Source organism: Pinus tabuliformis, chromosome 1_1, assembly GCF_031772625.1.
Source record: "Pinus tabuliformis cultivar Carrire ecotype Pingquan chromosome 1_1, CPIR1, whole genome shotgun sequence".
Lineage (NCBI taxonomy): Eukaryota > Viridiplantae > Streptophyta > Pinopsida > Pinales > Pinaceae > Pinus > Pinus tabuliformis.
The window spans coordinates 639,693,701-639,837,879 of NC_142297.1; the positions used below are offsets into that span (position 1 = coordinate 639,693,701).

Sequence of the window (144,179 nt, forward strand, 5' to 3'; positions counted from 1 at the left end):
TCAACCCTTTAGACTCGTAGGTTGGTCATTCCTAGCTTGCATAACAAAAGGCTAATGAGCAAAGTTTCGAATGGGGCAAGCTCCCTAAAAAATGAACCTATCGACGAGACATCCTTATTATATGACTGACACGAGCAGTTTTACGCAAAGTTCAATCTCGTTAAAAAATAAACCTCGCCATGAGAAATTTTACGCAAGGTTCAAGATCGTTAAAAATAAACCTAGCAATGAGTAAATGTTTCCATAGAGTTCAAGCTCATTAAAAAATGAACCCCACCTCTGGTAAATAACCATTTTGATCACATGACTATCAGTTTTTGAACCTTGGTTGTGTTCTTACCATCACCTCCACTCTTTTTTAGCCGATCATACACCTCCATTTGATTGTTTACCCTTTTGAGGAACAGCGGCAATGAGTGATTCTATTAGCCACCCTCTTTCCATTGTCGTGATTGGAATTTTCCAAGCTTTACCTGAAACCAGTTGCTATCCAAAAAATCACTCATTCCTCAAAAAACGAGTCTCCTTTAAGCTCTTTTCATCTGACTCGTAAAATATGAAAAGATTTCCGAGCAATTGGCCTCTCCAGCTCGTTAAAGCGACCGGAAGTGCCATCCCTCCTCTAGATTTTAATCTTTTTGGACCTCAGGGATTATTACACAAAAAGATCGAGCGCTTGTCTTGTTCAGCTCATTAAAACTATCAAAAAGTCATCCCTTTCGTATTATTTTACACTTTTTTGGACTTAAGGGATTACATTACGAAAAATAACCACTAGAGTTGCCTTTACGTCCCTTTTTAGACTCTCTAAAATTGAAAAGGACCGAGTTATCTTTGTCGTTAAACTCGTTAAAACAATACCGAAAAACTTGTCCATTCAGACAAGAGCGAGTTTCACTGTCGCTAAGCTCGTTAAAACATAGCGACAGGTTTGCTCGAAGGGCAAATTATAGAGCAGGCATATGCTATCCTCCTCAAGCTTGACAACAATAAAGAGGTACTGGTTAGCAATGACTGGGGAAAAAGGGAAGAAAACTTGAATAGCTTCATTGGTAGCAGGTCGCTTTTGAACATGACACTTTCACTCCGTCACCATGATTGAGTCAGGTTGGATTATTCCGTTCACCGGTCACATCACCATTGGTCCACCGTACCATCCACCTTGGGGTTAACGCTACCAATCCATCTCAATGTCACTGATATGTTCAAGAGAAGTCCCTCAGAGAATTCACCAACCTAGCTAACGTCTTATCCGCTGCAATGCCTTCACTCTCCATTTTTCATGACTGCCACCCTGAACCTTGTATCATCAGATCGTTTTCACCTCCACAAAATCATTTGCTCCATTCTGTGTCGTAGATGTGGGATTAATTAAGGCCCTCCTACGACGGGTCACTTCTTGTCGACATCAACTCATTATCCAAGAAGTTGACTTAGGGACAACCCTTTCAGTACTTTGAAGCTTGCATGCCTCAATGGCAAGTTTCTCACTTCCGGCGACAGGTTTACATCAATGGCCTTCGACCGAAAGATTTTACGTGGTGTTCGACATCAGCTCATGTATTCACACCACATGAATTGTACTACAGTACCTTGAGGGTCATCATCATTATCGGTGATTCCTCTCGTGCCTGTTAACAGCTTACATCATTGGCTGGTAATCAGGCGATGTCTTTCCATGTTCGACATCAGAACATCTTTTCACATGGATCGACTTGTACTTCGAGCGAAGATTGAATGAGTTTGAAGACCCCGGATCTAGTCTCATCCATTCGGGATGTGATATATTCAGGAAAATAAAGACATCAAATGTATCATTGCTGCATAGATAATCATCCAAACTAAAGGATGATGGCTCTACTAGAATCATCAGTCTGCCACACAGACGATTGTCTGTCTTATGTACATGAATATGAATTTATAAAGCTGAGCATGGGAATGCCCACCTTAGCTAGATCATGAGAATATTGTGAAGATAATGTATTGTGTTGTATCTTATTACAGGTCACCTTCCAGTTTGAAAAACCTCGGATCCTCATTATAAAGCATTTCACCCGACATCAAAAGATTTACGACCTCATGCTTTAGGGGGCAACTGTGATAGACATATTTGGGCACTGCAACCCCAATCACATATGTCCACAAACCAAGGGATTCTAAACCCCTAAAAGTGTTTTTTCATACACTAAAGGAACAAGGTTAGTTGATTACATCATCTCCCATAAGTTCTCCATGAAAAACTACTCAGAACTGGTCAAAACAGGACCATACAGACTGCTCCATGCATAGGGTGCAATGCATCTTACCTATTACACACAGGGGGTGCGATGCATACTGGAAATCCCTTCTGTAGGGTGTGATGAGCGAGAGCAAACAAATGGCAGCAGCAGTTTTGTAGGTGGAAACCCAGAGAATCTTCTAGAAACTGCTCATATGACACTTGCCTCTCTGAATTCACCCAGGCATGAGTAAGAGATCTGAAATCTTCAAGTGGAACCAAGAACTATCAGTGAAATGACACTAATCAAAATCCCAGAAGCTGACTTACTCTCCTATAAACATCTATATATGGATCCCTCATCCAAGAGATCCAGAGGCTAGAATTTTGTATTTTGTAAGCAAGTGTTGTTGGTTTCTCTGTGCAACATTGTATTGTTGGGTGATCTAAGCTTTTCATGAGGTGAAGAGGGCTTTCATGCCGGGATGGCGCTGGGTCAGACCAATGGGTTGTAATCCTCTCTTCTACTACTTCTATCAATAAAGCTATTTGAGTTTTCCTCCATATTCTTGTGTATCTCTGAATCTTGTATTGATATATGCATTTGTATGGTTAATATACATCTGATCCTATATTGTTTATGGTTATAGATCTCTATGCTTTGATGGTATTATGCTGCTTTGACTCTACAGGTGCTCTTTGAAGTGGGACAAGTAAGGAAAAAGTGGTGAAGTTCTGTCAAAGGGGAAAGGAAACAAGCAAGGAGCCAAGCGAAAGACTGAGGTTGGTACTCTCTGCTTCTTTCTCATCTATCTCTCATAAAGGAAAGCACGAGTGACTTTAGTTTGTTTGTTTCTAAGATAGCAACCCTTCTTAGTGGGACTAGCAGCTCTGAATGGACACTAGTTTTCCTAATAATAGCAGCTACAACCACCCTCCAAAATTTTGCCTTAGCTTAGTTTTGGAGCCTCCTACAAACATTTCACAACACCTTGTCTTTCTTTCTCAAGTACACAAGCTTCAGTGTTTTCCTTGCACAAATACAGCCTGTCCATCACAGCTCGATGCATTCCCCTCACAGGTTGGTCACCTGGACTTGGTCCAGCTTCGGGCTAAGCAGCTTCCCCAATCAATTGCACATTTCTGGAGGGAAACCAACCTTCCCTCCAGAAATTGCACAATCCTGTCTGGAAGCCTGCTGACCTCCAGAATTGTGCAATTCTACCGGTCAGCACTCCTAGTGACAATTGCGCAATTTTCCCCAACATGGCTACTCAACCTAGACTTTACGCAAATCTAGGTAGCAGTCAGCTTCTCTGCCCAGAAAATGTGCAAATATCTTGGGCAACTAGCCCATCTCCCAACCAAAAATGCGCATTTTTCTCAAGAAGTTGAGCAGCTTCATGCATGAGCAGTCCGGTTGACCACTTCCAACTAGGACCAAGGAAAATTGACTTGCATGCATGGCTTGATTTTTCTCGGAATAGAAAAGGCAACATGCAAAAGGAATCCCATGATTCAGGGAGATATTTTTAGCAGCTGGAGGTTACATGAAAAGTTGTTTTAGAAACTTTCCTCCAAGTGTTGCTTTTTCCTAGATTTGTGGCATGCGCATCATGAGCTCAAAACTTATTTATTCGACGCATTAGAGCTCATTCTTTCACATCAATCTTGGAGCTCTAACATCCCACAGCACATCCAGGACTCTTCGACACATCCATCTCAGCTATTCACGAGTAAGTGGCCTCAACTTGTCTTTTTCAGCATTTCTGTCGCTTTTTATGTATTCACTTGTGTGAGTGTTGTTTTCTTGATTTCTTTGAACGCTTTCTATCGTTTACATGTATACTAGCTTGTCCTAGCTCTATTTCAGTTTTTGCTTCTATCCCACTACTCACATGCATGAAATTGTTTCGCACTAACAGTCATTGATTCGGCAAATCGCTTCACCCACATGAATGTTGATCTATTTGTTGAATCTTTCGTTCATGTTTGCATGAATTGTCAATCACTTCTGTTATCACTTAGTGTCGCCATGCATTCACTGTCATATTTTCTTTCAGTTTCCCATCGGTGAGTCGGGCCAACCTTGGCCCAGACTCTGCCTTCACTGAGACAGCATTGCGCAATCTGGGGAAGGAAGGCTATGTCTTCCTCTCCATAAATGCTCATTTCTTCCCAGAACTATCCTCCCAAACTTTTTTACACATTTTTGAGGGACAGTGACTGTTAGCCCAGAAAATTGCGTAATGCAGTCCCTAAGCTTGCAGTCACTCCCAGTTGGAATTACGCATTGCGCAATCCCAACAGCCAGCAACCAATCTAGATTGCGCATTGCACAATCCCAGTGGCTAGCAGCCAGTCTGGATTGCGCATTGTGCAAGTCTAGCAACCAGTCTTGCCTCCCAGACATCCCAAACTACCTTTTTCGCATTTCTGGCAGCCAGTCACCCAGCCTCCCAAAAGAAATTGTGCAATCTTTCCCATCAGTTTCCCATGTATGTGCAATGTCATTACCCGAATTTTCTTTGGTTTTCTCTAACAGATTTCTTTCCATGCATGTTGCTTGTCTCCAGATCTTTCAAGTGTTCATTCGTCTCTTAGTAGTTTTGGATCAATGGCTTCCCACAAAGTGGGATCACAAGACACTGATGGAAATGCAGTTGGAGCAACAGTTGAGCGAGTGCCCTCTAGTCTACCTATCTATGAAGATACAAATTTGTATCTAGACAGGGACATCAAGCTGAAGTGGCAAGAGGTTAATGAAACATTTGCAGGAACTTTCGAGGAAGGCCTCGAAGACTGTCAGGTGTACGTGAACATTCACAAGTCCGGTTTGTACCGGATTTCATGCAGATACCCCGCTTTCCCATGCGTGGACATGATACACTAGATCATCTCTCACACTGATCCCGAGATGATGAACATTGAACAATGTCAGTGGGACAAATCTTGCGACTTTATGGGCACGATATTATGATGAGATGTATCAGATGTCAGAGCCCATGACTGTCATGAAGACTCCATTCAGCTTACCTAATAGTAGTGCTAACTCCAAAGACATTCTGAAGAACTGGGTAAAGGAGCTAGCTCGATTCAGGTTGACACCCAACCAGATCTACAAGACAAAGATACTGAGGAAGGTGTACCAATACTTGGTCATATTTTCTTGTCGACTGTATGGCCAAGAAAGCATGGAAACCTTCCCATAGAGTTGGGTGATCGCACTGGACCAAGTGTCTAGAGAAGGAAAACCATGTAATTGGTCCAGCATATTGGCTCATCAGCTAAAGGAACAAGTAATGAAGGCTCGACAGTCACTCAGAGGTATGCATGTAGAGATTTACATGTCCGCCTACATCTTAGATGCAATCTATGCCCGACAGGATTTCCTGGGTTTGGAGTGGGCATGGTCACCGGCGGAGACTATTGTGAACACATATTTCAAGTTGTTGTCCGAATGCAGCTTCAGAGAAGTAATCACACGGTTGTCCGATCATTTTGTCACCCTAGTGTACAAGATGATATTTGAACAGGATCCACCCTGAATGTCAAAGGAAGCAATGGAGGCATTGTTGGGAATTGTTGATTGGTCTGCCTCACTGTATGGCACTTTCATCTGAATTTTCAGTGTGGAGAAGCCTCCGCGTGTTTTACCGAAGTTTTCCTTGGACGTACTTGTCATGTAGGAAGTATCATATCACATCTCGGCAGGATTAACAGCTAGACTGCATCTGAAGAAGAAGGCACCATGGCCCACTCTTCCGTTGCGGATTGGGTTATATGAGATCTGGAGTATCAATCCAATGGATGTCGAAGCATAACAGATGAGGAAGTACCCACTCAACCTCCGAAGCTACAATCCGTATGCCCCACATTGCATTGTGAAAGATCACTGCATGATAATTCAGTTCAACTGGATCCACGGGGCGTTTCATTGGACCGAGGAGGACCCATGGAGATATTGCTACAATTTCTCCAAACCCAGTGAATAGGAAAACTTTTCTATGGAGTGGTTAGCAAAGAAACATGAAGTAGCATCACGGAGAGCACCAACAGTAGCAGTGGCAGCAGAGGCAAGCATAACGGTGTGCGACAAAGGTAAGAGGAAGATTGTCGATTGCATGGAGGAGGATCAAAGCTACAAGTTTTGAGCAGATCCACTTGTAGAGAAAGAAGCTATGGCTATAGAGGCAAAGAGGCACCAGCACAACAAGCGAATTACGTGAAGGAAGAGGGATAAGAAGAGAATGGAAGAAGCATAGAAGGAGTTGCATGAGTTGAGGGAGTAACTTCGAAAGGAACAAAAGCTGCGCAAACAGGAGAAGGAAGCGCAGTAGCAGCAGATACAACAAGGGGCGCAACATGTGCAAATAGATGAACCAGCGCCTGTACAAGTAGTTGATTCATCAGAACAGCTGGCATTAGGCGAACAGGGTGAACCATCGTAAGGGCAAGACTTCTCTCATGAGATAGAACAAGCACTTCAACAGTTGGATGCAGACATGGAGCAGCAGGAGTTGGAACAGGACACCAACCTCATGCCTCACCACAAAGAGGTTGACTCACCTACTTCAATGCATCCAGATGATGAGCAAGTCTTGAATGACCAAGGAGGCACTGAGATCCTTAGTGATCAGCCAGAAGAAGAGATGCACAACATCTCATTCGACAAATCCCAACATAGAGTTGTGCAGTCTCGTAGAGTGTCAACTCCAAAGGATCATACGTCTCCTGCGCAAGTTGAGGAACAAGTGATCGTGACTAATGTGCGTAAACATCTAGCTTCCTTGGCCAATTCAAACAGAGTGTATGCCGAAGCCACTAGATCAAGTGTTCGGTTCCTAATAGCTAAGAATGAGCGAATGGAAAAGGAACTACAAATGGCCAAGCAAGGAGGAGACTTGGTGACAATCTCTGTCCGAGCTGAACTGAAAATGGAAATACTATATGAAGTATTGTCCCTTGACACAGTTATGCGAGCATTGTACTCCAAGTTTGGTACCGTGCACAAGGCAGTCGTCCATCTCAACAGATGGCAGCAGCGATGTGCTAGAAGATCACGTATCTTGATGAACTTGCATGTTGTTGTTGATGACATACAAACATGGAAGATGAAGTACAAGGGAGCCCCGCTTCACTTGCCTAAGATGATGAGGGCCAATGCAGTCGAGCTGAAGGCACATATCCGGAGTCAGATCCAGAATTATGAAGAGCTCCCACTGTTCATCACTAGCATATATGCTTCCCATGCACGATTATTCAAGAGTATGGATGTTGTGGTGTGCACGCATGCTATCCCATCACTTGGGACTCTCACCCAGGTGAAGACAAAGAAACAGGTCTGACTAGAGCTTGACTCGTACTTTGATGAGTTGATGTGCATTGCCACCAACCCAAAATTGCCCATTAGTGCAGACATCATGCACAAGTATGTTTCTGGTCCAGCCACATTGAAGACAATGATGCACATTCTTTCAGACGAGTTGGATAGAGGAGCCTAAGCAGTGTACCTGGATGCTATGGAGGCAAGAGTCAGGTTTCATACGGATGTCACCGTGGAAGACACGAACACCATCAAGGACTACAGATCTTGGCATCAATATGTTACAGTTGATCAGCATGAGGAAGTTGAGGAGTTGGACTTCCATGGTTGTCTAAGTCAGAGTGATGTCTAGCTTGGCTTTCTCAAGCCATTTTGTTCACATGGGTACATGCGCATTGTAATGTTAAGTCATGTCAAGTGTAAGTCAAGTGTCAATAGTTGGATGTAACAATCATAGAGTAGGTGAAGGGTTATGAGGGTAGTTGAATGGTCACAAAGATAAATTTCAAGGGCCACCCCACCCTTTTCTATAAATAGTCCCTCATAACTCATTGTAGAGGCTTTTTGGTCAACCAAGCTTCCAATAAGACTATATTAGAGAGAGCTTGGACAGTATTGTAATGCGCCTTGGCTTCTCCACTGCACGGAGCTAGTACATGTCTTTGGAGGAACAGGAAGATTTGGTTGTAAAGTTCCACTATTGGGGCTAGATAGTGTACATGGATGTATTGTATGACTGGAACTTACACTTATTTATATAATAAGAGCTAGCGTGTTTCATGTATATGTTGTAAATTATTCCAGCTATCTTTTTTACTCTAAATGGCATATGTATTTGCTTTCTTACGAATGCATGTATGGACTGTTCTGTATAAGCATGTATGTATATTTTTGAAATGTGTTTATTGGTTTAACCATCACTTTGGATTTCCAGATGACTTGCTTTCCAGCTTGTGATGCATTTTCGCTTGTGTGTTCCCTTTCCATCCTAGTATTGTTACAGGTTGCTAAGGGGCGCACTCATCTCAACCCACATGTGTTAGAACCTCTCATGCACCTTCCTTGACTCACCATAAAAGTCACACCCTTGTTACTAAGAGAGTTATCTTACTTGCCTATGTGCGAAATTGCGGTCAAGGCATTGTTATATGTCTCACTGTTGGGATTCCTACACCAAACAGTCTGAGGTCTAATTGGGACTTTTTATCGGGGAGATTCCTTAACATGTCGGTGGGTCCAGCACCGTCAACACACTAGCATACCAATTAGTCAAGTGGCCAATGAGGGTACATTGGAAGAGCCTCGATTGAACTAAGGCATTAGTGATGTTTCTAGACGAATGCATAGATGAAAGGTCATCACATGGTTTGCAATATCTTCCCCAAGTTTTCTTTCAAACTTTGGTATTTCTAAGTGAAATTTGGTAGGCATGGTCTACCATGTAGTTTCATGAGCCATAGGATCATTTCTTAACTTTGAAATACCATAGAGATTCAGTGAATAAAAAAATGTAAGGTTACATGTAGGTGTGGTCATGCTTGTGTAACTTGTGTGAGATGAAGGGCTACATCGAGGTAATGAGATTCCTAGAAAAGTGCCATCAAGAATGGAAGATCCTAGAAAAGCTAGATCAAGAGGTTATGGAAATATGGTTGTCATTGATGTAAACCCAAGTAGGATCCACTGGAGCCTCACCTTTAAATAAAAAAATGAAAAGGAAATTTAAGGTCTTTTTGGACATTTTCACCTTCATTTAATTCTCATTGTCATGCTAATTTTGATAGCACGTGGCACGCCATGAAAGCCCTCACGGTTTGAGACATACACTTGTTTAAATATGAAAGCCCCATCTCGAGGTCAATAACCCCAATCTAGTTTATGATGTGGCCACTTCCCTTTGACTAAGATAATAAGGCTTATCACTAAGAATTAAATTATTTTTCTTATGTTCATGGAGGGTGTCAAATTTATTTTTAAATTAAAATCATGTGAGGGGATTTTGGCTCAAAAAGAATTTGATTTTCGAAATTCAAATAGCCCTCCAAGTTGGCCTCATCACGAAAGGGTTTTTGGCTCCATTTAATTGGAAATTTAAAATTTCATTTCCCTCTAAATTCTTAAGTCGGTTTACCTCATACATGACCCTCCAAAAATTATATAAAGGCCTATGTTAGCTCTACATTGTATGCATTTTTGAATGAACATCAAAAGTGAAAGTGAGATCTAAAACTCTTTACATTGTGGAGTATTTATATCTAATGAAAGTTAGTTTTGAAAGGGTTTCTGGTTAATGGTTTCTTGGGATAAGGGTTTCGTTGTTATACGAATCTCTGCAAGACCAGTGAAGGATCAACAATACTTAATTTATTCAAGGATCAAAGATTCGTTTTTGGTTGTAGGTAGACTTAAACCTTCAGCCTATATTATGAACCTAATCTAAGGGTTGGATCTATTACAAGTGAATTTTCATTGGATTAGGGGTTAAAAACTCACATTATGAAGAATCCAAGGGTAGAGACTAAACTCTTGACCTGATCTTGTTGGCTAGTAAGGACTTTTAGACACACATACTTAAGTTTTTTGTAGTTTGTTTCGACCCATGACAAGGGTAAACCTTTGTGCGTCAAAATAAATAGTCTAATCTATTTGAACAGAGACAACGTGAATCCTTTTGTGACTCCTCTGACCTTATCACCTCATAATGGTTCGACTTGTGGGTTTTGAAATATTTCTGTAGTGATCTAGGTTGTTGACTTATCAATAGACTTGTAGGAAGTTTGGATAGCTACTACACCTACAATTACAAGCAAAGAACTATATTATATGAATCTATGTTAACTATCATTGTAGCCACTATTAATTAGATTGGGGTGCAGATAAAAGGGAAGTCGTTGTTAGTTATATTGTTATGAGCATTGAATCTCCTACAACCAAGAAAAAGAACAAGTGGTTAGTACAAGGTCGTATCAAGGGTTTCACTTTTGAGGTATGATGTATTTTGAAGGCTCATTTGCATATATGTTGTGGCAACCTAACCTTCTAGAGATCTAATATATGAATAATCATTAGCCCTCTATCTTTGTGATCTATTATTGTTGAAATACCTTTGTGGATAAATTCTAAAGGGCATGACCTGAGGTAGGGTTTTATGAGAAATTTCATGAAAATCATTAACTAAGATTGACTGGAGTATTCTAGACTATAGTAGTGAAGAGGCATCAGCATATTTTTGGTAGCACTAACTAAGGTAGAAGGCATCTAATCATCCAGGCTTATCTACAACGCAGCATTTGTTCAGGTATTAACCATCATCATTTTCTCTTTGTAATCATTAAAGGAGTCTGACTTACTCAGGAGCGAGTGTTTTCATTGATAATATCATAGTCCTGTAGAAGGGTTTTATCTTGTATCATATTGAAGCAGCAAGAAATTTTGTTGTAGCAGTCAACAGCATTAGGGTTTCATCAGTATATCTCCTTGTTGCAGTGTGGTTTGTTGCTAGGGTTTCAATTTGCAGATCCTTTTTCTCTTAATATTTGTATCGTCTTGGAAGTTACATTATTATCTAGTAGTAAGGCAGTCTCATCATTGTCACAATAAGGGTTTCATCATCGTGACCTTTTGCAATAGTATTTTCTTGCAGTAAGATGATGATTGGCTCTAAAATTGGACAGTGCATTATAGTGCATTGAAGGTGTCTAGCTATAAGGATTTGTTATTTGTACTACAGTAAGGGTGGTTGTCACAGTTTGAAAAGGTGTCTTATCATCATGCAGTAGGATGTAAGGGTTTTTAAGCCTTGTTTTTCATCTAAATTTTATCAGCAATAATGGTTTTGTTGTTAACTTAAAGTAAGGGTTTCATTGTGAATAATTTTTGGGTTTCATTGTTACATCATTCTACAATATTATATTCATTGTAAGTGGGTAATTGTCTCTGGTATAGGATCCCATGATAGTTGGCCCATCTATCATCATTTTCAGGGTGGTTGGGTGGTGTTAGGCAGGTGATTGAATTCACCTTCATATTGTAGCCTCAAAACACTTCATGGTGGTAGTGTGGTGTTAGGGAAAGTTGTAGCTTGCAGGGGTGTTGGAGCATCTTATCAGTAGCAGCCAATAAAACTAGGGCATTGGAGCATCCATCCAATTGGATATAGAAAATTGGATGATTTTATAGAGTACTAGAGAGTTGGAGCTTCCCTTTTTAGTTGGAGTTGAAGCATTGATGTACTCATAAAATTATTAGAGGGGCATTTAGTGGTTTTTCTCCCAGAATGGTTTCCACCTAAAAATTTGGTGTCCACTGTCTTTTGATTTTTTGAACTATTTATTTATGGTTTTAATATGTTGTTGAAGTTAATTAATTCTTTCTAAAATAAAAATTAACTACTTGTAAGTGAAATATTGATTTTAGTATTTCCAACAATTGTTATAAGAGTTAGTCCCTGTACAATCAGTTTAACCACTAAAGGGAGATCATGGAGTACACCAAGAATGGAGTTCCTTTGTTCAATGGGAAAAATTATGCACTATGGAGTGGAAGGATGAAGGTACATATACTTGCATAGGTATATGATATTCAAAGCGTTGTTGAAAATGGTTAAACTATGCCAACCTCTCCTCCAATAGATGAAACAGGTAAGAAACTTGCTAAGAATGATGTTATAGCCTAGAATACCATTATGAGTGGACTCTCTGAATCAATATATGTTAAGGTGTTGGGTTGTAAAATAGCTAAGGAAATTTGGGGCAAGCTTCAAAACATATATGAAGGAGGCTCAAATGTCAAAGAAGCAAAACTTAAAATTTTCAAAGCACAATTTGAGCAACTTAAGATGAGAGAAGACAAGAATATTGTATCTTATTTTCATTGAGTGAATGGAGTAACAAATTCCATAGAAGGACTGGGAGAACCTACAAATAAAAAGGTTATTGTATGAAAGGTTCTAATATCTCTTCCATCAAGATTTAACCCTAAGGTTTCTATTCTAGAAGATAGATAAGACTTAGACAAACTCAGCATGGACGAGCTACATGGCATTCTTACAGCTTATGAAATGAGGACTAGATAGGAAGATCCATCTACAAGTGAAGAAGAATTCAAGGCCTCAAAGAAGACAATTAAAGACGAGAAGGAGTCAAAACCAAATCACAGTCAAAGCAACAATGAGGACTCAAATGAAGAAGTAGCCAATATTATGAGGAAGCTCAAGAGAGGAACCAACAAGTACAAAGGTAAACTCCTTTAAAATGTTTTAATTGTGGAAGAATAGGTCACTTTGCTTCAAAATGTCACTATGCAAAAATATCTAACAATGATGAAGAAGATGAAGTTCCCAAGAAAAAGAAAAATCAAAAAGGGAGCAGGAAACAAGGAAAAAAGAAAATTCCTAAGAGAAGTTTCCACTCTAAGGACGATAGTTTTGTATGTGATAGTAATAGTGATAGCGACAGTGATTCAAAACAAGTATTGTTTATGGCATTTGAAATTAAAGACGTCTCCAAGGATTAAGACAATGTGGAAGGAGAAGTTGACTTGAAAGGAAAATTGATAAGTGCCCTTGATGATTTGAAGGCAGAAAGGAAAAATGTCAATAAAATGCAAAGGAAACTGAGTAAATTAAAAGAAAAATATGAGGACTTTGAAAAGATCATCATTGATCTAAAAACACAACTATAAGAAGCGAAGAAGATTGAAGAAACACTCAACAAATAATTTGAAGAAATATCTAATATAAGATAAAGATCGGAAGTGGAAATAGTCTCCCTTCAAAAGGAAACTCATAGGAAAAATGTTCAACGAAACTTTATGAAAAACTCAAAAATACTGGAGGAGATCATAAGTAATCAAAGATCATCTGATAGCAAAATAGGGTTAGGATATAAGACAAAATTTCTTAAGGGATCAAGCTCCCTGACAAGGAGGATGAATATAATAGTTATGTCGAAGTTTTCAAAGAATCAATCAGGAAGAAACATTCATTTTCAACTCAGAATTAGCCAACTAGAAGAATGCCTTGGCAGCGAACAGCTAACAACCAACAGGAAGATCCATGGAGAATTGCACCTAGAATACTCTCTTATTCCAAGTATAAAACTATCTTCCTTGGTGTTTGTTGCTCTTGCAACAATTTTGGGCACGAAGATGTGAATTACAATGCTAGAAATAGGAGAATCTATGAAAACTATCCTCGAAAAAACTATGTCATAATACCTCGTGAATATGGCAATCAAAACTACAACAGTTTTTCATTGTTGAACAATGAAGTAGAATTCCCCAAGTGTAATAATTTTGGACATATAGCACATCATTCTCGGATGAGCACTCCTTTGAAAGATACAAAGCCAAAATTCAATGCTCCTTCAAAAGTGTGGAAAAGGAAAGATGAGATATGCAGCCTTGCATTTACTATCGAATGCAAGAAACGTGAATGGTTAGTTGACAGCGGTTGTTCAAAGCATATGACAGGAGACAAGGACAGGTTTATAGATTGTGAAAGGAAAAATATGGAACAATATCATTTGGAAATGATGGATCATCCAAAGTTTTGGGAAAAGGCACAGTTAATCTTGGAGGTAAAGGTGCCAAGGCAGAAAATGCCTTGCTCATTGAGAACTTGAATCACAGTTTGTTTAGTGTGAGTCAAATGTGCGACCAAGGGCACAAAGTTATTTTTTACTCCAAAAAGTATAAAATAAGAAAGAAAAATACAAGTAAATTGGTGGATTATATTATCTAGATGAAATTGGAAAGGAAACATGTTGTGTAGGAAAGGAAGATGAAAGTTGGCTTTGGCACAAAAGAATGGGTCACATTCACTTTGAAAACCTTGTCAAGGTCAACAAGAAGGAAGGATTCAAAGAAATGTTTGAATCACAAAGCCAACAAAAGCCATATGCAAACATTATCGGCATGGAAAATAGACCAGGGTCAAATTTAAGGCTATGGAACATTCTACCTCAAAGTCATTGGAGCAAATGTGCACCGACTTATGTGGACCCATGAGAACTAAATTGTTGAAAGGTGAGATTTACTTCATATTGTTCACTGATGATTACACTTGATTAATGACAACTACTATTTTCCTCAAGAAGAATTTGGAATCTTTTAACCATTAAAATATATACAAGTAAATGATTGAGAATGAAACTAATTTGAAGATAAAGTTCTTAAGATAGGACAATAGAGGTGAGTTTACATCCAAATAATTTCAACACTATTGTGAAGAACATGGCATAAAAAGACAATTCTCAACAGTTAAGACACCTCAAAAAAATAGATTCACAGAAAGGAAGAACAAGATTGTAGTTGAAATGGCTAGAACCATGTTAAGTGACTCAAAGTTGAGTAATATATTTTGGGTTCAAGTAGTTGAATTTTCCGTTCATATTATGAACAGAAGAATGCTTAGGAGTAACAGTGACAAACGCCCTTATGAATTATGGAAAGGAAGACCATCCAATTTCAAGAACTTCAAGGTCTTTGGAAATAAATGCTACATAAGAGGGATGACTCGAAGATTGGCAAGTTAGATTCTTTGGTGGAAAAAGGCATATTTGTTGGGTACTCCACCAAAAGCAAGGCATACAAGTGTTATAATATGAGACTCAAAAAAATAGTGGAAAGTGTCAATGTGACATTTGGTGAAGGCCATAGGACATAGAACAACCAAGATTCAACAGAACAATAAATTGAAGAACCAATGAAAGAGGTGAAGGTGAAGGAAGAAGAACAAGAGGAATCAGCAGAAGAGCAAGGAGAAACTAGTCAACAAACCTCTCAAGCACCTTCAAAATCACCTAAGAAATGGTACCAAAAAAATCACCCATCAAAACAGATAATTGGATACATAGATGCAGGAATTGGAATGAGAAGAAGGCAGCAAGCACATGTGGCAGAAGAAAGACATTTTGCCTTGCTATCCACCTTTGATCCTAGCAATGATGAACACTAGGTCAAGGAAATGAATGAAGAACTTGATCAAATCAAAAATAATGACACATGGGAACTGGTGCTAAGACTGAAGGACAAAAATTCCATAGGCACAAAATCAGTCTTCAAAAATAAGATGAATGAAGATGGACAAGTTACTAGAAACAAATCCATATTAGTTTGAAAAGGATATGCACAGGTATAAGGTATAAATTTTGAAGAAACACTTTCTCCAATAACCAGAATGGAAGCTATTTAAATGTTCTTAGCATATGCTTTCTCAAGAAAGGTCAAATTATATCAGATGGACGTTAAATCAGCCTTCTTGAATGGAGAATTGGAAGAATAAGTTTACATAGAGTAGCTCGAAGGATTTATGCACACTGATAATAAATAATATGCTTGTAGGTTAAAGAAATCACTTTATGGTCTTAAGCAAGCCCCAAGAGCATGGTATGCCCACTTGGACAAATATTTGCAGAACCAAGGTTACAGAAGAGGAAGTGTCAATGACAAACTTATACATTAAAATCGAACGAGACAACTTGACACTCCTAGAAGTATATGTGGAAGATATCATTTTCGGTAGTGATGATGATAGGTTGAGTAAGAAATTTGTCGATGATATGCAGAAGGAGATTGAGATGTCCTTACTTGGAGAATTGAATTTTTTTTGGGACTTTAAATTTCTCAAGAAGAAGACAGAATATTCATTTCTCAATCTAAGTACATCAGAGACATGTTGAGGAAATTTTGAATGGAGGATTGAAAACCAGCCATCACTCCCATGGTGATAGGATGCAAGCTAAGCAAGGACAATGAATCTAAGGAAGTTGACCAGAGATTATATAGATCAATGATTGGTAGCCTATTGTATGTGGCAGCCTCTAATCATATCTCATGCAGGCAGTTGGATAGGTGACATGATTTCAAGCAACACCAAAAGAATTATGTTGGCTTCTTTTACTTCTTTATTATTTTATATTTCATCAAGAAATTACCAAATTATATGTATATGAAGACCACAAGAAAAAGAGACACAAGATGTAGGTGCTTAGCAAGGGAAAAAACCCTTTAAGGGGAAAACCCTGTCCAACTCTTTCACTAGTAGATTCAAATAAATATGAGACAATCCAAGACCTCTTAGACCTAGACAAAGACCTCCTCCAACCACCAAGTCATTCCTTCCCTTCAATAGACAATCCATATCAAAGTCTCCAAGTAGCAGCTTCAATTTTGGCCCTTAGCAACAAATTTTCGGCCCCCAACTACAGAATTTCGAACCTGTAGTAGACTTAGAATTTCAATCCCCAACCCAGAAACTTCGCATGTGTGAGATATAAATAGCCCAAAATCTTGAATTATGTCTTCCCAACTTCTTTTGTCCTCCTCCATCTACTTCTCTCTATTTTTTGCTTCTCTTCCTTGAAGATCAAACTTGTTGAGTGTCTCCTCCAAATAGGTCGAACTACCTCTCTATATATAGTCTTTCTACTAGGTTACATTGATGATCACAAGAGAACCAATGGAGAAAATTTCTACTTAGGTAGATATCTTGTAGCTTGGTTAAGTAAAAATTAGTCTTCAGTGTCTTTATCTACAGTGGAAGTAGAATATATAGTAGCCACAGCGTGTTGTACTTAGGTCCTCTAAATGAAACAAACCTTGTGGAATCTCCAAGTGAAGTTTGATGAGCCCATTCGAATGTTTTGCGAAAACACTAGCGCTATCAACATTTCCAAGGATCCTCTCATGCACTCAAAAACAAAACATATTCCTATGAAATATCATTATGTTCAAGAACAAGTAGTAGAAAAGAACATAAAGGTAGCATACATTAGCACAATGGAGAAAATAGCTTACATATTCACCAAATCTTTACCATGTGAGACCTTTGAGTATTTTGGCAGAAGCTTGGGATTCTTCTAGGTTCACATTGAGGTCCATTCCATACAGCCTAGCAAATAGGGAGAGAAGAGGTAGGCTACAGGTAAAGACCAGTATGCAACTTGTCAGAGGGAGTCACCCTTTTCCATTAATCTAAAATTGGGAGATAAAATGGGCCAGGAAGATCAGAGGCATGGAGTCAAAGGGAGCAGTTATCGCAGAGGGAGTCCACATGTTGCCATCAATGACAAAAGGGAGATTGTTGAAATATGGTTGTCATTGATGTCAACCCAAGTAACAACCAATGGAGCCTCGCCTTTAAGGACAAAAATGACAAGGAACACTAGAGAAATTTTGAGGCCTAAAATGGACTTCCTAAGGAATATTATAAAATAATAGTAAAAATAATAAAATAAGATTATATTACCTCATCAAGTTTTGGATGGAAAAAAGAAAAACCTACTTTTTCAACTAGTATTTTCAACTTATCTCTGTACGATTTTACTCAAATTTTGAGCAAGAACACTCGTTGGATGTGGAATTTAATTTTGCATCCAAATACCCATGTTGCATACTTTTGATGGACCCTACTATATAAAAAAATATGAAATACATGAAAAAACATGATCGTGTAGTAGGGTCCATCGAAAGTATGCAACATGGGTGCTTCTTAAATGCAAAATTAAATTCCACATCCAACGAGTGCTCCCCGCTTGAAATTTGAGTAAAATCATAGGGAAATAAATTGAAAATACAAGTTGAAAAATATTTTTTTGTTTTTTTATTTTTTTGTCTTTTTACCTTTTTACTCCAAAGATGGTGAATCATCCCCCATGGTTGACATCATCATATTGAATCCTATCAGTTCTTATAAAGTTTATTTTTTTTGTACATTTTTGTTTTGAAACCCATTTTTAACCTCAAAATTTATCTAATGATTTAAGGTCTTTTTGGTCAATGTCAACTTCATTGGATTCTACTCATCACATTGATTTTCACCGTATGTGGCACACCATGACATCCCTAGCAGTTTGAGATACACTTGTTCAAAGATGAAAGCCCCATCTCATGGTCAATAGCCCCAATCTAGTTGATGAAGTGGTAGCTTCCCTTTGGCCAAGATAGTAAAGCTTATCACTAAGAATCAAAATATTTTTCTTATGTTCATGGAGGGTGTCAAATTTATTTATTTTTTAAAGTATGTGAGGGGTTTTGGGCTCAAAAAGAATTTGATTTTCAAAATTCGAAATTTGAAATTTGAAATTTTGTTTCCCTCTAAATTCTTAAGTTGTTTTCCTTCATACATGACCCTCCAAAAACTATATAAAGGCCTTTGTTAGCTCTCCATGGTATGCATTTTTTAACGAAGATCAAAAGGAAAAGTGAGCTTTGAAATTCACGGCTCTATGGATTATTGCTATATCTAACAAGAGGCAGTTTTGAAAGGGTTTTTGGTTTATGGTTTCTTGGGATAAGGGTTTCGTTGTTATATGAATCTCTGCAAGCCCAGCGAAGGAGAAAGAAGACCAAATTGTTTCAAGGATCAAGGATTCATTTTTTGTTGCAGGTAAACTTAAACCTTTGGACTCTATTATGAACCTAATATGAGGCTCGGATCTATTACAAGTGAATTCGCATTAGATCAGGTGCTAAAAACTCGCATTATGAAGCATCCTAGGGCAGTGGCTAAACTCTTGACCTAATCTCACAGGGTATTATAGAATTTTGAGCACATGTACTTAAGTTTCCTGTGGTTTGTCTCAACCCATGACTAGGGAAAACTTTTGTGCATCAAAATAAATAGTATGATCTATTTGAACAAAACCAACGTGAATCCTTTTGTAACTCATTTGGCCTTATCACCTCATAATGGTTCGACTTGTGAGTTTTGACATATTGCTGCAATGATTTGGGTTGTTGACTTATCAAGAAACTTGCAAGATTTTTGGATAGATTCTACACCTATAGTTACAAGAAAAGAAATATATTATACGAATTCTAAGAACAGAAAATAAACAATGTGAGAGCATAACACATAAAACACATATACACAAAGATTTTCCCCTGGATCCCAAAACTGGGACTACCAGCTTGATTTTTCATTATATTCCTTTCAATGTTATAATACATATTTATACATGCTGAAGCTTCCAATACCATGGACCAAAAACCATCGCACCCAAAACCATGTGCGAAAACCATGCACAAAACCATAGGTAGGGTGGATAGTCGTGGAAAGAATATAACACAACCCAACAGATTTGAGGTAGGTTTTTATGATAAATTTCATGAAATTTATCAACTAAGATTGACTAGAGTATTCTAGACTACAGCAGTGAAGATGCATCAGCATATTTTTGGCAGTAGTAACTAAGGTAGAGGACATCTAATCATCCAAGCTTGTCTACAAAGTAGTGTTTATTCAGGTACCGTCATCATTACATATTTACAATCATTAAAGGAGCCTGACTTACTCAAAAGCAAGTGTTTTCATTGACAGTGTCCTAGTCCTGCAATAAGGGCTTTATCTTGCATCATATTATAGTAGTAAGAAATTTTGTTGTAGTGTCAATAACAATAGGGTTTCATCAGTATATATCCTTGCTACAGTGTGGTTTGTTGATAGGGTTTCAATTTGCAATTACTTTTTCTCTTAATATTTGTAACAGCTCAGTAGTTGCATCACTATGCAATAGTAAGGCAGTCACATCATTGTCACAGTAAGGGTTTCATCATCATGACCTTTTGAAGCAGTATGTCCTTGTAGTAATATGATGATTGGCTCTGAAATTGGACAGTACAGTACAATGCATTGAAGGTGTCCAGCAATAAGGGTTTATTATTTGTACTGTGGTAATAGTTTTTGTCACATTTTGAAAAGGTTTCTTATCGTCTTGTGGTAGGCTATAAGGGTTTCTGAGACTTATTTTTCATCTGAAGTTTATCATAAATACGTGTTTTGTTGTTATCTTAAAGGAAGGATTGTGAAGAAGTTTTGGGTTTCATTATTACATCATTCTACAGTAGTTTATTCATTGTAAGTGGGTCGTTGTCCATGGTATGGGATCCCACCATAGTTGTCCATTTATCATCATTTTCACTGTGGTTGGGTAGTGCTAAGCAGGTGATTGAATTCACCTTCAAGGTGTAGCTTGAAAACACTTTAGGGTGGCAGGGTGTTGCTAGGACAAGGAGTCGTCTGCAAAGGTGTTGGAGAATCCTATCAGTAAAAGCTAATAAAACCAAGGCATTGGAGCATACATCCAGTTGGATCTAGAACATTAAACATTTGTCTGGTGTTAGAAATTAATTAACAGAGCAATGAAATACACAAAATATTGTGGAAACACAAATACAGAAATGCATAGAACAAGAGAGACACAGATATACGTGGTTCACGCAATTTGGGCTATGTCCATGGAGAAACAGTCAGTCCTTCCTTTTATATTATCCAACAAAATGAAGAGATACAACCTATAGCAGATCCGTTGTGATTTCATCTTCGCGCTCACATAACTTCCTCTCTCTCTCTCTCTCGCTCAAAATAATAATACCCACCTGTGATACAATTCCCTCATATAAACTGAGGAGTTTCCTTCCAGGGAAAAAAATCCTAAAAATAACATAACTTCTACCGTCATATCATCTGCCTAATGAACGGCCCATATTGACTACGAAATTACAATATTTTACAAGGCAACTTTTAATATATTTTTAGTTTCAGGGGGGGCTCCAAACATGCAGCCACCCCCCTCAACCCCCGAGACAGCAATAGTGAGGGGTCAACCCCCCCCCCCATCAGGGATTTGGATCCAAACGTGATTGAAACACAACCTCTAAACACCCAACAATCTCCCACTTGGAGATTGACTATATAAACTCCATCGTTGTTTCACTTACTAGACAATGACTCCACTTAGACTTGGTTGTTTCTCATCTTCACCATCATACTTGAAGACCAATTGAAACTATGCAGAATCTCAATTTCTCCCTGGTTACAACTTTTGTTAACATATCTACATGATTATGGCTAGTGTGTATCTTTTCTAGCTTCAATTATCCATCTTCCAACACTGAACATATGAAATGGTACTTGAGATGTAAATGTTTAGTCTTGGAATGAAATGTTGAGTTCTTTGCAAGATAAATGGCACTTTGGATGTGACTATATAACCTGCCCATCTCATGCTTCTTTCCCAATTCATCCATAAACCTTTGTAACCAAACAATTTATTTACTAACCTCTATAGCAGCAACATACTCTGCTTCCGTTGTTGAAAGTGCAATAATGTTTTGCAATTTTGAAACCCAACTGACAGTTCTTCCACCTATAGTAAACACATACCCTGTGGTTCACCTCTTGTTATCTCTATCACTTGCCATATCTACATCAACATATCCCTGTAGAGCAATGTTTGGACCACCAAAGCATAATGCTTGATTTGTGGTGCCTCTCAAGTACCTGAGAATCCACTTTACTACCATCCAATGCTCTTTTCCTGGATTTTTCATATACATGCTTACAACTCCCATTGTATGTGCAATATCAGGCCTTGTGCAGACCATTACATTCATTAAGCTTCCAATTGTTGATGCATATGGAAATTTACACATATAATCCATCTCTTCCTGAGTCTTGGGACACATCTCCTTAGCTTGAAATGGAAAGTCAAAGGTGTACTAACTGGTTTTGCATTCTACATATTAAATCTTTCCAACACATTTTCTATGTATCACTATGAAACAATGTTAATTTGTGATTTTTCATATTTCTAGTTATTCTCATACCAAGGATTTGTTTTGTAGCACCCAAATCCTTCATTATAAATGAATTTGTCAATTCTTCTTTGAGCACATTTATTTCCTGCATGTTAGACCCTACAACAAGCATGTCATCTACATACAATAAAAATATAATATAGTTGTCATCATTTTACTTTTTAAGATATACACAACGGTCAAAGTGACATCTAGTATAACCTTGTTTAGACATAACCCTGTCAAATTTCAGATACCACTGCATTGGAGCCTATTTTAAGCCATACAAGCTCTTCTTAAATTTGCACACTAACTCCTCCTTCCCTTTGACCTCATACCCTTGTGGATGTTGCATATATATTTCTTCCTCCAAATCCCCGTGGAGAAAAGTTGTCTTTACATCTAACTACTCAAGATGCAAATCTTATGTTGCCACTAGACTTAAAATAGTTATGATTGAAGTCATTTTAACAACAGGAGAAAAAATTTCATCCAAGTATATACCTTTCTTTTATGCAAACCCCTTCACCACAAGTCTAGCCTTATACCTTTGTTTACCTCCATCTTCTTCCTTCAATCTGTAAACCCATTTATTTTGCAATGTTGTTTTACCTGCAGTGAACTTGACTAAGTCCCAAGTCTGGTTATGCATCAAGGAGTGCATATCTTTTTCCATGGCTTGCTCCCACTTCTTCTTGGTTCCTACGTGCATTGCTTCTTCACATCTTTCTAGTTCACCAGAGTCAGTCAACAATACATAATATAATAAAGGAGAGTATCGTTTAGGAAGTCTACTTATCTTAGTAGATCTTCTAACACCACTTTCAGGTGTTTGAGGTGTCTGTTGTTGTTATGGTTGTTTTTCTTCTTGTAGTTGTTGATCATTATGATTTTCAGACACCTTTACTTTTTATGTGATCTCATAAAGCACTATGTATTCTTTGTTTTTTTTCTTGTTTCTTTCCCTGCATTTGATCCTTATACAAGACCTTTTCATTGAATATGACATCTCCACTCCTAATTATTTTGTGATTTTCATAATCATATAAGCGATAATCAAAATCATTTACACCATATCCAATAAAGGTACATTTCTTTGATTTTGCCTTAAGTTTTGTTCTATTTTCTTTATTGATGTGGACAATGGCTTCACAACTGAAAGTATTTAAAAATGAGAGTTTACTTTTTTACATGTGCATGCCTCCTCTGGGATACCGCCATCCAAGTAACTTGAAGGCCCTTTGTTTATTAGATAAACAGTAGTATCTATAGCATCTGCCCAAAATTGTAAGGGAAATCCTGCATGCAATCCCATGCACCTTGCACGCTCCATAATTGTCCCACTCATCCTTTGTGACACGCCATTTTCCTGTGATGTTCCTAGAACTCTCCTCTCTGCGAATTTTATGCTCTGAATAATAGTTATCAAACTCTTTGTTGCAGTATTCACCTCCATTATCTAATATGAGACACTTCAACTCCTTTCTTGTCTTATTCTCAACCAAAGCTTTCCATTTCTTGAAAGTATCAAATGCATCAAATTTATTTCGAATACAAAAAATCCAGATTTTCCTAGTTGCATCATCAATAAAAGTAACATAATAGTGAGAACCACCGAGAGATGATACCTGTGCAGGTCCCCATACATATATATGTACAAGCTCTAATTTTTCGCTCTTCTTTTCCTTCCCAACTCTGATAAATATGATTCTTTTTTGTTTTCCATTAACACAATTTTCACAGAAATCCAAATCAACATGCTTTGGACCTAACAAGAAATTTCTTAAGTGAAGAATTTGCATTCCCTTCTCACTCATGTCCTCGAGTTTATGATGTCAGAGTGTTGTATTTTCTCTTGTAGAGATTAAAGCATTAACATAATTAGAAATACTATTGCATAAATACAATGTACCAACATTTTCTCCTTTTGTTACCAAGGTTCTTTTAGTGACCTTCCAGGTTTTGTCTGTAAAAGTAGTTACACAGCCTTCACCTCCCAACTGCCCTATTGAAATCAGATTTTTCTTCAAATTTGAAACATGTCTTACCTCCTTCAATAACCAATTGTTTACATTTTGTTGATTTATAAAAACCTTACCCATTCCAACAATTTATAGGGTTTATCATCACCTGGATGAACTTGTCCAAAATCTCCGTAAACATAGCCATGAAAATGTTTCCGATCAGGTGTGGCATGGAATGAAGCCCTTGAATCTACCACCCAGACATCAATAATATTTTCTAATGAAAAAATCAAAGCATCTTGCAACACATCACCTATCACATTTGCTTCATGGTTGTTCTCTTGTTGTCCATCTCCTTCTTTTCCCTTCTGAGATTTATAGTCTTTCTTCAGGTGTGTTTTATTCCCACATTTCCAGGACATTATCCCTGATATGGATTTGGATCTGTCTCTTCTTGACTTACTGTGATTTCATGGGCTCCTTCCTTTCCATTTTTCTTCCCCTAGTCTTTGTAATCAAAGAATTACCTAATGTCTCACCAGAGATTTTTCATTGCATTTCCTTGCTAGGGATGGCACCAACAACATCATCAAACTTTAAAGTACTAGATCCAGAGACAAAGTTACTAATCGCCATAACTAAACCATTCCAACTTTCTGGTAATGAGCACTGAAACAATAGAGCCCTAACTTCATCATCAAAATTTACCCTTAAAGAATTTAACTGACTTGTAACTAACTATATTAAACTCATTTAAATGATCAACAACATATCCACCTTTTGACATCTTCATATTAAATAGACGCTTCATAAAAAATACCTTATTTGAGGCTAAGGGTTTTTCATATAGTTTGGTCGATGTCGTCAGTAAACCTTATGTTGTTGTTTCCTTTGAAATGTTGAATGTTATCGATGTTGCCAAACACAACCGTATCGTTTTTAGTTCCTTTCTGTCAAGAATCTCTCATTCTACGTCTGTCATACTTGTCGCATTTTCTGTTCAATGGTAGGTACAGATCTTTCTGATACAAATAATCTTCCATTTGCATCTTCCACCACTAATAGTTTTGGCTGTTAAATCTCTCGATCCTAAACCCTAACATCTTCCACCATTACTCCTACTCAAACCATGAACCCTTCTCTCTTGCGAGTTTATCGACCAAATAAACCTTTGGCTCTGATACCAGTTGTTAAAAATTAATTAACGGAGCAATGAAATACACAAAATATTGCAGAAACACAAATACATAAATGCATAGAACAAGAGAGACCCATATACATGTGGTTCACCTAATTTGGACTACGTCCACAAAGAAACAGTCAGTCCTTCCTTTTATATTATACAACAAAATGAAGAGATACAACCTACCGCAGATCCATTGTAATTTCCTCTTTGCTCTCACACAACCCCCTCTTTCTCGCTCAAAATAATAATACCCATCCACAATACAATTCCCTCATATATACAGAGTGGTTTCCTTCTAGGGAAAAAAACCCTAAATTAAACATAACTTCTACCATCATATCATCTGCCTGATGAACGGCCCAGATTGACTATGAAATTACAATATTTTACAAGGCAATTTTTCATCTATTTTTAGCTTCAGGGGCATTGCCCCCAAACCCCCGCCAGGGGGGCTCCAAACATGCAACCTCCCCGCCCACGCCCTAGACCCCTTAGGCAGCGATAGTAGGGGGCATGCCCCCCACACCCCCCTGTCATGGATTGGAATCCAAACACCGCTGAAACAAGACCTATGAATCAAAAAGATAATCAGGCTCCACACCCAACATCTAGAGTACTGCGGAGTTGATTCTCCCCTTTTCAGTTGGAGCTGATGCATTGATGTATTCATAAAATTATTAGAGAAGCATTCAGTGGTTTTTCTTCTGGAAGGGTTTCCACCTAAAAATTTGGTGTCTATTTTCTTTTGATTCTGTGCACAATTGATTTATGGTTTTAATCCAATGTTGAAGTTAATTAATGCTTTGTAAAAGAAAATTAATTAATTGTAAGAGAAATATTGATTCACCCCTCTCAGTATTTCTAACAATGGTGATCTCTAAGGGGAAGGATGAGTAGATGAAGCTAGAAGTCCTAGCACTCATCCTACAAAATTTGGGAGGCCTTGAAAGTGTTTAGAGAAATGGGGTGCTAAATGGTCCTCTTTGGTTCTCAAAGGGGATATGAATGATTAGGGGGATATCAAGTATGAAACTAATGTATCAATACATCAAACAAAGTAAAAACAAAGGTTTAATTATATTAAATGATGTTTTAATGTTTGAAACAATCTAAGTTTTAGTGTGAGGGTTTTTTTGCATGAAATCCTAGAAATGTGCAATGTCCTTCCACTTAAAGTCACTGTGCCTTCTGAAAATTTTACGACAAAGGGTTCTAAAACCACTAGAAAATTACTAGTGAATATATGAAAGGAGGGTTATAATGAGGGGTATTGGGGATCCCAAATAAACGTGCAATGTTTCAAGTAGTTGTTGAAAATTTCCTTCAGGTACAAGTACTTCCGCACCTACTACCTTTGGTAAGATGCTCTAAGTTTTGGCCACTAAGCTACCCTAGTCTAGTGTGGGTGAAAGAATCTCAACTTTCGAGTTTCAATTGCATATCTGAAGCCCCTACCAAGAGTCAGGAGACTCAAAAAGTCCTACAATAATATTTAGTCTAAGCCTTGCCCCTTAACGAGTTCCTTCTCTTTACTGGATTTATGACACGTGAGCATGGAGAATTTTTAAGTTCCCTAAAAGACAATATTTTATGTTTCAAATGAGAATGAACAACAGGGGTTATTTATATACCTAACCCAAGGTCCTAACTGACTATACTTTTTTTGTGACCCTACAATGGGGGTAATTAATGTGTAAGTTAGGTTGCTTTTAAGAGGCTATAAGTTTGGGAGGATGGCCCAAAACTCTTGTGACTTAGGCTGTGAAAAATAAGTGAAGTTCAAGTTGTCAATACTTGCGTTTTGATTCCCCCATATCACTTTGGGTGCAAGGGGAAGAGCACACTAAGTAAAAATTATGTGATATTCTTGTGTGTGGGGTGTAATAGGGGCAAAGTACCAAGTGAATATCACAAATGTTTATCAGATTGTAAATGTGGATATCGTAAGATTTTTTACTTTCCAATACTCGCAAGAAAGTAAATATTTGCATATGATGTGACGCTTACTTTCCTTTTGTTACACTATGTAGTTTAACCTCTAATCTTAGAGGGATATGAAAATGTGCTTTCAAGATGTTTCTAATTCCCGCCAAATTGTTGTGTGCAAAGGGAAGAGCATACACCAATGTTACTAACTCCACTCCTAGTCCCAATGCTACAATTGTTTAGCATAAAAAAGGCCATCCATGTGTCAAAAGAACTTAATGGAAAATTAAAATGAAAAATAGCCTAGCTAAGTTGCTAAAACATAGAGTAAGAGCAAGTCATTAAGGGCTACCTTCCAACTCTGAAAAGTGGAGAAAATTACAATAAATTGAAGTTATGTAGATCCATGTAACTAGAGTGGAGAAAATTACAATAAATTGAAGTTATGTAGATCCACGTAACTATTTTGCTGACAATCGTATGGAAAACACCATGACTATTTCTTCAATTCAAAGCGGTCCACCTCAACAATTAAACAAAGCCAATTTCCAGTGTAGATATGCCAAAAGGAGGCCTGAAATGGCTGCACAACAAATTCACAAAGATGATAAATGAAATAGAGGTTAGAGGAGATTCTTCAAAATACAAAAAGAGGAAAGAAAAAATAAATTTGATTTGCCAACTTGATGTGTATTTCGAAACATGGATGTACCGAAATCCACTTTATTACAAGGTTGTTGTTCCCTGAATAGAATCAACAAGAAAATGGTTACCAAGAAGAATATTTAAACAAATGAACAAAGCAACTAAATCTAAAGAAATTCATTAGTTACAATGTAAAAACAAAGAGAACAAAAGAAGATGAACAATAGAGGTTGGGAAGCAATAATTTACTTTATTGCTTAGTGAAAAGAGTTACAAAATTATCCCAAAGACATTAAAGAGATTTGATAGGAAAATGGACGCAATGACTCTCCTAAAGAAAGGTCCCTCTCCTTGCAAGAATGATCTCTCCTCAAAGAAGTCTTCGCATTGGAGCTCTCAAATCGTGAGCTCTATGAATACAAAGAAATGCTAGATTGTTATATAATTTGGTAGTATGTCTTTATTGATAGCATAGAGGAAGTAATGAAAACGCAGTGAAACAAGATCATGGTAACCATATTCAAGCATAATAACACATGACCTTAGCTCTACCATTAATTTTATAATCTTGACCCTTACCAAAAGATGGATTGCCCATTTGATCTAGCCCCTGGAACAGTGCCACAATCAGCTGAAATATTTTTCTCACTATATCCCCCTTATAAGGGATTTCAGAAGTTGTAACCTTTAAAACTTTACAAAAACAATGTGCAACAACAAGCCTTACCTCTCTATCTTTATGCTTCAATAGCCTATACTTACCCAAGTGATTTACTGTTGAAACCATAACTGCTAGAGTCAATTGAGAAGGTGGTTGTCCCCTCTGTGATTGTCTTGACCAATGTTTTAAAACTCCAACTCCGACTCCGACTCCGACTCGACCGAGGGTCGACTACGACTCCGACTCCGACTCAGTTGGCTCGATTTCAATGACTCAGTCATTGTAAAAAATACATTTAAGTATTTATTTTTTATAAAAACACATAATTTTAAAGATTTTCATTCATGTTTCCAAACACACAGCGTTAGAATATAGATAGAAGACAACATATGATCAAAGTAGGCTCATGAATATATCAAAATGGCACCTAGTGCACTGTCCAATACATACACGATGATGATATAGAGATCAAAACAAAAACACATAACCAAGAAGGCTAGAAATGGCCTCTACTAGCTACTGCTAGAGTTGCCAACATCATCTGGCTCAGTGTTACTTGGGAGTGGGAGCGACATTTTCAAAAGTTCCCGGTTTGGGAGCGAATCCCGGAGGAGTTCGACAACCAATGTCACTAACATCAAGGTACATAGAGGGATTGGTGCTCTTGATTAAATACGAGTTCCATACCCTAATACATGACAAAATTCAATGAAAACATTGCAATCCCCCAATCCTGAAATCCTAAAATCCTGAAAAACTGATAAGTCTGCTGGATTTTGAATGAAATCTAAAATTCTACTTTCTCCATATGAAATCCAATGAGACCAGAACCACTCTCAAACAACCTGAGTCATTTCATGGTAATGTTAAAAATTTAAGTAAAAGGATGAAAATGAAGATTAAAGAGAATGTCAATTTTACTTTAAGAATTTAACATTACCATGAATAGCATATCAATACTAGGTCTTAGAGTCAGACAGGGAAACCCATGAGTCAGAGAAAGAAGCCCAAAGAGTCCCCAAAAATGAAATTTCAAAAAAAATGCCAGTGAAGTGACTTGACCCACTGTTGTTACCGAGCCGGCTGAGTTGGCTCGAACTCGGCCGAGCCGGCCAGATCATTAGCCAACTCGGCCGACTCAGTAACAACCCGGCCGGCCGGTCCGGTTCAAACGCTAAGTCGACCCGGTTGGGCTATGACTCGGACCAACTCAGCCGAATCGGAGTCAAAATGACCAGTTTTTAAAACGGTGGTCTTGACGCCTCCTCCAACGCGCTAAGGACATCTTTGGATGGAGACCACTGTCAAAGTCCCACTCTAAAAAGCTCTTGTTCCATCACTCTTCCCACCATCACACTGCTGCTCTAATTTGAAGAGCATTGATCACTTCCCCAAACAATCTGAATTTCATTGTTAACCCCTCAAGCGGGTAGGATGCACAGTGTTGATTCCACTATAATGTCCCTTTCTTGGGATTGTCCAATCAGCCAATAGAATAATTTCTAAATGTGACAAATCAAACTTGTGCAATAATCAAAATGCTCATTAAAGCATTCCGTCAAACACTCAACATACATCAAACCACTACAATGTCCATTTACTTATTGAAAAAAATTGTCTAGCAGTTTATGAACCGTCATTTTGACATACAGATTATTCAAACAGATTACTTGTAGATAAAATGGCAGCATTACTTTAACAAATATTTTCCATGCAAATTAAAGAGAAACCATCAGCATCATTTACACATTAAATAAAGTAACTGCAACTCGACACTTATTTTATTAAAAATCAGAGGAAAGATTCTCATGTCAAATCTAGTTAGAAAAAATCATGGAAACCTAAGAATGTTTGCGTATAGAAAATAGGGATTGTTGGGTTTGATTGTCGTCTCTGCGAAGAAAATTTGGCCGTCAAAGCTTAGGTATTCTGCTTCCAATTCCCTGAAGTTTTCTTTATTAACCTCCTGCCAATGATAAACCATTCGACTGCCCAGCAAACAAAGCAACTCAACCTGGTGGATTATGTGAATTATGGGTTGCTTAAACATATATTTGTTTTGTAATGTATTGGCTATGGCACAAGGTGGTTGTAGTTTTAAGATAGAGAATGCTGCTATTTATTAAGTCTACTCCAAGAGAGAAATCTGCTATCCAAGAGTGATATTCTTTCCATTACAAAAGTTACCCTTTTAATCAATCGATCTCCAAGATAACCAGCACTGCCTCCTTCAAAATATGGCACCTTAGCCTCTCTATCATATGACAGATTTAACACCCAGAAATTAATAGGCTTCACCTTCCTTGCGCTAATGATGTTGTACTCACAATTTATAAATCCCTCCTTATTATAATCGATCTCTAAGATAAAATTGTTTGTTATGATGAACTCAACTCCTAGATCAATGAAAACCACAGCCCTCACTATAATATTCTTGATTTCAAATCAGTTCAGCCATACATACAAAATGGAGATCTCCTCACAAATCAAATATGCCCTGCAAAACAAATGAAATTTCCAATGAGATTTTCCCTCACTATAATATTCTTGATTTCAAATCAGTTCAGCCATACATACAAAATGGAGATCTCCTCACAAATAAAACATGTCCTGCAAAACAAATGAAATTTCCAATGAGAAATCTGCAGTGATTCCTCGGATTGGCTAGGGAAATCATCCATCCACCCCCCATAAAGAATGATCTTGAGCTCCCTTTGGCCATCCCAATTCCATGGGTAAATATTCCATGGATACAAATACCATGGGCAAGTAAATACATAATAATGTGACTTTATAAAGTTCACCTTGTTTTCATAGCCATATTTTAATCTAATTAAATCAATTGTTTCCCTTCTAGTGATCACCTGGAAAGGGACATGACAGAAATTTTGGTGGCACCAACTGACATGACTTCAATTCAACTATTGTAGTGGTCAATGAACACAAGTACTAGTTATAGCACTGCACTCAAAGGTGCAGGTGGGCATATTTGGCTTCCTGCATGCAATGGAAATTTTGGCGCCAACAATGGATATGGCTTCACCAACTGACATGACTTCAATTCAACTACTGCAGTGGTCAATGTTCCTTGAATGAACACAAGTACTAGTTATGGCACTGCACTCAAAAGGGCAGGTCGGCATATTTGGCTTCCTGCATGCAAAAGAAATTTCCGTGCCAGCAATGGATATGGCTTCAATTCAACTCCTTTAGTGGTATATGTTCCTTGAATGAACACTAGTACTAGGATATGGCTTCAATTCAACTCCTTTAGTAGTATATGTTCCTTGAATGAACACTAGTACTAGGATATGGCTTCAATTCAACTCCTTTAGTGGTATATGTTCCTTGAATGAACACTAGTACTAGTTATGGCACTGCGTTTGATGGGATAGGTGATTAGTCTTCATATGGACCCAATGGCTACAATTCTCCCAGCTATGGATTGGGACCTGCCATCACTGGAGGTGGCTATCACAAGACTACTTTTGTAAACAATAGCCCTAGTTGTGGCACGAGCACTAGCACCAGGAGCAGTTATGAAGGAGCTCCATTAGCTATGGAGGTCATGTTGGCTGACTTAGGCTATGGAGGAGGCAATAAAGGGAATGGAAGATTTTGTAATAATGTTAATCCAACTCCGGGTTCAAAATACATGTGGGGGTGCTCCGGCCATCGGCTTATGGAAACACAGGTGACGACTATGTTGGACACCCAGAGAGTGGGCATAACTCACTATGGAGCAGTTCAATTTGATAATGGCTAGATAAATGGAAGCATTGCTGGTTGTGCAAGTGACTCCAGAAGCACTGAAATTGATTATGCTTCAAGCAGATGTGTATATAAGCATAAAACAAGGGATATGGAAAGGGGGTCATGCCATAGCTCAGCAAGTGGGGAATATGAAGACGCATACAGTGGCCTATATGGCATATCTGGCAATGGAGACTCATCCCAGTAAACAAAACAGAGACTTGAAGCTTAATCAGGAGGTTGCGTGACCCATTGCAGATGGGTCACGCAATTGATAAGGCAACAGGTCATTCTTCCATCGAACATTGGGGCTGGCCCTGGCCTAGCCTCAACCCAGTTGTGAAAAAACAAAGACAAAAAAAGATCCAAACAGCTCAAATCACCTTCTGCAATAAGTCAAAATTACAGCATCGTAAACTATGAATTTAATTGATTGGCAAGATAAACATCCTCATTTCTTAATTATCATAATGACATAACTATCACATAAATTTCCAGTAAAACATGAAATTAACATCAAACAAAATTGTGTAAACTGTCATGTATCTGGTTTAGAATAATATAGGGAGTTCGAAACTATATCAAATAGAATATAATTCAAACTCAGATCACCCTATGCAATAAGTCAAAATTGCAGCATCATGAACCAAAGTTCACTTTATTTCATTAACATTTCAGGATGTCGACAAAAAGAATGTGTTGGCTTACAAATAATTACTGCCTCGTTTCCCCCACCCTTGCAGATGGGCCATTATCTGTTCATTCACTAAACCGTTAACATTAGACTTCAGAACCTAATAAAATTCAGCCTAGAAATAAATGTATTAATGAGGAAATTTGTATAACGTTCAAGACAAGCATTTAACCTGTGTAATGCAATCATTTAAGAAGGTAGCAGCTAAGAGTAAAAGTAAGAACTAATGAATTCAATAAATGATCAGTCAAGATGCCATCTGCATCTGAATCAAATCTCTGTATCTCAGTGAATTAAAGTACACCGCAATAGGTATACGCAAAGTATCAAATTAAAATGGTATAGCTCTAGGCATCACCAAAATCATGATGATGCGTTGCTTTGCGCTGGAACAACTGAATTATAATGTTCCCCCAGTCCATATGCATGTTTGTGATAAGAAAGCATTATGCTTGGACTATAAGATAAACCCCCTTCCTTTTCAGACTTGTACTCCTTCCCCATTTCAATATCTGGATAATTTCCAGAAATTATAATCATGTGTTTTTTTAGCGAATGACTAAGTGCTCCTAGTTCAAGATGACCTCCCCAGGCTGCAGTCGATTCAATTTCCCTGCAATATTGTTCAAATCTTTCCTGCAAACTCTCACCTGATTTTGTATCATTCTCAGACTCAGATAAAAAGAATGGTAAGAAATCTTCCGCATGACTTCGCATATATGCAGCAGCCATTTCTCGAAGTTGCTGATATGAAAACTTGTATGAAAGCCCTGGATGTAGTGATAGTTGATTCTCTATAGCCCGATAGAGGCAGTGACCATCTGCCTTGATTTCATTTAATGATAACCCAAGTGGCTGCAGTTTCTGCTGCAACTGCTGATCTTCAAGCACACGGTTACTGATTGTGTTGTCCTGTTCTTCTTGAATCTTGTTGTGCTCTCTTTGCACGCCGCTGTACACCCTTACTTGGCTTGCTGGACTGACTAGTACTTGTCACAGATATACCTGCTATGGCCTTAACCAAGCTGTCACGACCATTAGAGTCCCGGCCATCCTCACTTTTATAGCCTAATGATGCAAGCTCTTTTGCCTGTCTAGCTCTCATTTTTGCATCCAAATTGGCAATCTCTTCCTCAGCTTGCTTTTTCTTAGCCTTTTGCTCCGCCTTGCTACCTTTGGCAGCAGCTTTCTTTAAACTTAACTCCTTATTTTGAAGCTCTTTGATTTCACGCCTGCAGTCATAACCTAGCATTATTAGATCTCATCCCTTGCACATTACATATCACAGTAAAGGCAGTAGGCCCATGCTCTGATATGAAATTAAATAGAAAATTAAAAGAAGAAACATAATATTTAAATGGAAAGAAAGAGGCCCATCAGACTGTGGTCTATAAGCGATTTGAGGCGGTTGTTGCCAGAATGACCCAAGTTTAAAATTTAAATTATGGCAGCCATGCTCCTACCCTGCCTGACGTATTGCCATCTATGGCTTATTAATAGTGTGTAGATTGCCGGTAATGAGTCAACAAGGCACCCACACCCTCTTTCTTGTATTAAGTTTTCAGAAAGAGAATGATTTATTTCTGGGTTCACACCCACACCCTCTTTCTTGTATTAAGTTTTCAGAAAGAGAATGATTTATTGCTGGGTTCAATACATTAGACTGCTTCCCACTTCTAAAAAGAAAATAAGGTAAATCAAGCCTTCTACTCTCTTTCCATGAAGGCAATTAGAACGTGTAACTAGCAAGAAGATGTCAAACCACCAATTAAGGATTCAACAAATAAAGAAATACCATTACCATTTGCTATTTCATATATATATATATATAATGGCAGAGAGAGAGAGAGAGATGAACACTTGGACTGACACATAAGGCTGCTCATCAACATTATCTCTGACCTAAAAGCCAAGAAGTGTTGTAATTAAGTGCATACATGACTTAATAGCAGTTAGACCAATGAAAAAGAAAATTTAATTACAGCTTTCAAGTACCACACAAGAGGCAGATGCATCTCACAGTATTGGAAGCATATACTGCAAAGAATCATTCAAACAGTAAACATTTTTAGTTCTGTAAAATATTCACAAGCTAATCAATAGATTAATTCCAGCCAACCCCTTCAACCAGGAAATATATAGCAATTTCAGTAATATTTAGAAAAAAATACTCTTTGAAAAATAAATGGAAACAGAAAATAATTTTATTGATCAACCGTTATAGGCTGAACCATACACAGTTTCTGCTGCTTATATAGACTAACCTTCTAGTTCTAGGGCAATTAATGCAATTTAAGAAATTTCACCACAATATTAAAGGTTCTCAGATTCAGTCCCTCTGAATTTCTGCCTCGGTGCTGATTTGAAATATAGTAAAACAGCAGCAAACAGCGAACAATATTTCACTTCTAATCAACACCAATTCACTAGGCAATTCAGGATAAAAGATACCAAAACTTATGCCACAAATTTCAGCCTTCTAGCACAATATTCTCATGCATAAACCAGATCCAATAATCACGTTGATAACAATAATTACAGCAGTAAATTCTGTCCTATTGTCTTCAATACCAATGTTAAACCCTTGAAAATTTCAGCTAAAATTTATGCCAAATCAGTAAGACATGTGTTGGAAATTACCAAACAATGAAGACAGTGATAGCTGAAAATCAAATATGCAATAAGGTGATTTTGGATTGCTGAGCAATTATATATATATATATATGAGATGAAGTATGAGGTACTGTTGACGAGGCTAAATGGACCACTCACAGTCTTAAGGGGACCTTTCTGGTATGATGCCCCAATTAGACTTCACACTGTTTGGGATGAGAATCTCATCCGGAATGTTATTCCAGCTGTCATCTTATGATTACTGAGATTAAATTTTGAACAGATGAGACAAGAAGAAGGGAAATCCAAATAAGGCCCTTGATGGGATACAAGTGAAAACAGCTTTATGGAAACACCTTAACTGGATACTACAGAGAATATTACAGCAGATTTGTAAATGAACATCAACCTTAAAGAAAGAATGAATGCAGTCTTTTATTAAGATACATGAAGACAGAAGTATACTAGCTATTAATTGTAAAATAGTTTGCAACCAATAACCAGCATGAAAGCATATAGAAATCAGCAAGTAATTCCTTAATTATGTAAACCATGAGATTCAATGTTCAAATCCCCCATGGGTCAAATCAACAAAAAAAATAGTTCATTAAACTTCAACAAGTGACAGCAATCATATACTACCAGATAACAATAAGGAACAGTCTTACAGCATTCGATAACATATGAGAGAAAATGCTTTCCATGGCCCAAAAGGCTTCTGAGTATTAATGCTGAAATATTCCATGCAAAGTCACACAATATCTCCAAGAAAACCAATAGTGGGAATGCAAAAGCTAGAACTTGATCTTCAAGGTAATTACAAGCTTCTCCCCTTCAAGAGTGCTTCAAGAGTCCAAAAGCTAAAAGTCCTTTATCTCTAGCCATAGAGAGTATATTCATACAAAATGAGGTGATTTTTCACCTTCCATGACTCTTAACCTACCCTCATGTCTAATTTCTAATTTACTTTATTTCTAATTATATTTTCTTTTACATAATTACATTGAAAATTAAAATGAATAAAAATAAACATCTTTTATGAAATTAATTCCAAAATAGACAAGGCTTGGACTTGAACTTGTAATCCTTGGGTCACATGGGTGTACCAAGCCCTGTAATCAGCTGCAATAGACAAAATCTTCTTTAATATTAGCCTCTCGTTGATAGCTTCATACTTGTAGGTGTTAGGTACCACTATCTTTAGATCAGCCTGGAATCTATGAAAAGATAATAGAAGAATGGTGTGCAATTTGGTGGGCTCCACCAGGTGCTATACCAATGCTTCCTTAGTTTCGTGTCCATTTCTGTGATATTCAATCTTTGTGCTTGCATCATCTCTTGTATCTCGCATTCCATTTCCAGTTCTAGCCTCACCCCTCCATGTGCTCCGATGGAGACTAATCTATGGGGTTTGATCTAGTCTCCATGGGGTTTGATCAACCACTCCATCATACTATGGTGTTGTTGATAGTCTGATACGTGCATGGAGTTCTCACCACGTCCTTTTCGAGCTTCTCCTGAGCTCCATCTAACTTCTACTTTATCTCTTTCTCTACTCTGTTCATCTTTCCTCGGCAATGTCTTCAGTGAAGCCAAGTATGTTGTACTCCAATCATGCATGAAATCCACGATTGTTATTCCTTTGATTGCACGTCTTTTGCCTTAATTGCCTCTTAGACTGAAATAAGTACGACAACCATCTTTTGGAGCGCTTTAAGCTCCTGGTACAGTTGCTTTGCAATGTCTTCTAATGATCTATTTGCTTTCAGCATTGTATCCTAGTAATCCCTATCACAAGAGTTTGAGGCTAATAAGACTTGATTTTCTTTGTGAAGCCTTTCATTTCCTTGATGTGCAATCTTTAGGCTCTTTTCCAATTCCTTAACTTTTTCCATTAGATGTTCAATATTCCTTTTTGTGGGTGAAGAGAAAGTTATTCCTATCAAGGCTATGACCAGCAGATTGTCCAAGGTGTTGAAACCATGTTCCTCTCTATAGTTACAGAGATGGGCTTTGTCGGTTCTTAAGCCAGATATCTTTGTCTCCTCTTGGACAATCCAATTTGTATTTCAATCAAATCGGAAGCTCGCTAGGTCATGACTTGATTTTCCTCATCAATCGTAATGCCCATTTCTCTGGTTGGCAGATGACATCTTGTAAGTTGTGTTGAGATTGAGGTTGACGGATCGACATCCATATTGGACAAGATGTCATGCCCTACATCTTGAGCCTCTTTTTCATGTTGCTCCTTTTTTCGTGCGTCTTCTTAAGCTTGTTTTTTCTGTCTTTTGTTAGCCGCTCTTCTTCCTATCTCTTTTTCTCTTCTTCTTCCCTCTGTGCCCATTCTCTTTCTTCTTCGCTTTCTGCTCTGCTTTTTCCTTTTCTTTCTTCTCTCTTTCCTCTTCCAACCGTAGGAAGACCGTAGTTCTTCCTTTAATTTCTTTTTGTTTGCCCTTTTGGCCACATCCTTCTCTCTCTCTCTCTCTCTCTCTTCTGGGCAACCTTTTTATCTTTAGCTTCTTTCCCTTTTGAAGATTCTGCAATGGTGGGTTTAGCGCCATTCATAGGTTGAGATTCATTGGTGTTTTTCAGAGGATCTACAACGTTATAGCAATTCTTGATCTTCTCCTTGTCCTCCTTAGTTTGTAACGAGTAGCACCACTTGTATTTGCACTGAGAGTAATGAGTTGCAACTACGCCTCTTGGGTCATATTTGTGACTCATGTTCTTTGAATTTAAAGCATTTTAAATCAACAACTTATGTCAACACTTCTTTGTAATTCTTTATGCAATACATGCTAACACAAAAAGGATATGTGAGCCATGGTGCTTTCTTTACCTGTGTTGGCATACCTCCAATTCCCATTTGTTAGAAAATCAAAAAGGCAGAAAGATTTTCTTATACTTGATAATTACTTGTGATATCATTGACTTCTTATTAGGTTTTCTTTTAGTTCATCAAGCAATTACCAAAGCAAAAGCACATAAAACAATGGACACCAGATATATGCATTATGCTAGGGCAAAACCCCCCTAAACGGGAAAACCCAGTCAAAATTCTCTTCCTTTCAATAGTATTCTTTGAGACTCTTCACCCTAGACAAAGACCAAACCTTCCCTCCACACCAAGTCAGCCTCCCAGATCTTCGACCTCTCTTCCAGCAACTTCGACTATGTAGCAGCTTCCGGCATCAGGTAACTTCCAGCATCAACGAAACTTGGAAGACTTTGATCTCCCAAACTAGGGCACGAAACAAAGAGAGAGAGGCACCAAAATTTCGTTTTTCTTCTTCTCCTTAGACTCCACCCAACTCGCACTTCCTTTGGCTTCCTTAGACCCACTTCGCACTTCTTTGGCTTCCTTAGAGATATCGAACTTGCTTGAGATGAGATGCTCCAAATGAATTCGACTTGCTTCTATTTATAGGCTTCAAGGGAGGTTGAATTGATGTCCTTAGGCCGACTTGATGTGGAGGATACATAAATTATATTTGACTCAATACTAAACCTTTTTACATGATTCAAAAGCCCAAGAAGGGTCTCTTTAAAAGTACAATGACTCTATTGACTTAGAATAAATCCTAGAAGTCCTCAATGGGAGATTTGACCTAGAACATGATGACCCAAGCATGAAATCCATGCTTTAATAAGTCATAATAATAATAATAGTAATAATAATTATTTTCTTTATTCTTTTGACAAATACATTACAAGATGACTCAAATATATTTAAATGAAGACCGAACCTACTTACATTTTCCAACACTCCCTCTTAACGAGGAAGGTATTCATCATATATAGGTACAAGGAAGATCTCAACTATATGAACCATGAAGGGTTTTAGGCATTGTAATGCCATGGACTAGATTCCTGACCAGGGCACTCTATCCATTGATCTCTCAACAGTTTAGGCACCGCAATGCCATGGACTAGATTCCTGACCAGGGCAATCTATCCATTAGTCTCTCAACAGTTTAGGCACTACAATGCCATGGACTAGACCCCTGACCAAGGAAATCTATCCCGGTGGGACTAAGATAGAATCAAGCTTTCCGCCTCTCTAGGTACCATCAGGCTTACTTTTTAACCATCAACCCAAGGATCCAGGTGTGTGTCAAAGCTCAATAACCAATGCCACCTTTCCAACTTCAGGACCTAGATATCAACAAATGTCCTCCCAGGTAATGCTTCATTCACAAAGACTCAACACTCCTTGATCTAGCAAATTAAGGATAGCCAGCATGCTATCAAAATCCTTCGAGAGATTCACTTGTACAAACACAACCCCAATCAATAATATACTTTCATATGTACATAATCAAATACAAACCTTCAGGGTATTTCAGACAACAGATGTTGCTCCTCAACATAGTAGGACTATCAATCGAATCTTTGACAAAAGATTCCTCAAACATACACTTTACTTTCCTACTTCATATACAGCAACATATCTTCAAACATTCTCCAATCAAAACTATTTTATGCCCTCCCTCTCAACTAGGGAGCTTTCCTTTATCCAAGCTCCCTCTTAATATGGGAAGATCAACTTCTTTACTTCGACATCGAAGAATCTTTTGTGGTTTCCAATCATTTTCATCAGAGTTGTCATCATCCACATCATGCTTATCAATGAATATCTTCACCATATTGAAGATTGTGTACCTGCACAACTTAGATAGAAAGTACAACCAAATCTAAAGAAGCATGAAGTTAGCCATATCAAGTTACGGAAGCATTTCAACCTTATATATCAGATACCAAAACAAACAAGAGACACATACTCTTTCAACATCTTACTAGGTACTTAGTCATCAACCCTAGACTACTTCATGTTAGGATATTCCGACACATAGGATATAGTTAAGTTCAACTTGGTCTAGTTTAGAGTTAGGTATAGAGTTAGGTAAAGTGTGTTTCTTTAGCGTTGTACATATTGTAACTTACAATCCGACGGTCACAATATGTAGTGATCCGACGGTTCATTCTCTCCTCGGTATTACCGACACTTGATCCGTGGCTTGACACCCGATTGGTCCATGAGTTCTATTTAAAACGCATGGAGGGTCATTGTTCCGGTAATCCGTGCATGAGAGAAGCTTATGTAAATTTTCATTCTTTGATTAATAAATTGCCTGTAGTACCCACGTTGGGACAGGCCGTGGACTGTTTCCCTCCTTGCACTTTGAGGGTTTTAACCACGTCAAAACACTGGTGTATTGATTTGAGATCTGGTTGTGAGCGGTGTCCTTTTGGTGTTCTTTCTGAGGAACTTACCCTGTAAATTCCTACATGGTATCAAAGCTATTTGAGGGCCGCGTCAGTTGGTGATCCAAATCTGAAGCCGGTAGAAGTGCATGCGGCTGTCGTTTCCTAGATCTGTTGTTTCTAACTGCTTTCGGGCCGAGAGGACTGCTCTGTTGCGTTTGGAGCATCTGTTCTAGTGAGGAACCCCTTTCGTTTCACGCGAAAAGGTTTCTGGTAGCCCTAGCTGCGTCATTTTTCAGATCAGGAGGTATACAGTTTTTTTTTTTGCAGTTTACTGTTATTTTCTCTCTGCTTATTTCGGTCTCAGTTTATTTAGCCTTTTTTTTTTTTTTACCCGGATCTATACCTTTCATTTCTGCGTATGCTCTTTGCCCTGCGACTCTGTGCGATCTGGGCAAATCAAAAACAGAAAGGAAGGATTTTTCTCATGCGTATGCTCTTTTCCCTGCACCTTAGTGTGATCTCGGAAAATCAGAAACATTGAGAAAAATATTTAGTTTTTCGGCTAAAGCTAACTTTGAGATTTTTTTTTAAATTTCTAGTTTTTTGGCTAAAGCTAACTTCGAGCCGCAAGGTTCGTTTTTCTTTGCATATTCGTGTTGGGTTTTGTGTTTTGTGTTTTGTAGGGAAAAAGAGCTTTCTCAAGGCAAGCACGCAAACCAAGGCCCCTCCCCTCTCTCTCTCTCTCTCTCTCTCTCAAATTTTTTGTATAGATCAATTGGTTCAAAGCTATTTTAAGAGAGTAGAGGTCTTGGGTTCAAATCTCCATTTTGTGGGGGCGGATTTTTTTTTATTCCCGCACATTCGCGCACTTTGTCGGCAACGTCAACAATTTTTTTTTCAAAAAGCCATAACTTTTTCATCCGGAAGCCTTTTTCAAAGCCGTTTTTTTAAAACCGCCTATTTTTTCGAGATCTATCCATTTGAACACTTACTTTCAGCATCTTCAGCTTCAGTTTTTTTTAAAATGGAAAGTCCATGCCAAGTCATTCTTGACAACACTAACTACTTCCAATGGGTAGCCTACATGGAAGATTTACTTAGAAGTAAAGGTCTCTTCAGAATAGCCATAGACCAAGAGAAGAAACCAAAAGATGAAGACAAGGTTGCAAAATGGGAAAATAGACAAGATCAAGCACGTGGTTTGATAGGGATGTCTATTTCTCCTGATCTTAGATTCCACATTGCAGACCTTGAGACTCCTCATGAAGCATTAGAAAAATTCGCTAAAGTTTTTGGGATTAAAAATGAAATTAGAGCCCATCAACTTGAAAATGAGTTGCTTACTTTGGATCCTAATAATTTTTCTTGCATTGAAGATTTCTTGTCCAAATTCAAGACCCTTAGATATCTCTTGGAAGGTGTTAAAGTTAAGAAAGAAGATGGTAACCTTATTTATTCCATCCTTACTAAGTTGGGACCAGCCTACTCTGTATTTGTTTCCACTTTCCATTCTACAAGGGAAGCTTTCATTTGTCAAGGAAAAGACTACAAGGCCCCTTCCTTTGACTCATTTTATGATTCCTTAATAAGAGAACAAGAAAAACTCTTACACCTTGGTCTTCTTAATCTTAGGAAACTCTTCCACGAAAGCGTTAGCCGCCCAGCAGCAACCAAATTCAAAGAATCCTAAGAAGTCATATCCTCAAAAGAATGGTCCTAAACCATCTCAGCCTCAAAATGAAAGATCATTTCAGCAAAATGATAAGACCAATAAAAACAAATGGAAGAAGACTGATAGACATTGTAACTTTTGTAATCGAGATGGCCACTTAGAATCTAAATGCTTTAAGAAGATGGAAGCCTTGGAAGCCGCAATGAAGAAACATAACATCCATGTGGAGCCTACTTCAACTTCAACTTCCGGAATGGCACTTTCTGCATGTCATTGTCAATCATCTCAGTCTGGTTATGCATTAAATGTATCTTCTTCTTCTTCTCATTCTCATGAGTGGCTCATTGATTCTGGAGCCTCTTGTCACATGGCCAAAAACCAAGCCATGTTTTCTTCTTTAAATGATTGTAACACCAAAAATATATATGTTGGTGATGATAGATCTCTTAATGTTGTAGGGACTGGAACTGTTCATCTAGACAATGGTCAGTTTAATGATGTATTATGTGTTCCAACCTTATCCTGCAACCTTCTATCTGTCTATCAGATAACTCATTCAGGTGAAGGTAAAATTGTTGAATTTTCACCTCATGATGTTGTAATCAAGGATCTAAAAGATCCTAAACAGATTCTAGCTACTGGTCTTGCTGATGATTCCAAAAGGTTGTATAAGTTTCACAACTTTGGGTCATCAAATCTTCCCTCAGTATTTATTGCTCATAATGATGAAGTGAGCAAACTTTGGCATGAGCGATTTGGTCACTTAAACTATCGCTCCCTTCAGCATCTATGTAAAGAAAATATGGTGACAGGTCTTCCTATGGTATCTTGCAGAGATGGTGTTTGTTCCGGATGTGTACTCGGAAAACATCATTGGGACAGTTTTGACAAACGTGCCTCTTGGCACGCCTCAGCCCCTTTACAGCTTGTGCACAGTGATTTATGTGGTCCTCTTCCTGTTGCTTCATTCTCTGGCTGCAAGTACTTCTTAACTTTCATTGATGATTTCTCCAGACGCACTTGGGTATACTTCTTAAAACTCAAGAGCGAAGTATTTAACACATTTTTGGCCTTCAAATCCTTTGTTGAAAAACAATCTGGACATCAAATTCTTAAGCTAAGAACTGATAATGGTGGAGAATATGTTAAAAACACATTCATCAACTTTTGCACCGAAAATGGAATTCAAATGCAACATACTGTTCCATACACTCCACAACAAAATGGTGTAGCTGAAAGGAAAAATCGCACCTTAAAGGAAATGGCTAATTGTATGCTGCAATCTAAAGGACTCAGTCTTAGTTTTTGGGCTGAAGCAATTAATTGTGCAAATTATATAATCAATCGCACTCCTACTAAGGTTCTAGAGAATATCACTCCAGAAGAAGCTTGGAGTTCCATTAAACCAGATGTAAGTCACTTTCGTGTGTTTGGAAGTGAAGCATGGGCCCATATTCCAGATGAAAAGCATAAAGCTTTAGAACCTAAGAGTGAGAAATGTACTTTTGTTGGATATTCTGAAGATGTAAAAGGTTATAGACTTATTCCATTTAATTCCAAAAATGTTATCATTAGAAGAGATGTAAAGTTTGATGAAAATAAATCGGCCTGCGAGCCTTGTCCGGCGGATGTGCCACCTCTTCCTATCTCTTCTACTTTTGAAAACATTTCTTCTTCAGATGATGAAAGCGAGGATGATAATCCTCCCCCACCTTCTCAGGATCCTCAACTTCCAAGATGGGTCCGTGCTACTCGGGATGCAGCAGGTGATCTTGCCGGTGATCCTACAGATCAGCGACGTACACGTTCTCAGTTTGAAAGAGCCTCTTCTTTACTGGCTCAAGCTCCAGTAAATCATGATCCTGACACTTTTGCAGAAGCTTCAGGCCATCCACATTGGGAAGCAGCTATGAATGAAGAATATCATTCATTGATGACAAATGATACATGGGATCTTGTTCCTCTACCAAAGGGACGCAAACTTGTTAGATGTAAATGGGTTTACAGAACCAAGTATGGACCAGATGGGAAAGTTGATAAACATAAAGCTCGTCTCGTTGCTAAGGGCTTTTCACAGGTTGAAGGCATTGACTACACTGAAACCTTCTCCCCTGTTGCCAAAATGAACTCTATCCGCCTTGTTCTTTCCCTTGCTGCCTCTTTAAAATGGGAAGTCCATCAGATGGATGTTAAATCTGCCTTCTTGCATGGGGACTTGCAGGAAGAAATCTATATGGAACAACCCATTGGCTTCATACAAACAGACTCCAGCCTTGTTTGTCGACTTAAGAAATCCCTTTATGGCCTCAAGCAAGCTCCTCGGGCTTGGTATGCCAAAATGGATAGCTTTCTTTTAGAATCTGGCTTTTCTAGGTGTCATTCTGACAATACTGTCTACACCAAGAAAGTGGGCAACTCTCTTATCATCCTTGTTCTTTATGTTGATGATCTTATTCTTACTGGTAGTGATCCCAACCTTATAAACCATGTGAAGTCCAGCCTTAAAAACAAATTTGAAATGACAGACTTAGGACACTTACACTATTTTCTCGGTCTTCAAGTCTTGCAATCCAAGGAGGGTATTTTCCTTTCCCAGTCCAAGTATGCTTGTGATATTCTTCGTCATTTTCACATGGAAGACTGTAAGCCAGCCCCTTCTCCCTTTCAGTCTGGAGTCAAACTTTCAGTCTCTTGTACTTCTCCTAAAGTTGATGCCACCTTATACCGTCAACTTGTAGGAAAACTCTTGTATTTAACCCATACTCGTCCTGATCTTTCCTTTGCTGTTGGCCTTGTTGCTCGTTTTATGCAAAACCCCCGTGAAAGTCATTGGAAAGCAACTAAAAGAATACTTCATTATGTTCGAGGTACAATACAGTTTGGGATTCATTACAGTGCCAAAGCAGCTCCTCTGTTAGTTGGTTTCACTGATTCTGATTGGGCTGGTGACCCTGAGGTTTTAATGTTTCTTCCAAAGGTATGACATACGTTTCCAGATAGCAAAACCCTAGAAACGATTCAAAAATATAGATCAAAAGAAAAACATCTAACAACTTTCAGAATTCATATGTTAGACTTTACACTAAGGATTCACACAAATCCTAGATTTCAACCATGAGAATTAATCAATCAAAACTAAACACAACTTAGTCATTCAACATGACCACCAGCGTCTACTAGGGTTAGTTGCAAACCCTAGATTGTTTTAATCAAACATCAATCACAAATAAAAACCAAATTTCAACAATCTCGTACAAATCTCAAATTATCACATTGTCATCATACATAAAAAAAAATTACTTCTACTAAGGTTCAACTCCAAAACCCTAGAATTTCACAAAGATTATCATCCTAGAGAAACAAACATTGACTAGGGCTTAGTTCCAAACCCTAGGATTCATGATCACTGATAAATAGATCAACTCATACATCTAGGACTTCATCATCATGTATAGGCATTTCATATCATGTGTTAGTCAAACCCAACTTCACAAATATCAATAAGAGTTAGACAAACAAACTTGATTAGACTAGAGTTTGATCGGTCAAACACACATTCCAAGGAAATAATTTCTAAGACATTATAAGGGTATTGCTTAGACATTCCACCAAACCCTAATAAGTTTGGGTTTCAATATAGGAACATAGAAAACCCAAAGTTACCAAAACTTCAAAGGTTTGGGATTTTAGACTTTATCATTCAACCCTAACAAGTTAGGTTTTCTTGATCATACCAAAAATCCCAAACATGACATCATCAATTAAGACTTCAAATAGCATTTCTCAATAACCCTAAGCAATTTAGGGTTTCAGTCATTCACATTAGCATACCCTTAGGTTAGGGTTTTCCAGAGAACCTGTCTAGGGTTCTATAAAATCAATTAAGAATATGAGTGGGGTAGATTTATCAAGTGATGAATCACCCAAAACAAGAATCATTATGATTCAATACAGCTAGACATAACAATGTTAGTAATAGATTTTCAAATAAATAAACATTTAATATAAAGAAATCAATGTTTTGTAGTTTCAGACATAATATAATAAAAACTTAAATAAGTACATGAAACCAAAGATTGAAAGGAAAAGAGATACTTATCTTTGGGAGATGTTGGGGGCTCCCTCCAAAGCTTTTGAGGGATACCTATAAACTTATAAAACAAAAGAAAATGTATTTTCCAAAAACATGTTAAAACCTATAGATTCTAAAACATCAAAAATACAAAATAGGACATCTAAGACTAAAAACAAAGGACTTAGTAGTGCAAGTCCCTTATGTCAGATTCTTCGGGTTTGGCTTTCTTTGGATCTTCTTCTTCAACAATGTTAGCATGATCTCTTTCTCTCTTCTTATTTCTTGGGTTGTCGGGACAGTCACTTCTGTAGTGACCCTTCTTATGACATTGATAGCATTCTACCTTGGACATGTCAACTTTCTTCCTTGGTCCTTTCAATTTCTTTCCTTTATGTTGAGCAACGTAGGCTATTTGAAATATCTTTAGAATTGGCAATTAATGAGATCCTCAATTCTTCCTGATTGCAAGCAGTCCATAGTTCTTCAAAAGTGGGAGCTTCCTTCCAACTATTAAGACCTACAGCAAATGCACCCCAAGAAGGTGGTAATCCTAATAGAGCAGTGATCACAAGTTCTTTGTCTGGAATGATTTCATCAATGGCCAAAAGATCATCTTCGATTCTTGCTATCTTTACAAAGAAGGCCATTGTGTCTTCTTTAGTCATCTTTGTGGTCCTTAGCTCATTCTTCAAACTTGCTACTTGACCAATGTTCTTAATGGTGAATAACTTTGACAAGGCTTCATACATTTCCTGAGCATGATTGATGTTTGCTATGAATGGGACAAGGTTGTCCTTTATTCCTTCTACCATTAGAGTCATGGCTACCAATTCTAGTTCCCTGAACTTTACTTTGTCAGCATCACTGGAGTCTTTTGGAGGCTTCTTTACTTTTCCTTTGACCAAGTCTAGAAACTTGTTCTTTTCAAGGATGAGGTCAATCCTCTTTTTCCAATACTTGTAGTTAGAGGCTCCTTCAAATTTGTTTTCTCCCTTAATTGTATTACACATTGTCTTTGAAGATGGTAGACTTCTTTCCTTAAATAATCCTTTTGAATGATTCCTTGATTAAGTGGTTGAGACTGCTTTTTTCTTCTTTCTTCACCAAAGCTCTTGTAGGAATTTACAGGGTAAGTTCCTCAGACAGAACACCAAAGGACACCGCTCACAAACAAATCATAGATCAATACACCAGTAGTTTTGACGTGGTTAAAACCCTCAGAGGGAAATAGTCCACAGCCTGAGCCAACGCGACCACTTCAGGCAATTTATTAATAAAAGAATGAAAATTTACATAAGCTTCTCTCATGGACGGTTACCCTACAAATGACCCTCCATGCTCTTTAAATAGAGATCATGGACCAATCGGGTGTTAAGCCACGGATCAAGTGTCTGTAATACCGAGAAGAGAATGAACCGTCGGATCACTACATATCGTTACCGTTGGATTGTAAGTTACAAAATGTACATAGTAAAGAAACACACTTTACCTAACTCTATACTAGACCAAGTTATACTTAACTATTTCCTATGTGTCGGAATATCCTAACATCCCCCCTTAAGAACAACTTGGGATAGGATTGAAGGATTTACAAATATGACACAATAGGAGAAGGAAGGAGGCACTAGAGCCTATCCCCCCTTAGTGACAACTTCCTGAACTCCAACCATAAATCGAAGTTTAGTGAACTTCGCCTCTGTGAGAGCCTTTGTAAAGATGTCTGCAACTTGATCATCTGTTGAACAATATTGCACTTCAAGAACATGGTCGTGAATGAGCTTTCTGATGAAGTGCATGTGCAGTTCAATGTGTTTGTTGCGTTGATGTTGGACTGGATCTTTGCATAGTTGAATGGCACTTTGATTATCACACCAAAGTGTAGTCGGATGTTGCTGCTGAAAGCCAAACTCTGACAGGATCTGACGAAGCCACAAGGCTTCCTTACTAGCTTCTACGGCACTACGATACTCTGCTTCTACTAAAGAAAGAGAAATGGCACCTTGTTTCTTCCAAGCCCATGTAATAGGTCCTGAACCAAGAGTGAACACATAACCTGCAGTAGACCTCCGATCATCAGGGTCACCAGCCCAATCGGAATCAGTGAAACCAACCAATAAAGGAGATGCTTTGGCACTGTAATGAATCCCAAACTGAACTGTACCTCGAACATAACGAAGTATTCTTTTAGCTGCTTTCCAATGACTTTCAGGTGGGTTTTGCATAAACCGAGCAACAAGGCCAACGGCAAAGGAAAGGTCAGGACAAGTATGGGTTAGAAACAAAAGTTTTCCTACAAGTTGACGGTATAAGGTAGCATCAACTTCAAGGGAAGTGCAAGTGACTGAAAGTTTGACTCCAGACTGAAAGGGAGAAGGGGTTGGCTTACAGTCTTCCATGTGAAAATGGCGTAGAAGATCATAGGCATACTTGGACTGGGAAAGGGAAATACCTTCCTTGGATTGCAAGACTTGAAGACCAAGAAAATAATGCAAGTGTCCTAAGTCTGTCATTTCAAACTTCTTTTTAAGGCTGGACTTCACATGGTTTATAAGGTTGGGATCACTACCAGTGAGGATAAGATCATCAACATAAAGAACAAGAATGATAAGAGACTTGCCCACTTTCTTGATGCAGACAGTATTGTCAGAATGACACCTAGAAAAGCCAGATTCTAAAAGAAAGCTATCCATTTTTGCATACCAAGCCCGAGGAGTTTGCTTGAGACCATAAAGAGATTTCTTAAGCCGACATACAAGGCTGGAGTCTGTTTGTATAAAGCCAATAGGTTGTTCCATATAGATTTCTTCATGCAAGTCCCCATGCAAGAAGGCAGATTTAACATTCATCTGATGGACTTCCCATTTGAAAGAGGCAGCAAGGGAAAGAACAAGGCGGACAGAGTTCATTTTGGCAACAGGGGAGAAGGTTTCAGTATAGTCAATGCCTTCAACTTGTAAAAAACCCTTAGCAACAAGATGAGCTTTATGTTTATCAACATTCCCATCTGGTCCATACTTGGTTCTGTAAACCCATTTGCATCTAACAAGTTTTCGTCCCTTTGGTAAAGGAACAAGATCCCATGTATCATTTGCCAATAATGAACGATATTCTTCATTCATAGCTGCGTCCCAATCTGGATGGCCTGAAGCTTCTGCAAAGGTGTCAGGATCATAATTTGCTGAAGCTTGAGCCAGTAAAGAAGAGGCTCTATCGAACTGAGAACGTGTACGTTGCTGATCTGTAGGATCACCGACAAGATCACCTGTTGCATCTCGAGTAGCACGGACCCATTTTGGAAGCTGAGGAGCGGAAGGAGGATCCTGAGAAGGTGGGGGAGGATTGTCATCGTCGCTTTCATCATCTGAAGAAGAAATATTTTCAAAAGTAGAAGAGATAGGGAGAGGTAGCACATCCGCCGAACTAGGCTCGTAGGCCGATATATTTTCAACAAACTTTACATCTCTTCTAATGATAACATTTTTGGACTTAAGTGGAATAAGTCTATATCCTTTGACATCTTCAGAATATCCAACAAAAATACATTTTTCACTCTTAGGTTCTAAAGCTTTATGTTTCTCATCTGGAATATGAGCCCATGCTTCACTTCCAAAAACACGAAAGTGACTTACATCTGGTTTAATTGAGCTCCATGCTTCTTCTAGAGTGATATTCTTTAAAACCTTAGTAGGAGTGCGATTTATTATGTAATTTGCACAGTTAATTGCTTCTGCCCAAAAATTAAGACCAAGTCCTTTAGATTGAAGCATACAATTAGCCATTTCCTTTAAGGTGCGATTGTTCCTTTCAGCTACACCATTTTGTTGTGGAGTATATGGAACAGTATGTTGCATTTGAATTCCATTCTCAGTGCAAAAGTTGATTAATTTTTTGTTAACATATTCTCCGCCATTATCAGATCTTAGCTTAATAATTTGATGTCCAGATTGTTTTTCAACAAAGGCCTTAAAGGCCAAGAACATGTTAAATACTTCACTCTTGAGTTTTAAGAAGTATACCCAAGTGCGTCTAGAGCACTGTTTTACGAAACGGCCGAGTTGAAACCGAAACGGCCGTTTCGGACCGTTTCAATAGCCAGCTCAATGACCCGGCTCGGCTGACCGAGTCATAGCTGACTCGGTCAACCCGACCGGGTCCGTATTGACTCGGCCGAGTCATGGAAAGGACGGCTGGGCAGCGGTTTTTATAAAAAAAAATCATTTTTTTGCTGATATTTGGTAAAGTTAAGTAGGGTTTGTGGATTCCAAAGGGTAATGGAATATTGTTAAATGCTTTTGGGGTCCATTTCCCCCTCCCAAACTCTATTTAAGACAGCCAAATGCTCTCATTTCACTCACAGCAGTCTTATGCATTTGAGTGAGAGTCTTCTTTGAGAGTTAGTGAGCAGTTCTTGAGCTTGTTTTGGAGCAGCAGTGAGGAGTCTTGGAGGAGCATTGTAGCTGGAGTGAGGAGCTTCTTGGGCAGCCATTTGGAGCAGCATTGAGGAGCTGATTCTTGGAGCAAGCTTGAGGAGGCAGTTTGTGCCTGGAGGTATTTTTTTCCACCTCTATAAATCTGTTTTTACTTAGTAAATTTTAGGTGCATATCAAGATAGCTTAGAGAGTGTTTTTAGTCAAATAAATGAACATTGAATCAATTTTTTTTTTTTTTTTTTCATTTTCAGATTGTTTTCCTAGTCAAAAAATGGCACCTAGAGCAAAAGATCCTGCTTGGGCATATGTTGAAATGGTTGATAGTGAGATGTGTTGCAAGTTTTGCCATAGGAAAATTAAGTCAGGTCCTGGGGGATTCATAGGCTGAAACAACACTTGGCAGGGATTAAAGGCAATATTACTCCATGTCCCTCTGATCAAATTGGGGAGATTAGAAAGAATTTGTTGGAAAGCTTTGAAAAATTTAAAGAAGAAAAGACTAGGCAAAAAGAGATACAGGCTGAAATTGGGAGGAAGAGGGAGATACAAAGAATGATGGCTGCCAACCCCCACTATGAGTTTGAGGGTTCTTCCTCTATCCCTCAAACTGATGCATCAAACCCTTTCCGTTATGTTCCTCCCTCTTTTGCTTCTGTTCAAGATAAGGGAAAGGGTAGAATGAAGGGTGATGGGACTATCAAAAGTTTTTTCACTCACTCAGGCTCCTCTCCATCAGATGCACATGGTCCTGAAGTTAGTATTAGTAAAGGTCTTGCTCAGCCCACTTTAGATGACCATTGGAAGAAAGAATTGAAGGAGACTGCTTGTGACTACATAGCTAGATGGTGGTATGATGCTGATATCCCCTTTAATGCTGCTCGTTCACCATATTATGAGCCTATGTTTGAGGCCATACATGCTGCTGGAAAAGGCTTCAAAGGCCCTACTATGCAAGAGCTAAGGGGGTTTCGTTTGCAGAAAGAAATTAAATCAATTAATGAGTATTTGCAAGATTTCAAGGAATCATGGGCAAGAACAGGGTGTACCATCATGTCAGATGGATGGACTGATCAAAGAAACCGTACCATCATAAACTTTCTTGTCTTCTGCCCACAGGGAACCATGTTTTTAAAATCAGTTGATGCATCTGATAAGGTAAAAGATGGCCACTTGTTGTTTCAGCTATTGGATGAGGTTATTGAGGATGTGGGGGTGGCTAATGTTGTTCAAATCATCACAGACAATGCCTCTAACTATGTTCTTGCTGGTAGACTGTTAGAGGAAAAACACAAGACCATCTTTTGGACCCCATGCGCTGCACATTGCATAGACCTCATGCTTGAGGATATTGGAAAATTAGATTGGGTCAGAAACACTGTAGATAATGCCAAAAGCATAACAAAATTTATCTACAATCATACACTGGTTTTGAGTCTCATGAGGAAACACACTGGAGGCAAGGATATTATTAGGCCTGCCATCACTAGATTTGCTACACATTTTTTGACATTGCAATCTATGCTTTCCCAACATAGAAACTTGCAAAAGATGTTTTCCAGTGATGATTGGAATCAAAGCAGTTGGTCTAACAAACCAGAAGGCAGAGAATTGAAAAGGAAAGTCCATGATGAAACTTTTTGGAGAAAGGCAGCAGAGATTGTGAAGCTTGCTGAGCCACTAGTTAAGGTGTTGCGGTTGGTGGATGGGGAAAGGTTGGCTATGGGCTTCATTTATGAGGCTATGGATCAAGCAAAGGAGCAAATAAAGACAGCATACAAGGATAGAGTGGCAAAGTATGGGCCCATTTGGGCAATCATTGATGAAAGATGGAACAATCAACTCCATCGCCCCATACATGCAGCTGGGTATTTTTTGAACCCACGGTATCATTATAAAGCTAAGGAGTCAGGAGCTTTGAGGGGGGAGGTCAGAGATGGACTGGTTGATTGCATTGAGCGCATGGTCCCATCGGAGTCTGATCAGCTGCTGATACATCAGCAGGTCACATCCTTCAGCAATGCAACAGGTACCTTTGGGAAGAACCTAGCAAAGATTGCAAGAGAAGCAGATGAGCCAGGTAAACAAAAATTTCAATTTTCAATTTCTTAATGGTTTTACTTTTTTTATTAAAGTTTGTTAAATCATTTATAATTTGAAAGTTAGATATAATTTGTAATTTTGTTGAGCTTCAGCCTTCATCTAACTCATAATTCATTACACTCCTATGTTTTTTGCAGCACAATGGTGGGAGGCCTTTGGTGGCCAGTGCCCTGAATTGTAAAGGTTTGCAATTCGTATTTTGAGTCAAACTTGCAGTGCATCTGGGTGTGAGCGCAATTGGTCTGTCTTTGAGAGGATTCACACAAAGAAGAGAAACCGTTTGGAGCAAAAACGGTTGAATGATCTAGTTTTTGTCCAATACAACCTTCGGCTCAGACGGAACCAATTGCTGAACAAAAGACCTGATTCAGATCCCATTGTGTTGGAAGACATTGATCCAACATCAGATTGGGTAGTGGAGAGTCGTCTACCAGAGTTTGATCCTGATGAGGATCTTGAGATTGATCAACTTGGTGTTGAACATGCACTGCAGCCTGTTCAGTTGAATGCAGATCCCGATCCACCAGCCTCAGTCTCACAGCCAGCTAGTAGGACTCCAGTTGTAGGTGCTTCGCCTTCCTCTGCTCAGCCACGACAGAAGCGCAGCCGCATTTGTACTCTATCTCAGCTTGCATCTGCTGCACAGCCTAGTGGTACTGGCACCACTTCTACAGTTGCAGTTGGAGACGATGATGATGAGGAGCCATGGGGCCCCTTGTCTGACTCTGATGATGATGATCCAGAGATTGGTCGAGATGATCTTGGCTCCTCTGGCAGTAGCTACTAGCCTCCTTGGTTATTTGTATTTTGTTTTGACCCTTGAGTCTTTGATCATGTATGACAGACTACAGTTGACTATGTATTTACTATTGCCATTGGGTACCACCGTACCATTTTGATATAATGGATTGGTTCATGAGCCTACTTTGATCATATGTTGTCTTCCATGTATATTATAATGTTGTGTGTTTGGAAACTTGAATGAAAATCTTTAAAATTATGTTTAAAATATTTAAAATTATGTTTTTTTATAAAAAAAATAAATATTTAATGTATTTTTTACAACGGCCGAGTCATTGAAATCGAGCCGGCCGAGTCATTACCGAGTCGGAGTCCGAGTCGGAGTCGATCCTCGGCCGAGTCCGAGTCCGAGTTGTAAAACATTGGTCTAGAGAAATCATCAATGAAAGTTAAGAAATACTTGTAGCCAGAGAATGAAACAATTGGAAGTGGACCACATAAATCACTATGCACAAGCTGTAAAGGCGCTGAGGCGTGCCAAGAGGCACATTTTTCAAAACCATCCTGATGATGTTTTCCGAGTACACATCCGGAACAAACACCATCTCGCTCATGCCAAAGTTTGCTCACCTCATCGTTATGAGCAACAAATACCGAGGGAAGATTTGATGACCCAAAGTTGTGAAACTTATACAACCTTGTAGAATCATCAGCAATGCCAGTAGCTAAAATTTGTCTAGGATCTCTTAGGTCCTTAATTACAACATCGTGAGGTGAAAATTCAACGATTTTACCTTCACCTGAATGAGTTATCTGATATACAGATAGAAGGTTGCAGGATAAGGTTGGAACACATAATACATAATTAAATTGACCATTGTCTATATGAACAGTCCCAGTCCCTACAACACTAAGAGATCTATCATCACCAACATATATATTTTTGGTGTTACAATCATTTAAAGAAGAAAACATGGCTTTGTTTTTGGCCATCTGATAAGAAGCTCCAGAATCAATGAGCCACTCATGAGAATGAGAAGAAGAAGATACATTTAGTGCATAGCCAGACCGAGATGCTTGACAACCACATGCAGAAAGTGTTATTCCTGAAGATGAAGTTGAAGTTGAAGAGTGCTCCAAATGGATGTTATGCTTCTTCATTGTTGCTTCCAAGGCTTCCATCTTCTTAAAGCATTTGGATTCTAAGTGGCCATCTCGATTACAAAAGTTGCAATGTCTATCAGTCTTATTCCCTTTGTTTTTATTTGTCTTATCATTTTGTTGAAATGACTTTTCATTTTGAGGCTGAAATTGTTTAGGACCCTTGTTTGGTTTAGGACCATTCCTTTTAGGATACAACTTCTTAGGATTCTTTGAATTTGGTTGCTGTTGGGCAGCTAACACTTTCTTAGAAGAGCTTCCAAGATTAAGAAGACCAAGGTGTAAGAGTTTTTCTTGTTCTCTTATTAAAGAATCACAAAAGGAATCAAAAGAAGGGGACTTGTAGGCTTGTCCTTGAGAAATGAAGGCTTCTCTTGTAGAATGGAAGGTGGAAACAAACACAGAATAGGCTCGTCCCAACTTAGTAAGAATGGAATAGATAAGGCTACTATTTTCTTTCTTAACCTTAACACCTTCCAAGAGAAGTCTAAGGGTCTTGAACTTGGACAAAAAATCTTCAATGCAAGAAAAATTATTGGGGTCCAATGTAAGCAACTCATTTTCGAGTTGATGGGCTTTAAGTTCATTTTTAATTCCAAAAACTTTAGTGATATGTTTCATTGCTTCCTCAGGAGTATCAAGTTCTGCAATATGGAATCTAAGATCTGGAGAAATAGACATCCCTATCAACCCTCGTGCTTGATCTTTCCTATTTTCCCATTTAGCTGCCTTATCTTCATCTTTCGGTTTGGTTTCTTGGCCTGAGGCTATTCTGTAGAGACCTTTACTTCTAAGTAAATCCACAATGTAGGACCACCATTGGAAGTAGTTGGTGCTGTCAAGAATAACTTGGCATGGACTTTCCATTTTAACAGAAACTGAAGCTATAGATGCTGAAACTAAGTGTTCCAATGGAAAGATCTCGAAAAATTAGGCTGGTTCAAAAAAAACGGCTCTGAAAACGGCTTCCGGATGAAGAAGTTATGGCTTTTTGAAGAAAATTTGATGAAGATGCCGACGAAGTGCGGGAATGTGCGGAAATGAATGATAATGTTATAAAAAAAACAGCCCCCTTTCCAAACTTAATCTAATTAGCTCAAAAAAAAAGAAGACTTGAACTCAAGACCTCTACTCTCATAAAGTAGCTTTGGACCAAGTGAGCTAAACTAAAAGTTTAGTAATTTTTGGAAAAGAGGAAGGGGTTTTTTTTTTTTTAGTCGCTGAAGCTTTGGGCTGCGTGCTTACTTTGAGAAAGCTCTTTTTCCCTACAAAACAAAAAACACAAAACCCAACACGGACATACAAAAAAAATAAACCTTACGGCTCGAAGTTAGCTTTAGCCGGAAACTAAATATTTTCCTCAATGTTTATGATTTTCCGATATCACACTAAGGCGCAGCGGAAAAGACCATATGCATAAGAAAAATCCTTCCTTTCTGTTTCTGATTTGCCCAGATCGCACAGAGTCACGAGGCAAAGAGCATACGCAAAATGAAAGGTATAGATCCAGTAATTAAAAAAAGCTAAATAAACCAAAATAAACAGAGAGAAAATCACTGTAAACTGCAAATAAACACTGTATACCTCCAGATCTTAAAAATGACGTAGCTAGGGCTACCGGAAACCTTTTCGCGTGAAACGAAAGGGGTTCCTCACTGGAACAGATGTTCCTAACACAATAGAGCAGTCCTTTTGGCCCGAAAGTAGTCAGAAACAGTAAATCTAGGAAACGACAGTCGGATGCAGTTCTACCGGCTTCAGATTTGGATCACCAACGAACGCGGCCCTCAAATAGCTATGATACCATGTAGGAATTTACAGGGTAAGTTCCTCAGACAAAACACCAAAGGACACCGCTCACAAACAGATCATAGATCAATACACCAGTATTTTTGACGTGGTTAAAACCATCAAAGAGGGAAACAGTCCACGGCCTGAGCCAACGCGACCACTTCAGGCAATTTATTAATAAAAGAATGAAAATTTACAGAAGCTTCTCTCATGGACGGTTACCCTACAAATGACCCTCCATGCTCTTTAAATAGAGATCATGGACCAATCGGGTGTTAAGCCACGGATCAAGTGTCGGTAATACCGAGGAGAGAATGAACCGTCAGATCACTACATATCGTGACCGTCGGATTGTAAGTTACAAAATGTACATAGTAAAGAAACACACTTTACCTAACTCTATATTAGACCAAGTTATACTTAACTATTTCCTATGTGTCGAAATATCCTAACATCCCCCCTTAAGAACAACTTGGGATAGGATTGAAGGATTTACAAATATGACACAATAGGAGAAGGAAGGAGGGACTAGAGCCTATATGTAGGAATTTACAGGGTAAGTTCCTCAGACAGAACACCAAAGGACACCGCTCACAAATAGATCATAGATCAATACCCCAGTATTTTTGACGTGGTTAAAACCCTCAAAGAGGGAAACAGTCCACGGCCTGAGCCAACGCGGCCACTTCAGGCAATTTATTAATAAAAAAATGAAAATTTACATAAGCTTCTCTCATGGACGGTTACCCTACAAATGACCCTCCATGCTCTTTAAATAGAGATCATGGACCAATCGGGTGTTAAGCCACAGATCAAGTGTCGGTAATACCAAGGAGAGAATGAACCATCGGATCACTACATATCGTGACCGTCAGATTGTAAGTTACAAAATGTACATAGTAAAGAAACACACTTTACCTAACTCTATACTAGACCAAGTTATACTTAACTATTTCCTATGTGTCGGAATATCCTAACAGCTCTGATACCATGTTAGAAAATCAAAAAGGCAAAAAAAAATTCTTATTCTTTATAATTACTTGTGATGTTCTTGACTTCTTATTAGGTTTTCTTTATATCTTCTTTCTTTTAGTTCATCAAGCAATTACCAAAGCAAAAGCACATAAAACAATGGACACCAGATATAGGCACTATGTCAGGGCAAAACCCCCCTCGAGGGGAAAACCCAGTCAAAATTCTCTTCCTTTCAATAGTATTCTTTGAGACTCTTCACCCTAGACAAAGACCAAACCTTCCCTCCACACCAAGTCAGCCTCCCAGATCTTCAACCTCTCTTCCAGCAACTTCGACTATGTAGCAGCTTCCGGCATCAAGCAGCTTCCAATATCAGTGAAACTTGGACGACTTTGATCTGCAAACTAGGGCACGAAAGAAAGAGAGAGAGGCACCAATATTTCGTTTTTCTTCTTCTCCTTAGACTCCACCCAACTCCCACTTCCTTTGGCTTCCTTAGATCCAATTCACACTTCTCCGACTTCCTTAGATATATCGAAGTTGCTTGAGATGAGATGTTCCAAATGAATTCGACTTGCTTCTATTTATAGGCTTCAAGGGAGGTTGAATTGATGTCCTTAGGCCAACTTGATCTCTTATAAGTCGACTTGATGTGGAGGATACATAAATTATATTTGACTCAATACTAAACCTTTTTACATGATTCAAGAGCCCAAGAAGGGTCTCTTTAAAAGTACAATGACTTTATTGACTCAGAATAAATCCTAGAAGTCCTCAATGGGGACTTTGACCTAGAACATGGTGACCCAAGCATGAAACCCATGCTTTAATAAATCATAATAATAATAAAAATAATTATTTTCTTTATTCTTTTGACAAGTACATTACAAGATGACTCAAATATATTTAAATGAAGACTGAACCTAGTTACATTTTCCAATGCCATGGTTACCTAATAGTGATCTCCTATAGAATTACCTTGTTGGTGAGAAATAATGGGAGTTCATGTGGAGGTTTACATGCTCCAAACACTTTGATATATGTGGATTCAAGGGGAGAGAACCAATCAACTACCTCTTGCAATGTTGCCTTAGCGCGGTCTAACATGCAAGGCGAGTCATAGTTGAATAGGATGTGGTATAGTGGCAAAATGAAACCTTTGACTATTCTTATGTATGATGCTCTGTGTTGATTTTCTCACAACGCTTTATAATAGATGTGGACCGGATGAGTATCCGGGGAGAAATTTCACTTCCATCCCAATACATCGAATTTGAATTTGGTGCATACACAATCTACTAAATATGAGGTCATGCTGAATGTCGGTTGCTTTCCTTCCCCTGGATTTTAGGCCTCTTTTACCCTAGCCTGGATAGATGTTGCTAGCATCTTGCCCAATTAGCTATGGATCCTTCCTGGGCACGTGTACATCAACAACACCCAACTCTCTTCTAAGAGTTCTACATTAACTTTACCATAGAGTCTACAACACATGGTTGTAATTAGCTAATAGGTTTTCTCAGTAACTTCGTTTTGTAGACTCTGTCTCCGTCAACCATATCCCTGAATTTGCTAGGATCCTGCCACCAACATTTAAGATTATCTTTATTGCATAGGCTGAATTTGTGATACCAGCCTTTTGTGAGATCCACTTGATGTCTAGCCAATTTATAATATTTTGTGATATGAGGGTATGTTAATGCAGTGATATCTTGGCCAAGGCCACCCCTGATGGTCATGTCCCTACTGTCAATAAATTTGATAATCCATTCAACTGTTTCACCACAAGGAAAGACTGTTGGATGGGATACAATCTTGTGTAGCCAAGACCTTCTAACATTTTGATAAACCTCAGTGCCTTATTTTTCAACAGGGATTTTCTTTTGGGCGAATAAATGATATATCTCTAACCAAGGGAATGATAAAAATTTGTTAATGAAACATGTTGTGTTAGCATATGTGGGAACCAAAGCAGTAGGACTTTCCTTTGATCCCTCTACAATCTCTTTCCCAGGTCTTCACTTTAATGGAGCCATGTCTTCTAATGATGATGATAATCTATAGCACTGTAGATATATTGAACTTGACATATCAAATATATTCATCATGATAACTAAATTAGAAGACAACAAAAGAACTTAATGCATTGAGCAAGGAGTTAGTGTAGTCTTTGTGAACATAGTGCTTTGTGGCACAAAGAAGGCGATCAGTGTAGGGCACATGATTGTGATGCGTGGACAAAAGTATGGTGGTATGAACGTATGACGCATCGCATCATCACATTGCAAACTGATAAGGAAACATGTGCCACAGCGCAAGGTTAGAAATCAAACTGTAAATCAGAAGTGTGATGCGATAAGAAAATGATTTGTGATCTTGCGCATTGCATTATACCAACACCAACTGCGTAGGACAAATGCACCATAGCACAAGGTCAAGGGTTAGACTGTGAAGTAGAAATGCGATGCGATGTGAGAAGTTGCAGTATGGTGCATCGAAAGCTTCTACTACAGGAAGCACAAGGAAGTTGCGTCATTGCGCAATTCAAAGCAATAGTCTAACATGGGCAGGTGCAATGTAGTGAAAGGTTAAGGCAATGGCAGGGGCAGAAAATGGCTAAGTGTTTGAAGATCAAAGTTATATGTATAGCAAAGGGGAAGAGTTAGTAAATGAAAAGACACGTAGAAAAAGGCGTAATGCTAACGAATTACTGACAGAAATCACTACAAAGGCAAAGTGTGCAGGTCTTACCTTACACATGGGAAAATTGTTATGAGGGTTACTAGTGCGATGCAGATCCGAAAGATAGAGAAACACTAGCAAAGTGCATAGCACAAGGAGGCAAAGATTGATGCAACAAACTTCAATGGTGAAAATGAATTTGGGGGGGGGATAATTGTACAGTTAATTTATTAATAAGGTTATATATAGTCATAATTAATTAATTTAGTTATATAAATTTAAGTAATATATATATATATATATTAATTTAATTATATAATTAAATATAAAAAAATAAATAAATACAAAATTATATATATATATATTAATTAATTTAATTAATTAGAATTATTGAATTAATTAAATTATTTAATTTAAAAAAACAAAAGGAGAGAGGATAATAATATTTATTATAAGAAGTTAGGAAGGGGTTACCTTTAAACCCTAAGCTTAGTGACAAACACAAAAGAAAGTTCATCACTGAAGAAAGATAGAGTCTAATTTAAAGATGAACAAAGAAACTATGGATTCCATACACAACTCTACATTTTGGACCAGATGTCCATTTTGTGGAGCAGGAGATTAGTGTTTATCAAATTTTAAAAATTGCACAATACATTGTCCCAAATGTTGAAGACTGTTTACTTTAGAAGAATATCAAGATAGCGCCCAGACACAAATTAAAAAAGAAATCGCAAAACTTCAAAAAAAGAATGCAGCATCAGAAAAGAAATATAAAGATCTCCAAGACCAGTTTCATGAAAAATCAAGAAAAAGCAACTAAAAATTTTGGCATCTAAGGAACCACAATGAGAAACTTCTTGCACAAGTGAAAAAGCGTAAAACTAAGAAGCACAAAAAAAGAAAGTTTAATTTAAAAAAATAAAGTTTTGACAAAAAATTCAACGAAAGTCTATCAAAGAAAGAAGAAGAGAATTTATGCTTAAAAGACCTTAACAAAAAATTATTAGAACAAATCAAGTGTTTAAAAAACGAGAAGCTTGAAGGCCAAAATAAAGTTGACTCAAAAAATAAGGAATGCTTACGTCTCAAAAATCATAACCAAAACCTGCTCAAACAAATTAAAAAACTTAAGGATGATAAGATATCATTGACAAATAGGTTCAAAGAAATTGTCGCAAAGGAAGCATCAAAATCGCTAGATGTAGTAGTCCAAGTTGGGGAAGAAGAAACAAACATCGATCCCACTAATCTCACAGTTCAGGCAAATCCAAATCCTATTGAAGTAAAGACGTACTCAAAGGTTGTCGTTCAAACGACGAACACTCCAAATGAGGATTCAGTCACCAATTCAACAACAACGCCTGAAGGAAATCAGGAAACGTCCACTAACATGATAAGGGAAAGTCCAACCAAAAGAACAATGTATCGACATCCAAATCACAAGAGCAAACTTTCCAATCAACCTACGTACCAGTATCACTCGGAAAATAAACAAGTTTATGTTTCCAGGAATACTGAAGTTTGCAGAATCCAGTCCCACGATAACGATTCATCACAAAATTTGATTTTGCAGAAGATCAATCTAGGATGGTCCAATCCGCTCAGTACGACAATTTTATATATCACTCCAAGGATCTTATCAACTTGTATCAACAAAGATGACTGTCTCAAGAGAAGAAGACATTCATAGGAAATAAGAGATCACGTCCTTTCATCAACAAGCTTTGAGGACAAAGCTCTTTTTAAGGGGAAGGCAATATTATGAATATAATTCATATAGAAATAATAATAAATATAATAATAAATAAATAAGTAAATTAACTAATGGTTAGTTAATTAGTAATAAAAAGGCATGTCTTAAAAGACATGATTGTTCATGAAAGGGTACTTACCTGGCTATATATACAAGACCCTCATTCTCATTTGTATCATCCTACAACAATTCTTTATACAATATACAATTTACAATTATTGTCCTACCATGGATGTCTTTGTCTACGAAGTATTTTAAATATTTCAGCTATGTATATGACTTTTGGTCGTTACAGTAGTCAATCTCAACTTTCTATGACCTAGAATAGATAGTGAGAGCACATCCATCACCAATCTCGCCTAATCCACCCATAAATCTAACTTGTCTTGAACCTCTAAATATGTGTCTAGAATCCTAGCCCTATGGTCACCTCAAATCGTACCAGTGGATGCCTTGTTAGCCTCATTAGCACTAGACCTGCACTTAGCCAGCCATACTTGCCTTTGTCAGCTCCTCGTCAAGCTCTCTTAAGGTCTTTGTCCTCTGTTCTAGATCACGGTAGCCTCCCATCTCTGCAGCGAACCCTAACTAGGGTTGTGACTATCCTCAAATGGCTAGCCAACCCTCTGCTAAGGCTTGGCCCTCCTCCTGGCAGTTGCAGCCCTTGTCTTGGTTGTTCAAACAACCCTTCTAGCCCTCCTCCAAGAGACTTTGCCCCTCCTCCTGGTAGTTGCAGCCCTTGTCTTGGTTGTTCAAACAACCCTTCTGGCCCCCCTCTACAACTCGGATTCCTAAATCAAATGCTCGGATCCTTGCTACATGAAACTCAGCCTCCTTGGAATCTCTTGCTCACATAAATGAAGTCACATCTCACTTATGTCTAGGTCTCTCCATTGGCCTATATTTAGAGCTCTTGTTTAAGTGTATTCGGGTCCCTTGCCCTTCATGAAACCCCTATTTACCACTCAATAACAAATTATAATATTTAACTCATTACCTTGGGTTCCAAGCCCGCAACACTTGGGTATCTTGCCCACAAGCCTCCTTTTTGTGGGTTTCCTAATCTCAGAAATAACTTCCGAGCTACCCAAATTTCAACAGGTGGAGGATAGATCAGAGGGACATGAATATTGCCTTCCTCAATGGGGTAATTAAAGAAAAGGTGTATATTGAGCAGCCTCAAGGATTTGAAGTGCACAGGAGAGAGTCCCATGTTTGCAGATTGAAAAAAGCCTTGTACAAACTTAAGCCGGCACCTCGTGCATGATACTCTATGATGGATGGGTACCTACTTGGGTTGGGCTTCACCAAGAGTGAGGTTCACTCCAACTTGTACTATGTGTTACCTACTCATATGCACAGGGCAGGGAACGAAGACTTCATTACCCAATGGAGGAGGCACTCCTATAAAAAATGTGAAAATCAGAAGTCAACATGGCACCTATGACTCGTTTTCTCTCTCCTCTCTCTACATTTTCTCTCTCTCAAATTCTGTAACCCCTACGAGGGGATTGTAATAAATGTCGCTAGCATGATGACTTTTGTAACAGGCTTAGGCAACTTGGGACCCAACCATTAAGTCGGTCCACTCTAGAGTGTTTTTTTCACTCGACCAATTATTTTCGCTCTTCAGCAATAAACAATTAGTTGAGTTTTCTAACTCAATACCTCCAAAGCTGGAGTGCAATTTAATGACTGGACCTTGGGTCCATCCTAATGCCTAGGGTCGATGCATATTACCATGGTAAGTCATCTTCAAAGTCTCTCGGAATTTGACTAGGTTTTTATAAAATTAAAGAAAAAAAATTAATTAAAATTTCCTGCAAGATGGGATTTTAATTAATTTTTTATGTAAAGTTGCAAATAAGTGGATCTAGGATATGTCGATGGCATGTGGGTACACGAAAATCATGCCCAAGACCCCAAAATTATCCTAAAACCACCTTTGAGGGTCAAAAAACGGCTATCCCCCCTTGAAAACCCACTTTCTCTAATGTAAGTGGCAAAAATGAGAGAAAAATAAAAGTAATTAATAATTGGAAAATATCTGTCATGTTTTCCAAGGTCAAAAAAGGTCAAGCAAGTGACATGAAAATTTAAGTGGAGGCCAAAGGTGATGTAGCAGCCACATAAGGCTTTTCCAAGGTCAAAAAAGGTCAAGCAAGTGACATGAAAATTTAAGTGGACGTCAAAGGTGATGTAGCAGCCACATAAGGCCCACCAAATGGGGCCTACCTCAGCTGCCTAGTAAGCCCGGTCAACAAGCAATCAAGGAGGCAGCATGTTGAGATACCCACGAATTGCTGAAGATGCAATTTAATTTGATTTGGATATTGTTTAAAGATTAAAAGTCCAAAGTAAAGAGAAGTGAGTGGTAGTTGACCCCACCTCACTCCCCCTTGTCATACGCAACCAAAGGGAAATATGCACTGCCAGATTTGAGCTTCCACACAACACCTACAGGAAATCCATGCTGCCAGCATCATCATGGATTTGAGGGATAGTCAAGAGTTGATCAATTAAGTTTGTGGTGGAGTTTATCTCCACGTTTCTCCACCTGTTATGCTGCCAGCCTCCACACATTACATTCAGTTCTATAGACCCTACGCTGGTAGTCATCCACAGTGAGTACACAGGGAGACTATATCTCGCACGCAAAAGTCAGTGATCACTTCAATCGTGCTGGCAGATTACAGAGGATCAGTGCAGATTTTGTGGGAGTTTGTTTCCCATTCAACTACACTCATCTTACACTTATGCTACACCTATTGCCAACAAGCTACACACAGCTCCAATTTAGACAGTATGTAGGCCTGTGGAAGGATACGTTGGACAGTTGAATTGTCAACTACAGCCAGTTGATAAACATTTGGAAGAAATCAGTAGCCGCTTAGCAATTCGAATTTCCCTTGGGATTATCATCAGCATGCCACTTGGTTGACCATCTCATAAAGGGATTCTCTCAAATTTTTGTATAACCATTGGGCTCACTCTTGCACATGGTTGGAAGCTTATTGCTTGGCTAAAGTATGCTAAATTGTTCACCGCTAAATTGTTCTCTCATTGGTGATCAATAAAACAAAAGACTTTGGAGGTCACTTGCAATGGGTTGTGGATTTATTCTTGGTGGTTGGGAGGTAACTTCGTGTTTTTCCAATGGTTTCTATATGCTTATGTCTATGATATTGTTATTTGCTTCCATCTAGTTTTTGGTATCATAGCCCAAAGGGGCATTGTTGTCTAGAGGGGAGGAGCTCAACTATTTGTGGTCTCCCCCTACACATTGCTCACATCCTAGGCTTGGCTATGACTTGTGTGTTCTTGGTTGAACAACAAGTCCAACCTTGCCATCATATGAGCAAGGTCTCAAAGGGTACTAATTGTTGTGTTGCAAGTTTTGGGTTTAGCATGTGCAGGTTGCCTAACGAGCTTGGAGATTGGTGAAGTTGTTGGCTAAACTAGCCATCTCCAAGAGAGCTAAGGAGCCTCAAACTCAAGTTGACAAAGGCCATCCAAGGTCTTCAAAAGATCAACTAAAGAAGCTTTAAAAGGGGATCAATTCCTTCTTCCTTCCATCTCCTCAAATTATTGTTGTTCCCGTGACTCTATTATGTGCATAGAAGCTAAATCCGAGCACCTAGGCTCAATATCATATAATTGTTCTAACAGTAGTCTATTTGCCCAAAGGGAAGCCAAGTTTTCTTGGTTTCCCCTCGAGCAAATTAGAGTAGAACCATCTCAGTATAGTTTTTCATTAATTAGATATAACATATGTCAAGTTTTGGGGCTGCTTTTCAAATTCTCATTTAGCTATTTACTAACTTATTCTTTCGTTGTCTTTTGGCAAAGATTTTGAGGCATTAGGACCAACTTTGAGGGCTGATCGTTGAGGCAGCCCATTGACTTTGTTGATTGTTCTTTTGCAGACTTTGTAATCAACAATACACAGTCCTTGTGACGCCTTGAGTATAGACCTTTACTTCCTTTTTGCCCATTGATTCTTTGGCACATATTTCAAAAAGGCAATGTTTGGACTTGCTTTCTTGTGCACCTAAACAAGTGGTCTAGGAGGCCACCATACTTCCACTATTGTGTTAGTTTTTGTAGCATCGGACAAGTGTTCTAGCCTTGATTTGTGTCTAAAAGAATAAGGAACACGAGATCTCAAAAACCCAAAAAAGGTTTCGCGAGATAAACTTGTGAAACACCTTAATTAAATTAATTAGCCAATAATTAAAAATCCCTAAGTCTAACTTAGGAAAACTGGGTAATTAAAACTAATTAATTAAGGAAATCGACTTGCTCTAGAGACTTCCAAAAGTGACTTGGATCAAGTCACTTTTGGGGATAGAATGATGAAAGCATTTTCTTTGGTTAATAGAACCCGTATAGATGAAGTAAGTAGTAGAGGCGCTGAATATGATATAGAAGAACAGCCTTTAATAGATCCGTCCAAGTGGAACCCCCCTGAGCTCACAAGCTCCCAGGTCTATAAAGATACTACTATGTCTGTACTTACAAAGAAAATCATTCTTAAAGAAGTTGAATTAAAAATCCGCATCTCTGGAGAAGCAACCCAAATTGTTGGGTTAAAATTGTTTCAAGATAAGGAGCTAGAAAAATTTAAAGAATATGTAAAAGCCAAAAAATATGCCTATATACATTTTGGAGGAATAAGACTTGGTTTAGTTCCATTATTCAAGAATGGAATAAATGCTCCAATCTTAGCAGAGTTATTCAACTCTAGACATCTAGATTATGAGCAGGCTATAATTGGGTCCATAACAAGCAACTTGATTGCAGGATGTCAGTACGGTACTATCTATCCAAACTACACCATGAGCCTATCAGATAAACATCTAAAAGATGCATGGAAGTTAATGGTGGGAGTATAACATCTAAGAATGTTACCAGAGTCTGAATATTTGTCAATAATAATGCAAGCTTCTTTCCAGCTAACAAATACAGCTCACCCGAAAATGAAACAGCCCATACTTAAAGATTGTGTCACTACAGGCTTAGCGACCGCAGATGCCCAAGGGGTGACATATGAAGAAGTAGGATTACCGGAAAATTGGTACTTTGAGTATCAAGCTGCAAATAAAGAATTAAAGAAAGAAAAACGTCTGCAAAGGATAATTTCATCTGAAGGAAAGATTCAAATCGTTCCTTCACATTTAGATCAGATAGAAAGACCTATATTTCGACCACCCAGGTTATCTATAGATATCCCACAAAACCTGGTAGACACAGAAAGGTCTAGCAGACCCAGCAACAGTAGGTCAAACAGATCTGAAAGTAGCAACCGTCTGATTATTCCCGAAGAAAAGCCTTTCATGGCTAAAGCATTCAGGTTTAAAGGGATCATATTTCAAGAACAATCATTACCAAAGGGCTACAAGTCATTAAAAGACTCTATAAACCAGAAAGCCTTCAGGAATACTAGTTCATCCTCAATACCCCCAGTAGAGGAATGGCAGTTTCGAAAAGAAGGTTTCACAAAGGTGGAAAATGGCCCAAATACTGCACAACCAGTGACAGTAAATCACATCAGCCAGCTACAAGGGCAGACTGTGCTCCACTGATAGAACATGCAGCAACATCCCCGAAAGATTTAGAAGAATCTTATCAACTTTCAAATCATCTTTCTAATTGGTGTAATCATGCAGAGGTAGCCATAGATGATCTGGGGTGTCAAGCAGAACAAATTCTGCAGAATCTAAAGTTAATCCACAATAATCAAACTTTAGATAAACAAGCAAAAGATGAGCGAAGGAAGAAACGAGAACTTAAAAAAAAAAAGTCAGAATCTAATAGATTTGAAAATCTAGGCACATGGCAATCCCATAAAGAAGATTCTGAAGCTACAAGTTCTCAATCTGTTGCCGAACCCAGTCGAACAGAAGTATTATCTTTTTTTGAGGGAGAAGGGTTAAGTAGAAAGCAACAAACATTCTTTGAATTTAAAAAAGGCGATTTGAAACTAGAAGATGCAGCCAAGAAATTTCCAAGCTTTATCAGACCCAGTCTAAACAAAGCACATGTTTTCCATTCTGTCCCAAAGTATCCAAAAGTAGAAGAAGATCTAATGGCATCCAATAGCAATGGATATATTTTAGATTTAGATCATACAAACAACCCAGAAGATTCGATCAGGGTATGGATTGGTGCTTTATGGCAAATGCAAATAACAACCAAATTAGATAATGCTGCAATATTTAATTCGGCAAAGAAAAGAATGACTGGAATAGTCTACACATGGTGGAGAACACCACCACAACAAGAAAGAGGAGGTCATAAAGGCAGGATTAGAAGTTTTTGAGCAATTACTCAAGACTCAGTTCTCCAAAGAAGAGTTCTAGCCCGTATGGAATTAAAAGATGCCAAAAGATTAGAAGAGTTCTCCAAAGAATATTTCAAACCAGTAATAACAACAGAGCTAAGCAATGATTTAATGACTAAAGTCACATTTCTGTCAAAACTCCCACACAACATAGGTGACTTAATAATGAAAGATCTAGAAGAAAGGGATAGAAAGCTGCAAGCGATATATTGGGTATATCTCATAAATCATTGTAAACAAAAACTGAAATATCTTTGCTGGCAAAAAAATGCTCAAGAAAATGCTACCAAACCATCACAAGAATGTTGTAGAGAAATACTCCCATGGACTCTGATGAAAAGAACAAATCATAAGAAAAGACACTTTGGGAAATACAGGATAAAACAGGTAGAAATGCTCCAATCAAAGATGGATGTTGTTTTATCTATAAAAAAAAGGACACGTTGCTGCTAAATGTCCTAAAAATACTTCATCAAAATTAAAAAAATGTATGGAATTGAATGAATTTGTAGATAATTGGTCTGTTGTAGATAGTGAGGATGAATGCTCTGATGTATATATTCTATCTGAAATGGAAGACACGGTAGAAGAAGAAGGTCTAGATACAAGTCAGAAAATGAATATTTGTATTGGATCAGATTGCGAGATAGAGTCAGAATCAAAAACCATTAGCGAATACAGCCAAACAGAATTCAGTGAAACAGACGACATATCAGAAGAATCAGAGGAAGAGGAGAAAGCTACAGAACTAGCAACAATCAAAGGAAAAGGAAAAATAAGCGACATATATTCAAAGGCTCCAAGTTTTTGTCTAGTTCCCAAGAACATTGGTTACTCTACCAACACAGATTTCTCCCAACAGTATGACTTAGAAGCTGAAACGAACCTAATGAAGAAAATAGTCAGGGCAAATGATCTATTGTACATAACAGTAGAAATTCAATCAGGAAAAGATTGGGTTGAAGTAGATGCCTTCATCGATTCAGGAGGATCAAACAATTTGGCCAGGCCAAGTTTGTCCAAATCTTCATGGAAACCATTAAGGAACATAATCAATTCAGAAACCATTGGAGGCCCATTATGTAGATAATATACCTATGAAGATAGGGGGGAGCATTATCAAAATCTCAGCGATCCAGTATTATGATCAGTCCAGTAGTCTAATACTGGGCATGCCCTTTATAACATCAGTCCTCCCAATGACAATAGCTAAAGATAAAATCATCTGCAACATCAAAAAAAGGCAGTCTGTGTAAATAGAATTTCTTTAGCAGAATCAGATGTTAAAAAATAAAAAAACCAACAAAAAACAAAAGATGAGGAAACCAGAAAAAGATAGCAATGATTGGCAAGAAGTATTGCAAACATATGAGGCAAAAGAAAAACAGCATCATCTTAATAAAGCTATCAGAGAAGAAAACTGGTCAGACGAACAAAAGGAAATTCAAAAAAAATTACTCAAATTCTGTTCCAGTGATCCCCAAGAATTTTGGGATAAAACAAGTCCAATGCAGGACATTGAAACACTCCATGATAACAGAGTGCAAGGAGGTGTTATTCCATGCACACCTCAAGATGAACAAGAAATGAAAGCTCAAGTAAAGGAACTTCTTAAACTAAATTTAATTGAAGAATCTACATCTCAATATTCGTGCTCAGCTTTCATTGTTAGAAATCATGCAGAAGTGGTAAGGGGAAAAGCCAGAATGGTGATTAATTATAAACCACTTAATGCAATCACAAAGGACTTCAAATATCCACTACCAAGGCAAGAGGTTATAATGCAGAAGATACATAAGTCAAAAATCTTCTCAAAATTTGATATGAAGAGCGGATATTATCAAATACAGATTAAACCAGAGGATCAGCACAAAACAGCTTTCACTTGTCCGACCAATTTCTTCCAATGGAATGTAGTTCCATTTGGTCTAAAAAATGCACCTGCTTTTTTTTCAACGACGAATGGACAGCATCTTTTGCAGGTATGATTTCATAATTATATAAATTGATGACATTTTAATTCATAGTGAAAATATTGAAGAACATATTCTCCATCTGTATATATTCATAAAAGAAGTGGAAGCACATGTCAAATCGAAAAATAGAATTGTTCAAAGAAACTATTGAGTTTCTAGGAATAATCGTCATCAATGGACAAATTCAGATGCAGCCCCACATTGTACAGAAGATAACTAGTTTCCAAGATGAATTACAAGCCAAAAATCAAATCGAAAGATTTTTGGGAATTATGAATTATGTACATAAATATATTCCTAAATTATCTGAAAAAACTGAAGCTATTAGAAAACACTTGAATGGAGGATGGAGCAGTTTAGCAACCAAATCAGTATAGCAAATAAAAAAGGAAGCACAGAGCCTGCCAAAACTCAAACCTACAAAAACAGGACAATTAATTCTTCAGACAAATGCATCAGATGAATATTGGGGTGCAGTATTGCTTGAAAAAGGAGAAAATCAAGAAGAACAAATCTGTGCATATAAATCGGGTGAGTTTTCTCCTAGTCAGAAGAATTATTTCACAGCAGAAAAAGAAACCTTGGCTATATTCAATGGAATCCAAAAAATTGAATTATATCTTGCACCCGTCAAATTTTTAATCAGAACGGATTGCAAGAATTTTAAATTTTTCTTAAATGCAAAAATTAGACAGCAAATGGCTAGAAGCAGATTGCTATCTTAGCAAATATGGTTCCAACAGTATGAATATGAAGTTCAATGGATACCAGGAAATTCAAATTGGTTAGCAAATGTGTTAACAAGAGAAATGAACAAGATGTTCAAAGTCGGATTTCATACTCAATCAAAGTCTCTTTTGGAGATGTCGGGAATAGAAGATAGCCAAACAACATTATAGCACAAAGGCTTCAACTTTTAGAACAACAAATACCATAGCTTACAGATGAAATAGGAAGGCTTGTAGGAATGAGAATGAGAAGAAATGAATGGATTAAGAAAATCAGAGGGTATAAAACAAAGAACATCAGTACTCAACTAGGAATCAGGGACGAACTCTGCAAAATTTACCCCTGTGAAGGGGTGAAGGTTAAAATCTTATTCAGATCACTTACAAGTTTGTGGTCTATCACATGGACACCACAAATGATACAAGTTCTAAAAATCATCAACTATTATCAGTTAGTCGAACGTGTAGATTTTGGAATGGAGATATACAATTCAGCCAAATTTTTAGATCAAGAAAATATTCCTATCCAAGAAGAAATAGAAAAATGGCTTAGATCATTACGAATCCCAAATATTTGGGAAGAATTAAATCAGGCTTTCCATCAAAGTTGGGGAGAAGACTATGTAGCAGATGACAGCTTTCCCATGTTTAATATTTTGGAACCTCAGGCCGACTGGATAATAAAGGATGGAAGATGCACAAAAGAGAGAGAGATACGAATATCTCAAAACATTGAAAGATCTCTGAAATATTTAAGGATGACATCTACACCGTGGGAAACCATTGGTTTAACAGATAATTTATCATTTAACTCATTTGATCAATTATGGGAAAAAGCAGGAACTTCAGCAAGAGCCTTCAGACTGGTTTAAAATAAACAATTAATTCAAAATGTTTCAGAATGGTTTCGAACCTTTCCAGAAAAACCATTATCTCACAAAAAGGAAATTATCCAAGCAGAAAGAATAAATGGAAAAGATAGAACAATCAAATTAATTATCAATGTCAAATCCTTAATCACTTTAATAATTTGTTCAGGAAATTGGAATGATGATACATTATGTTTAATCTGCTTGATGTTAACCTCAAGAAGTTGTAGCCATGTCATGTTTGATAATCAATGGCTTAGAGGAAAAGACATAAATCTGCAATCTATGCAATGGATAAAACACTCAATTGATAAAGGAAGCGATTTCTCTGATCTTGCTGGAATAGAACTACCTGTCAATCATGTCAATCATCTAAATGCTGATAAAAGTTGGATTCAAAGTTTCGAAGTAGATAGCCTAGCACATGCAGATGCTCTATGCAAAAAAACAGATACGACATTATGGGTAAATCAAAAAAGATCGAAACCGGACAATCATCCAAAACTAAAGAGGTTGATCCAGCACCGCCATGGTACGAAGATGCTCAGCCGGACCCCATTCTAGAGGAAGTGGATATCGAATATATTCTAGAGGCTCTAGAAAGACAAAAGGCGGAAGACGCTGATAAGACTTGCAACAACTGTGGAATGGATCCGTGCATCTGTGACTACAATCATAGTGAATAAAATTGTACATAAGAATATTTACTTTTGTAAAAGAAAGATCGAGTAGACACTGTGCGAGTATGATTCCCGGCAAGACCCTCAATCATTCTAGATGCTTAGTTTAGGTTTGAAATCCGGATTTCAAATCCGAAGAGACTTCTCTGGCCTATAAATAACTGTTTTAAATTAAAAAAGCTAACCAAAAAAAAAAAGACAGAGTGCATCATTTAGAGGGAGCTCTTGAATGTTGTTATTCACATGGTATGTACATTTTGCTTGATTTAATATAGAAGCCTGTTGGGCTGCCTATCTGAGGACAGTTTTATAATTCTCAAAAGACCTTGGAGAATATAAAGGTGAAAATGAAGGAGTGGTCGTGGTTTGCATCTCTCGATGAGAGAATTAGCCCGGCGTTAGTCTTTCTATTTGGCAAGTAAGTACTGAGTCCAGCTTCTAGGTCATTGATGGGTATCTAATTATGGTCATTGAAGCTCCAACGAGAGATTATAAGAGCAAGTCAATGGGATGGAGATAGATACAGGAGGGGGAGTGATTTATCCGAGCAGTGCAAATTTCCCAATGCAAACTGATTCAATGGGGGAAGAATTCAAAAGAATTCTCGAGTTTTCCAGTGTCTCTTCAGTGCCAATTTGGCAGGGGAGAGGAGTTTAAATATTTTTGCAGAGAGGGTCATACAGCTAGTGCGAGCAACCAAAAACCCCAATGCAAGTTGCCGAAGAGAGGTTACTTCAGTTGTTGAAGGCTAGAAAGATCATCCAGGAGGCAAAGCGAATTTTCCCATAGGCAGTGGGAGGCAAGATAGCTCACCAAGAGCCAACTAGCAGGCAGTGTGAGTTATCCCAGGCAAATAGTGTGCATTCCAACCAGCAATGCGAGCCGCAAGAGAGGGGTTTAAGCAAGGCCAAAGGGGCCGAATAGATTTGCAGAGGGAGATCTCTCCCAAGTATTTTGCCAATATATTTCCGAAGGATAGCCAGTGGGGCATCTAGTTGTAATAATTTTCTAGTTGTTGCATAATAAAATAAACCTTCAATTTTTGCACTAGTTTTCCCTTCGAGGTTTTTTCGGGGACGTTAGTCCAAAATTATTATGTCGATTTTATTGTGTGTGCATCTATTTCTCGATTCCAATGTTTAACTTTTGTGAAGATTGCAATAGTGAGCTATTTGGTATTTGTTGTTAACTTATTAACAAAAGACAAATAAACTACGTTAGTTAAAAGAATAGTTTCCAATTTATTGCAATCAAGGAATTTTCACATGGAATCAAAGTGGTGTTGATCAAATTTGAAGCTCGGAGGGTGAAAGGAGAAAAGATCGTGCAATTTCAGAGAGAGATCTAAAGCACTCCCTCCAGATCTACGCAAGCCATCCAGGCAGTGCGTATAGCAAAGGCAAAATTCGATTTCCAAATCCAAATTGGTGGAAAAGTATGAAATGCCTCAGATCTGCTACAGCAGGCAATGGATTTGCTGGAGAGAAGGTTCCAATAAGCAGATCGACGATTTTGTAGAGTAAATCTATCATATTTGGGTGCAAAGATTGCAGCAAGTATTGCAGTTGCAGATTTGTGCAGGGTAGGAAGAGAAGAGCACGCAGTGAGGCAATTTCCAGAATTCTCAGAGGGTTTCTAGATTTACAGTGCATGAAAGGAAATTCTACTTCCAGCAAAAAAATGTCGTATAGACTAGCCAGTCCAACCAGTATAAGTTTCAGGGTCAGCGATGCACGCTAGCCAGTGAGATTACAAGCAATGCAAATTCTGGGAAGGATTCTGGAGGCTAACGCAGGATCTCTATAGTGAGTGCAGGAACAAATTTGCCAAAGCAGGATCAAATCTACACATTCCGATAGGAGTGTGAGTAGCAAAAGAGGTCAGATTCAGTTGTCGAAAAGAGAAAGGGAGTTTCAATTTATTGACCTCCAACTTATTTGAGTTTCACAGAGATGGCCACAACACGGCTCAGGGATTGCCAGAGCCTTTAACTTGGGCATATGGAAGGCTAGAATATCATTCTTGTTGGATGAGTATGGATTGAAGGAGTATGCGGAAAACGTTATTGTTGTGCCAACAGATCCACAACCACTGGCAACGTACATGAAAGAGATGGCAAGCACTAAGAGGATGATCCAATACGGGGTTCGGGATCATATCGTTCTACATATCATTGTTTTGAACACAACAAAGGAAATGTGGAATGCCATAATAGAGTTGTATGAGAATCCATCAAAGAATTGGAAGATGATTCTCAAGAAGTTGAGGACCACGAAGACGGATAAGGGAGAAGGCATTACACTCTACCTCACCAAGATTCAAAATGTCAGAGATGAACTTGCAGTTATTGGAGAAAAACCATCAAATAGTGAGCTAGTACAGACATCTCTCAACGGTTTCACCAAGTACTTGAATAATTTCGTCCAAAAGTTATTTATGGGCAAGATACGCTACCAGTATGGGCTCGTCTATGGAGTGACTTCACACAAAAGGAGTTGAGACTCGGCCTTGGGAATTATATTGCCAGCAGCAACAGCCAGGGATAGAAACAGGAGGAAGAGGATGAGGAAAACATAGCCCTTGCAACCAAGGGAAAGGCGAAGAAGGGTCCCAGTCAAGGACAAGGCTCAATGGGAGGATAGAGAAAGAAGAAAGATCTATCGAAGATCAAGTGCTTCGAGTGTGGTGAGTATGGTCACTACATCACCCAGTGTCCTCTGAGGAAGAAGGATAAGAAGCAGGAGCAGAGAGCAGCTTCGGTTGAGACTAATGAGTTGACTGCCAAATTGGAGGAGTTTGCACTGATAGCAGCAGTACCTCCAGGTGGAGGAGCTTGATACCTGTGCATGTCAAGTTGGGAAGGGTCCAGTGCAGATGCAGCAAGGAGATTAGTTAGATCAATTCCAGTTGTTTCAGCAAGACCATCACCTTTGCTACAGGGGCCCATAGTATCATAGTAGCAAGATTTAGTGTCAACACAGCTAGTTGCTATCAATACAAGTGAGACAGTTGCAAAGCTAGTTGCAGTGATACAATGCCAGCAAGATGTAGTTAGATGATAGTTGCAAAGCAAGTTGCATTCAGTACACGTGAGACATTTGCAAAGCTCGTTGCAATGACACAGGCAATGTGAATTGTCCAGTTGTAGTATGCAGGTGCAGTTCTAGCCAGAGGTTTCCCAACGCAAAACTACACAGTCCAATTTCCAGTGCAAGAAGACAGTGTGATTTGTCAGAAGGAAGCAGAGAGATTTCCCATAGGGAGACTAAGACTCAAGAGGGAGTCTAGCTTCAAAAGGAGCGGCCCCATGGAAGATAGTGCTTTAGAATCTGGGGAGATTAGACACATTATTGCAGTAGTTGCAACAATAGTGCAAAGGTAGCAACAAAGCAATAGCATCAATAGTCTGAGCAGTTCAAAATTTGCAAAAGCATGATGGACAGTGCTTTCTTCACATGGATTTCCAGTGACAGGCAGATTGGCCAACTTGGAGAAGTGGAGGAAGTTAGTCAGACATCAACAGTGCAGGTTTGTCCAAATGCAGAAGGGTATAATGGAGAAAATACATTCCTCACTAAGAGGGAGTGTTAGTTTTCGTAGCATCGAACAGGCGTTCTAGTCTCGATTTGTGTCTAGGAGACTAAGAAACACGAGATCTCTAAAACCCAAAAAGGTTTCACAAGATAAGCTCGTGAAACACATTAAATTTTAATTAGCCAGTAATTAAAAATTCCCTAAGTCTAACTTAGGAAAACTGGTTAATTAAAGCTAATTAATTAAGGAAATTGACTTATGCTCTAGAGACTTCCAAAAGTGACTTGGATCAAGTCTAAGATGATCTTGGTCGTTGATAGGGATCTAATCATGGTCATTGAAGCTCCTGCGAGAGATTATAAGAGCAAGTCGATGGGATGAAGATCGATACAAGAGGGAGAGCGATTTATCCAGGCAATGTGAATTTCTCAGTGCACAGTGATTCAATGAGGGAAGAATTCGAGCGAGTGGAGGAGCATCAACAAGAGGGGGCAGTGGCAGTGGTATTCCAAAGAGTTTTCCAGGGTCTCTCCAGTGCCAATTTGGTAGGAGAGAGGAGGTCGAATATTTCTGCAGAGAGATTCGTACAACTAGTGAGTGTTACCAGAGAGAGGTTGTTTCAAGTCCCTAAGGCCAAAAAGATCATCCAGGAGGCAAAGCGAATTTTTCCATAGGCAGTGGGAGGAAGGACGGCTCACCAAGAGCCAACTAGCAGGCAATGCGAGTTATCCCAGGCCAACAGTGGGCATTCTAGCCAACAATGCGAGTTATCCCAAGCCAATAGTGCGAGCAGCGAGAGAGGGGTGCGAAAGGAAGAATTATTGAAAGGAAGAATTATCTTAACTGGGTTTTCCCCTGGCATGTGCATACATCTAGTGTCCATTGTTTTATGTGTTGTTGCTTTTGGTAATTGCATGATGAACTAAAGAAATAAGATATAAAGAATCGTAATTATAAGAAACATCACTAGTAATTATCAAGATCAAGAAAATCCTTACTACCTTTCTGATTTTCTAACAGCAACTTCAATCCCAGCAACTTTAACCCTAGCAACTTCGATCCCAACAACTTCTCCAACAATTTTGACCCCAGCAACTTCAGAATTTCGTTGCACATGAGAGAGACACACACAAAAACTTCGACTCTAGCTTCCTTCTTAAACTTCACTTGCCTTATGACTTCTTCTTAGTAGGCTCAAACTTCTTCTCTTGCTTCTTTGTATGTCTTAGATGTGCTCTTCAAATGAGGTCAAATGCCTCTTATATATAGGCTTCCCAGGGGTACAAATTGCCTCCATGAGACAGACTTGTTCTTTCATGTAGGCCGACTTGTTGCGGTTAGGTTGACATGTCTTGGAGGGTCATTTTATGACTCAAATAAATTTCTTTTTCATAATACAAGATGCCCAAAGGGGCCCTACATATTGCAATGACTCAATTGACTCCTAGACTTTATGACAAAAGCCCTAGAAGCACTCAATGGGTGTTTGACCTATAAATAAAATGACCTTAAGCATGAAACTCATGCTTCAAAATAATAATAATAAATTTTTTTTTTATCTTTTCATCAAATACACAAAATCATGATTACAATAGACATTATGAAGACCGAACCTAGTTAGCACCGAGGATTAAGCCAATTTGGTTAGAATCAAAAAGAAGCTTTGGTTTCCGAGTGGAAAGAATATTAATGACACTCTGGATTGCATACAAGGTCCTTCATACCGTCAAAATGAAGAGCACCTGCTTTCATAGTTAAACTAGATCATTCAAGGCTTATGATAGGATAAGCAACCTATATCTCAAAATAATTCTAATTCATGTAGAGTTTCCTATTGCAATCATAAACTAGAATTAATCTTGCCTAAAAAATGTTTTTTTTGCTATTTTAATAAATGGATCCTATACTACATTTTTCAAGTTGACAAGAAGGCTTAGGTTCAGATTCCTTCTTCCCCCACTACTTTTCCAGTTGTTAACAGAAGGATTGAGTAGATATATATGACACCTAAATTCGACAAGAACTCCGAAAATCTTTGAAAATCTTTAGTAACTCATTTACTTTTTGTGGATGACGTGATTTTCTTCAAGATGGAACTGTGAGGAATGCTAAAGATTTTCAAAAAGCACTTTATTTTGTGAAGCTACAGGAATGGTGGTGAATTCTTAGAAGTTTGCTATTCTTCTCAATAAACTCATCCATGGGATGAAAGCACAATTAGGGTGATCCTTCCTTTCCAATTCATTCCATGCTTTTGATTCAGGGTTATGTTAATAGAGTTCTGCATTGAAACCAAAAGCTTATGTAAAATGGGACCATATGTGTCTCATTGAAAAATGGAGAAGAGGATAAAGGTATGGTGCAAAAAGATGGATTTTATTAAAAGGAAGCATGTAACTTTGGTGAAAGTTGGTTTGGAGGCCATTCCAATCTATTGGTTTTCGATGGCTTACATCCCTAAATACATAATTGACAAAGTTAGCACACCTTGCTTCAAATTCTTGCGAGGAAGAAGTAAACAAAAAGGTATGGCTCTAATTTCTTGGAAAAAGTTGTTATCTTCCAATTGGTATTGAAAGAAGTTGGCGTAAGAAAAATACACAAGCCTAATGATGATGGAAGACTGGATAATGAATCCTAGTTTATCTTACTCCATGTTCAAAAATGTAACTAGGTTCGGTCTTCATAATGACATGTGTAATCATGATTTTATGTAATTGATGTAAAGAAGAAAATAAAATTATTTTTGTAATGCTTGAATCAAGGGTTTCATGATCAAGGAAGTTTATTTTATAGTTAAGGCTCTTATTGTGAGCCTTTAGGGATGGTCATCAAGTCATAAAGTCTAGGAAGTCAAGGTCATGTATTGAAGACATGTTACATATTGTAAAAAGTAATTTTGATTATGTAAACAAGCTATCCTAGAAGTCAATGTAAAGATAATTCTAGAAAGCATGTCGGCCTTGTCACTAGGAGATGTTGATCTATTTTTTATGGACAAACTACTATAAATAGGGCAACTCGGCCTCACTTGTGACGAGCATTCGGTCAAACATCAAGAACAGAAAAAGAAGTGTGAGAATCACTAGAGAAAGAGATCATCATCAAGCGAAGGAAGAAGGAACCTAATTGAATTTGTTTGGCATTGTTTTTGGGCTAGTCTCTTCACACGTGTGGCAGAAACTAGGGTTTCTGCAGTAGTGTCATAACAGTCCTTGAGAAGGTCATCAAGAAGGTCTTCAAAATTAGCTCCCTTGCTAGCCAAGATCACCTAAAGAAGTCTCCAAGTATAGTGAAGGAGGAAAGCATCTCCAAACTCTCTCACTCACCTCCCACGTGCGAAACTGAAGAGGTACGGATCATAGGTATGTGGAAAGGAACCGAAATTTCAGGGTAGCCGAGAAGTGCAGTGCATGAAGGAAGTTTGACTTGTGTTGACTTGAGCAAGAAGAAGAAGCAGAAAGAAGGATCTTGTGACTTGGTCTTGGAGAGGTTGTGTCAAGGGTCTTGGTCTTGGTATTCGTCAATTGAAGTTTCTATAAGAAGAAGAATTCGTTTGGGTTTTCCTCTCAAGTTGGAGAGGTTTTGGCCCTGGCTGATCGCCTATATTCTATGTCTCTTGTCTCTTTATTGTTTATGCTTTGGTAGTAATAATCTAAGTAAAGAAAAAGATCCTAATCTGAAAGAAGTAAAAAGCATTCACACGCAATTATCATTCAAGAGTAATCACCTCATTACTTTGCCCTAGATTTCTTAACGTGGTATTAGAGCTAAGGTGACAAATCAAGGAAAGGGCATCTCATCAAGGGACACACAAGCGCTCAAGGATCAAATCTCGAAGGACATCAAATCAAATCTAAAATATCATCTCATTGTAAAAGCATCTCGAAGTCAAGATCTACAAAACCCTAGATCGAAGAAGAAGTCTTGGGATCCTCAAGTCATCATCAAAGAAAAGGACCTCAAAGACCCAATCTCTACTCAAGAAAGGAAGGACTTGAATTTGAAGCACCTTGAAGTCTATTCATCCAAGAAAATCAAGATCAAGGACCTTGTCATCATCTTCAAAAGTTCTAAGGCAATCTCCCTCTCATTAAAACAATGCCCTTACCCTTGAAGAAGATCATCCAAGAAGCATCAAGAAATCATCAAGAAGTCATCATCATCAATAAGGACATCATCACAAGATCTAAGGTGTTCTCCCCCTTTGTGGAGCCAAGGATCACTCTTGAAGAGAATTACCTTCATCAAGAAGAGTTTTCTATTATCTATATCATCATCAAAGAGGCAGCAAGTGGAAGAAGCATCTTCACAAGTACGTATATTTATGTCTACATCTGATTGTCAAAATGTCTTTTTGCAAGGAAAGCAACAAATTGGTTGGGGCTTCAAACTTTCTTTCATGGAAGAAGAGGACAGATCTGAATCTCATTGAAAATGAGGTCATGGAACATGTTAAAGGCTCAATCACTAAACCTCCAAAAGAAGATGCTCAAGCACTTGCAAGGTTTATGAAAGGGGAAGTAAGGGCTCAAAGGATTCTCATAGAATCCATCAAGGATCCCCTCATTCCATATGTATCAAAACGCAAAACTTCAAAATAAATATATGACAAACTGGTAGAGTTGTCTTCCATAAGCACTGCAAGAGAAGTTATACAAACTGGTAGAGTTGTCTTCCGTAACCACTGCAAGAGAAGTTATCTCATTAAGGCAAGAACTCTACAAGTTAAAGATATCAAAGGAAGAAGGGATAGCCTCATAATTTATGAGGATAATTGAAATAAGGGATCAACTTCAAGACCTAGGAGAAATAATGTCTAACAAGGAGATGAACACCGTAGTACTAAATGCACTACCACAAGAATCAAGTAACTTTACTTCAATCATTTATAGGAAGAAAGAAGCTACTCCATTCAAGGATCTAAGGTCACTATGCAAGAATGAAGAAACCAAGCTGAAGGAAAAAACTGATGTAGGATCAAATGAGTAAAATCAAGCATATGCTACAATGACAAAAAGAAAAGGAAATTCTGAGAATTTTGGTGCTCAGAAAAGGAAGAAGAACATGGCTAACCTTCAATGCTATGGATGTCAAGAATATGGGCATTATAAGAGAGATTGTCCTAAGCTCAAGAAGGACAATAACAAAAGGGGAAGAGAAGAAGCCCATATCACCAAAGAAGTGGAGGAAGCTGAAAAGAAGAAGTCCAAAAGAAAGGAAGTAAAAGATCTCTACTATCACTGAGATAGTCTTACTCGCATAGTTATTTTCAAGTTTATGTTTCAAGTTTTCTGTTGTAAGATATGACTATCATAGGATGCATCATGGCATCATAGAAGCATTAAAAGCAAGAGCTCATGACATCATCATAAGAAGCATGAAAAATCGTTGAAATAGAAGTCTATGGCAGTCACTTATGGAAGGATATAGCTCTTGGTAACCTCATTAGAAGCATAAGTGGTACTTATGGGAAAAGAAAAAGTCATCTAGTACAAAGCTCATCATACATCAGTTAAAAGGAAACATTTGCTGGATGAGGATACTCAAGATCCTCTGTTGGAATCTTCATCGAAAGGTTCACCAATCAAAAGGAAGCAAGTGTTTCATCAAGAATTCCAACTTGTAGGAATTCATGGAAGGATGGTATGATGTCAAAAGAAGTGAAGCAAATCAAGGAATTGAAGATCTTTCAATCAAGGAAGTTGTTGAAGGAAGTCTAGATGACCTAAAGGAAAATGAGGTATGTATGCTTGTATTTGATAATGTAGAGTCATGTCATATGGTTGTAGGTAACATGGGTAAATGCTCTATCTCGAGAGCATGATCAAAAGAAAGGATCTCCTCCTTTGAAAAGGATGCAGGAAGGCATGGGTCACACATCGACTAGATGAAATCAACATAATATGTCCTCATATGAAATATGAGGTGGTTGACAAAAATTGGAGGAACTCTAATTAGAAGTTCTTGGAAAAGAAATGTGTGAAGAAAGAAAGGAAGAGATCATGAAATATGCAACTATGGACGAGGCGATCAACATCCAAGCACTAAAATATTTTACTATGATATCTCCATGAAAGATATGAAGACCCTGATGAATTCTGAAAAAGAAAGAAACCCTTGACAGTATATATCTTTTGGAAATGTGTCAATATGTATGTCGGATGCTGATGCAAACAGAAATATGTCATGATGAAAGACCATCACAAAGGTAATTTTAATTTAATGTTCATTTCTTATTTTTTAATGATACCTGGATGGGCTTATGCACGGCTACTAAGGGAAGAACTATGGAAGTCTTCTACAATTGGCAATCATGTGGAAGGATGAAAGGTCCTTAAGGAAACACGATAAGAAGAAGGCAACATGGCATGAAAGAAGGCCAAATATGGTCTAATGGATCACTTTCCAATGAAAGAAATGATGACATGACTCATGGATGAAAGTGATGGATGGTTTGTGCCCTACGAAGAAGTCCCAAAAGATGTCGACTCTATCACAAAGAAGAAATTCATGACATCAAAAGAAGGAGTTTTACAAGCAATTGGTTGTCCATGATCTCCACCTGAAGAGCTGCTGAAGTCAAGTCCCTAGTTAAGAGGGAGCTTCGGTACATTCCTGTTTATAGGAATGGATACATTCCTTAAGTGGAATGGGTATGTCCTCCCAAAGTTGAGAGGGAGAGATAGACACATCATTCTGGGAAGACAGAATGGAGGATTGAGTAAACATCTGGCATCCGATACTCTTTAAGAATGAGTTAGGGCATCCAAGATAAGAGTAGTCATAGAGGACCGATATTCTTTGAGGATTGGGAATCCAAGATAAGAATAGTCCTGGTGGAACATATTCTGAGAGAACCTGGTTGGGGTATGTTCCGAGAGAGACAATGATGAGGGTGTCTATACATCATTAGTCTCGCCAGCATTGAGCTCTGATCTTGTGGAGAGATAGAGCAATTAGTCAAGGCCTTGCTATGTTACAATGCTGAATGACATGATGCTACACAGATGGGTTAACAATCCGACTCTTTTTATGAGAATTCATCAGATTGAGAATGTCCAAGTACCTTGTATGGATTATGGATACCTCCCTAGTTAAGAGTGAGTGTTGAAAAATGTAACTAGGTTCGATCTTCATAATGACGTGTAATCATGATTTTATGTAATTGATGTAAAAAAGAAAATAAAATCATGAGTTTCATGATCAAATAATTTTATTTTATAGTTAAGGCTCCCATTGTGAGCCGGATGGTCATCAAGTCATAAAGTCTAGGAAGTCAAGGTCATGTATTGAAGACATGTTACATATTGTAAAAAGTAATTTTGATTATGTAAATAACCCTCCAAGACCATGTCACAAGCTCACCTTGAAGTCGGCCTAAAGATAATTCTAGAAAGGCATGTCGACCTTGTCACTAGGAGAAGTCGGCCTATTTTTTATGGACAGACTACTATAAATAGGGTAGCTCAGCCTCACTTGAGACAAACATTCGTCAAGCATCAAGAACAGAAAAAGAAGTGCAAGAATCACTAGAGAAAGAGATCATCATCAAGCAAAGGAAGAAGGAACCTAATCGAAGTTGTTTGGCACTGTTTTTGGGCTAGTCTCTTCACACATGTGGCAGAAAAAATGGTTTCTGCAGTAGTGTCATAACAGTCCTTGAGAAAGTCACCAAGAAGGTCTCCAAAATCAGCTCCCTTGCTAGCCGAGATCACCTAGAGAAGTCTCCAAGTATAGTGAAGGAGGAAAGCATCTCCAAACTCTCTCACTCACCTCCCACGTGCGAAATTGCAAAGGTATGGATTGCAGGTCTGTGGAAAGGAACCGAAATTTCAGGGTAGCCAAGAAGTGCAGTGCATGAAGGCAGTTTGACTTATGTAGACTTAAGCAAGAAGAAGAAGCAGAAAGAATGATCTTGTGACTTGATCTTGGAGAGGTTGTGTCAAGGGTCTTGGTCTTGGTCTTGGTCTTGGTAGGCGTCAATTGATGTTTCTATAAGAAGAAGAATTTGTTTGTGTTTTCCTCTCAAGTTGGAGAGGTTCTGGCCCTGGCTGACCACCTATATTTTGTGTCTCTTGTCTCTTCACTGTTTATTCTTTTTTAGCTGTTTCATGAAAAAGAACACTATAATAATCTAAGTAAAGAGAAAGATCCTAATCTAAAAGAAGTAAAAAGCATTCACAAGCAGTTATCATTCAAGAGAAATCACCTCATTACTTTGCCCTAGATTTCTAACACTCCAATGGATCAATTTTTTGAAAAGCGTTAGTTCAGGGTTATTCTCAGGTAGAGAGTTTCCTGGGATGGAGAATAAGACTGGGACTGAATCCACGGGTGGGAAGGAAGAATATCTACATATTATTGAGGGATTGGAGGAGACAATGGAAGGTAATACTGGGACTGGATCCATGGGTGGGAAGGAAGGATATCTACATGTCATGAAAGGATTTGAGATACTATCTAAAACAAAGAGTTATTCTATATTTAGCTGATGTTTAAGAACATGGTAATGTATCTCTTTGAAATTTTGGAACTCAGGACAGAAGTCGACTCATGAACTAAACATGGAGCAGAGATGGGTTGATGATAGGAACACCTTTACATCCAAGCGGTCTTAAGGAGGAAGATGATGAGATGGTTTGGATTGCTACTCCTGTTGGAGGTTTTTATATTTCAAAACTTGATTATGCTGTAGCTTTTAGGGCAGATATGGAAGCAGCGAGGAAATGGTGGTGGGAGGACTTATGGAAGATAAAAATGCCTTCAAAAATTATAACTTCCTTCAGGTTGTTTTTTTTCTAACAACATACTAACTTGAGACAATTTGCAGATCAGATCTTGGCAGGGAATCATATTTGAATTCAATTTGCACAGCTGGAAGTGAGAGTGTTTATCATTTTTTTCATGGGATGCAAGTTTGCTAAAAAGGTATAGGAGGATGCTATAACCCTGCTATGAGTTTAAAAAGGTAGGCAGAGGATTCTGTAGAAAGAGCTATGGACAGTTGGAAAAAAGACAAGGAGGTGACTAAACATGTAGCTTTGCCAACAGTAGTGTAATACCTTTTATAGAATAAAATTGTTATATTATGAGCTGCCAAAAATCAGATTGTAAAAGGAAAAGAGAATTAACGAGCTGAATGCTGATCAATCCTTCACATGGGGATATTTTGATGGAGCTTCTAGTGGGGATCCTAGGGCTTGTAGTGTTGGACGGCAATTGTATGTTTCTAAAGGACACAATGTGCTTCTTTTGTGATCCAGAAATAGGTTCAAATAACTGGGGAGAAGCAAAGACTATTTTCTTTATTGTGGCCATAGCTGTTAGAAATTGTACCAAGGACAAGTGTTCCTAAGGCTTGGTGTCTAGCATAGGAAAATCCTAACATGGCCCCTTTCACTTAACTTTATGAGAAATAAGTTAAGGTGAATTTATGAGACATAAAGTCATAAAGTGACATTTTGAGTTAGTTAATGAAAGGGAACTTAGCAGATAAAATGACTTATAATTCATGAGAGATTAAATCCCCACCCTTGATCTCAATGGCTAAGATTTAATCTCAGCCATTGGATCTCAGGATTAGGTCTCCCTTCATTATGAGAGAACAAATGAAACTCAAGAAGGAATTAGGCACCATTTTGCATGTTTTCTTCATGAGATTTGGAGAAGAGGAGAAAAGGAGGCTAAGAGAACTATTACAGCAGGAGAGAGGCTAAGTAAAGCAGCTGCAGGCACAAATTCCAAGGCAAAGGATGAGCAGCTGAGCACAAAACTCGAGGGGCCTGTCAGACATTTATAGCAGGCTGTCAGGGCATGATTTTCTGAGCAGCCTGGACCAAAAATCGAGGGGCTGTCAAACATTAATTGCTGACAGGAGCAGCACATTTTTTGAGGGTGTCAGGCTCGGGTTTGAAGGAAACTGATAGCCCAAAAATCGAGACTGTTAGAGCTGTCAGAAACAGCCAGAAATCAAGGAATTGGACACACATTTCTGAGCAGTGTCAAGTGGCACAAATTTCTAGGAACTGACAGCATTTAATGGGCACAAATTACTGAGCATGGAGCGCACAGAAATCAAGGGTGTTCGTCAAATTCAAGGAACTGCTACAGGAAATTGGGAGATAAGCTGAATTAATTGCTGTCATTAACCACTGTAAAATTTCTCTGATAGAAATAGAAATCTCTCTCTCACTCGGTTTCCCTTCGGGGTTTTTCCAAGGTCATTTGACCAAAAATTCCTAGTGTAAAAATTGTATGATTGCTTGTATTTTTCTCAGCAAAAGTGAAAAAGTAGAATAGGTTCATGTGTTTTCAATGTTTGATAATATTCATGTTTATGACAGCAGCATTAAACATGTGGGTTGGGCATTAAACTTGATGTGATTTCACAAAACTTGAAACCGGGTTGGGCCTACACCAATTTTCTACATGGTATTTGAGCTAAGTGGGCAGATCTGCTAAGAAAAGTGACCAAACAGCAAGTATAAACAGGGTTTTGTGGTTGAGAGGGAGCAGTGTTTACCTTTGAACAGATCTCAGATTTTGTGTTGGGTTGTTGAGGTCAATGGCTACAGGTTTGAGGGTTGAGGGCAAGCTGAATGGGGATGAAAATTTTAACCGATGCAATGAGAGGCTTGTATTGGTGCTTCAGGAGTTTGAGCCGTGGGAGGTTGTTGAGAAGGTAGTAGTACCTCCCACTGATCCAATACTGTTGGCTGATTTTAACAAGAGGAATGTTAAGGCCAAGAGACTCCTAGAATCAAAAGACCACCTCATTCACCATGCTTCAGGGAAGACTTGTGCCTTTGAGATGTGAGAGTCTTTAACCAAGCTTTACCAAAGCACACTAATGAGAACAGGAAAATGGTGTTGCAGGAAAAACTAAGGCAAACCAAGATGACCAAAACCAACATAGTTTCCTCATACCTCACCAAGATCACTCAAGTGAAAGATGAGTTGGCAGTTGCGGGAGAAGTCATCTTTGATGATCAGCTGGTTAGATCAGCCTTGAGTGGTTTTTCCAAGAAGTGGAATGCTTTTCATTGATGAAATAGTAGCCCATGAGAAACTTGCAGATTGGGTAAGAATGTGTGATGATTTCCATCAAGAGGAGATAAGGCAAAATGCCAAGAGTGGAGAGCAACATGGTGGAGAAGATGAGGAGAACGTTGCTCTTGCGGTAAGGGCAAGAAGTCCAAGAAGGGTTCCATGAGTGGGACAAAAAAGAAGGGTAAACAAAAGGAGAAGGAGAAGGATATGAACAAAGTGAGATGCTTTGTTTGTCAGAAAATGGGGCACTATGTTGTCATGTGTCCTAATAAGAAGAAGAAGGGTGTTGCGGCTTCAACTGAAGAGGATGAGTTTTCCACTAAGTTCAATAAGGAGTTTTCCTTGGTGGTTAATCCTCTAACTAGTGCAACTTCACGCCATTATACATCATCAAGTTAGAGCCACTGTTACCATGCATTCAGCGTTCGAATGCACATGGGCATTTCTTCATATTTGTTTGACCAATTTACTAAGTCAAAGAAGGGAAGCCCCTCCTAGAGCTTACATCATGCATATTGTGAAAAGTATTTCAGCCATCATATAGACAAGGAGAGGGCACAGAAATCATAGGGCACATAAAAAAGATTAAAAATCTAATATGTTTTATCTAAGGTGAGGGTTGCATTTCTAGGGACCCTACCACTTCATTCAAACTTAATATGCTTCAAATTGGAAGTAGTGGGTGGGGCACACTTATTGGAGCCCACAGAAAACAATCTCCATATACTACATACACCTTTAGACTAGAAGGGAAAGTACTTTTCTAATATTCAAGTGAAGTGAAAAATCACTTTATGAGAAAAATAGAAAAAGGTACACAACATGAAAAAGGTACTAAGAGGTTTTTAAGTAATGGGGCCAATGTACGAGGGGGGTCATTTGGAAGAATTGATTTCAACCACACAACTTGAGATTCAGAGCTTAAATCTCATCAATTCGATCCTAGGTTTAGGGATTCAATCTTTTCTAAAAGACAAAAGGAGAAAATGGAGGTTCATTCTTCGCTTCATATTGAGAGAGAGCATGAAGAGAAAAGGAGAGGAAAACTTGATGGAGGAGAGAGTTTACAGCTAAAAGAGGGCTCGAATTCCAAGGTAAAAGAGGAAGCTACAGCAACACAAAAAACGAAAAGCAAGGCAGCCATAGGAGGCACAAAATTCAAGAGAGAGAGACACACAAATTTCGAGGCAACTGGCTACACAATTTTTTAGGAGACAGTAGCACATGTTCCAATATTTTGGGCACAAAAATCGAGGAGATTCAAGTGTTGTTTGGCCTGAAATTCAAGGCACAAATTTTAAGGCAGTTGATAAGGGCAGCAAAGAAATTGAGGCACTGTCCAACACAAATTTCGAGGCACAACAATCACTTTTAGGCATGATTTTCAAGGCATCTACAACACAAAAATCAAGGTTGAGTTTTGCACAAAAATCAAGACAGACTTGGCACTAATTTCGAAGCAATAAATTTGGGCATGTATTTTGTGAAAATCTGAAAATTATCAGTGAGCACAAATTTCCAAATTTGCATTTAATGCTTCGGCCACTAAGGGAGATGTTGACCACTCCATGTCAACTACCCTACAGCAATAAATTTTTTCACAAAGGGATTACATTATGTTCGGGCATTCAGATCATCATCCTGGATTCATCAGTCTATCAAAGTTGGAAACCCATTCTACAGTTTGTAATGTAAATGATCTTAGTAAGACCATAATGTATGTAACAACCTAGGTAAGACTATTATTTTGATGACGATTTTCATCCTACGAGGTTTTTCGTCTCACCGATTCATCTATGTTTCTAAACACAAATGATCGGTAGAGTTTTTCCCTCCAGCCTCACCCAAAAGCTAAGGTGAATTTTGTCGTCAAGATCTTTGGTAAGTCCTAGTTTTCTAGTAGAGTCTTTTGTAAAATGATTTGGGAATAATTTTAGCTAATTGACTAAATTATTTCATAACAAATCACTTGGTTTACTAGATCACATTGAGTCGCAAAATTAGATAAAATAATTGAGGGTCTATAACGAATGGGTTTTCCCGCTTTGAGGGTTGAAATGTAATTATCTCATGTAAATAATATTGTAGTCATAGTACTAAAATATTAGAGGGCTGGAAAAAATTGTTAATCCCCGCATGTGTCAATTAATTAAATTTTATGGCAAAAATAAATTAAAAATCCTAAGCCAAAAATTTTTAATTAGAGTCAAAATTAAGTCAGGCAAAATAAATTCTCCAAAATAAAAATCATAGATTCTAGAAGAATTAATTTTTTGTGGTCCCCCATCAAGAGAATATTGAAAATTTCAAGAAATTTTGGACCCTTGGGCTTGGTGGTTAGGTCAAAGTCAATTTTTTTGAGAAAATTAACTCAAAATAATTAATTTTGAACTAATTAAAAATTGAATTAAAAGATAAATTCGAAAATTCCTTAAAAAATAAATATTTCAATGGTGGAAATTAAAAGATAATTAAATTTCTATTAACGGTCGAAGTTACTTTGGCAGGGATCAACCCAACTAGTCGTTTGGAGAATTTATCTATAAATTAGAATTCATTTATCTCACAAGGGATCTGATCATTGAATCATATATTAACTCTTGAAGCTCTCTTGTACATTTTTCTGAAATAATAATAACACAAAATCATTGGGGTTTTTATTGATGGTGGTGTTTCTCTCCTATTTCTTATGGTAACACTGTTCTTAAGGCTCTGCTGAAGTATATTTTAGAAATTGTTGATTTTTAGCCTTTGGAAATAATCTATTGCACAGGTATCTTGCTTAAGTTATTGGATCTAAGATAGCATTTTAATTCAATTAAATTAGCAGGTATCTCTAATTTTTTAAGATTATAGTGTTGTTTTATATCTTTATCAATCTGACAACTTGATTTGAGTGTGCAGAGATCTTTTATATTTGAAAACTTGGGCGTGAGGGGAAGTCCTTGGTTGGACCAACCAACTCCCAAGGCATAAGATCTGAAGAGTCTTCCTGATTGAAATCCCAAGATTTATCTAATGAAGTTTCTCTTGCAAGGTTTCTTGGCTAGTGCCTCATTTAAAATTATTTATCTTTTATATACTAAGTTTAATTGATAGATCTAACTAGGAAGAGTTTGATTCTATAGATCTGGGAGCGGAGTTGGACCCATGCTCCTCAAATCTAGTAGATTTGTATTTTATTTGTATAATTCTTATTATATTTGTAAAATAAATCTTGTAAATTATTTTATTTCTCTAATCTTGGTTTTGCAGCTAGGGTTTTTGGGGTTTGAATTATTTTTTTAAATTTTTGTATATATTGGGGTTTTGGGTATTCTTATTTTCATTTGTGCAGGTGAGATCAAGTGGAAAAAGTTGGATCGGAGCTAGATCTACGCACTTGAGGGTAAGACCTAATCTCCAAATTTTTTGCAAGGCCAGCTATTGAAAATTTTGCAACAAATCTAAAGATCTAAAGCAAAATATAGAACAAGGGTTTCAAGTTTTGGGGCTCCTAAGCCTAGATCTGCCTTCTCCCAGCCCAACATTAACCCTATTAGGCCTAGTGCTATCCCTCATTGGCCCTAGAGATTCTCTTTGCTGCATTTCTGATCTGAATATTTAATTTTCTGAAGTTGATCATTGGTGGGTTTTACAAAAAAATGGGTAAAATTTTGTGTTTCGGGTATTGAAAAAAATTGGCAACTTGGGCAAGTGATCTCCAAGAACTAGGTCATAAGAGTTTGATATTTAAACCCTCTTTTTCCTCACTATTTACTATAGTAGTCATATACATTTCTAATAGTTGTGAAAAACACATTTAAGTGGTTTGAAATTAACTGAAAAATTTGCTATACACATTAATAAGTCACTTATGTTTGATGGTATCAAAAATTTGGCCTAGATCTACATTTTTGGGTGACTGTTATCTCTGAATAATTATGTTTCTGAATTTTGAAATATAACAGTGGAAAAATTTCATGTGGGTTAGAATAAATTTAGTTCCTAAGTCATCAAATACATTAAGGAAATAATTTCTTGAGTTGGGCATCCATCATGAAGCCTATTTCATGTTTTATTTGTTGACTATAATAAGTATATCATATCTAATATAATTCTGGAAATCACATCATAACAAATTGAAAAATTCTGAAAATTCATGTGAGCAAGTTTGGAAAAATTTCGGTAAACTTTTGCCATAAAGATAGCATTGATAGCTCATTGTTTTCATTGTCATATTGTTTCTATCATAACATTTGTTTGTTGTTGTCCTAAAAATTTTCTTACTGTTGTCCCAAAGGTGGTTTATTGCTCATTAAATGACACATTGAATATAGACAATTCACTATTAGCTTACTCATTAGATGTTCTATTTGTTCAATCTTATTTGATTAGATTACTTGGTTTCATTGTCTAACATAAATAAAATCCTAAAAGCACTTTTATTTAAAGGCATTTTGAGTTGTTGCTCCAACACCTAATTCTAATTGTCATCTTTTGTTTCACTGAGTAATTTCTTGTTGCTTCATTTGGTTATTGCCTTAAACTAATCTTACTTTTGAACTTGAAGTAACATCGATTATAAGTGGATTGGTATCTTCATATATCCTAAGCACTCCATTTGAAGGATATTGTTTTAATTGCATCTCATTGGAGCATTGCATTAACATTTGCATTTCATTTGCATATTAGATTTAATCAGTATTAATTGGGAGGGGGAGCGAAAGTGGAGAGCGGGAGCGAAAACGGAAGCGGGAACGACATTTTCAAAAGCTCCCAATTTGGGAGCGAATCCCAGAGCGATTTTTATATAATATATATTTTTTATATTTTAATACATATATGTCAACAAATCCATGTAGAATGATGAATTAGATATTAAAAAAAAACACACAAAAAAAAACACAAAAAACATAGATTGATCATTGAACCATCAACCATATAACATCAATCATCTAGAAGTTATAATCTTCATCAACCACGTCCGCAAGTTAGTAACATACAACATATTGAGTCTCGTGAATCATGATTCATCAATCTTAAAGTTTCAACTTCAAGCTTTCAAAATTGAAAATTCAATATATAACATTTATCATCATTGATCACCGAAGTTGTAGTTGTAAGCTAAGTTTAAACTTTAAACTTTAACCATTACAAGAAATAATATCTAACATGAAATGAAATGTTATAAAATGAATTATGAAATGAAATAAAACAACTTTCATGAAGCATCATATTCATAATTCAAAATCATTACCAATGAGTTATAATTGCCAACTTCAAACTTCAAACTTAAATTGTCACAATCATATATTGTTTACAAAAAATATTATTATGATATGAAAGAGTCAAGACTCAACAGTTATGAAAACTAATAGAAACTAAAAAGGACAAGTAAACTGTAAATCTATTATCTATTACTACATGTGGCCCTTGCCACGAGAAGTGTCTAATGTATGAGCAGGTCGTGGTGGTCTTCTAGGAGTCTCCCGCACAAACCGACGACCAGATTCACAAGGCACATGCCCTCCACGTGAGGGTGTAGATGGAGGCGGCGATAGTAAAGGAACAAGACTCGGAACTCGAGCACTGCTACTGGATGGTGGAGGTGGCATGGTTGTTGCTTCATCTTCCTCTCTCATAAGTTTTGCTTCCAGTTCTTCAAGATGTATAGTGCCATCCTCCAAATTATCATCCTCTGGGTGGTTGTCCCAAATTTTATATGTTGGATCCTCATAAGCCCGATCACAATAATGACTCAACAACCTCAAGTTGTAGTGCACATAAACCAAGCTTTTTACCCGATTTTCATTGAGTCTGTTTCTTTTCACATTATGTATGAAGTTGTAGGTGCTCCAACACCTCTCTGCAAAAGAAGTATTTACAACCTGTGAGAGAATTTTTTTTGCCAATTTTGGCAAAAGTCCATGGCCGCCATATGATTCCCACCATGTGAGAGCATCAAATCTGTCTCTATCTTCCATTGCATGAAAGGTACCAAACAAACCAGTGCAACTAAAGTATCTGCCTAATTCAAGACGCACACTAGCACATTCCTCCCTGTCAGGTATCAACTTTTCTAATGCTTGCAAATATCCTGTAGATAACTCTTCATCTATATGGGGTTTAACCCTAACCGCACCCCCTAGTGCAGGTTGGCCCAACAAAGATGTAGAGTAGTATTTTGGCGTAAGGATATACGCCAAGCAATGTAGTGGAACATTAAGTTTATCCCACCGTATTCACACACAAATGTGAATCAGTGTATACAAGTTGGGATCATTGTTATGAACAGTATCTTTTATTTGCCCCAACATGGTATCCATCTGCTCATACACCTCACCAATCACTGGTTTATCTATATTTGCAAATCGAATCATGTGATAAATGGGATTGGTGAAATCCAATACTTGCCTCACACGTGCCCAAAACATACCATCAAGAGCAGCCTCCTCCACCTGTTCAAAACCTTGCATGTCAGCTGCATTTGTAGCCCTTTCCTTTAATACCTACCAGTATGGACTTGATACCATGCTAGCCAATGACTCTCTTACCTTCAAAAGGCGCCTGAAGGTGAGGTAATAGCTACCAAATCTAGTCCTCGCAATCTTCAACAACTCCAATCTTGAGTGATTGCAGAAAAGGCCATGGGTATTGCTATGATTTGTAATAAATTTTATCACTTGTTTGCCTTTCTTGTACAAATCACCAATCCATTTGTATTGTTCGTTTTTGTTCTTAACAATATCATGCATCAAAAGGTTCATTATGTGAACCAAACACCCAAACCAAAATATGTTGGGGTATTTATCCTCAATAATTGCTCCCGCTGCCTTACAATTAGGAGCATTATCAGTGATGACATGGATGACATTGTATGGCCCAATATGCTCAATTGTTTCAAGTAATGGTTCTGCAATGTTGATGTCCGTCTTGAACTTGTCTGAATAATCATATGCTGAAAGAAAGATGGCACCACTAATAGACATAGCAAGAACATTTATCAATGGCTTGCCTTTTACATTTGTCCATCCATCAGATACAATGGACACCCCATGGTCAGTCCAAGAACTTGTCATTCTATTCAAAGAATGTGATATTTTTGCTTTTTCATGATCAAGTCCAATGGTTCTTGCCTTGTCATACCCAGGGCTCTTGTATCCTTTAGGGGCATCATTTATGGCAGAAACCATTTCGTGCCAATAAGGTGAGCGAAGAACATTGAATGGTATCCCACATGCATAGAGAAACCTGTAAACTTTTGAATCCACATCATTCCTACACCCTTCATCAAGGAAATCTGATATGCTTCTACGCCTTAAACCTGGTGACCCTGTGCCTCCATATCCACTGCCTTGGGAGGATGCTGAAGGAGTTCTTTGTGCATGTGATTGTGAGCTTGGTTCAAAGAAACCCTTAGATTTTTTAGATTTATATTGGGCTTCCTCCTCTTCCCTTATGTATTTGGTTCTATCTACTGCTGACACACCTATACAAGTTTTGATTCCTATTTGTTGATCTCCATCCCATGGCATTTTCTCGCAGAGGTGTTTTCTGGCACGGGTGTATGAACCTGTGTAATTATTGTTGCAATGGGGGCAATGAAATTTAGTGGTTCCACCCCCTTTCCCTGCTTCAAGCCTGTTAACATATTTCCACAATGGGGTTTGGTCTTGTTTAGTTTTTTGAATTGACTCATGTTCACTCTCCTCCAGCTCCTCCTCACCGGGGTTTTCATCAAATCCACTATTTCCCCTTCTTCATCCCCTTCTTCATTTTCAGTTTCAACCCTCCTTTTTCTACTCTCCAGCACCATAATAACCAAAAAAGGAACCAAGAAGAAGAAAATGCCAAGAAATATAACCATGATGTTTGAAATTTGAAGTTTTGAATCTGCAAAATTTAAAAAATGGAATGGGAATGGGAATGGGAAATAGAGAAAATTTATTTATTTATTTAGGAATAAACATTAAAAAAAAATTGCTAGACACTCTATTCAATACTATAGAGCCTACCTCTTTGGCGTCCAATCTCCATTTTCTCCTTGCTTTCTCTTGCTCTCTCACTCTCATGCTCCTTGCTCTCTCTTGCTCTCTCCTTGCTCCTCACTCTCTCCTTGCTCTCTCCTTGCTCCTCACTCTCACCCTCTCTCAATCTCACTTTCACTCTCATTCATTACAATGATGAAATGAAATGAGGGAGGGTCTATTTAACCCTCCCTCATCTCCCCCGCTTGCTCCTGGAGCGATGCTTCGCTCCAGAAATAAGCAAGGAGCGCAAATTTTTTTATGGGAGCATGCTCCCGAGTCACTCCCACTCGGAGCACGAATTGGGAGCGGGATCGAGGGGGGGCGCTCCCCCGCAACACTGGATTTAATCTTTGCATCTCAGATAGTTTAGTCTTGCATTCATTCTAACATCATCCCTCTTGCCATATTATTGAATTGTGAGCATATCTTTACTTGTAAACTTTCCACTTGCATGTTCACTGTAATTGCTACATCTCATTGAGGCATATTTCTAAAGTACAAGTTTCATTTATCTCGCAAGTTGTATTTCTCTGCTCATATTTCAATATCTTCCATACTAACATTTGTCTTGCCGCATTACTTGACATGTAACTTGAAATATTATCTCTTGAAAGTGTTACATCTTTATTGATCATTGTTATCAAGGCACTGGTCTTTATTTGTTTATCTGACTATTGTCTTATTGATCCAATTGAGATTCATCTTGTGAATATATACATTGATCATCTCATAATCACACTTGTTAAATAATTGTTAATTTTAGGTATGTTCTATGCTTAGAGCAATTTAATTCAATTTTCACAGTTAGCTCAATATCTTGTCCAAATTAGCAATCACATCAGCATTAAAGTAAATTGCAGATAGAACATAAACATAGATTGCAGAGGACAAGCCAAGACAAGAGGACAAAAGATGTGGCGCTAGCCAGGGATAAACCCCAATGTGGGGAAACCCTTGATCAATTCTTTTTATATGTTCTTCAAAAGCTCAACAGAGAGAGAGAGAGAGTACATTTACAACAGAAGTCAACACTTTGACTTATCTTAAATAAGAGCATAGATCATCTCTAAGAGGATGATACATGAGGTAGTTGAACCAGTTGAAGACACACTTCTTCGACTGATTCTCCCAGGTGACTCCATCACAATGTTGCACCTCGTCATCATGTCGCAGCTCACTGTGTTGCATCGTGCTCCACCCATCATCACTATGTTAGACCTCATTACCATGTTGCACACATCATATTGCTGCACCTTCTGTTGCACCTTCCTGTACTGCAATATCTTGGACCAACATTGTTCTTCCTCTTAGCATGAGCGGAGAAAGCGGTAGGATTGTTTCCATACGAGGGCTTGTCTCTTTCCATCATCCTTATTTCTTCTTGAGTGCATCTAGCCAATAATTCTTCAAATCCCGGAATCCTGTCACTATTGAAGATTGTAGTGTTAAACACGTCCCATTCTCTTGTAAGGCCTCCAAGTGCAATAAGAGTGAGCTCCCTGTCACTAATGACTTCTCCAATAGATTAGAGATCATTCTTGATCTCAGTAATCCTCATGAGTAGGATTGAATGGATTCTCCTCTATCCATCTTGATGTCTTTCAACTTGTTCTTGAGAAAGAGAACTTGATTTGCATTATTTACTTTAAACATCCTAACCAGCTTGTCATACATCTCCCTAGATGTTTCTACATCAAAAATATAGGCAACCAAAGGCAAGTGAATAGAATCAACAATAATTTTCTTAGCTTTAACCTCACATTTCTTGTACTTTGTTTGTGCAACTGCGGGTGCATTTAAAAGAGGCTCCACTACTCTTCCTTTGACATAGTCCATGGCATCATTTTCTTCCAATGTCAAATCTAGAGACATCTTCCATGCGTGATAGTCGGATTTGTCCTTGAGCTCTTCCTCAGATTTGAAGTAAGATGTCGTTGTCATTAGGACTAGTTCCAAGTTCTTGTCCAACGACTTCCCTTAGTGATTGCATTTCCTCACTCTTTCTTGGGCTTTGTCTTCACCTGAGCTCTGATACCATGTTAATTTTTATTAACAATGGTATGTTCTATGCTTTAGCACAAATTACTTCAATGTTCCTTATTAGCCAATGACAATTTCCAATTTCCAGTAGCAATCACATTAACTTAAACACATTGATAGTAAATGTAGATAGAACATAAAATCATGTGCAGAAGACAAGACAAGGCAAGACAAGAGGACACAGGATTTGGCAGATGCTAGGGAAAAACCCCGATGTGGGGAAAAGCCTTTTATCAAATCTTCTTATTATTATTCAATTGTTCAATAGAGAGAGAGAGTACATATATCAAATTCACTTGTCCAATACATAGTCAAAACAGCCTTGTCAAAATCAACAGTCAACTACAGCCCTAACCAGAAAGTCAACGTCGATCAAATCAGCACCAAAATGTCCTCCAAGCAGCTCGATCAACAACAATCTAATTCGGCCTTCAAAGAGAGTCAAAGTCAGCCCAAAACAGTTCGGTCAAACCTATTCAAAGGAGAGATAAACACTGTTGTAATTTCTACGGTCAAATCTGAAGTCAACCTGCCCAAAACACCTCAATTTTCGTGCCCAACAACTCAACCTAGACAAATTGGAATTCTACCTTGAAAATCGAAGTCAAAGATGACCCATTCAAAGGAGAGATAAACACTGTTGTAATTTCTCAGTCAAATCTGAAGTCAACCTGCCCAAAACACCTCAATTTTCATGCCCAACAACTCAACCTAGACAAATTCGAATTCTACCCTGAAAATCGAAGTCAAAGATGGTCAAATCAACCTTGGTCAACGTTGGATTGTTTCTCTGAAATTACGGCCTGTCCTTGTCCTGAACTTTTCGGCCTCCTCCCACACATGCAAAGAAGAGAGAGAGGTTGCCCAGTTGTACGAACCAATCAAGAGAAGAGAGAGAGAGATTAAATGATTAGTGATGTCCAAATGAGGAGAGAGGTCACCTCTATTTATACAATTCGTTGAGGGTGAAGAGACACATCCATTGGGCTTCTTGAGCCTACATTTCACTGAGGCCGACCTTGACAATTTGTGCATGAGAGAGAATAAATTCAAAATTCCACTTCTGCTTGTCAGAATGAGATGATCTTTATAGTTTATATGACCATAGATCCATCTTAAATATGGATCTAACATGAGCCAAGAGGGATCCAATTTCTTCACGTGTAAATTTTTTTATGAACCGACATTATTTAAATGTTTTGTATAGTTATTTATTTTTTTTTATTTTTAGATTTTTCATAATTTTTATTTTGGCGGACAACCAAAATTTCAATTCAATTTTGATGACGGACGTACAGCGTTACACATCATATTCGACTGCAGAATGAGCCTCTTGGCTCAATGAAAATTGGACCTCTCGAAAAGAGGAATCCAATGCAATAATCATCTCCATCATATGAGCTGTCATAAGGTGGAATTTGGCCCTAGTTGCCAATTTTAACACCTAGACACCAACTAGTATTTGGCCCTAGTTGCCAATTTTAACAACTAGACACCAACTAGTTGTAACGAATGAAGCCTTCAAAAGGTTGGTTATTCACAGTTTGAAGACTCTAGTTGAGGACATGCCAAGCTACTAGCCACTGGTCTACATTGAAAAAGAACCTGCTCCAGACCAGTTCAGCAAATTAGCACATGGCAAGTGACACTCCCTTGGTTTCATGTCCATCAAGGAAACCTGGTTTCCCCTCTGTTAATTCAGTACCATCTTTGTCTGGTGCTCCATTTGTGGCTTTGGTTAACAAATGTTTTCTATAATGGCTTTCAATGTCAGGTTTTGTATTTCTTGGCTGAGTGAACGGTATTCTGTAGTAGAGGATAGCACATCAGCACCTTTGGATGTACTCAGATCTCTCTTTGGAGAGAACTTTATAAATAAACAAATAAGTAAAAACTTATAAAGATAGAGGTATAAATTCTCTACAGATCTTCGGTGATTCTTTGATGGTTATTAAGTGGATGAGACAAGCACGGAATCTTGAACTCTTTTCTGTAGCAAAACAATTCAAGCTCATTATTGGAAATTTCCAGGACATTAGGTTAACACATATTTTCAAAGAACAAAATCAAGAAGCTGATTAGCTCTCTAAAGAAAGTCTGGAACTAATGGAACAACATTTTGTCCTTTCTGAAAGCTATATGATGGTCAGCCTGCAGTTCTGAGGCAGGCTACTCCTGATGTTTGTTAAATAAGTGTTTCTGTTTATATTTTAATTTGTCTTTTGGTAGTAATGGAAAACTTGAAGATGTCAATTTTGGGTTGTTAATAAAACAGTCCGGGGCTTGAAGAAGATAGTGTTCTATAGGCACTTTGATGGTCTCTGTTTATGTTATGATCTCGATATTACTCTCAGTCCTCTTGAAGGAACTTTTTGGACACTGCCACGGGCACCCTTTTGAATGTAATTTTTATTTTACTTGAACAAGAATAAGAAAAAATAAAAATTTGTAAAAGAAAATGAAGAATAACAGAAAGTGCATGAGCAGATTAATGAAATCTGAGGCGGTGGTAAGGAACTCCTATATATCCTATCAGTTACCACTCTCAACTTAGTTGATAAAAAGCAGATTTAAACAATCACTGAGGTGGCACCGGTTAACAAGCCAGCCATATATAAATCTATCCAGTTCATCTGAATATGCATTGCGTAAAGCTTTCAGGGATCAAATCAAAGCACTAATTATAAGGGCATTTCAAATAGGGCACTGACTTCTCGTAAGTATCCTCCCCCTACCTCGAAAAACTATCAACTAAGAGAGCAAAATAAAAATAGCACTTTAATAAGGGATTAGAATCAAGCCTAGTGGGCTGGCTCGACTTGATTACTTTGATTGACTTGATTATTGATTATTTTTAATTACTTTGAGCTTCATGGAGGAGGTCTCGCGGTTTGTAGTTCAATTATACAGGCTGATTGGCTCTATTGCACGCCTTACTCAATGTCTCTGCCATGTCAGGCGCCATAATCAGTGCCAATGGGTTTGCAGTGGGCACCATTAGCAGATGTGGGAAAGTGCCTGGAATTTTCCCTACAGTCAGTTTTTCTTGAAAAAAAAAAACGGTTAGCATCACAGTAAAAGATGTACAAAACTAGTTTCATTATCTTGGCAGTGTCTATTCTATAAGGAAGTGCAATCCCCTGTCAACGTTATTTTGTGCTTTTCACGTCCTTTGAGCCAAAGCTGATTCATCGGACTCCACTTTTACAATTAAAAATCAAATGTACTTGGATTTTCATCAGATATTCGACCAAAGATGTCGGGGATTATATTTAAGATCTAAATTGTTAAAGAATTTAATAATTAAAAAACAGTACCAAAAAAAAATGAAAGAAACTTACTGGTGTCTAGCTAGCATTGATGTTCGGCTTTCCTTTTCGTTGTCCTTGTCGTTATTTATATTCTGTACCTGCGCAGCACCATTTTGGCCTGAAGAAACTTCAAAACCCTCGTCGCCGTTGTTTATTTCATTAATAGCCTCTTGGCCATTTCTATCCGCTGGAGTCACTGCCATTGCTGGGCCTCAATGATAGAACAACTGCGGAAATGCTCTGCAGGCTATGTAAAACCCTTGAAAAACCCCGCAAAAATCTGTTCTGGGGATTGGCAGCTAGTTATTGGATATTTATTCAGAGGGTTTGGATCCGGCGCACCACGAATTTAGCGACTTTCTTTTCACGCAAACATCTGGAATCCAGTGGAAATCTCTAATTCGTGGGCATCGCGGGCATAACTTTATGCGGAGCCCTCGGTACCAGCCGCCATATCCGAAATTCCTCGTCGGCTTTGGTTTGGATTAAAGGGGCCTGTCCTCGGCGGATTTCAAGTTGCTAATTGATTACAGTTTGTTCTTACTGATTTTTATGATAATAAAAATGGTTAAAAAAATAAATAAACAAATACACAAGTTAAACAACGTAATACATGAATGGCGTTTATTATTATTAACAGTTCAACGTTTAAAACCTTTGCGTGTAGACCGCGTCTATCCACTTTGGTTATTATATAATATTTAATGCTGCCATGGGCTGTATATAAATTTTTTGGACTTTGAAATAATCTATCAAATTAGCGTAGCAATATAAACATTAATTTTATAATATGTTTTAATGACAAAAGTTAAAAAAATTATTAGAAAAAAAATTAAAGGGTGGAGTTTAATTAATAAAATAAATGATTTTTTTTAGTCAAAATTTGATAATACAATTTCTAATGAGATTGTGATTTTTTATTATTGTTTGGAGTCGGCAATAGATTTGTTTTGGCTACCCATTAGTTGAGCTTTGACCAATATATTTTCCAATGTTTAACTTTATAAAATATATATATATATATATAAGAATCAATTTGTTATTGTCAAATTGGTGCATATTTTGAAGGGTCTTATATCCACCTTCATGACATGTACATTACATTATAGCATAATGAAAGTATCGTTCTTTTAGCCGGATTCTATGCCACCCTGAAGTGCAAGCAACTCTCATCATTATCATTACTATAATCATTCTTTCCACCCTATTATTACCCTGATCATTCTTTCCACCCAATTCTACTCAACCGTCAACTAACGCTAGAAGGTAATGAATTAATAGAATTGCATGGTCATAAGAAAAGCATGCCCTCGCATCTAATATTTTATTTACTATTACCATATTCAATACGAGCTCGAGAATTCTTGGCATGCCAATATCCCAAAGTGTGGAAGCAAAGACATATTGTCAAGCGTATTGTTGAGATTATGCACACCTAGCCAAAAGCGTTTACAAGTAAGTGAGACCCAATTTAATTTCACTTTCATTCTCTTCATCCTTTTTCAAAAGTTTAACATAATTTGCAGGTTCTTTCTTTCTTGCCTTGTTGATAATGATAATAAGACTAACTAGATGTTGCATTTTTTTTACTTTTAGGCTGGCCAAAATGAACAACCAAAAGATTTTAGAGCTAGCGACACTAGACTTGAACATTGTCCAGGCAATTCATCAAAAAGTGATGAAGAATGTCACCACATAATTAACCAACCTCCTAGTTCCTCCCTTCTAGAGGCAAGATGCCAACAAAGCATTGATAAAGAACTTTGTGGGTAGGTTGGTTCAGCCCGAGAGGATCACGATCATCGAAGAGTCCCATGTGGATCTGGACCTAGACCACCATGAGCCCATCCAACATTCTAGTTACCAAATGCATCCATAGGTCACTATGAATGGTCATTCTGAGCCATCGTTTTTGCAACAACAACAACTTTATATGTCATCATTGTAGTTTCTTTATAGCTAAAAACTTGTAATAGGTGTATTTTCTACGCATTGTTATGCAAACACCATTATTATAAATTTGTAAAATATATGAGAACATGGAATGCACGCTATACATTGAATTAAAATAGTGAAAACTTCAGTTTTCGAGACATGCACATGGTTGACCCTAAATATAATTTAATTTTAGAAAAACAAATAAACATATCTTAGTACGTGAGATAGTTTGTACAAAATTCACCAGCAGCAAGGACTACATAGCTCCAAAAAAATCTATCAACACTTGTAGTCTTTTTTGACTCCATGGCACAATCATATCAATTCATTGTAGAAACTATATATGAGGTGAAGTTTGCACTCGTCTTTAGTTATTTGAGATTGTATATTATTTAATCTGATTGTATAACTTCAATTGTTTATGTCTCTAAATAAATGAAAACTTGTATTTAAAAATTTTAAGCATTTCATTCTTGTCGACTATGCTACTATGTCTCTTATCTACTTTAGATTTCAGACATTTAACAATTTCAAACTCTACCAAGTTTTCTCGTGCTCTCTCTCTCTCTCTCTCTCTCTCTCTCTCTCTCTCTCTCTCCAATCAGGAACTCAACTTAGCTTATATAAATTTCTGCAACACTTCTCCCTCTCATGAATTGCCACAATATTGCTTTTCTACAACAGTCCTTTCGCTTTCACAGTCATGAGAATATGAGATGCTTGACTCCTTGCATCATTTGCTTTCTACTAGTTTCTCATATTTTGGGCATTTTTCCATTTTTGGTGTCCCTAAAACACCAATTTTTTTACCTTGTTTTATTATGGGCCCATTTTAAAAATTTATGTTTAACTGTTTTTGGTGCCCGACACATGCCAAAATTTTGGCCTCATCCCTTGAACTTTAACAAACTCAAGCATGTGACCAAGGGATAGAACCTGGAGTTTAAGGGCAAAGCGCTTAGCCACATAGCCCATGTAATTTGACATTTTATCATTATAATGAAAACATTCACAATTCAGCATTTAGATGAATCCATGGGATTCAGATACAATCTCCACTTCCCTTCGCAACAGACACTGATCCAGATTTATGAAGGAATGAAATGAAATATAGTTATAAACAAAAACATAGATCTACAACGAAAACATAACTACAATTCATTAATAAAAAAGTACCTAAAATTGTTTACATGCAGAATGGAAATAGACTAGCTCCAACGATGGTTGCTTATCTATAAGAAGAGATGTGTGGCTACATGTCTTCTGAATTGTGTTTCAATGAGGCTCTGTGGCCTATTTATTATCGAGAAACAATGGAAAGCCCTAAACATCCAAAAACCTAACCCTAGGAGATGAAACATCAAAAGTTTGTGGGCCTCGTTGGAGTAAATTTATACATCAACTTCTCGGGGTCGTAACTTTGGCATACGATCTCCATTTGACACGTACAATACCTCGTTACAATGATCTATTCGAGGACTACAACTTTTGACTGCAAACCTTTTCTGCAAGCTATAAGTTTATCCATTTTACAACCAAAAATAAAAAAACAAAAATAAAAATAAAATAAAATAAAATTTCGTTTAGGGCCTAAAACTGCTGTGGACATTCAAAACCTGAAAAAATTGCTAAAATAGTAAATTGTGCTACAATTAAGGAAACTGAAAGAAACAATGTTGGGGGTCAAAGTGGAATAGGTGGGGGGCAACCAATATCCACCTGGATTAGTCCTCCCCCCTTAGGAAGCAATGGTCCCCATTGCGTTGAGTGCCCCCATGAGATGGGGAAACTTCTGTTGAACTTGGTCCCTGGTGAGCCACTTGGCCTAATGCGGGAGTTGGTTAGCTTTGACAACTCAATACAGTTGGATCTTCTATTAGCGAGTTTTCTTGATCAGCATGCCCATGATCTAGTCAGTTGTGTCATGTTCCATGAAGTATGGGTTGAGCTATGTTGGTATCAAACGTTCAACAATGTCTGATGTGTCTAACAACGGTGGAAAGTATGGTTGAAGGCAATCCACATTGAGCATCGAGTGCATGTCAAGGAATGGGGGAATGTTGAGCTCGAAAGCATCATCTTCCACAACCTTGGTTGTTGGACACCTAATCCTCTAAGGGTTGGTGTGGAAGCTAAACAGCCAAAAGCAGTCCAAGAGACCACTTGGAATATGAATCCAAGGGTCACACCATGTACTATAAATGTATATCATTTGTTAATAATAAGTGCACTCTCCTATTTATCTTTCCTATATTGTTATTTCCATGTGTGTGTTTAACATGGTATTAGAGCGGGTACCTTCCTAACCCGCTCAATCTTGTGTGAGCCACTGGTTTTGTGGCATTAGTGTGCATTTTAGCTATGCCATCTATTATTTCGCTGCCTCCAAGTCTCGATATCATACCTCCTCATACATTTCATATGTGTTTAATTTTGGGTTCTTTCAACTTTGTCATATGCGTTTAATACATGTATTACACTCGAGGATTCATGTACGCTGGTGCGGTGAGAACAACCATTCGACCAAAGGCGCTGTAGTATTACTTTGTTGTGGTATTGTATTACTCCTACGCATCGTGGCACTAGTTTCATATTACGTTGCAGGTTACACAATGTTGCCCGTTGTAAACACTACGCTGTTCACACTTCCGTTTTCTCATATTACACTCTCATACCCGGTAGTCGATTCTTCGTTGGCTCGGCCCTCCTCACTGTGGCTACGTTGGATATCACAGCTCTGGTTAATATGCTAGTATCAACTCCCATTGCAAATGCTGCCCATACCATACATGTGTTTTCTGCATATACATGTATCCACCTCCATAGAACACGGTTCACCGAATCACTGCTTCCCTACGCGTTAATACTCCCTCTCTCATCATTCATACCACCGCTCCATTCAAATACCATCATACCACAACTGTCCATATACGTTATATCAGCGTTGTCCCAACTTATCTCATTGAAAACGTTGGCCCGACATCTCATGCAGTTTTAATATGTAACGTTGGTTTTGATTTAAAACGAAATCTCAAAATTCCTATTCTGTCTTGGGCATTTTATCTTCCCAAGGAAACCTAATGCTCATGCCCACTTGAGCTCTGCCAATTCACTAACATTAATGATTGCCACCGCTCTACTCCATTGAACTGTTTGCAGCTTGTCCCAACGAATTCGTATGGTCGAATCTAGCCTACGAACCGATCCATAAACAACAAGGGGACACTCATATCATGGTCACTTGTAATATTTGAGAAAATTTGGCGCTATCTGGAGGAGTAAAACCTGCTTCCCTTGCATGGGACTTGCAGCATGATTCTGGCGCAATGGAAATCTGTAAACAATTAAGCGTTCAAGTGACAGTTGTGTGGCAACTGAAAAATGAAATAATCAGTCATTCCTGAACAGAAGGTTGCGGTCTTTCCTATTCCCCATTGCGCTTGCTGAATAACATCGAGACCTTGGCAGAAAGGAACAATTCCTCTCTGCTAGATAGCAGAAGGCTTCTCAAAACCATATGCATAAATTCCTCTTAAGAGGTTTTCCTGAAGCCCCATGGAGTCGATGTTTCATTAACTTCCTCCCAGGTAGAATAAAGTTCTTCTCCTCCAAGGACACTCTGCATGTTCTTTTCATAGTTCTTGGCATCGAAGTTGTTTCCAGCTTGCTCCACAGCCGCCATTTTCCAGTTTTACTTTGTATTTTCACTTTAAAAAAACCCTTGATCTGAAAAGAACGCCGAAAGGAAGATTTCTGTAATTAAAAAAAAAAGTCAAAGAGAATAGAATATGTTAGATCACCTGGGCATCATATCAACGCTCGAGTAATTTCAATCCCTCTGTATATGGTGAAGTCTACTTTCTGAAGCATCACCGCTCAACCATTTATATCGTTGAAATCTGGTCTCCATGTAGCTCCAATTTTTGAAGGTCGAATGGTATGGTGATGGTATTGAAGAATAGTATAGTGTTATATGCTTTATAATACATGTTGGAAACCATGCAATGTAAATTTGATATGCGATAAGGACTGTGTTCTTCTTATATATGTTGGAAAGTGCTCAACATATGCTACAAAATCAGTGAACCTTCAGTGACCTGTGCGTTGTCACCTGTGAGCTGCATTGATTCTCGTGCTTCTTTGAAAGAGAAGAAATTTGCAGATGATGCTTTGTTTGATTATATTTTCTGATTTGGAGTGCGTTAATCTGTTTTACGTTAAAGACTGTGCCTAAACTTAGGTTAGGCTCTAGTTGTTATATGCGTTGAGGTCATATTAAGAACCAGTCATTACTGCTCATGGTTGGTGTGTATGTTGATTGCGCTGGATAAGGGTCCTGGTATGGCATATGCTTTAGCATTGGATGATTTATTACGTAGAACTTTGTTCACAATATTGTTAAATTGTTGAGTTTGTAGTGTGGTGGAGCACCTTTTTATTTGATTGCATTCATTGTTGGAAAATGGCCGATGGAGTGTTGGAATTACTAAACAATTTAATACATTCTACTGTCTGTAGAAATTTTGAATAATATGACACATATTCAACAGAGATTATCCTGATCATACAATTTAAGCGGAACATGTATAATACATAATCTCCTCTACGTTGATCATCAAATTACAGAAGCAGAAACATTCACAGGTGCACATAGAAGCATCAATCACACATATCAACACAGTATTTTCCCGGGGAAAGCATCTCGCTAAAAACCCCAACTATCTGTATATTATATTGATTGAATCATGTAACATTACACAGCATAATACTTCTCACAAGTATCTCCACCTTTGTTACACACAATACAGCTCAGATTTGATCTCCAAATCTCCCCCGCTGCTTGCGTGCCTCCACTGCTCAATACCTGCTCGAGAACTGATGAGAATAGCTTCCCAAACTCGTTTTTCACCTGCAAAATAGTCACTCACTCTTTTTGGACGTGACCAAAGGCTAAAATGTGGGCCAAATACGTGAGCAAACTCATTGGCATACTCAATCCCTTGATTGTGCAAGATCTGATGCACAACTATAGTCACAACTGATAGCAATCTGATTCTCTACCACTTGTCCCTGTTGAACTGAACATGCACTGACATGCAACTGAGTTAACTGATGTATTCTTTAGTTGTATTATGAGATAATAATTAGTTTAACAACTCATCATTAGTCTATCTGCAGTTAGACTAACTACAACTAGTTTAACTAAGTCAAACCGAACACAACTCCATCAACTGTACCTCCAGTCCACTAGACTCAGCTCACTTGAGTTCTAACTGAAGTCATGCATGCAACAACTCAACTGACTCATAAGAAAAGCGTATTTCCTTCTGACAGCTGCATGTGCCACCTCTGTAGCTCAAACTGAAGTGCTCCAAGAGAATAAGATCAAGTTTATAGTCCAAATATTATTGTGAGATAATAATATTTGACTTTTCTATTTTTGACAGCCAGTCTAAAAATAGACTTTGATCACTCACACTTTCATCAAAAATAGAAGTCCATCTATTTTTCCCAACTTGATCAATCTTCCATAACATAGACATGATCCATATGTCTAAAAATAGACATAGTCTAAAAATAGACTTGCGCCAAAAATAGCCTGCGGGCCCACTTAGTGAAGGCGACTCTTTTCACTAAGCTCCATCATCTTGTTGCAATCTCAACAAGAATTTCTTGTTGCACACTTTTCAACACTCCCTCTCAACAAGAAAGGCTTCCTCTCAAACCCGATCCTGTAACTCTGGAATGTTCTCCATGCAACACATCTGGCCGGTCCACTTGCTCTGTCATCAAAGTCTCTGACTGCTATTGCCTCTGTCGACTGAAACTCTGCATCTCTGTGCTCTTCAGTATCTGACTGCTCTAGCCTCTGTCACTTTGATCTCTGACTGCATCCGTGCTGCTGTTGGTTCTATCTCCCAGCATTGCATCCGCACTGCACCTCCCAAATGACCTCCCTGTTGGGATAGAAACATCCTTTGATGTTGAAGCTCTACTTGCTGCTGACAAGTGCTCCCTCTCTGACATCTGCGCTACTGCAACATCTCCATGCATCTCGCACCATTGCACACCTCTCTGTGCCACCTAGCACTGTGCAAAACACTTGTGCCTCTCGCATTGCTACAGCCTGCTAGCTATGCGCTGTCCTGGGATTCCCTGCACTGTCGCTCTCTCTGCCGCTCCATCCGCATCTGTCTCTACCCAATCAGTCAGTTCCTGCTACTACACATCGGGGCTCCCGTAGCAAGGTCTCATCCAAGAGGTTGGGTACCTCAAGGATCCTGCCCCTCCTCCTTGGGACAATCAATCCACATCACCCCACCTCCTACCTGGAGGTATGGCTGCATGCGATCCCTCAGCCCACCTGGCTTGAAGTTTCCCCCTACTGGAGGTCTCTGGATGAGTAGATGTCTCTACTCGATCTCCTCTCAGCTTCCCCTGTTGTGGCTCCTCCACAATCTCCTGAAGCTGCTGCACCAATCGTGGCTCCTCCACAATCGTCTGAGACTTCTTCTGGCTCTGCATGTTGAGAGGTAATATACGCTCCCTCTCAACCACCAAGTCTCCATCAGTTGCCTCGCTGCTCAAGGCTTTGCATGCATCTTGAACCTCAAGAGCATACAGGTTCCTGACCTGTGAACCAATCTCATGACAACGAAAGCATCTCACCTTCGACTTGTCAACCTTCTTCCCATCACTGGAAGAACTGGATTCGGAAAGAGAAACCTTCCCCTTCCCCTTCTTCGCCTTACTCGCTAAGGCACAGTTCTCCTCATCCTGCATGGATGAAGAACCGTCTCTGGTGCGCCGTCTAATCTCCTCCTGCATCAAATCCGACCATAGTCGTTCCCAATTTGGCAGTTTCTCCCTTCCATTCACCGAGTCCTGGTAGCTATGCCAACTCTTAGGAAGGTAAAGGTGTCCTAGACTCACCATCCTCATCATCAACAGTAACCCCCACACTTCCCAGCTCATCTCGACACTGAGTGAACCTCGTGAGATACTGGAGCATACTATCTCCATTCTCGAAATGAATGTTTCTGAGTTTTATCTCTTGCTTTGGAATTAAATTCGAATTCCACCAGCACAAAACTCAACTGCTTCCGATCTAGAATTCGTGAGAACAAATTATTTCTTGTACAGAGATTGACTGTATGGGCATTCACCGGATATCTCACCTTCCAAAGGAAGGATGAATCCAGAGGCTACCTGACCCGATTACAGACTCTGCCTAAAGAAATAGAATGTAACCACTTCCTGAATAGTAGATCTGATGATCAATCCTCGCTTGATATCCTGTAAAAATCTCTTCTACAAATCAAGCTGCTCTGATACCATGTAGAAATTTTGAATAATATGACACATATTCAACAGAGATTATCCTGATCATACAATTTAAGCGGAACATGTATAATACATAATCTCCTCTACGTTGATCATCAAATTACAGAAGCAGAAACATTCACAGGTGCACATAGAAGCATCAATCACACATATCAACACAGTATTTTCCCAGGGAAAGCATCTCGCTAAAAACCCCAACTATCTGTATATTATATTGATTGAATCATGTAACATTACATAGCATAATACTTCTCACAAGTATCTCCACCTTTGTTACACACAATACAGCTCAGATTTGATCTCCAAATCTCCCCCGCTGCTTGCGTGCCTCCACTGCTCAATACCTGCTCGAGAACTGATGAGAATAGCTTCCCAAACTCGTTTTTCACCTGCAAAATAGTCACTCACTCTTTTTGGACGTGACCATAGGCTAAAATGTGGGCCAAATATGTGAGCAAACTCATTGGCATACTCAATCCCTTGATTGTGCAAGATCTGATGCACAACTATAGTCACAACTGATAGCAATCTGATTCTCTACCACTTGTCCCTGTTGAACTGAACATGCACTGACATGCAACTGAGTTAACTGATGTATTCTTTAGTTGTATTATGAGTTAATAATTAGTTTAACAACTCATCATTAGTCTATCTGCAGTTAGACTAACTACAACTAGTTTAACTAAGTCAAACCGAACACAACTCCATCAACTGTACCTCCAGTCCACTAGACTCAGCTCACTTGAGTTCTAACTGAAGTCATGCATGCAACAACTCAACTGACTCATAAGAAAAGCGTATTTCCTTCTGACAGCTGCATGTGCCACCTCTGTAGCTCAAACTGAAGTGCTCCAAGAGAATAAGATCAAGTTTATAGTCCAAATATTATTGTGAGATAATAATATTTGACTTTTCTATTTTTGACAGCCAGTCTAAAAATAGACTTTGATCACTCACACTTTCATCAAAAATAGAAGTCCATCTATTTTTCCCAACTTGATCAATCTTCCATAACATAGACATGATCCATATGTCTAAAAATAGACATAGTCTAAAAATAGACTTGCGCCAAAAATAGCCTGCGGGCCCACTTAGTGAAGGCGACTCTTTTCACTAAGCTCCATCATCTTGTTGCAATCTCAACAAGAATTTCTTGTTGCACACTTTTCAACACTGTCAATAGTACAATCATGACTGATAAATCAATTCTCAGAGACATTCAAACCTGTCTGCAAAATGCACATGAAAAGATAGAGTTTCTGCAACTTGAATCACAACTATAGTAGGAAGAATTACAGCAATGGAGTCATCATTCTGAACTTGTTTCTATTCAGAACATTAAAACAGACTCCCATAAGCAGCAAGTTGATTCAAATCCAGTGCCCAAGGAAGCAACAAAGTCACATGCAGATGCAGAAGTTCAGTCTGCACTTCCCAAGCCCATCATCAGACCTTGGGAAGAGCTTGTCCACAACAAGCACAGAACTGGTCTTGGATATGACAAGGACGTGTCCTTTCATATTCCAAACTACTCCAAACCAATCCAATTTCAAAATGTTGGATTTCTTTAGGACGGTTCATCTTCACCTGCTCGTCATGATAGTTCACCTCCAACTGTTCCAGATTCTGCCCCTCTTCCACAGCAACAAATTGTGAAATGGCAACATTGTGACCAAGTTGGCCATCTGAAAGATCATTGTTTTGATCTTCATCCATGTAAGCACTGCCATAAAACCAGTCATTCTTCAAACAGATGCTTTAGAAACAAACCTCCTGCAAGAACAAAGATTCATCTTGGATGGATCGCTTCTTGGCAATGGGCATCAACATCCAAGAAGATATTCCAGTCACATGTTAGAACTTGTTCTAGGATATTGAAAAGTCTCGCAGTTGAGTTTTCTCCATCAACTCACCTTGTATTTGACAGGGGGGAAATGATGGTCATGTACAAGCTTCAAAGTCACATCAAACGAGCCTAAGCCAAAACCTGCCATACCATATTCAGAGTTGTAGCCAAAGACAAAGATGCCCCTGAGCATGCCTTTAGTTTGTGACAACTCTTCAAAGAATTGGGGACACTTCCTCTAGCAGAAGACTTCAGCTTCTTGCCAGTTTTGGAAGAGTTCCAAGAATTGCATTAAGCATTCCAGAGTTGTTGGTAATCCTTAAACCATCACAGGTTGAGACCTCCCTTTTTAGGTTGAAGTTCTCCATTTTATGCGGGGTGAGACCTCCCTTTCATGGTTGAAGGTTTCCTTCTTTAAAACATCAGAAGCACTTCCTCTAGCAGAAGACTTGAGCTTCATGCCAGACTTGGAAGAGTTTTGGGAACTGCACTAAGCGTTCGAGTGTTGGTGGTCATCCTTAAACCACCACCCTTTATACCAACATTTTAGAGAGCACATTCAGCCTAGTGCTGCCATTCATTTTTGCATGTTTTGTATTACAACTCTCTTCTTGGACTCATACATAACCCTTCAAATTAAGGGGGCGAATGTTGGAAACCTAATCCTCTAAGGGTTGGTGTGGAAGTTGAACAGCCAAAAGGAGTCCAAGAGACCACTTGGAATATGAATCCAAGGGTCACACCATGTACTATAAATGTATATCATTTGTTAATAATAAGTGCACTCTCTTGTTTATCTTTCCTATTTTGTTGCTGCCATGGGTGTGTTTAACATTGGTGATGGTGTAAGGAATGTATCAGAACGGTCTTTGTCGCCCACTTGAAACTTATGTGGCACCCGATGTTGATCATGTTGTTGCTTGTACTTGGTATTGGACTTATACAATATACCGTGCACCTGCTGGTGTATGTGTTGGATGCGTTCAATAAACTTGGTTGTTTTATTAGCCTCAGACTGCACATGTGTAGATTTTGTCACACAATGGTTGAAATTCCAAACCCACTTGAAAGGGACTGCATCCAATTGAACTATGGAGAGATTTGTTATCACTGTGTTGCACATAAGGAAGACTCGTATCCCAAGTTTGTGGATGCTTGGAGTTGTACATGTGTAATATGTGCACTATCATCCTGTTGACGACCTCTGTCTAAGCATCAGTCTCGGGATGGAATGTAGTTGACTTGGTGAGCTCGGTGTCCAATAATGTCCAGAGGCTCGACTAGAATATTCTCAGGAACCTACTATCCCAATCTACTATAATGGTCTACGGGATCCCAAGATGTGCCCACACTCTTTCAAAGAATAGTTTGGCAATATCCTCTGTTGTGATACTCTTCTTGCAAGTCGCCAATATATTCATCTTAAAAAATTTGTCCACGACCACAAATACACAGTCATTGCCATGCTTGGTAGAAGGGATGCCAAATAGATAATCTATGGAGATGAATTCCCAAGGCTGAATGGGAGTAGGCATAGGAGTTTACAAGCCTTGCTTCTTGATGGTTGGCTTGTCGATGGCATAGGCAGTGCATGATCTGATATATTTTCCAACATCTTGTCAGAGTCTTAGCCAATAAAAATACTTTTGTAGTATGGCCATAGTTTTCTCCACACCAAAGTTTCATGTGACCTGATTGTACTATGCCTCCCAAATCAGTTTTTCACGCTCGCTTGAAGGAACACAAAGGTGGCCCAGGTAGCATAATAATGTGTCATGAAGGTGGAAATCTGGAACTTGTTTTCCATCCACTAGAATATGGTATGTGGTGGCGAACTTTGGATCATTTTTGTATAGTTGCAGCCATCCAAAGGTTTCATGGCCATAAGAGCTAAGAACAATAGTTAGTGTTGCAGCTGGGGGCCAACTGAGGCAATCTTCAACATGATTGGTGTTACCCTTCTTGTATTTAATGTTAAAGTGGAATTATAACAGATATGTAGACCACTTTTGATCTTAAATTGATTGTTAGTTAATGTTATGCTAGTATCATTTCCAGATATAAAATTTTCTTTGCTTTGGTTTGCTTATCCATAGAGAGTTTATCCATGAGCATGTGATTGCCAATTCATCTAACTTGGTGAAATTTAGTGTTTTGCATGAACTAAAAAGCATGAATTTAAATGGCTGAACAACAACATATAAAAACATAGCAAGCACAAATAACAGAGCTCAATCCACAAATTTTTGTTGAAGGATTTCACCCCACTTGGGCTACATCTCCTTGGTCCAACTTCATAGTGTGGGCCTTTGTATTAGCTTCAATAGTTCTCAAATTGTTGTTACATGCATCCAATGCTCTTAGTACCTATTCCAATGAGTTTAAAACAACCAAATCTATCATAAATGACTATTTTCTTACTCAATTTGGTTACCAGCTACTCTGGGAATGGCCTCCAACACCTAGTGGCCCTAGGCTTCAAAAATCTTCAAGTGAACAAAAAAACCTGTAGATGACCTCTTCTGCCTCTAAAACCTACTCCAATGAATTCCCAACATGCCAATTAGCCAAAAATGACTATTCATTTTCGAAATTTGGCTGAGAATTGAGTAAGTTATGGCTCAAATAGTTTTTCCTAGAAAATCTCCTCTAAATTTGGAGAATTGCCAGTTAAGTCCGCCAAGTTTGGTGGTGGTTCCGGATTTAGTGGCTCCGCCATAAATTTCGCCAACTTAATTATGGATTAATTAAATGATAAACTGATTAGTGGCACACTAATCCCACTTAATAGTTGGCCCCTAGCTCCTGGTTCAGGCGCTTGGTCACATGGGGTGGGGGCTGGCCCTGGGGCTTTCTTTTTACCAAACTTGCAGAAGCTCTAACTTTTGCATACGATGTTGATTTTTTGAACCGTTTGCGGTGTTATAATCCTGGAGATAAACTCTATCCATTCATTTAGGTCTGATGCAATTATGAGCACTTTCATTTTTTAGCTAAAATACTGATCCCTGATCAACTTTTGATGGTGATCATTTTGCAACTTCCCTTGTGTTTGTATAAATTGAAGAGGTCAGTGATCTGTGTGGATGACTTTCTCCTTCCCCAGAATGTAATGTTTCCATTTTCGGCAAGAATGCACGATGGAATACATATATTTATCATAGGTGGGGTACTTTTGAATTATATCAGAAAGTGTCTCACTGTGATAGGCTATCAAATGCCCTTATTAGGTGAGAACTACACCAATAAGATAGTCGGAGGTGCCTGTCTCGATTTCAAATGGTTGTTGTAGGTCTGGCAATGTGAGTAAAAGTGAAAATCAGAGGTGGTGCTTCATCTCAACGAACGCCTTCTGTTAGGACTCAGACCAGGAAAATTTTGTTTTCACTCCACCCTTGGTAACCTAACTCAAATGCCAAGTGATATGGGAGAATCCCAACATGAACCTCCCATAAAAAGGCCCAAAAAGTTGTGAAGCTCAGTTAGAGTGATCGGGGTTGGCCAATCCCAAAAGACTTGGACCTTAGCTAGATCCACATGCACACCTTGCTCATCTATGATGTAACCCATATATTGGACTTGGCTCATGCCAAAGGTGCATTTCTCTAGGTTGGCACATAGTTTGTGTTGCTGCAGGTTTGAAGGACTTGTCGAATGTGTTGCAAGTGCTCTTCCCAACTCTTGTTCAAGATAAGAATGTCATCCAGATATACAACCACAAATGAGTTGGTGAAGGGTCGCAAGGTGTCATCCATCATCCTCATAAAAGTTGCAGCGCATTTGTCAGCCTGAAAGGCTAAACAATCATTCAAAAAGGCCCTCCTTGGATTTGAAGGCAGTCTTCCCTACATCTGTGGGCTCTATGGGAACCTGGTGATAGCCAAACTTCATATCAATCTTGCTAAAATACTTGGCCCCCTTGAGCTAGTCAATAAGGTCATCAATCCATGAGATTGGATACATGTTCCTGACAGTGATTTTTTTTAGTGCTCGATAATGAATGGAGAGCCTCCATGTCTCATCCTTCTTATGTACAAGTACAATCGGGCTCCCAGAAGGTGAGGAACTTAGTCGGATGTGCCCTTTTTGTAGCAGCTCCTAGATTTGTCACTTGATCTCTTGATTTTCCATAATAGAGTGGTGGTATATCGACCCATTAGGTAGAGGTTCTTCGGGGATCAAATCGATCGAATGCTTAACATGACAGTGCAAGGGCACCCCTGTGGGCGAGGAGAAGATGTCCATGTATTCTTCCATGACCTTATCCACCTACTTCTGCTGCATGGAGGAACCCTTCCTGGGGTGGATATGGCCATGATCTTCCCCTTAATTTGAGAGCAAATAAAAAAGAAAAAAAAAATCCCAGTCTGGGAGATGATCTCACTGCATTTCTTAGCAGAGATCAAAGAGATGGCAGTAGGCGGGGCTACCTATGATATCCTACATAACTTACTAGCCAAAGTAATTTTAATAGTGTGAGGCCTACACTCATACACAACATGATACTTCCACAAGTATGGTTGGCCTAATAATACATCACAAACTTCAAGAGGATCAACGTCACACGGTACCTCATCCGTGAACGGTTTGATGTTGTAGGGAAGACATCATTGTTGGCTAACATGGAGATCTTGTCCTTGGTGGAGCCACCTGATGGTGTTTGGCTGTGAGCATGGTGTGGTCGGTAGGCACAAACACTTAATAACCTCTTCTAACATGAGGTTATTTTGGCTCCCGCTGTCGACATTGAACTACAACAGATAACCTTTCATCAACATTTGTGAGTGGAAGAGACACTCCCCTTCCTCTGGATCTTCGGGCTCGATCTTCTACACCTTGGTGGTGGCAATGGTGGCACTAGGCTCTGCATCAATAATTTGCTTCCCTTTGCCATTCCCCTTATCGGGCTCTAACTCAAAGTCGAAACGTGCATATGATTATAAAGCCTTCAGCTCGACCACCAGTGACTGCTTGACTTGACACTATCTTGTGTTCTGAGTGGGGTTCTTTTGGAACTCACAGCACTTCCTTATGTCCTTCTTTTTCTTCATGGTGCCATTCTTTACTAGCGACTTCAATGGCTTGTCCTAGGTCACCCCGCCTCAATTTTGTCCTTTGTTCTGCAGTTTGGGGATGCCTTTCCTTGCTTCAGATTTACAGATCCAAAGTCTCGCTTCTTCTGTTTAAATTTATGCTCGATCTTGACATCGTATCAGTTCGTGGCACTAAGGGAGGAGATGTCCAAAAAATCCATATCATCTTGCGTGTACTTGTGCAGACAACCGTGGTACTTGAGTACCAAATGTCGTTCAGAATCCTTGATACCTAACTTCCTGTGAAGGGTTTGAAAGATATTTGTGAACTTCGGCATGTCTTGGTCCCTTCCTTGCCGCAGTGCAGCCCATTTTATGTACTTATCTTCATAGCTTCTGACAAGGTAATATTGTTCCTTGATGGTGTCCGAGAAAGAATTCTAAGTGGGTGTGGCTGAAAATAGTGAGGGTTCCCTCTCATCCCTCTACTCACAATAGGTTTCCCACCAGTGCTTGACGTGGAAGGCGACTTTGAGGAGTGAAAAAGTGATATTTTCCCCATTGGAAAAATCATGAACCGAAAAGTATCCTTCCAAAAGATTTAGCCATTTATCTATGACATTTGCATCTATCTATCCTTCAAATATTGGGATATCAAATTTTATTTGTACCTTAAAAGGAGGGGTGCCTCTAAGGTGGTTGTTGGATGAAGATGTGTCACCTATTGGAATTTGCCGAAGGATCTAGGCAAAGTTGTCCATCATATCGTTCCTTTGTCGCTCAAGGGCTTCTTCAAGCAACCTTTTGAAAGGACCTCTTGCTCCCTCGTCTTTCTTTTCTTCTGCCATGGGAGGTCATCGGGGTCGGCGAGGCCAATCTTGGAAAGGTTCATAACTCCTTATAGGCCGGGGACATGCACAGAAAAATAGAGAAAGAGCATACCCCTCTGATACCAGTGATCCTGATTTATGAATGAATGAAATGAAATACAAATATAAACAAGAACACAAAGCTATAGCTAAAACAACACTACAATTCATTAATAACAATGTACTAAAAATTGTTTACATGCATAATGGAAATAGACTAGCTCAGGTGATGGTAGCTTATCTTTGAGAAGAGATATGTGGCCACATGCCTTTTGAACTGTGTTTCAATGCGTCTCGAAGGCCTACTTATTATTGATATAATGGAAAACCCTAAGCATCCATAAATCTAACCCTAGGAGATGAAGTGCCAAAAGTTTGTGGGCCCAATTGCAGTAAATTGGTACATTAACTTCCTGGGGTTGTAACTTTGGCATATGATCTTTGTTTGATGCGTGTGATACCTCGTTATAAAGATCTATTCGAGGACTACAACTTTCGACTACAAACACTTACTATAAACAATGGGTTTGCCCATTTTCCAAAAAATGTCGTTTAGGGCCTCAAAATGGCTATGGAAGTTCAAGACCCGAAAAAAAAACTACCAAAAATAGTAAATTGTGCTACAATTAAGGGAACTAGAAGAAACAATGTTGGGGGGTCCAAGTGGAATAGGCAAGTGGCTACGAATATCCACCTAGATTAGACACCTTGCCACTAGATGGTTGGATGGGCAAATAATGCTCTTAAATATTACATCCAGATTGATCAGCGGATAATCTGGTATGTAGTCCTTACTTCCTACACAACAAAATTGCACTACCACATGGTTGGATGACCAATGTTGGGCCTAAAATGCAGATGCACATTAGAGTTCCATTTATTGTCAATCCGGGTGAGTAAACTTCGAGGATCATCCATATATATATGGACTTAGAGACAAACTAAACTAAGCTAGTTGAAGAAATATTAAAGCTCCCTTACAGGGGATTGTTCATTAATATTTCTTATCAACTATTTAAACTAATGAAATTAAGTTCTTAAACATAATTCTGATTGACTGCATGAAATATTAAAGCTCTCTTACAAGAGACTATTCGTTTATATCTCAAGCATATAAATCAGAAACTTAAGCTAATGAAATCAAACATTAAATAACAAATCAGATCCATGGAAGAAAACATTAATACTTTCTTACGAAAGGTCATTCATTAATATTTCAAACATATGAACCTAATAATTTAATCTAATGAAATTCACAAACATAAAATAAAAACTTACCAAAACAAAAGTGTACTTGCTAGGCAATGGGGATCCTTCCAAAGATTCACAAGCACACCAAAAGAGAAGTCAAATGTAGAGGATCAAAGAAGCTCCATTTTATTCATCATGATTTTCAAAGTACAATGGCTATAAGCTCATATGATCCAAACCAAAATTATTCTAAATTCTACTAGGTTCTAAGATTCTAAAAATTAGGATTACAAAGAATGAAGATTACAAATGAAGGAGATAACACTCCTATTTATACAAAAGCTATGATAACAAACTCATAAATGTAGACCCACTATTCCCTCCTTTGATCCACATATTTCTCAACCAATGGTGACACATAACCCTATCCTCCATGATCTTCTCCATGAGGTCCATGATCTCCTCAAATTCGAATTTGAACATAGAATGCCACATACAGATGCCTTGGAAGCTTCCTTTGTACCTACACATGTAAATTTCTCATTCCAATTGTTAGGTATAAGTATATGGATATTATTTTCTAAAGTTTAACCACAAATTCACTTTAAAATACTAAGAATTAATAATGTTTTGGAAAACACAATGGCAACTCATTTAATGATGAAAGTGAAGCTGATGTGGTGACATGGTGGTGGAAAAGAGGTGAGAAAATGTGTGAATGGAGTGAAAGTGGATGTATTTTAAGGATAATTCTTAGGCCCAACAACCAGATAACACTTCTAAGTATTGATGTGGGCTCCACTTTACCTTGAGGTTTGTGTTGTGGTTTGTATTCAATAGATCTCGCATCCCATCGGTTATTAATGGTGCATAATATGTGCACCTTTCGAACCACTAGATGCCCATATGACCTTGTGCCTCCTGACTGAAAAACATAAAACTATCGAAATTTCTTAACATTGCGAGGCCTTACAAAATAATGTCCTAATACGAATCTTGAGGTATGCCACATCATTTCCCATGTTAATATCACATCATTTGCCAAGTCGTCTCTCTTCCACTAATCATGCAATGTCATTACAACGTGTCATCTAAAAGGGGCCACCCAAAAATGCCAAATCCACCTACCACGTGTCATGAACACAGAGTGCCATATCATCATTTGTGTCATGTTATTGCCATGTCATCAACCTGCCACCTATTTCTACCGTCTGACACCATGTGTGTTGTCATGTCGTACTGCAGTCCACCTTCGGTTTGGCACTAGGAAATCTGGGATTCGATAGTTTTTGTAAGTGGTTTCCCTGTTGCACTCCCAAATGCCTCGGTGCATCCCGGACGGGTCCAGATGGTTGAATGAATCTGAATGATGGACATCCACCTATTCTCATCATCGCTCGACCCCCAAATGATTGAATATCCATTACCTCATGGAACCATGACACATCAGAACCTGAACTATGCCATTTTGCAATCCATCACTTCAAACTCAGGTTTTCTCTTCATTCTTCGCAAGTTAGACTATGAAGGTTGTCAAACAAAGCCCTTTTGATTCTCTTTTGAACAAGGTACTTGTAGGAAGAATTCCTTCAAAGATATGATACTAGGCTACACATCCAACACTCAACAAACAACTAAGACATCAATGGCATCATAAGCTTAGCACATTGCTAATATACTCAACAATCTCCCTGTGAACTTGACATCAATGACAACAACTGCCAACACACTCAACAATCTCCCCATTTGGCATTGATGGCAACACCACCAAATATTGTTTGTCATTGACGGCCTTGGGCATGACTCCCCCATCATTTTGCTCATTCTCTATCTATGTATCTACTCACTCTCCATCTCCAATGTTTAATTTCTTTGCTCACATTTAATCTCCAATGTGTCCTCACTCTCCCCCTTTGACATCAATGGAAAAGGGTTCTTGTTGCTCATCCTCTTCTTTGCTTTGAACTGCCAATGTTTACAAGGTTGCAAATTATATTTAACACTAATATCAAATTTTGTGTTGTTGTACCATTGTACTAACACACCAAAGGATCTCCCAAAAATAAAGACTCTCCCCGTAATTGGATATGACAAGATGTTGAATTTAATGGTTGTTGATGTTTAAACAAAATGATACCAATTGAAGGAAGAAAAAAATATACATAATACATGTAAACTTCTCATTTCATCGCTCTTATAGTGCACTCTACTCCCCTAAACTTGTACTACTCCTACTAATCTTCAAGTTCCCCCTAAGTTCACTCTCTTTTCTTCTCTCTGATAGCCTAACATACAACTATCTTTGACATTTTGGATAACTGCCCTCTTTCCATGTGAAGGAAACTAGTGAAGAGATGAAGGATACATCACTCCCAACTTTTGCCTTAAATATTCAAGGGGTTCTTTGGTAAGGGGTTTGGTGAATATATCAGTTATTTGTTCCTTTGTTGATATGTATTCCACCCTTACAATTTGATCACCCACCTATTCTTTAAGAAATTGATACCCTATGGGTATATGTTTGGTTTTTGAGTGGAGAACATGATCCTTGGATATACTTATAGCACTTATGTTATCGCATATATTGGGAATGGGTTCATCATAAGTTACCTTCATGTCTTGCAATGTCTACTTCATTCACAAAATATGAGTGAAACATGTTTCAAATGCTATGTACTCGGCTTCAGCAGTAGAAAGTGAGATATAATTTTATTTTTTGCTCAGCTAAGCCACCAAACAATTCCCTGGGAAGAAAGCACCACCACCTATGCTCTTCCTGTCACCTACATTGCTAGTCGAATCAACACATGTGTATGCAGTTAATGAGAAGTTTTGACCCTTTGGATACCACAATCCATAATCCATTGTGCCTTTTAGATACCTGAAAATTCTCTTTGCAACTAATGGCTCTGCTTGGGAGTTGATTGGTATCTTGATACCAATCCAACAACTTTCATTATATCTGGCGTTGAGGATGTTAGATACAACAAGCTACAAATCATTGATTTGAACATTTTTTATTTACCTATAGTGACCCATCATCTTTACTTAGCTACATCCAGTGGCCATATGAGTACTAACAAGTGAACACTCTTTCATTTCAAACTTCTTCAACATTTCTTTGAAATACTTGCCTTGGGAAATGAACATGCCTTTTGCTGATTGTGTAATTTGTAAACCAAGGAAAAATGAGAGTTCCCCAAGCATAGACATCTCAAATTCAGCTTGCATTTTAGCTACAAACATTTGGCTTAGTAAATTTGCATTAATACAAAATATTATGTCACCAACATAAATAACAATGACTAAAAGATTTTCTTTTTCAGATTTAATATACAAATTACTATTAATTGTCCCTCTTTTGAATCCATGTTGTTGTAGATATTTGTCTAGTGTTGCTTTAGTCCATACAATACCTTTTTTAACCTACACACATCCTCAAGATTGTTTGATAGTTGAAAACCTTCAGGTCATTCTATATAAACTTCTTCTTCAAGTTCTCCATCTAAGAGTGTTGATTTCACATCCATCTGACACTCTTTAAAATTCTTGTGATAGGAAAATGTTAAAGTCATTCTTATTGCCTCTAATCTTGCTATAGGAACAAAAGTTTCTTCAAAGTCTATTCCTTCAACCTGGGCATATCATTTACACACTAATCTGGCCTTGTTCATTATAACTTGTCCACCCTTATTTAACTTGTTCTTAAAGACCCATTTTGTACCTATGACATTATCATTTATTGGTCTTGTAACTAATTCCCAAGTCTAATTTTTCTCAATTTGAAGTAATTATTCATTCATGGCAATTATCCAATTCTTATCTTGTCTTTCCTAATTTTTTGGGTTTAATCATGAACAACATGGAAATATGTGTTTGAGTAGGATTACCTATTAGCATTCTCCTAGTTTGAACCCCAACTTTCTTCTTACCGAGAATTTGATCATCAAGGTGATTCTTTTGCATATACCTTGAAGGAGGTTTTCAATGAGAGCATGTTGCCTTTGCTTCTTCTTCCCCTTCTGATTGCTCTTGCTCTTCTTCTTCACATTCATTGTTGATTTGATTAATTGGGTTGATACATCTTGGTTGCTTCTCCTTGAGAGGTAAAGATTCATCCACTTTTACATCAATGTTGTCTACAATCTTGCATAATATTTTATTATAACATCTATAACCTTTGCTCTTAGTTGAATATCCTAAAAATATCCCTTCATCAGCTCTAGCATCAAACTTACCAAGATTTTCATCATTAATTTTGATGTAGCACTTACTGCCAAAGACTTTGAAGTTCTTTATTGAGGTTTGTTTTCCATACCACAACTCGCAGGGAGTCTTGTTTTTTTTCCCCTTAGATGTCTTTATTTAAAAGATGAATTGTTGTATGAAAAAATTCTACCCAAAAGGTATTTGAAAGATTTCTCTCATCCAACATTGCTCTACCCACTTGTTGTATTGATTTGTTTTGCCTCTCCACCACACCATTTTGTTATGGGGTGTTTGCAATTGAGAATTGTCTTCTTATTCCATGTTCTTCACAAAAATCATCAAACTCTCTTGAGGTAAACTCCCCATCTTTGTCATACCTTAGTCATTTCAATTTACAATTAATTTGATTTTCAGCAAGGGATTTGAAGACTTCAAACTTATCAAACGATTCAAATTTCTCTTTTAAAAATTCAACCCAAGTTAGCCTAGTATAATCATCATTATTCAACATGAAATATCATTATCCACTTGATGTTTTAGTTCTTGAAGCTCCTTGTAAGTCTGTATGGACCCACTATAGAGGCCTGGTTGATGAGTGTTCCTTAGTCTTGAAGGTACTCAAACTTGTTTACCAATTTGACATGATTTGTTGACTGTATTGTATTGTTAGGCTTTCAAATATTTGGAAAATTCCTTACAACTTGCTTCTTGTTGAGCTTCACGATATGATAAAAAATTAAGTGCCCTGACCTTTTATGCCATATCCAACTCTCATCAAGCTTCCCTAAACAACATTTCTCATTTTCCTCATTAAGTATGTACACCTTACTTGGTATTCTCACAGCCTTTGCTACCACTTTCTTTATGTTTGCCTTCTTCATTTCACAACCTTTATAGTGAAAAGTGACATCATACCCTTGGTCACGCATTTGACTCACACTCAACATGTATTTGAGCCCATCCACAAAAACAACATCACGAGTCTTGTCTCTTTCATTATCCAAGTTAATTGTCCCTTTGCCTATGGTTTTGCCTTGAACATCATTACCAAAGGTAACATTTCTTGTATTATCTTCTTTTAGCGATAAGAATTTACTCTTATCACCGGTAATATGTTTGGAGCATCCACTATCCACATACTAGTGGCTACCTTGTTTTTGGGCATATAAGACATGCTACATTATTATTTCCTTTTCTTCTTCCATGTCTGGGGTTCTTCTTGTGCTTCCTTAATTTGAGGATTTGATCTGACTTTGTTGGTTCTACAATCAATTTCTTTATGTCCATGGTTATGAAAATTATACATTCAACATAATCAAATATAGGAACAAAAGGATTGTTGTATTTAGGGTCATTCCTTTGTGGATGTATAAATCTTCTATCTATATTTCTTGCTGATTGAGAAGATTCATATCTTTTATTTCTGATCTGATTATTTCTAAGATAGGCTCTACAATTTATAACCTTATGACCAAAATTCATACATGAATAATAGTAACCGTACAATATATTTTGGTACCTTGGAGCAATTGTTCTTTAAGGATAGGATCTTCTATTTTTTTATGGCTTTCTCTTTGAGGGGGATAAGGCTTCTACTAATTTATCACTCGATATTTTTGGATGTTTGAATAATCTCCTCTCCTTTGTTGCCATTGAGTTTCATTAATGTTTCTTATTGCATTGTTATCATTTTCTTCTCTTTATTGTTATTGAATTTGACTATCATTGTCCTTAATTGCCTTGTTGTCATTTATTTTTCTTTGTTGTTGTTGTTAGTTATCATTTCCTTGGATTACTGTAACAACCCCTGGTTGATTTCCCATGTAAATAAAATAAGACCAAGGTCACGGGACACGTATTCCACATTGAATGTTGGGAAAAACACTTTAGTGGGCATCACTTGTGATTAATTAATGGCCATGGAAATTGGCAAAGGAAAAGATGCAATAATTGAAATTTATTTATGAAAATAAAGGAAAATAGGAGAAAAGGAAGGTGAAGGGACACAAATTTGCATGCTAAGGGAATTAGAGGAAAAATGAAGGAAAAAGAAGAAAATAGAGAAATCAATGTAAAAAGACTTCAAAGAAACAATTGATATCTTTTAACAGTTTTGGGTTGAGCTCTCCTTTCATTCTCTCATACTCTTACATACTTTGAGAAATCTTAGAGCATTCTTGGAGCACTCTAATATTCACTTGGATTTGGAGAAAGAATGCAAAGGAAAGCAGGGAAGCGTAAGGAAATAGGTTGATCAACAACTACAATTGGACTGCTTTGCGGGTAACAGTTTGCATGTGTGATTTCCTTGTTAATTTCTCGATGCATGGTATACACATGTGATTATCTTGGTGTGTGTTGTAATTGACATGGAGATTTTCTTGGATTAATAGTGGTTTTAGCCTTGCCTCGCCATTTCCTGGATAACCATGGTGTTTTGGGTTCTCCGCTTGTTGTTTTTCGATTAGTGCTTGGGTTCCCGATGGTTGTTGGTTGGAACAAATGTCCTAGAAGCCTTAGAACAACTTGGGTTGAGTTATTAGTTCCTGGAGCTGTAGGTTGGCAAAACCATTTTGGATCCCTTGGTGTGTTGAGTTACTAGTCCCTAGAGCTGCGGTTGGAACAAACACTTTGGACCCCTGGAAGGATGTGGGTTGAGTTACTAGTTCCTGTAGCCCTAGATAGCTTGGGTAGAGACTGATCTGGTTGATGTTAATGATTTCTAGACCATAGAGGTGGAATCACTGTGGTTGAGGGTTGAGTTGGTTTGGCCTCTAGAAGCCATCGTTTTGTTTTGTTTTGGTTTATTCCATGAGATCCCACATTCATGCTTGGAATATGGTACGAGGGTGATTGGATGAAAAAGAGATTTGGTTCATCCCAATCTATGGTAAGGTGGTACATTGAAGTCTCTGAATTGGTTGGCATTTTCATATGTTAATATAAAATATTTTCCTAATGTGATCTATGAGAATTTGTAGTGACTATGTTGGTGATATTATGGTTGATTTGCCATGGTTTCTATGTTGGTTATTTGCTAGTTATATGATGTATTCTATCTATGGCTCCTGTCATGTTTTGATAAGTTATTGAATGGTTAATGAGTTCATAGATTAACAAGTGTTATTGCAACTAACTAAAGAGGGCTTAGAGCCGTCTTGGTGATTCTCAATTGAAGACCATCAATTTATGATCATATATGCATTCATGACCTATAGCTTACATGTTTGCCATATGTTTGACGAAATGTATAATGTGTTCCAGGGAACCTATGTCAAGCTTCTCATCCAAGTTTGAATGTTTAGTTTTTCCACCATGTTAAATATGATTCGAGAGAGTTATAAGAAGTTTTGGATAGTGGTTTTGAGGCTAACCTAGAAAAGTGGCTCAGATCTCGGGACTGTTGACACAGAATAGGGTAAATTGGGCCATAATTGCATGGAAGCAGACCTATGTGTGTGTTTGGAGTCCTATAACCACACCCTTGCCTTATTGTGCGCGCGGTTGGGGTGTTAAGTTAGTGAAAAAGCTCATGGATTCATCACCTGGGGTGGTTGTTCAGCTCCTGAGTCATCTGTAGTCTCTATAGGATGTTAGCAAGTGTTCACTTTGTAGGCCCCACTTCCTTATCTAGAATATTGGAGGTCGGGTTGTGTCATAGTGACACTTGTCTCATGTTTTCCCTGGTGAGATTGTAAATTTGGGTAAATGTGGGAGGGGGCATTACAGGGTGGTATCAAAGCTTCTAGGTTCAAACACTTGGATTGGATGGGCTAGATATGATTGTTATGCATGCATGATTAGTTATTGATGTGTTTGTTGTGCATGCATTGTTATGGTCATTGTTATAGCAGTGTGTCATTGTGATGATGATGTTGAGATGATTGGTATGTTGATATCATTATACATATTATGTTAATCTGGATTGATTTTGCAGATAAGATAGCCTTCCCTGAACTTCACACTAAGGTATGATTTTGATTATGTCTATATTTAGTTTATCTAACATGACATGTTTGCAGGAGATAGAAGATCAGAGATGACGAGAAAAATGGTGGATTACAGCTCATGTGAGTCTCCTTATAGATCAACTAAGCAACAAGGAGATGAGTACTCTCCTGATATAGCAGATACACTAAGAATCTTGAAGGCAAAAATCAGAAGTTGCAAGGAAGATAATGACAAGATAATTCAGTCAAGGGAAAGACTTGTTAGAGCTCAGGAAAAGCAAGTGGAGGTTGATGCAATGATCCTTTAAAGCCTTTCATATTTGTAGAGGCAGGGAAAACTAAGGATCAGTTATGGGCAAGAGGAAAGGACTAATGGGGCATATGGTAGTAGTTCTAATGAAGGGCACATGTTGGACAGAGATGACATAGTTAGAGGTGGCAGGTGGTTGGATACACATTACACGAGAGGTGGTGGTTATGGGTTCTATTCTAGTTATGGTTCAAATAGACAGTATGGTCATCATTGCCATCATCCTTACGGGAGGAGTGAGAGGGGGTACTTTCTGGGTGAGTTCAAGAAATACAAGCCTCCTACATTTGATGGAGAGTTGAAGAAACCAGAAGATGCAGAAGCGTGACTACTTGGGATGAATAAGTTTTTTGAATTGCATGATTATACAGAGAACATGAAAGCCAGGATAAATATTTTCAGTCTCAAGGGAAAAGCAGACATCTGGTGGGAATATGTGAAGCATGTCATAGGCATCAAGACAGAAGAGTTGAGTTGGCATGAGTTTAAAGGACTCTTCAGGAAGAATAATTTTCTGAGAGATACTTGTTTAGTCAATTTAGTGTCCTAAATTGCTTGCATAAATTATCAACTGAGGTTTGTAAATTGATGAAGTGTGGTGCACTATATGTGCTTAGTTAACCTTTCTCTTACTTCGTTGTTTTGTATTTTATGTTGTTTTTGGGGGGTTTCTATTCTTTGATGTCTAAGAATGTACAACCTGAAACTATGAGAAAATCTAAGTGAATCTAATGAGTTTTAAAGGAAAGGAAATGTTCCTAAGTTAATCTATTTCCTAAAAATGGACCAAGAACTGTTGGTTAGTTAGAACCTAATAAAAACAGAGCATCTATTTTATCTTATCATTAGTCCTAATCCATGGATCTAATTCTTAAAACCAAAATTAAAAAGCTAATTCAGTAATTGCATTCATTAAACATTTAACCATTCAATTTTGGAATATGATTAAATAAATCTCCTTGAAATGATTACCGGGAATATTAGTGATGCAACTAAGCGAGGGTCTGAAAGCAAAAAGGTAAAAGCATGTAAAACTAATTGTAAACAACTAATGTATTTTTGACTTTCTCCAACATTCAAATGTGAAGCATTACCCTCTTGAAGTGCTATGCAAGAAATCAATTATACCTTAGTTCCTCAGTTCCTAGGAAAATAAAAATGTACTGAGTAAATTCAATCACTGTATGAATTAGACATTTAACCATTTAGTTTAGGATCATCATCATCTTGAAATGGCTTTTGAAAACATCCATTAACACAGTTAATTGACAATTATGTTCTAAGAAAATGAATGAAAAAATTGTAAGAAAACTAAGCAGCTGTGTATTCTTATTACTTCAATCTTAATTCAGTCTGAAACAGAGTTGTTTTTCTCCATGAAATATCTTAGAAGAATAAGGTTGCACAGTTGTGATTTATCATTAGGCTATTGATTAAAAACTGAAATGAAATATCAACCTAATTTAGAAAACAGACTTGCTGAAAACAGAGTAATGGAACTTGAACTAAAAACAACAAATGAAAAACCTCCTTCAGTGCAGGGGCCCTCTGTAACTGACGTGGCTAGAATGCTAGATAGTTAAGGATGCACTTTAAATGATCATTGGCAACACAAAGTTTGTATTATAAAAAATGAAGTCAGAATACAGAGTATCAGCAAAAGCCTGAACTTAACGTAATTCCTTCTAACTTCTGTAACTCTTCTCGGTTCCATGCAACCGATATTTATAGGAAAATAACATAACTATTTATGAGATAATATTGCTACAGGTGGCTAATTCGAATTAAATCTAACATGACTGTTTATGAGAAAAAACTTGCTACAGGTGGCTAATTCAAATTAGATTTGCAACAGAACTGTTAGATCTTGATTAGCTAAGAAAGAGCAAATCAAGAGTCTTACTGCTTCTAGATAACGTACTTTGACTCCATCTTTGACCATGACCGTAGGTTTGCTTTTCCGTCAATCTGGATCGAGTGAATATGATAAAATCCATGTAGAGATGATTCTAGAAATTCTCATATGGCCCAATTCTTCATTTGACACCTGGAACTTTCCAAACCATGAGAGTAGCTATGGAATCCACAGTTAGCTGCAGAATAGGCTGCGTTCTGTAGCTAATTTGCAAAAATCTATTCAAATAGCAAGAACATGAAAATATAATATGGCAATCATTTTAATGCTTTCCTTAAGACAAAACCTAGCATTTATCATTGATTGGGTTTGTAATCTTATGAGAAAGTGAGGGAAAAAGGTCAGAACAAATGTCAAGGAGAGGGTAATTCTGAGGTTCAACATACCCCCACTGCAAAATCATTGCATGTGGTCATGCAATTTTGCAAAAAATGTGAGTTCTTCCTCCCTGATGCATTTGCTCAAACACCTTTGCTAATACATCCAATTTCCTTCTTTTGCTCTTCTTTGAAGTGATTGTCATTATGGGCTTTCTCATAAGAAGATTGTACTTAAGGTTAATGACTATGCTATTCAAAATCTTATTCTTTCTTTTTAATTTCCTGTTTTTCTTATGCCACAGTCCTAGATGCAGAATGGTATTATCATGAATTGCCTTGTCCAATTTGTTTTGTTCCTTCAAGGTCTCATTCTCCTATTTGATATGTCTGTTCAATATATCTAATTCATAAATTTCATGTTTGAGAGCATCAATTAGAGGTTCTTGTGAATTGACAGAAGGTTTTGGGTTCTTTGAGGCACTTCTCTTCTCCAGTGATTCTATATAGTCATATATTTGTTGCTGCAATGGGTCTATGCCTAGAGATCTTATGCTTGGGCTACCTTCAAAATGATGAACATGAGAATTTTGAGGAATGTGTGTAGAAGAGATGTTAACAGTCTAAATTTATAAACTATGTCCCTTTTGATGATGTTTTCTTTACCAAACCTCGGAGTCTAGAGCTTCTTCTAAGTTGTGGAGGACTTACATTTTCCTCATTTATGACCTTTTTCTCCTTTCTTATCTTCCCTCTTGCCTTGATTTTCTTCCTGATTTCTATCAGTTCTTCAGAGATTAACTTTTCATCATCTTTCTGCAATGAAGACTCAGGTCTGTTTTCAATAGCTATACCAATCTTCTTTCTTCTATTTCTTCTGACATTATCTTCTTTAGGTGACTCTGGTGCTTCTTGGAAATGGTTTCTAATAAGGAAATTCTCCCAGGTATCTCCTATGCTTTTTAAATGAAACTCAATCAATATCTTTATCATCCCATGATGATACACGATTGTATCTATGATCTGTATTCTCTTTTGCACATTTGAGGTCATCCTCCTTAAACTATTTAGCAGGAAGAAAGGAAGATTGATTTCTCCATTTTCTAAGAAATTCATCAGTAAACAGATATGGTAGACATACATACAACAAAACCTCCCCTCACAAGTGATAAATTTCTGTAATACCAAGAGCATGTTCCTCCACTTACTTTTAAGAGCTAAAATGGGAATTCCTTTTCTAAAAACGGAGACATCCATACCTGGGTTTTTGAGTATTACTTTCCATGATTCATTGTGGAACTCCTTGTTTTTGAACCATCTTTCACCATGCCTTGGAAGTTCTGTAGCCTCGGTCATGAATGACTCAATCACTGCAAACTTGATATCTCCAATTTCTACCTCTGTGCCATCAAAAGATCGAGCAAAAGATTTTGTAATCTCCTTATGAAAACCATCAAATTTCTCGATGAATTTAAGCCATCCAACTTTCTGCAACATTTCTTTGAGATGTGGGTATCCTTCCATGTACTTTGATCCTACTGGTTATGTTCTGACAATTAACCCCATTCCTTCTACTACGTAGAGTTCTCAACCTTCAAAATTACCCTTCCTGGTTTTACGAAATGAATTGGCTGCGAATATGGTGAAAGGAACTGCGGGTTTGTATGAAATGAATAGATGGTAGGGGTTCTAGAGACACGTAGACAAGTATGTCATGTCGTAGTCATGACCATTAATAATCCACGTGGGAGTTAATTATGGACCATTATGTGACAAAATATGGAGGATGTGGTATATATGTAGTATAATGGAGATTGCAATCAAATCAAATGATGATTCATCAAGGAAACACATGAATATCCATATTATATATACTTTATGTTTTAACCTTGCTATTTAAAATAATTTTTTGCACTTTACCTTTTATAACTTAACCTTTTCGTTTGTTGTTTTCCTTGGTGTTGATCCGTAGGTACCCTTTTAGGATATTGGTCTTGAGAACAAGATTCTTCAATTTCTTGCAATCATCATTTGTTTGTAAGCTGTACAATTATGCCAGAGCTGTTGAATGAGATATGGCTGCAGAATCAAATTAGTTGTAGAATGGAATCAACTGTGAAACATGATAAAAATGAAGTATAGCTATGGAACATGAATGTGAAATGAAATGGAAATGGAATATGACAGTGAAATGGAATGAAAGTGGAGTGAGATGGAATGAGACTGTAAAATGAAATGAATTTGCAGATTATGAACTGCAAATGAATGTAGCTTTATGTCACTACTTATTACAGAAAGGAAATGGAAAATATAGGATGTCAGAAATCTCTTATTTTCACCCTATATTTTCTGTATAAGTATGCCAATTAATGATTGGTTTTCATACTTATACATTTTATTATTAATTTTTTTTATGATTTTTTATTATATATATATATATATATATATGTATATAAAGGAAAAATAAAGCTAAGTTAGTGGATAAGAAGAATTCTTCTTCACCAACTTCATTTCAGTGTTATCTTGGAAAATCTTGATAAAATCCTCTCTTGAAATTGGCTTATGATATATCTTCAATCAATGACCATTCACAAGAAGAGGTACCTTTCTTTCATCTATTGTCCTTATTCTCACTGCTCCATTATTAAAGACTTTTTCAATCTCATGTGGCCCAAGCCAATGAGTCTGAAACTTTCCTTGAAAATCTTTGAATTTTGAATCGAACAAAAGTGCCCAATCCCCTGCTTGAAACTTCTTCTCCTTGATATACGTATCATGCCATTTAGCCCTTTGCTGCTGGACTAAACTAGTTCTTTGAACTGCATCTTGCCTGATTTCATCAAGCTCATTGAGTTGCTCCAATTTATGTTTCTGTGCTTCTGATAAATCCAATCCCAATTGGACTGCCATCTTGAAGGTTCTGATTTGAAACTCTATAGGGAACATGACTTTCTTCCCATAAACAAGCTCATAGGGAGTATGTCATGTTGTATTCCTCCATGTAGTTCTATAGGCCCATAAGGCTTCATAAAGCCTTTCTGCTCAATCTCTTTTGTGTAGGTGTACTGTCTTAGTTAGAATTCCTTTAATCACCTTATTGGTAGATTCAATTTGACCATTTGCTTGTGGATGATAAGGAGTAGATTTTCTGTGTTTGATCTTGTAATCTTCCATAAGCCTTTCCACCATTTTAGATGTAAATTGAGATTCCTGATCTGTCATAATTTCTCTTGGAACACCAAAGTGAGTGAAGATGTCCTCAAAAAGAAAATTAACTACATAATTTTCATTAGCAAAAGGTAATGCTTTAGCCTCTACCCATTTAGTGACATAATCAATGCATAACCAAAATATACTTCTTCTGTTTAGATGAGGATTAATTGGTCCAACAAAATCCAAGGCTCATTTTTCAAAAAGTTCAATGAGTACCTGAGTTTGTAGTGGCATTTCATCTTAATGAGCAGGTTTTCCTACCCTTTGGCATCTATCACACCTTTTGACATATTCTTTGGCATTTCTGAAGATGGAGGGCCAATAATATCCTAAATGAAGAATTTTATAGGTTGTCCTCTTGTCAGCAAAGTGTCCACCACAAGGTTCATCATGACATGCCTTAAGAATTTCAGGCATTTCATCTTCTCGAACACATCTTCTGATCATGAGATTTGGACCTGTTTTATACAATTCATTAGTAATCCATGAGTAACTTGCACTTGTTTGAATGATTTTTCTTTTCTCCTTAGGAAACAAATGTGAAGGTAATTTTCCTGTGACTAAGTAATTGGCAATATTTGCAAACCAAGGGGTCTGAGTAGTTACTGCAAAAAGATATTCATCAGGAAATTTATCTTCAACTGGAGTGTCATCTTTGATATTTTGAATTCTAGACAAGAAATCAACAATTGTGTTTTGTTTTCCAGGTCTATCTAGGACAGTGATGTTGAATTCTTGCAGGAGTAATAACCATCTTATAACTCTGCCATTAGTAATAGGTTTATTCATTAAGTACCTAATTTCAGAGTGATCTGTATGAACAAAGGTTTCACATCTTGTTATATAATGTCTGAACTTGTTAATAGCATGAACAACAACTAAGAATTCCTTTTTGGTTACAATGTAATTTAACTCAGTGGGAGTCAAATTCTTGCTTATGTAATAGATGGCATAGGGGATCAGATCTTTTTGTCCTAATACAGCTCCCAGAGATGTATTTGAAGCATCTGTTGAAATATGAAAATGTAGTTTCCAATTTGGACCGTTTAAGATGGGTGCTTCAGAAATTTTTGCTTTTAAAGTATCAAATGCCAACTAGCAATCAGGATTCCAATTGAATTCACAATATTTGGTGAGTAATTTGAAGAGTGGGGATGCTAGTTTAGTGAAATTGTCTATAAACCTTCTACAATATCCTGTGAATCCTAGAAAACTTCCAACATCCTTTTGACAACTTGGAATTGATAATTTAGAGATGACTTCAACTTTAGATTTATCAACTTTAATTCCATCTCCTGAAATGTGATGTCCTAAAACAATCCCTTCTGTAAACATCATAAAACATTTTTCATGGCTTAGTGAAAGGTTTGCTTCCTTACATCTTTTAAGAACTTTTTCCAAATTTTCTAAAGCTTCTTCAAATGTATTCCCATAAACTGTAAAGTCATCCATATACACCTCTACACAATCATGTATTAGATCAGAAAAAATTCCTAGTACTGCTCTTTGGAATGTTGCAAGTGCATTGCACAATCCAAAAGGAAGTACTCGGTAGGCATAAGTTCCCCATGGATAGGTGAATGTGGTTTTATCTTGATCTTCAGGTGCTACCTGAATTTGATTGTAACCACTAAAACCATCCAAAAATGAGAAATACTTCTTACCTGCTAATGTATCTAACACTTGATCTATAAAGGGCAAAGGAAAATGATATTTTAGGGTAGATTTATTCAATTCTCGATAATCAATACGTACCCTCCATTTACCATTCTTTTTAGGCACAATCACTAGAGGAGAAACCCACTAGCTGTCTAAAATTGGGTAAATGAAGTTTACATTCAACAATTTTTGCAACTCCTCTTTCACAATTTCCCTAAGATTTGGATTCATCCTTCTTTGAGGTTGTTTGATAGGTTTACAATTTTCCTCAATGTAGATGTGATGTATACAAGTCTTAGGACTAATTCCTTTCATGTCAGTGTATTCCCATGCATATGCAGAAGAATATTGTTGTAATGTTTTGATTAGCTTTTCCTATTGTAATTTTTCCAAGTTACTGTTTATGTTCAATGTTTTCCCTGGAAAGATTTCAACTGTGGAGCTACCAAATTCTTCCATAGAATAAAGAGACATATGCCTAGATGACAAATATTCAATGTTGGATTTTTCTTGAAATTGATCATGTTCATATTCTGGAGATGATTCAAAATTTTCCATTGTATTTAAGATTTGACTATCTTCACTAATGGTTGAAATAGTAGAGAGAGGTTGAATATCATTTTCATTATCAATCCATTCTTTGTCATCTATCTCTGTGATTGCTCTTGCTGGAGGATATAGAGTGAATTTCTTAGTTCAGTTACCATCATAGATATACATATCACCAAATCTACAGCTAATGAAAGCATCAATTGTAGCCAACCAAGGTCTTCCTGATATAAGTGGATGTCCTCCTAGATTGTTCTTAGGGGTTAAGATCATAAAATCAACAGGGTACTCCCAAGAGTCTAAGGACACTTAAATATATTCTAACACATCATCTGGTTTGATTACAGATCTATCTGCCAATTGCAGTAATGTAGGTGTATAAAGAAGATTAGGAAGCTTGAGTTGTTCCATGGTTTGTTTGCTCATGATGTTTATTGTTGCTCCTAAATTAATCAATATATTTGGAATTTCAACTCCATAGATATGTGTTTTTACAACTGGACTTCCTGGATCTACATATTTTTGTATGGCAATTTTGTCCATCATTATGTCTGCTATTTTCCCTGCCAATTGAATTCTTTTTATTTCTTTTGTTTTTCTTCCTAGTTTCTTCATGCTCAACTCCTTTATTGTTTTAGCTAGAATTGGAATCTCCTTAATGGCTTGTAACAAAGGGATTTTGATATAGACATTTTTCAATTCATCTAGAAAATCATAATTAGGCAACATTATATGCTTTTCTACCCCTCTATCAACTTGTAATCTTTCAGGAAAAGGAGTTGTAGAAGTACATACTGGTGGTTGCTCTATGATAGGAGTTGAGTGTATTGGTTCTTTCTATTTGTCATTTTCAGTATTCTGGTTTTGAAGAGATGTTCCTTCAAAACTTTTATTTGGCTATAGAGAATCTTCCTTAGAATTGTCTTGTTCTTGAATAACTATAGAAGGCTTTTTCTTTTCTAATATCACACTAGATCTTAGTTGGACATTATTGAGATCTAGAGGAGTGGTCATATATGTTGGAAATTGTTGTCCTTCCACCATATAAGTATTCTGAGGATTTTTATTGTTAGGGTTTGGTAATGGTTGGGCAGGTAACTGATTTGGTCTCTGTGGGAATGGCAGTGAAAGTTGAGGATTTTGGTTTTGAAGTTGGGGCTGTTGATTTTGTTGAGGAATTTGTTGGGGAGGATAGTTTGGATATGATGGAGGATATTGATAGTATTGAGAGAATCTTCCATAGGGATTTTTCACTCCTTGAGCCCAAGGTTGAGATTGAGATTGAGATTGAGGCCAAGGTTGCTACCAAGAATTCCAATTTGGTGGGGGCTGAATATACATTTGGTTGTTAAAACCCTGGTTTTGTGGCCCCTTCCAAGGTTTTCTAGAGACAAAGCAAAGAGATTTTGTTGGATTTGAAATTGTTTCCTCTTGAAAAACAACCTTAAGACTAGGAATTGAAGGACAACCCTTGGTCTCATGGTTTTCTAAACAAATCACACAAGTCTCTATGATTTTTGCATCCAAAGGGCATTCTCTTAAAGCATGTTTATTTTTGCATTTGGGACAAAAAATAGCTAAAGCATCAGTCTCGAATTTCTGCTTATTTTGTAACTTAAGGGTGTCTATTTGTTCATTAAGGCTCCCTAAAATATCTATTTTAAATTCATCAAGCGTGTTTCCAATTTCTGCCCTACTCACTGATCTAGTTGCAGATTTATTCACTTTAGCAAGGGAAGGATCTCTTGGACCTTTCCTAGTTTTGTATTTTCCTCTTGAGAGATGAACACATAATTCTCCAATGTCATTTAATGGGAGTTGAGAGATATCTCCCTTCCCCATCATGTTAAGAATGTCTATCCACTCATCTCTAATGGCTTTTAATAAAAGAGCTTTTAAAGTATCTTGATCTAAGTTTTCCATTTTTGCTCTTTTTATGTTATAGTTGAATCTTTCAATTAAATCCTCCAAATTTTCATCCTCTCTTTGCATCATTTTAAACACTTTATCTTTGTGATTGATAGGCATGCAATAATCCAAATACCTGTCCAAAAATGCTTTCTTCATGTCATTCCATGTTCTAATAGACTGAGTGACCAATCCCATGAACCATTTTAAAGTAACTCCTTTCAATGTTGAAGGAAACAATTTGAGTTTTTGAGAGTCTTGTAAATAATCATAAGTTTTGCACAAGACTTCAAATTCAAATAAAAAGGTTTCAAGATCTTCACTTTTTAATCCATGAAAATTTGAGAGGACAGAAGGTGAGATATTTTTCATTGTGGCATCTATTTCTTCATCAACTATAGGGAATCCAAAAGAATTATCAACTTCCCTATTTCCTCTACCTTCTCCATCATTTCCTCTACCTTCTCCATTATTTCCTCTACCTCTTCCTCCTCCAAATAGTGTAAATTCTCCATTCAGAACTCCCTCTCCTTCTTCTTCTCTTCCTGCCATTATAGATTCTTCAGGGTTAATATAAGATTCAACATGTAAGGTTAATTGATCTTCCTCTGGTTCAATGGTATGTGGAAGAAAGGTTCTCCTTCTCCCTCTCCTATAGGAATTTCTAATTCTTCAACTAAAATATGTTCCCTTGTAGAGGTGAAAAAGGCTACTCCTGTTGGAGATCCAAGTTTTTCTACCTCTAAGAATTTCTAATTCTTCAACTAAAATATGTTCCCTTGTAGAGGTGGAAAAGGCTACTTCTTTTGTTGGAGATCCAAGATTTTCTTCCTCTAGGACTACCTCAGTAGATGAAGTAGGAGATCCTCTTAATTGGATTTCTGACCTTAGAACTTCAGGAAGTCTATGGCTAGTGAAATGTGGAATATGAGTTTGAGATGAAGGTGTATCTCTTCTTGGCCTTGGTGGAGTAAGTGTTGTTGTAGGAATTAAACTCCTGCCTCTAGCTATGAATCTAACCCTAAAGTCTCTTTCTCTACCCATATCATTTTTTAGATGTAAGAGATGAGTTTACCTAAGTACACTTCCCCGAAAAAAACACCAAAATGTTTAGTCAATTTAGTGTCCTAAATTGCATGCATAAATTATCAACCGAGGTTTGTAAACTAATGAAGTGTGTGCACTATATGTGCTTAGCCAACCTTTCTATTACTTCGTTGTTTTGTATTTTATGTTGTTTTTGGGGGGTTTCTATTCTTTGATGTCTAAGAATGTACAACCTGAAACTATGAGAAAATTTACGTGAATGTAATGAGTTTTAAAGGAAAGGAAATGTTCCTAAGTTAATCTAATTTCCTAAAAATGGACCAAGAACTGTTGGCTAGTTAGAACCTAATAAAAACAGAGCATCTATTTTATCTTATCAATAGTCCTAATCCATGGATCTAATTCTTAAAACCAAAATTCAGAAGGTAACTCAGTAATTGCATTCATTAAACATTCAACCATTCAATTTTGGAATATGATTAAATCAATCTCCTTGAAATTATTATTGGGAATATCAGTGATGCAACTAAGTGAGGATATGAAAGAAAAAAGGTAAAAGCATGTCAAACTAACTGTAAACAACTAAAGTATTTTTGACTTTCTCCAACATTCAAATGTGAAGCATTACCCTCTTGAAGTGTTGTGCAAGAAATCAATTATACCTTAGTTCCTGAGTTCCTAGGAAAATAACAATGTATTGAGTAAATTCAATCACTGTATGAATTAGACATTTAACCATTTAGTTTAGGATCATCATCATCTTGAAATGGCTTTTGAAAACATCCATTAGTACAGTTAATTGACAATTATGTTTTAAGAAAATGAATGACAAAAGAGTAAGAAAACTAAGCAACTGTGTATTCTTATTACTTCAATCTTAATTCAGTCTGGAAACAAAGTTGTTTTTCTCCATGAAATATCTTAGAAGAACAAGGTGGCACAATTGTGATTTATCATTATGCTATTGATTAAAAAATGAAATGAAATATCATCCTAATTTAGAAAACAGGCTTGGTGAAAATAGAGTAATGGAATTTGAACTAAAATCAACAAATGAAAAACCTCCTTTAGTGCAGGGGCCCTCTGCAACTGACGTGGCTAGAATGCTAGCTAGTTAAGGATGCACTTTAAATGATTATTGGCAACATGAAGTTTGTATTATAAAAAACGAAGTCTAAATACGGAGTATCAGCAAAAGCCTGAACTTAACGTAATTCCTTCTAACTTCTGTAACTCTTCTCGGTTCCATGCAACTAATATTTATAGGAAAATAACAACACTGTTTATGACATAATCTTACTACAAGTGGCTAATTCGAATTAAATCTAACATGACTGTTTATGAGAAAAACTTGCTACATGTGGCTAATTCGAATTGCAATAGGACTGTTTAAACTTTTGATAAACTACAGGTGGCTAATTCGAATTAATTTTGCAACATAACTGTTAGACTCTTGATTAGATACGAAAGAAAAAATCAAGAGTCCTACTGCTTCCAGATAACGTACTTTAACTCCATCTCCATCTTTGACCATGACCATAGGCTTGCTTTTTCGTCGATCTAGACCGAGTGAATATGATAGAATCCATGTAGAGATGACTATAGAAATGCCCATATGGCCCAATTCTTCATTCGACACCTGGAACCTGCCAAACCATGAGAGTAGCTACGGAATCCACAATTAGCTGCAGAATAGGCTGCGTTCTGTAGTTAATTTGAAAAAATCTATTCAAATAATAAGAACATGAAAATATAATATGACGATCATTTTAATGCTTTCCTTAAGACAAAACCTAGCATTTATCGTTGATTGGGTTTGTAATCTTATGAGAAAGTGAGGGGAAAAGGTGAGAAAAAATTTCAAGGAAAGGGTAATTCTGAGGTGCAACAATACTATGATGGAAAGGCTAAGGATTTCTATCAGTTGAAGATGGGATCTATGATAGATGAAGGGTATATGACCAAGTTTATAGAGTTGTTAAGTTATGTGGAATATCTTAAGGATGAGAAGGCAAAGGTCCAAAGGTTCATCAATGAAATTCCATTAGCATTTAAGGATTAGATTGAGTATGACGAGCCTTGGTAATTGGAAAGCTGAAACATTGTTATGAGCAGTTGAAACTTAAGTCTAAGCCTAAGCAATATTTGAAAGACAATGACAAGACTAAAGGAAAGTGGGTTAAGAAGCGAGGAATTACTTTAAGCTACAGGTGATAAGGGGAATGTAGCATCGTACAAGAAGTTCAATGCATTTGACAGAGGGCATGGGTCTCAGCCTGAGGAGTAGAACAAAGGCGATGGCAGGACGCCTTTTCAGTGTTTGACTTGTGTTGGAGAGAATCGCAAGAGATATTGTCCACAACATTAGGGTGGAAAACCTCAAATTTATAGTGCTCAAGAGGCACAAATAGTTGGAGATGTTGGGTAGAGTATTCCTTGGATTTATGCAATAGTGGATAATAGACAGGTTGATCATTAAACATCCATTATTGAGATGGAAGATAAGCTTTGTGACAAAGTTATTTATATTTTGATTGACCCTAGATCTAACTATAGTTGTATTAGTCTTGGTTGGTGCAGCTGGCTACAGGGACCAAGAGAATATTTCAACATTAGGTGAGAGCTTATGCATTTGAGCTAAATGGTATGTCAACATCAACACATCTAAATGTGCTTCTTTTGCGTTCATACAATATGATTTTGGGCATGGATTGGTTGTACATTCACATTACTAAAGTGGATTGTTGTGATAAGGCTATTGAGTGCCTCGACAATGAGGGGGAAAGAATAATATTGCATTTAAAGAAGAAGCCTACATTAGTGAGAATGGTTACAACTATGCAGGCAAAGCACAGTTGCAGAAAAAGATGTGTATTGTTTGCAGTTCATATTTCCAGTGATAAAGGTAAGGATGTTGAAGTTCTAAAGAGGTATATGGTTTTGCAATAGTTTCAGGATGTGTTTCCTGCAAATATTTCAAAGTTGCCTCCTCATAGGGAAGTGGATTTCTCTATTGAGTCGGTACCAGGAGCAACACCAATATCAAAGGCACCTTACAAGATTGAGACTTTAAAGTCGGTGGAATTGAAGTTGTAGCTTAAGGAAATGCTTGATAAAGGATACATAAGGCCAAGTGTGTCGCCTTGGGGTGCACCAATATTGTTTGTGAAGAAGAAGGACGGTACTCTGATACTGTGCATTGACTACAGGTAGTTGAACAAGGTTACTATCAAGAATAGGTATCCATTGCCACATATTGATGATTTGTTTGATCAGCTGAAGGGAGCAACAATGTTATGATTAGAATATCATCAAGTGAGAATCAAAGAAGAAAATATTTACAAGATTGCATTCTTTACCAGGTATGGGCATGATGGGTTCATAGTGGTTCCTTTTAGTCTTACTAATTCTCCAACTACTTTCATGTGTTTGATAAACAATGTGTTGTGTCCTTATCTAGAAAAGTTTTTTTATAGTGTTTTGTAACACCCTCCTCACACATCTACCCATGTAACCAACCAACCAGGGTGAACATGTGATGAGAGAATACTATGATTGGATTTGACCTCCTATGTCACCTTAAAGAAATGGAATCGACAGAACACATCAACCAACCTATCCACATCAACAACAAAACCATTAGGAGACATGTCAGCCACTCAGACATCCTGTCCCTGGGTCCCACTGATGTTCTGGACATCTTAAGCCTCAGTCGCTCTCATGATATAGGCATGACAACATCAAGAAACCCAGAGTCACTCTCACAGGCTTGCCTGCCAGCGTCTAGAGACCCAATTTGCCAGTTTTGTGACAACGTCCCCGGGATTTGAGCCAGTTTTTCAGGCCCAAAGTCCAGGTCCCTGGCCAGAATGGAATGATAGCTTAATATCAGTCAAAGAACAAAGAAACAATGATGCAAAAGAAAAAAATTAAACAAAACTTTAATTAGACCCCTACTTGCCATGACAAACATTTCGTCAAACATATCATCAACATGTAACCTATAGGTGTAAGCAACATAATTAAGTGTAAGGATCTCATACTTATATGAGAATCACTATGAACCATTTTTCCCTCATGTCATTTGCTACTTTATCATCTATTAGGCCATAGATACATTATCCATTCATTTACAAGTAAAAACATGTTGAGATCCATACATAGCTATTGCCATAAAACACACATATAACTAGCATAATAACAACAGAAACACTCATGAAATTACAACCATATAGACCACATATAATCCATCAAAATACTCATACAAATAGAAGGAGAAATAACCTTTCATTAATGATGCAATAAGCCAACTGGAGATGGGAATACCACTTTCCACCTGACCATGGATTGGTTGAGCCAAGTCTTTCTTCAACCAATCCCCCCCGTGCCATATTCCAAGCATGAATGTGGGACTCATAGAACACACCAAAAGCACTAAATAAGCATGGATGCCACTGGAGTTCTCCACATACACCGTGAGGAATTTGAGTGCCTCCTAGTCTCTCAAACTTTACCATAATCCACAGTCTGATCCTGGGACTACTAGGCCCAACGGAGAGAAATCCACATCTTGACTTTACCGTATATCCTGCCATTCACGAGCAAGGATTCCTAGGCCCGTCGAGGCACACAATTCTGGTTTTACCGCAATCCACAGTCTGGTTCAGGGATTACTAGGTCAATGGCTTTATCATGATCCATAGTCTTGTTCAGGGACCACTAGGTCATGTGTTTGTCATTTCAGAGATCCACCCCACTCATCTTTGAATCCATCCGACCATCCCACATTAACCAAATATGAGGATCCATCTCATCAAAGCTATCAAGAAATAACAAGGCTAGGATGAAGAACACTTTCATGCTTGGAAAAACCCATGCCATGGTAGAAAAGAACCACATGCAATACCATGCATGCCAAATCTAGCAAGGAAAATACACATGCAAGTCTATTCTTGATCCTACCTTTCCTTGCTTGATCTTTACTTCCTCTTGCCTTCTTTGCCTTTCTTGCTCTGATGCCAAAGTGCTCCAAGAAAACTCTGTGTCTAAGAGTGTGTGAGAGAGAGAGAGAATAATGAGAGAGCTCCAAAACTCAACTAACAAAAGGTTACCAACTGATCCTTAGAAGAATTTTTATGAATGAGGCCTCTATTTTCTTCTTTTTTCCATTATTTTCCTTCAATTTCCTCCTCACATGCAACCTGTGACCTTTCACCTCCATTTTCTCCTAATGTCCATTATTTGTAGAAATTTTGAATAATTTAACACATATTCACAGAGATTATCCTGATCATACAATTATAAGCGGAACATGTATAATACATAATCTCCTCTACGTTGATCATCAATTTACAGAAGCAAAAACATTCACAGGCGCACATAGAAGCATCAATCAAACTCATAAACACAGTATGTATCCCGGGGAAAGCATCTCGCTAAAAACCCCACACTATCTGTATATTATATTGATTGAATCATGTAACAATACAAAGCATAATACTTCTCACAAGTATCTCCATCTGTTACACACAATACAACTCAGATTTGATCTCCAAATCTCCCCCGCTGCTTGCCTGCCTCCACTGCTCAATACCTGCTCAAGAATTGATGAGAATAGCTTCCCAAACTCATTTTTCACCTGCAAAATAGTCACTCACTCTTTGTGGACGTGAGCAAAGGCTAAAATGTGGGCCAAATACGTGAGCAAACTCATTGGCATACTCAATCCTTTGATTGTGCAAGATCTGATGCACAACTATAGTCACAACTGATAGCAATCTGATTCTCTACCACTTGTCCCTGTTGAACTGAACATGCACTGACATGCAACTGAGTTAACTGATGTATTCTTTAGTTGTATTATGAGTTAATAATTAGTTTAACAACTCATCATTAGTCTATTTGCAGTTAGACTAACTACAACTAGTTTAACTAAGTCAAACTGAACACAACTCCATCAACTGCACCTCCAGTCCACTAAACTCAACTCACTTGAGTTCTAACTGAAGTCCTGCATGCAAATATTAGTCATCCCATAGGTAACCACGTATTTCCCTCTGGGATCTGCATGTACCACATCCGTAGCTCATCCTGAAGTGCTCCAAGAGAATAAGATTAAGTTTATAGTCCAAATATTATTGTGAGATAATAATATTTGACTTTTCTATTTTTGACAGCCA

At 37.8% G+C, this 144,179-nt stretch overlaps 1 protein-coding gene across 1 annotated transcript; it reads right to left on the reverse strand.

Annotated features, from left to right (window-relative positions):
• Window positions 1-33,158: 33,158 nt before the first annotated feature.
• On the reverse strand, window positions 33,159-101,218 carry LOC149214954 (Cysteine proteinases superfamily protein). The gene is given in 3 exon segments (XM_089392463.1): window positions 33,159-33,884; window positions 33,886-34,185; window positions 100,733-101,218. Coding segments are annotated over 3 exon segments (1,041 nt in total). The 5' UTR covers window positions 100,906-101,218; the 3' UTR covers window positions 33,159-33,316.
• Between the last annotated feature and the right edge of the window lie 42,961 nt (window positions 101,219-144,179).